This window comes from Antechinus flavipes, chromosome 5, assembly GCF_016432865.1.
Source record: "Antechinus flavipes isolate AdamAnt ecotype Samford, QLD, Australia chromosome 5, AdamAnt_v2, whole genome shotgun sequence".
Classification (NCBI taxonomy): domain Eukaryota; kingdom Metazoa; phylum Chordata; class Mammalia; order Dasyuromorphia; family Dasyuridae; genus Antechinus; species Antechinus flavipes.
In genome coordinates this window covers 284,115,794-284,257,833 of record NC_067402.1, presented here as the reverse complement: position 1 = coordinate 284,257,833, position 142,040 = coordinate 284,115,794, and the positions used below count along the sequence as shown (strand labels likewise).

The window sequence follows — 142,040 nt, the reverse complement described above, 5'->3', positions numbered from 1 at the left end:
TCTAGTACAATCTATTTTTTGTGCCCAGGATGCTCCTCACCTCTCCTTCATGGAATCCTGAGTTTCCTTCCAAGCTTAGCTCAGAGATTACCCCCAAAAGAAACCTTTCCTAATCTAGCCCACCGCCCCATCCTCATCTAGTACTTCTCTCCCCATCGATTACTTTATGTTTATTCTATGGGTGTTTTCAATTTGCTTCTGTCTGTATGACCCTCCCTCATCCCCTTCTCACCCACCCCCAGTCTAGAAACCCTTTGATACCAGAGCTCCCCACCCCCACTCCCCACCCCCGCCCCCCTTGCCTGGCAGACAATAAACATTCAATAAATGCTTGTGGAACTGAATAATCTCCCCTTCTTCCTTATTTGTTTCCTTCCCACTTGACATTCTGTCATTCCTATGAATTGACTGCCTCCTTTTCCTCCTCTCACTCACTCACTCATTCACTGGGGCCCGGGGCTGTCGGGACTCTTGTTGTGGTGGGGAGGGGAGTGCAGAGAGATGAATAAGACCTAGTGTCTGATCTCCAGGAGCCCACAATTGGCTATTGTTTTCACTTTTTGCCCAGTGCACACAGAGGTGATACTATTTCTCCCATCGACTGTGAAGATTGTTCCAGAGATGGTGAGTGAGGTTCAGTGAGGGCGAGAAGGCGGAGCCTTGGGGGCCAGCCTCCCAGCCCTCCCCATTCACATTGCGTCTCTGTAATCTACCCCTAATGCCTCCATATAGAATGGAAGCTTTTTACATGTTTTCTTCCCCCCCCCCAAGGCAATTGGGGTTAAGTGACTTGTCCAGGGTCACACAGGAAGTATTAAATGTCTGAGGTCGGATTTGAACTCAGGTCCTCCTGACTTTGGGTGCCGGTGCTCTCTTCATTGCACCATCTAGCGGCCCCAGAATGGAAGCCTTTTGAGGGCAGGGACTGTTCTCATTCTGTCTTCCTATGCCCAAAGATACTCAGTGAATTATTGTTAAATGTTTACAGATTGGGAAACCTTCAGTAAGTCACTTATTTAGCCTCGTGGACCCCAGCTTTCTCACCTACAAATGTTAGAACTAGATAAAGGCTCTGGACAATTAGACCGATTTGGCTGGAATATAGAGAAAGTTGGACTGAATAATCAGCCTTGAAAGGTGGGTGGGAATAATGTATGATCAGGCTGAAAATATTCTTTGGAGACAGTTGGTGAAGGTTTTCTTCCTTCCTTCTTTCTTTTCTTTCTTTCTTCCTTCCTCCTTCCTTCCTTCCTTCCTTCCTTCCTTCCTTCCTTCCTTCCTTCCTCCCTTCCTCCCTCCCTTTCTTCCTTCTTTCCTTCCCTCCCTCCTTCCTTCCTTCCTTCCTTCTTTCCTTCCTGCTTCCTTCCCTCCTTCCTTCCTTCCTTTCTTCTTTCCTTCCTTCCTTCCTTCCTTCCTTCTTTCCTTCCCTCCTTCCTTCCTTCCTTTCTTCTTTCCTTCTTTCCTTTCTTTCTTCCTTCCTTCCTTTCTTCTTTCCTTCCTGCTTCCTTCCTTCCTTCCTCTCTCTCTCTCTTTTTCTTTCTTTCTTTCTCTTTTTTTTTTTTGACTAAGGCAATTGGGATTAAGTGACTTGCCCAGGGTCACACAGCTAGGAAGTGTTAAGTGTCTGAGGTCAAATTTGAACTCAGATCCTCCTGACTTCAGGACTGGTGGTCTAACCACTGCACCACCTAGCTGCCCCTGGTGAAGGTTTCTTAATGCCAAGCAGAGGAATTTTTATTTTATCTGAATCAAGAGGGAGCCACTTACACTTCCAGAACAGGGGAGCACCACGGTTACAGCTCATCTTTAGGAATGGCTCTTTGGCAGATGGTAGAGTATGGATCGGAGAATGAGAAGCTGGATGTAAAGGGACTGATTAGGAAGCTGTTGGAATAGTCCATTCTTTTGTGGCCTCAAGCCTCTGCCCTCCCTGCCTTTATGGAGTCCTGGACACAGCCTCCTTTCACTCAGCCCCACAGCAAGAACTTCATCCCTCATCTCCGGTACCCACAGCTAACACTCCGTTCCATGGAGTCACTGAACACTGACTTCCTCTGCTGTCTCATGAAAGAGATCTTGCCCAGGGAAGAGCCACAGCCAATGGCTAGAGGCCAGCCAGTCATTCCTCTGGGGTCCGAGGACTTGGACTCTTTTTTGTGTGACTGTGCCCAAGTCACTTGCCTTCTCTTAGCCTCATTTCCCCCTCCCAAATGAACCTTCCTCACTTTCCAGATGCTAGTGGTGAGCAAACGGCGTCTAGATGGAAGAAAGCTTTTCCATCTCTAAGCTGCTTCTGAGTCTATAATTTCCCAGAGTCCTTTGCTCTAAGACTACGGCTTCATTTAACCACATCCCTTTGAGATCACAGTTTTGTGGCAGCTGCAGCATCCCAGGCATGTAGAAACCAGTGGGAGTGATTCAAGTTTCCTCTCTTGTCTTCAGAGATTGCTCAACAGATTATTAATGGGAAGTGAGAGATGTCTGGGATCATCTCGAGATGAGGCAGTCATCCCGTAGGTATCTCAAACTAAACATGTCCCAAACAGGCTACATACCCCCAACCCTTCCCAGCTTTATTTCTGGCACAATTCTCCCATTCACCCAAGGGGTGAAACAGACTCATTCCTAGCCTTTTCCCTTCCTGCCCAGCCTCCTTTCCCCATTTCCAATCATCTCCCCAATATTTCTCCTGCACTCTTCCTTTCTTCTCTCTACTGCAATCACCCTAAATTTACTTCCCTTCTTATTCTTCCCTGGGCAAGATCTCTTTCATGAGACAGCAGAGGAAGTCAGTGTTCAGTGACTCCATGGAACGCAGTGTTAGCTGTGGGTACCAGAGATGAGGGATGAAGTTCTTGCTGTGGGGCTGAGTGAAAGGAGGCTGTGTCCAGGACTCCATAAAGGCAGGAAGGGCAGAGGCTTGACGCCACTAAAGAAGCAGTGAGGGAAAGGGGAAGGGGAAAGGGAAAAGGAGAAGGAACTGGAGAGAGAAAGAGCCTGGGGAGAGGAGGAAAAGAAGGAAATTTAGTGGATGGAGTTGTGGAAAAGAGAATATTGAAAGGGGAAGATGAGAGAAGAGAAATAATGGAAAGATGGTGCCTGAAGAGTAGAGATTTTTCACTCTTTCCCTTCTCCCCCAAGAATCCTTAGTGTCAGAAAGGGGTGAACCGAAAGCATACCTCAGAGCAAGAGGTAGAACTAATTAAGTCTTTCCTTTGACACAAACTGGTGGTAGGATGCTAGTTTGGGGTATTGCTGAGTCATTGTCAGCCTTGTTCAACTCTTTGTGACCCCATTTGGGGTATTCTTGGCAAAAACACTTGGAGTGGTTTGTCATTTCCTTCTCCAGCCCATTTTACAGATGAGGGAAACAGAGTGGAGTGACTTGCTCAGTCACACAGTTAATAAATATGAGGAAACTGAGGCAAATAAGGTAAAGTGACTTGCCAATAGTCACATAGTTAGAAAGTATCTGAGGCTAGATTTGAACTCAAGCAGAGAAGTTTTCCTGACTCCAGATCACCTTGCTGTCCCTATGATGCTAAACAAATCCTTTAAACTCTCAGAGACCTAAATAATTCTTAAAGATTAGTAATAATAAGGTAGAAGCTTTAGTAATAGTAAGACTACAGGGCTTTCCTCTAAGGAATACAACAGGATTTCCCTAAAGAAATGTAATCCTCAATCAAGGCCAAAAAGAAACTCCCCAAATGATAATTCAGTACCTGACACATAGTAGGTGCTTAATAAATGTTTGGCAAGTGATTGGATATAGAGGGAAGGGAAGGAAAAGGGGAGAGAAGGGATGAGAAAAATAGGATTGGGGCAGAGAAAGGGGAGAAGATATTGGGGGAGAGAAAGAAACAAGAAATAGGAAATGGGAGAGGGAGGAGGATTGGGAGATTGGGAAAGAGAAGGAAATGGAGAAATAGGGAGGTAGGAATGAAAAGCATTTTGAGGCAGAGGAAAGAAGGGAGGGGGAAAAAGAAAAGGGGATGATTTGAGTGAAGAAGGAGAACGTGTATTTCATAGTTTAAGCAGCAGGATGGGATGGGGAATAGAGGGCCAGCCTCGGGGAAGGAAAATCTGGATTCAAACAATGACCCTCCATTAGTTCTGCGACTCTTCGCACACATTTTACTTCCCAGCACCCCCAGGTAGATGGTCAGTTGCTCAAAAGTTACCAATCCACATCGATGACTCTACTTAGAGTTTACTACATCTGTGGAATCACAGGTTTGGACAAAAAGAAAATGAAAAATCTGTCCTCACAGACTAGGAGGGAGGGACCAGGGACTTTTAATTTCAGAAACTTCCCTTTGGAGCTTGTCCATCACCGGGAGCTACAGGGCTTACAAAAGTCATTTTGTCTTTCTGGCCTCATTTCCTGCTCTTGACCAATCAATTAACTATCAAGTATTTATCGGTTCCTATATTATGTCAGCTAGGTGGCTCAGCGAGTAGAGCGCTGGGCTTGAGTTAGGAAGATTTGAGTTAAAATTTGGCCTCAGACACAAACTGGGTGACCTTAGGTAAGCCATTTAACTATTTGTTTTAATTTACTGGGAAAGGAAACGCTAAACCAGTCCAGTGTCTTTGCCAAGAAATACCCACGGACAGAAGGTCCATGGGCATAAAGAGTGGGACGTTACTGAATGACCCAACAATAATTATGTGCCAGTCACTATTGAAGGAGATGGAGTGAGAGCTCTAAAAGGCAATTATGAAAATCGAGTAAAGCTTCATCTACCCCAGAGTTGGAGTAGGCCTGAAGGTAGTTCTTGGGCACCGACCCAAAGACATACGTACTTCCCTTTCTTCTTCCATGACATCATTTTCTACGGGCCTCAATCAAATACGGGCAGCTATGTACTTATCGGCCAAAGTTCAATTTCCGGAGTTTAGAATTTAAGACCCTCAGCCAATGAGGATGAGGGTCAGTGGAGGAAGGGGTATTTGTGTGAGGGGCCCTATCTCCAGAAGCGCTTCCTCTTTTCAATTGCTTGGAGGGACACCCTTCTTCTCACAGGAATGGGTAATAATCCTTCATTTTGCTCCTAGAGATATCTCTAGCTTTTTAATTATATATATAAATATATAAAAATATATATTATTATATGATATATATAAATATATTATTATATGATATATAAATGTATTATTATATGATATATATAGAAATATATATTATATGATATAATATATATCACTCACCATGAGATGCAGTCATAGAAGTGTCACAGTCCCTGCCCTCAAGGAGTTAACATTCTCTCTGGGAGACAAATGCATCTGAAGGGGTAGCGATGGGTCCGTCCCCTTCACCTGTGATGTTCCTGCCAAGCCAGACCGCTCTCGGTTTCCCACATCTGAAGCTTCTCCCTCCAAGGCAACCTTCCCCCGGCCCCTTCCCTCAGCTTCCAATGTCTCCCCTCCCCCTTGGTTTTCTTAGAATAATTTTTTCCCTCGTTCTGTGCTTTCTTGACATCCCAGTTGACCTTCTGTTCTGGTTTTTCTTACTCCTCTCCCTGTCTTTCCCACCAACTTCTAACACAGCTTTCCCTTCCCCTCCCCCCAGCTCCTTTCCTTATTAGATCAGAGACTGGAAGAAGAAACTTTAGAACCCAAGCTCTTCATTTTTACAGATGGAGTAACTGAGGCACAGAGGATGGGAGTGATTTGCTCAAAGTCACACAGATCATGACTGTGCAGGGACCGAACCTGGGTCTCCCAGGGCCAAATCCAGCGATCTTTCCACGGCTAATTCAGTGGAATCCGGGACCCCCTAAGCACTTACTAAGTATCTTTGTTGGACTGAGCAAAGTGGAATGGTTTTGGCTGGGTGGGTAGACAGCCCTGGGGCATTGGGTGCTGGGACCCTGGGAATGAGGGCGGCGGAGGGCTGGGAAACAGCCTAGGAATGGGGGAGGGGTTTTCCTTTTTGCCTTGTCCTTCATCTGAGCAAAAAGAATGGCCCTGAGTCCCTCTTAACTCAGGAATCCCAAGCATTTCTTGCCACCGCTAAGAAGGGGAGGAGGCCTCCGCTCCGAGGCTGAGAAATATTTGCTAAACCACAGAGCTGGGAGAGGTCTGAGGGGAAACTGGGGTCTGGAGCGTGGGGGCCAGAGATCCCAGCTCTGATTACCATTTCTCCAGGAGGCTGCTTTGCCCTTTGAAAAGAAAGTTATTAATGGGAGGGGGAAGGGAGAAGGAGAAAAAAAATCCCCAAAGGGCCCGGGGAGGATGGAGGACGAATGGAATGTCCGAAGAGGAAGGGGGACCATTTAGCCCAACGCTTTCATGTTATGGGAGGGGAAAGTCTGCTTCAGAGCAAGGAAGGGGCTTGCTAGCTGGGAGCTGGGCCTACGATGGAGTTTTGCTTACTCTCGTCCGCTGCCCCATCCTTGCCCTGAAAGAAGGAAGGGATAAAGGGAGTCATGTCCTGCACAGCCTTGGCTGATCCTACACAGGGGGGCACTTCCTTAGCTGGCTCTCCCATGGCCTTGGTGTTCCGGCCCTCAACACCAGGAGCAACTGTGTTCTGATGGAGTGAGCGCTGGATAGGGAGTGAGGAAGGCACGGCAACTGTGCCCGGTACTGGGTCTGTCTGGCTTCCTTTGACTATGGGAAGCTTGGATTGGATAAGAGCAGGAGTGACTTCCTCAGCCACTTGGGGCTCAGAGCTCTTATATCAAGGGATGCTAAGGGGATGCCTCATTAAGGACAAGTAGTGGGTAATGGAGGGATCATTGGCCTCTGGTCTACAAAGATCTGGGAGGTTCAGGCTGGGATCTGTAGTTGATAGGCAATGGGATCATAAGTCCCTTATCAGGGAAAGAATAGAGGTACGAAAAGTCAAATGTGTGTATCTGAGGAAGAAGGGGGTGGAAAGGAAGGAATGAAACCATGTTGGAAGCTGTCTGTAATGGGCTCCCTTAAGGACAAGGAGGGAGCCACATGATGGCCAGAGAAATAGCTGAGGAAAAAAGGCGTGGGAGAGGACTCGGATTCCCTTGTGTCCGGATTCCTGGGTGGGAAGGGAAGCCACACTTCCCTTTGGAGTCTCTGGGGAGCTAGCACTGTCAAAGCCCAGCTGCTCCCCTTTTCTCCTGGTCATATGTTGTAGAAAGGACACAGAGCAGAGGCTAGAGGAGAGGAGAAGAAAGGAAAGGGCAGGAGGGAAGGAGAGGAAGACAAGGGAAGGAAAGAGAAAAAAGGAGGAAAGGAAAAGAAGAGAGGCAGAAAGAGAGAGAAGGGAGAGAAGAGTATAGCAGGGAAGGAGAACAAACCATGCGTAGGAGAAAAAGAAAAGGGGGAAAGGAAGATAACAGAGAAAAAGAAAGAGAGAAGAGGACAAGAGGGAAAGAGAAGGAGAAAAGGAAAGAGGAGAGGGAAAAGGAAAAAGGAAGAGGAGAAAGAAAAAGAAAGAATGAAGAGAGGAGAGAACAGCAGGGCAGAAGAGAGGAAAAGGGGAAGGAAGGAAGAGGAGACAGAAAGAAAAAAAGGGAGAAAGAAGTAGCAGTGAGAAGGAGAGGAGACAAGGGAAGGAGAGAGGAAAAGGGAAGGAAGAGAAGAAAGAAAAAGAGAGAGAAACAGAAAGAAAAAGAAAGAGAGAAAGAAGGGAGAGAAGAAGGTAGCAGAGAAAGAGAAAGGAAAAGGGGGGAAGGAAGAGAAGAGAGAAAAAGAGAAAAGAGAGAGAGAGAGAAAGAAAGAAAGAAAGAAAGCTGGGAAGGAAGGAAGAAAGATGGGAAGGAAGGAAGGGAGGGAGGGAGGAAAGAAGGAAAGAAGAAGAAGAGAGAGAAGACAGGAGAGAAGAAGAGGACAACAGGGGAAATTAGAAAAAGGGGGAAAGGAAAAAGAGAGAGGAGAGAGAAAGATAGAAAAAAGAAGGGAAAAAGAGAAGGGGGAGAGAGAAGTGGGCATCTTTCTCTGGGATCAGATCTACTACACCATCCCTCTGGATCAGGGTCACGGAAGAGCATTGATGAGATAACTGATACTAATTTCCTCAAGAATTTCTTCACTGATTCTCTTCCTCTCCCATTCTGCTCCGATCTGGCTCCTATAACCAGGGGTTATAGCAATTGGTCAACCATGATCGAAAAATTAGCATCCTCTTGATGAAGAGCTTCTGTCCTTAATGGGCCTCCAGTGACAGACAGAATCCATCACTGGATCATCATTGAGCATTGAGAACTCAGCACTATCTGTGTCCCACAATAAGGAAGCCAGTGGAACCTTTTAAAATCTGAAGCCCAACCCCCTCCCACCACCCTCCAAGGAATTTTAAGGATCCGATTTTATTCCTCTGGCAAGGAGGAGGCTCGGAGGACCTTGTTACCCTCATAGCCATGAGTCGAGAAGTGTTAGGTCCTTGGGACACATCCGCTGGATGCAATAAATCCAGAGCTGAGCACACTGGGTGGGGACACACACTAAGAGCCCCACGCGCAGTCCATATTCCTACAGTACTTGGGACTGAGAGAGCCTCCTCATTCATTGGAGGAAATTCTCTTTGAACTCAGCAGCTCAGAGGAAGGAAAGAGAGAGGAACTGGGGCCTTGGGGCCTGAAATTTGGTGATATCATCTTATGTGGATTGGATAGATGTGTTCCTTATGCAATTCATTTCATTTTTTTTCTAGTAAATTTGTTTATTTTTAATACACGTTGCTTTATGAATCATGTTGGGAGAGAAAAAATCAGAGCAAAAGGGAAAAACCATGGGAGAGATGAAAAAAAGAAGTGAACCTAGCATGTGTTGATCTACATTCGGTGTCCTTGGTTCTTTTTCTGGTTGCAGATGGCATTTTTTGTCCAAAGCCTATTGGGATTGCTTTGGATCTCTGAACCGAGTCTTTCATAGTAATCGTTGCACAGTTTTAATGCAAGCAATTTTTTTAAAAAAAGAACGAGAATGCTACAGGTTGAGGCGAAACTCCAGTTGTTGCTATGGCTAAGGGGTATGGGAGGAGCCAGGAAGGAGAGGTGCCAAGAAATGGCAGCCGTGCCCCGACAATGCTAAGAGTGCCGTTGATGGTTAAGAGCAGAGTCAGGGCTCTTGGCAAAGAAGATGGAGTTGAGAAGCTTGGTAGGAGGCGACCTTATGGTTCCTTAGAGAAATCAGCAGTGCCCTGGAGGCTTCTGCTGCACTGAGAGGGAAAGGGAAGTAACTAAGGGAGTAAATGATATGTTTGTTATATTATAGGTAATAGGAGTACAGAATACAGCCTGTTGTCGGTATTAATCCCTAACACCGTTCAGTGAGGGGCCAGATCTGTCCCTCTCTGGGTTGGGGAGGTAGTTGGCGAACACTCCCAGGAGGCATTTGGGTGCGGCAGCCATTTGGGAACAGTTTAATGCTTAATCAAATTCCTTACAGTTACCTTGACATTCTGTTTTCATTAAATATATTTGTTTTGAATCTGGAAGAAAGAGACATAATTGGGGGAGTCTCGGAATTGTGATTTTGAATAGACAACTGTCCAAAAAGTTCCATGAACTTTGGCGTAAGTGAAAAGGAAGCCATCTCTCCCTAGGGGGCGAGGCTCTCCCAGAGAAAAGCAACACAGAGTCTCTGAGCTCTAGTTTAGGGGCCTGTTGGGGTGACTGAATGCAGAAGAGTCCCCCACTTAGGCCCAGCTCAGCCGCTAACTCATTGCTTGAAATGAAGGCGTCTTTGTCCATCTCTTCATCTGTGAAATGAGGGGTTGGACTATTTATCTCAGTGTCTCATGACAAGAAACAATTAAAGGATGAAATAAACCCCAGTAGGATCAAGGGCAAAGGCATTTTCATTCAGACAGAGAGTGCTGGAGGGGCCAGAAAATGGAGGATCCGTGTGGGCTGAAGGCTTCTGGGAGAAGCAGGTGCTTGTCATTGCAGGCCCGGCCAGCTAAGAGCAGAGGGGCTCTTTATGGGGATATGCAGGACACGCAGAGGATTGGGGGGATAGACAGGAAAGTGAGAGGATGCTGAAAGGACGGATTGTGAGGAGGGCAGAGGGAACACTGGTGGGCCTGGGGAACCTGGCCCCTGGGGTACCTGGTACTCTCCCTCAAAGAGAGCTGCATTTGAAGTCAGAGAATCCAGGTTTAATCTTGGCTAGGTTGCTTACTATTTGTATGATCTCAAGTCACTGCCCCTCTCTGAACCTCTAAGAAAACTCTATATCTAGGACCTAAATCACTGGCCCAGGCCCTAACCCTATAATTTATATATATCTACCAGGGTATACATGTTTCCCCTGATTAAAAGTAAGTTCCTTGAGAAGGTTAAGCTCTGTGTGTGTGTGTGTGTGTGTGTGTGTGTGTGTGCACGTGTGTGTATCTCTTTCTCTCGCTTTCTGTGTGTTTCTGTGTCTCTCTGTCTCTGTTTTTGTCTATGTCTCTGTGTCTGTGTGTCTCTGTCTCTGTGTCTCTATCTCTCTGTGTGTTTCTGTGTCTCTCTGTCTCTGTTTTTGTCTATGTCTCTGTGTCTGTGTGTCTCTGTGTCTGTGTCTCTATCTCTGTGTGTGTGTCTCTTTCTGGGTGTTTCTGTGTCTCTCTGTCTCTGTTTTTGTCTATGTCTCTGTGTCTGTGTGTCTCTGTCTCTCTATCTGTGTGTGTGTGTCTCTTTCTCTCTGTGTGTTTCTGTGTCTCTCTGTCTCTGTTTTTGTCTATGTCTCTGTGTCTGTGTGTCTCTGTCTCTGTGTCTCTATCTCTCTGTGTGTTTCTGTGTCTCTCTGTGTGTTTCTGTGTCTCTCTGTCTCTGTTTTTGTCTATGTCTCTGTGTCTGTGTGTCTCTGTCTCTGTGTCTCTATCTCTCTGTGTGTTTCTGTGTCTCTCTGTCTCTGTTTTTGTCTATGTCTCTGTCTCTCTATGTCTATGTGTCTCTCTCTGTCTCTGTGTCTCTATCTGTATGTGTGTGTCTCTTTCTGTGTGTTTCTGTGTCTCTCTGTCTCTGTTTTTGTCTATGTCTCTGTCTCTCTATGTGTGTCTCTCTCTGTCTCTGTGTCTCTATCTGTGTGTCTGTGTGTCTCTTTCTCTCTGTGTGTTTCTGTATCTCTCTGTCTCTGTTTTTGTCTATGTCTCTGTGTCTGTGTCTCTATCTGTGTGTCTGTGTGTCTCTGTCTCTCTCTGTCTCTGTTTTTGTCTATGTCTCTGTCTCTCTATGTGTGTCTCTCTCTGTCTCTGTGTCTCTATCTCTGTGTGTGTGTGTCTCTTTCTGTGTGTTTCTGTGTCTCCCTGTCTCTGTTTTTGTCTATGTCTCTGTCTCTCTATGTGTGTCTCTCTCTGTCTCTGTGTCTCTATCTGTATGTGTGTGTGTGTCTCTTTCTGTGTGTTTCTGTGTCTCCCTGTCTCTGTTTTTGTCTATGTCTCTGTCTCTCTATGTGTGTCTCTCTCTGTCTCTGTGTCTCTATCTGTATGTGTGTGTGTCTCTTTCTGTGTGTTTCTGTGTCTCCCTGTCTCTGTTTTTGTCTATGTCTCTGTCTCTCTCTGTCTGTGTGTCTCTCTCTGTCTCTGTGTCTCTATCTGTATGTGTGTGTGTGTCTCTTTCTGTGTGTTTCTGTGTCTCCCTGTCTCTATTTTTGTCTATGTCTCTGTCTCTCTCTGTCTTTGTGTCTCTGTGTGTTTCTCTCTGTCTCTCAGTCTCTCTGTCTCTATCTCTGTGTGTGTCTCTGTGTCTCTCTGTGTCTCTTTCTCAGTCTCTCTCTGTCTCTCCCTTTCTTGAATACAGCAAATAATAGAAAGATTTATATGAATTGATATAGCATCAGTTAATCAGGTCAGACTAATAGAGGAGTATATATATATATACTTACATATTATGTTAAATAGAGAGATAACTTTGTAGATAGATAATCGATGAACTGATTTCTCCAGGAGTCTTAATTCTGTTTAATTCACTCTGTTTCAGTTCATATAGCTTCCAACTCTCTGAATTCTTAGTTTATTCCAATGCTGTAATTCTGCCTTACATTTAAGCATCACAAATTGTCAAGAAGTTCGCCTCTCTGGCATGCTATGAGTCATAAAGAACTTTCCCCACAGTTCGGGGGCGTGAGCACAAGGATCTTCACTTGGGGGTTGGACTCAGTGACCCCGGAGATCCTTTCTAGCGCTAAATCTATGGTCTCACGCTAATATGATCCTATCTTAAATGACGAAATTGTATTGTAGCCCTGAGAGGGGAAGTGCTTTGACGGAGTCGGTCCTGACTGCAGGTCTCAAATGCTCTGTACTGCACCCAGCAAGGCTTCCTCCCCAGAGACTTTGGGTGGCTTGATCACTCTAGACTGGATGTTAGGAAACTCCTTGAGGAAACAATAAACTGGGAAAACATTTTCACAGTTAAAGGTTCTGATAAAGGCCTCATTTCCAAAATAGAGAGAGAACTGACTAATTTATAAGAAATCAAGCCATTCTCCAATTAATAAATGGTCAAAGGATATGAACAGACAATTCTCAGAGGAAGAAATTGAAACTATTTATAGCCATATGAAAAGATGCTCTAAGTCATTATTAATCAGAGAAATGCAAATTAAGACAACTCTGAGATATCACTACACACCTGTCAGGTTGGCTAAGATGATAGGAAAAAATAGTGATGAATGTTGGAGGGGATGCGGGAAAACTGGGACACTGATGCATTGTTGGAATTGTGAACACATCCAGCCATTCTGGAGAGCAATTTGGAACTATGCTCAAAAAGTTATCAAACTGTGCATCCCCTTTGATCCAGCAGTGTTTCTATTGGGCTTATACTCCAAAGAGATACTAAAGAAGGGAAAGGGACCTGTATGTGCCAAAATGTTTGTGGCACCCCTGTTTGTAGGGGCTAGAAGCTGGAAAACGAATGGATGCCCATCAATTGGAGAATGGCTGGGTAAATTGTGGTATATGAATGTTATGGAATATTATTGTTCTGTAAGAAATGACCAGCAGGATGAATACAGAGAGGCTTGGAGAGACTTATATGAACTGATGCTGAGTGAAATGAGTAGAACCAGGAGATCATTATATACCTCAACAATGATACTGTTTGAGGATGTATTCTGATGGAAGTGGATCTCTTCGATAAAGAGAGCCTTAATTGATCAAAGATGGACAGAAGCAGTTACACCCAGAGAAAGAACACTGGGAAATGAATATAAACTGCTTGCATTTTTGTTTTTCTTCCCAAGTTATTTCTACCTTCTGAATCCAATTCTCCCTGTGCAACAAGAGAACTGTTCAGTTCTGCACACATATATTGTATCTCGGATATATTGTAACCTACTTAACATGTAAAGGACCGCTTGCCTTCTGGGGGTGGAGAGAGGGAGGGGAAAAATCAGAACAAAAGTGAATGCAAGAGATAATGTTGTAAAAAAATTACCCTGGCATGGGTTCTGTCAATAAAAACTTATTTTTAAAAAATAGAACTAATGAAGATGAATCTTTCTGATTCAAAAACAAACAAAAAATAAGATACAATCATAACAAAAAAAAAGAAAAAGAAAAAAAAAGAAAACTCCCTTGAAAGTGTCCCTTTCCCTCCACCATTCAGCCAATGACAAATCAGGAACCCCACTCAATCAGGCTTCAATTCTAGTTCTACTTCTGTGTCTCGTGTCCAGACTAAGAAAGTGACCACAGTTTCTTTTCAATTCACTTTCTTAGTCAAAAATGGGAAGAAGTTTTGGGGTGAAAAGGGAAGAACTGAGAAGCATCATCATGGAGTGTCTATGATAGCGGCTAGGTGACTCAGTAGATAGAAGAAAATAGCTTCAGATCCTGGCATTTATTGATACTATATTTACTGTATATATCTAGGTCTTCCTGGAGTCAGGAAGGCTCATCTTCTTGAGTTCAACTACTTGCTAGCTATATAACCCTGGAAAAGCCACTTAATCTTGTTTACCTCAATTTCCTGATCTGTCCAATAAACTGGAGAAGGAAATGTCAAAACTCTCTAGTATCTTTGCCCAGAAAACCCCAAGTGGAGTCACAAGAGAGTCAGACGGGACTGAAAACAACCCAAGAACAACACTACTGTTTGGAGCCTGGGGACACAAAGACAAAAATGTCATAGAGCTGCCCTCAAGGAGCTTTCATTCTATGTACAAGGCACTCTGCTAAGTGCTAGCTTATGTGTTCCAGCTTTATGTGCTAAAGCCGGAACGGAGATAGACAAGAGTCCTTGACCTCAAGAAACTTCTGATCTAGTACTCTAGTCAATACAACAAGCATTGATTAAGTGCCTACTATATACTAGACATTGCAGGCTAAGTACTAAAATACAAAGGCAAAAACCAGTCCTGCTCTCAAGGAGCTTCTGATCTAGACTCTAGTCCACACAACAAGCATTGATTAAGTGCCTACTATATACTAGACATTACAGGCTAAGTACTAAAATACAAAGAAAGACAAAAACCAGTCCTGCCCTCAAAGAGCTTCTGATCTAGACTCTAGTCCACACAACAAGCATTGATTAAGTGCCTACTATATACTAGACATTACAGGCTAAGTACTAAAATACAAAGGAAGGCAAAAACTAGTCCTGCCTTCAAGGAACTTCTGATCTAGTACTCTAGTCCACACAACAAGCATTGATTAAGTGCCTACTATATACTAGACATTACAGGCTAAGTACTAAAATACAAAGGAAGGCAAAAACCAGTCCTACCTTCAAGGAACTTCTGATCTAGTACTCTAGTCCACACAACAAATATTGATTAAGTGCCTACTACTATATACTAGGCACCAAGGGCTAAGTCTTGAAAATACAAAGAAAGGCAAAAACCAGTCTCTGTCCTCAAGGAACTGACACTCTAATGACAGAAATAATATAACTGGATACGATGAGAGGTATGATCAGAGTACCAGGGGAGATCTGAGGAGAAAGAAACCACTAATCAGGATGATTAGAATGATCAAGGAAGACTTCCCGGAGGAGTCAGCTCCTGACAGGGCATGTAGGATTTGGGTCACATAGTAATTTTTTAAAAATTAAAACAGCTTATTTTCAAAATATATACATAGATAATTTTCAACATTCATCTTTGCAAAACCTTGTGTTCCATTTTTTTTCCTTCCCTTCCTTCCTCCCTCTCCCCCCAGATGGCAAGTAATCCAATATGTTAAACTTGTGCAATTCTTCTATAGATATTTCCACAATTATGGTGCACAAGAAAAATCAGATCACAAAGGGGAAAAATGAGAAAGAAAACAAAATGCAAACAAACAACAATTTTCATAAAAAGATGAAAATGCTATGTTGTGATTCATCCACAGTCCCCACATCCTCTGTCTGGGTGCAGATGGCTCTTTCCATCACAAGACCATTGGAACTGGTCCGGTTCAACTTGCTGTTCATCATATAATCTTGCTGTTGCTGTCTCATAGTAAGTTAAGAGAGACAGGTACCAGACAGACAATCCCACAAACACCATGAGCCTATTCAGGAAGCTGACCTAAAGAAGCCTCAAACCAATGGCCTCATTTGATAGATGAGGAGATAGAGGCCCCAGAGGCTGTGACGTGTCCCACATCATACAGGTCCCACTCCAAACCAAGATTGTACCACAGGACTTGGGAATCCACCTTTATTGACTACCCGCTATTCCATGCTGCCTCACGCTCACAAAGAATCTCTGAGAAGTACATTGACTTGGCCAAAATCACACAGCTAACGTAGCCTACCTGGGAGTTAAAAACAGATGCTCATCTTACAAATCCAGGGCTCTGGCCCATGTTACCCTGCTGCCTCCCCTTGTAATGGTGATAATCAAAGACTCATAATTAGATTTTTGGAATTGTAAGAACCCAGGGACTAGATCTGTCCTAGACAAATTATATCTCTAACTTTCCCTATGGAAAGAAGAAAGGAAGAAAGGAAAAATAAAAAGGAATAAGCATTTATACAGCATGCTCGTACATGTCTGTTACAAATGTACTTATGTGCACGTTACAAATATCAGATATCAAACCAGAGCAAGTTTAATCCATCTTCTACGTGACAATACTTCTACTACTTTAAAAGTGCAATTTTGCCCCTACCCCACCTCATTTCCGCCCTTTTCCAGCCTAGAATTCTCTCTTTCTTCAGTTGCTTTTCACAGGGAGTGATTTCCATTCCCCTCAGCCTCCTGGTCATTGTTTTATGGATACAACTCTGTTAATTGTCAGTACTAAAATGTGGTGTCCAGAATTGGCTGCTAATCTCAATGTGGTCTGACCATTGTGGTCTGCCTAGGACAGAGCACAGGGACTATCAGTTCCCTCATTCTGGATGTTAGGTCTCTTTTAGCAACATAATTTAAGTTCACATGAACATTTTTAGTTGTTATATCACACTGCTGATTCATATGGAGCTTGTAGGGAACTAAATTTGGCTCTTCTTCCTACGAACTACAGAAGGGCTGTGTCTCTAGTGTGCTGTTGATGTTGTAAACCCAAATATATTTACTTTTATTTAATTTCAGCATATTAGTTGAGGCACAGATCCAAAATGGATAGATAGTTTTGGATCCATCCCCTCTCTGATTTATGATATTCATATATTTGATAAGCACATCATCTATGATATCTTCCAAGTCACTGATAAAAATGGGAAATCAAAGAAGGCCACGACAGAGCCTTTTGGCTCTCTACTAGAGATACACTACTTAGGTTCACATCATTCTCTTAACCGCCATTCCAATGTCTAGTTGGTTCATCAATCAAGGATTTATCTAAATTTAGTATCATCCAGTCCCTACCTCTCCATCTTATCCACAAGGAGGTTGTGAAAGAATTTTGTTAAATGTCAGGTTGAAGTCCTGACATATTATTTTTTTAGCATTCTCCTCTCCCACCTTCACAAAGGCTGTTAATTAGGGGCTGGAACAGACTCCTATCTAGCTGTTTGATAAATTTCTTGAAGGGAGTTTCAAGACCAATAAATCTCCTCTTCCCTGATTCTCTCTGGAAGAAGTAATTCTTTTTTTTTTTTATTTTTAAAGCTTTTTATTTTCAAAACATATGCATGGATAATTTTTCTTTTTTTTTTTTAAATTTTTATTTAATGATTACTTTATATTGACAACATTATCCCTTGCACTTGTTTCTTTTCCGATTTTTTTCCCCTCCCTCCCTCCACCCCCTCCCCTAGATGGCAAGCAGTCCTTTATATGTTGGATATGTTGCAGTATATCCTAGATACAATATATGTTTGCAGAACCGAACAGTTCTCTTGTTGCATAGGGAGAATTGGATTCAGAAGGTATAAATAATCCGGGAAGAAAAACAAAAATGCAAATAGTTCGCATCCGTTTCCCAGTGTTCTTTCTTTGGGTATAGCTGCTTCTGTCCGTCATTTATCAATTGAAACTTAGGTCTCTTTGTCAAAGAAATCCACTTCCATCAAAATATGTCCTCATACAATATCGTTGTCGAAGTGTATAATGATCTCCTGGTTCTGCTCATTTCACTTAGCATCAGTTCATGTAAGTCTCGCCAGTCCTCTCTGTATTCATCCTGCTGGTCATTTCTTACAGAACAATAATATTCCATAACATTCATATACCACAATTTACCCAGCCATTCTCCAATTGATGGGCATCCATTCATTTTCCAGTTTCTAGCCACTACAAATAGGGCTGCTACAAACATTTTGGCACATACAGGTCCCTTTCCCTTCTTTAGTATCTCTTTGGGGTATAAGCCCAATAGAAACACTGCTGGATCAAAGGGTATGCACAGTTTGATAATTTTTTGGGCATAATTCCAGATTGCTCTCCAGAATGGTTGGATTCGTTCACAACTCTACCAACAATGCATCAGTGTCCCAGTTTTCCCGCATCCCCTCCAACATTCATCATTATTTTTTCCTGTCATCTTAGACAATCTGAGAGGTGTGTAGTGGTATCTCAGAGTTGTCTTAATTTGCATTTCTCTGATCAATAATGATTTGGAACACTCTTTCATATGAGTGGTAATAGTTTCAATTTCATCCTCTGAAAATTGTCTGTTCATATCCTTTGACCATTTATCAATTGGAGAATGGCTTGATTTCTTATAAATTTGAGTCAGTTCTCTATATATTTTAGAAATGAGACCTTTATCAGAACCTTTAACTGTGAAGATGTTTTCCCAGTTTGTTGCTTCCCTTCTAATCTTGTTTGCATTAGTTTTGTTTGTACAAAGGCTTTTTAATTTGATGTAATCAAATTTTTCTATTTTGTGATCAGTAATGGTCTCTAGTTCATCTTTGGTCACAAATTTCTTTCTCCTCCACAAGTCTGAGAGATAAACTATTCTATGTTCCTCTAATTTATTTATAATCTCGTTCTTTATGCCTAGGTCATGGACCCATTTTGATCTTATCTTGGTATATGGTGTTAAGTGTGGGTCCATGCCTAATTTCTGCCATACTAATTTGCATGGATAATTTTTCAACATTGACCCTCGTATAGCCTTGTGTTTCAGATTTTCCCCTTCTTCCCCCACCCCTTCCCCTAGATGGCAAGCAACCCAGTATATGTTAAACATGTTTAAATATATGTTAAATATAATATGTATAGACATATTTATACAATTCTCTTGCTGCATAAGAAAAATCAGATAAAAAAAGTAAATGAGTAAGAAAACAAAATGCAAGAGAACAACAACAAAAAGAGTGAGAATGTTATGTTGTGATCCACAGTCTGTTCCCACAGTCCTCTCTCTGGGTGTAGAATGGCTCTCTTTGTCAAAGAAATCCACTTCCATCAAAATATGTCCTCATACAATATCGTTGTCGAAGTGTATAATGATCTCCTGGTTCTGCTCATTTCACTCAGCATCAGTTCATATCAGTCTCTCCGGATTTCTCTGAAATCATCTTGCTGGTCATTTCTTACAGAACAATAATATTCCATAACATTCATATACCACAATTTACCCAGCCATTCTCCAATTGATGGGCATCCATTCATTTTCCAGTTTCTAGCCACTACAAATAGGGCTGCTACAAACATTTTGGCACATACAGGTCCCTTTCCCTTCTTTAGTATCTCTTTGGGGTATAAGCCCAATAGAAACACTGCTGGATCAAAGGGTATGCACAGTTTGATAATTTTTTGGGCATAATTCCAGATTGCTCTCCAGAATGGTTGGATTCGTTCACAACTCTACCAACAATGCATCAGTGTCCCAGTTTTCCCGCATCCCCTCCAACATTCATCATTATTTTTTCCTGTCATCTTAGACAATCTGAGAGGTGTGTAGTGGTATCTCAGAGTTGTCTTAATTTGCATTTCTCTGATCAATAATGATTTGGAACACTCTTTCATATGAGTGGTAATAGTTTCAATTTCATCCTCTGAAAATTGTCTGTTCATATCCTTTGACCATTTATCAATTGAAACTTAGGTCTCTTTGTCAAAGAAATCCACTTCCATCAAAATATGTCCTCATACAATATCGTTGTCGAAGTGTATAATGATCTCCTGGTTCTGCTCATTTCACTCAGCATCAGTTCATGTAAGTCTCGCCAGTCCTCTCTGTATTCATCCTGCTGGTCATTTCTTACAGAACAATAATATTCCATAACATTCATATACCACAACTTATTCATCCATTCTCTAACTGATGGGCATCCATTCATTTTCCAGTTTCTAGCCACTACAAATAGGGCTGCTACAAACATTTTGGCACATACAGGTCCCTTTCCCTTCTTTAGTATCTCTTTGGGGTATAAGCCCAATAGAAACACTGCTGGATCAAAGGGTATGCACAGTTTGATAATTTTTTGGGCATAATTCCAGATTGCTCTCCAGAATGGTTGGATTCGTTCACAACTCTACCAACAATGCATCAGTGTCCCAGTTTTCCCGCATCCCCTCCAACATTCATCATTATTTTTTCCTGTCATCTTAGACAATCTGAGAGGTGTGTAGTGGTATCTCAGAGTTGTCTTAATTTGCATTTCTCTGATCAATAATGATTTGGAACACTCTTTCATATGAGTGGTAATAGTTTCAATTTCATCCTCTGAAAATTGTCTGTTCATATCCTTTGACCATTTATCAATTGGAGAATGGCTTGATTTCTTATAAATTTGAGTCAGTTCTCTATATATTTTAGAAATGAGACCTTTATCAGAACCTTTAACTGTGAAGATGTTTTCCCAGTTTGTTGCTTCCCTTCTAATCTTGTTTGCATTAGTTTTGTTTGTACAAAGGCTTTTTAATTTGATGTAATCAAATTTTTCTATTTTGTGATCAGTAATGGTCTCTAGTTCATCTTTGGTCACAAATTTCTTTCTCCTCCACAAGTCTGAGAGATAAACTATTCTATGTTCCTCTAATTTATTTATAATCTCGTTCTTTATGCCTAGGTCATGGACCCATTTTGATCTTATCTTGGTATATGGTGTTAAGTGTGGGTCCATGCCTAATTTCTGCCATACTAATTTGCATGGATAATTTTTCAACATTGACCCTCGTATAGCCTTGTGTTTCAGATTTTCCCCTTCTTCCCCCACCCCTTCCCCTAGATGGCAAGCAACCCAGTATATGTTAAACATGTTTAAATATATGTTAAATATAATATGTATAGACATATTTATACAATTCTCTTGCTGCATAAGAAAAATCAGATAAAAAAAGTAAATGAGTAAGAAAACAAAATGCAAGAGAACAACAACAAAAAGAGTGAGAATGTTATGTTGTGATCCACAGTCTGTTCCCACAGTCCTCTCTCTGGGTGTAGAATGGCTCTCTTTGTCACAAGATCATTGGAATCGGCCTTAGTCATCTCCTTGTTGTAAAAAGTGCTTAGCACAATGACCACATAGTAGGTGCTCTATAAATGCGTATCCCTTTCCCTGTCCTTTTCTTTTCTTTTCTGATCCCTCATTTCTTTCTATTTGAACTCCCCCATTCATTCTTCAAATTTTAACTCATATTATAGGGATTTATATATGTATTTGTCTCTACTTAGATTTTAAGCTTCTTGAAAACAGAGAGTATGACATTTCTCATCCTGGTATATCCTTAACAGTTTAGTAAATATTAAATTGAACTGAATTGAACTATCCAATCTAACAACCCAGTAGCCATATTTAAAAAGTATTCCTATCATCTTAAACCCAGTAGAATGGCAAAACAGCAAAAAATAATAACGTTGGTGAGGGGGAAACTGGAATTGTAATGGATGATTATTGAAAGAACTTAAGACTGGACAGATGGTTTAGAGGCCAGTATGGTAACATGTAATAAGAATCACAAATCTGATCATTTATTTCAACCCAATGACTCCATTTTGAGGATGCTACCCACAAAAATATCATAAAAGAGGAAAAAAAGTATCTATCTGCATGAAAATATTCATAGCTGTTCAATTTAGTTTGACAAAATTTTGGGAACAAGTCATGTATCCAAAACTTGGAGAATATTTCCACAAATAGTTAATGATATATTTTTGACAAGGTATATTGTATTGATATGAAGATGATGAACATGAATCATACAAGAAAATATGGAAAAATTATACAAAATGTTGCAAAGTGAGATCTGCAAACCAAAACTTTTCAATATACCAAGACAACTAGATAACAGACTTGGAGGGGGAGCCAAATAAAACCTTTCCTTTGCTTGTTTGTTTTGTTAACTGATTTGCTTCTGCCCTTTTAAAGGTGAGTGGTTTTCTATAAGATTTTTTACTCTTCTACCTTTGTTGTCACTTGCCACCCAACTCTTACCTGTGGTTCCAAAAAAGTGTCACATACAGAATAGTACACACCTGTATATGTGTGTGTGTGTGTGTGTGTGTGTGTGTAGAGAGAGAAAAATGTATACACACACATCATATACACTCTCTCTTTTATTTATTTATTTTTTTGGGCAAGGCAATTGGAATTAAGTGACTTGTTCCAGGTCACATAGCCAGTCAGTATTAAGTATCTGAAACTGGATTTGAACTCACATCCTCCTGACTTCAAGGCTAGTGCACTGAAACTGGATTTGAACTCACATCCTCCTGACTTCAAGGCTAGTGCACTGTGTAGCTGCCAAAACTGTTTCTTTGGATAGGCTAAACCATGTGGAGGGTAACTGAGGTTAGGTAAGATTTCCCCTCCACGAAATAAGAAGAGAACAATTTGTTCCTACATTTATGAAGGTGGCTGAAGCAGACCCTTACGGCTTGGTCAGACACGAAAGATACCAAGGTCATCCACTGCATCCCGGATCATAGCCAGTCATCTTGAGTTTTGTTCTGCCACTGAACTTTGATTACTGTGGAAGAGAGAATGACGCTAACAGCTATAGTACTCTGTCTCACTTAAATCCAATTCATACATTATGTCATTGATCTTTAAAAATGAAAGGCAGAGAGCAATAACAAGTGTCTTTGGATCCTTCTTTGATGATGTTTTTGTAAATGGTGATTAAATTTATAATAAAGCAAGCTTTTTCTTAAATCAGGAAATGAATTGGTCTGAAATAACTTGAATCTTAATGAATGGCCCAGAATGACCACCCCTTCTTATTGATTGAACAGTCAACCTTATTGATTGTTTGGGCTCACTAATGTTTCCCAACCCTGCCTAATTGATTAGGCTATTAGTGCTTTTTTCCTTTAGTTTATTTCTTTTCAAGTAGCCCATGTAAGGGATAGCACTTGACCTGATCCCTATTAATGTATACCTTAGTATGTTATTATTTTGTATTAGGACCAGAATTCAACAATGGGTAGGAGATAGGGATTGTAATTATAATTTATTTTAAAATTTGGTTTATTTTTTTCTGGTTAAACATGTATATAAACTTTTTAAAAACAGATTTCTTTATGAATCGTGTTAGGGGAGAAAAATCAGAACAAAAGGGAAAAATCACGAGAGAAGAAAATAAAGAAAAAAGAAATGAATATAATATGTGTTGATTTACATTCAATACCCATGGTTCTTTTTTCTGGATGCAGATGATGTTCTCTATTCAAAGTTTACTAGTATTGCCTTGGATCACTGAATCATTGAGAAGAATCAAGTTTTTCACAGTTGATCATCATACAATCTTGCTGTTATTATATACAATTTATTCCTGTTGTGCTCGTTTTATTCAGCATCAGTTCATATAAATCTTTTTGGGCTTTTCTAAAATCATCTTTTCATCATTTTTATAGGACAATAATATTCCATTACCTTCATATATTATAGCTTATTCAGCCAGAATTAAAATTTCTTTAGTATATAGAGTTTCTACATGAAGAAACTCCTCATTTCCTATTCCTCCTCCTTTTAGGCTAGCTCTTTATCTATACTACCACGTAGCCTTTTACAATCAAAAAAGTAGAAATCGAATAGGGGAAAACTGCAAAGTCCTTTACTTGGGTTCAAAAAATCAATTGCACAAGTACAGGCAGGAGCAGCTTCTAAGAAAAAGAACTAGAGTGATTTGCAGATTTCGAGCAAGTCAACAGTCCCCAAAGCTGATGTGATCTCAGGCTACATCAATAGATAATATTCAGAAAGAAGGAAGTGATAGATTCACTGTCTTCTGTCCTAGTCAGATCACATCTCCAATACTGGCTCTATGTACATAAGATCATGGCTTTGATAGACTGGAATATTTCATCGGCTACCAGGTTGACAAAAGAACTGGAGATCATATAATATATTAATCTTAGCTGACATTTAAACGGTGCTTTAAGATTTATGGGATGTTTTACATACATTGGAGTGCATATGATCTTCACAACATTCTGTAATGGGCACCATGGACATTTTTGCCTTTGTTTTTAAAATGGAGAAACTCTAGGATATACTGTAACCTAATCAACATGTATAGAACTGCTTGCCATCTCGGGGAGGGGGTGGAGGGAGAGAGGGAAGGGAAAAATCGGAACAGAAGTGAATGCAAGGGATAATGCTGTAAAAAATTACCCTGGAATGGGTTCTATCAATAAAAAGTTATTAAAAAATAAAAAAATAAAATAAAATAAAATGGGGAAACTGAGACTCACTGAAGTTAAGTGATTTGTTCATGCCATATAAGTATTATCAGAAAGAGAATTCAATCGAAGACCTTTCTTTCCTCTAGGTGACAGATCTTTCTACCATATCATGCTGTCATCTTTTGAGGATTGGCTGAAGGGGTGGGTATGTTTAGACTGCAGATAGAAGTCATGTGAATGTACAGCTTTTATTCTAGGTCCCATGGCTTTTCCTGGGAACTAATTTCCCCCCCTTCTATATGTGGAAACTGCCAGGACAGGAGGTGGGATTCTGAGAGGTCTGAGTGACTACCTGTCAGGTATGTCGTACTAGGGATAGGGCTGTGTTTTGAGCACAAGCTAATTAGGTCCCATTCCAACTATTATTCTGTGATTCTCTGAGATTTCTTGGTGTTCAGATATCCCTGTATCTTACTGGGCTCTGTCCTTCCTGAATTTAGAATTAGAATCCATAGTTCTAGGCAGCAGGAGAAGGAGACATTAAATTTCACAGGATGAGCATACCTACTTTCCAAATGCTACTTCAATTCTTACCCTCCCACACTCTCTTAATCAAGTTTTGTCTTAGAGGGCTACCTACTCTCTCTAGAAATCTGCATCCCCTCCAATCAGTCCTCCCAGAATTCACAGCTGAACAATTACCCCCTCACTCACACCATGTCACACTCTCTCACACTTTCTGATTTGCTATCATCTCCAGACATCATCTCTGAAACCATATTATATGTGATTTTCTACACACTCACACTCTACTCTCAACTACACACCTGTCCCAAATACCCAAGTCTTGGCTTTGTAATAGAGCTACTCCATCAAATACTCCTGATTAATATCAAGCAGCTACGAGAGATCAGAGGAGCATCAACATATATTGAAAGTCATCTGGCCCCAGCCCAATCCCTTCGTTCTACAGATTTAAAAACTATAGGTCTTCTTGACTTCAAATCTAATGTTTCTCTTGACCAAACTATATCTAATTGTTACTTCGTCAGTATTCAGAGCCAGCATTAGAGGATATGTTATTCAGTCTTTATCTATATAAGTTGATGAAGGAATCTTGTGGAATAACATTGAGGCTTGTGCTATTTAGTTCCAGGTGCAGAATTCTGTAGGAATTAAGGAAGAAGGTGGAGAAAGGCAAATTTTACTTCTAACTCCCAACAACTGAAGGTACTCCAAAGTAGAATGGACTTTCTCAATCACTAGGGGGAATTTCTTATTTTTTTCCTTTCATATTTGTATATATTTCATATTCATTTATATGTTTATGTGTTGTTTTTCCTTTTAGAACAGAAACTCCTTAAAGGCAGGTACTGCTTTGCATTTTGGTTTGTGTCTAGCAAAATGGCTAGTATATAGTAGGTATTTAATACATGCTTGTTAGTAAATAGTCCCTGGGGGATTTAGAGTGGAAACTCAATATATGCGTGTTGGGGGTGCATTATATAGGGATTCTAGTTCTAAAACAAGCTGGACTAAATGAACTCCTTTTCATTTTCTGAGCTTCTGAGATTTTTCTTTTTAGAGATGAAAGAAGGGAAGCAGGGTCAAGGCACTGAGGCTTGAGGAAGAGTGTCAATCAGGAAAGGAAAAAAAAAAAAACCCAGCTTTGGTAGATTAGCTTTACCTTTCCTAATTTCCTAGTTTGGGCCATGGGCCGCCCACCTGGCTAGGCAGCCTTGGGGCTCCTGGGAAAGACTGAAATGATCCCCACCTGCATGGGAAAGAACAGTTTGCTACTTTCCCAATGCCTTTGAACCTCAGGGGTACTGGGCTTTGGGCAATTTAGTCTTGGCAGACCTCACTTCCCACTTTTAGGGGAAAAAGCTCCAAGAGTTTTGTGGACATTAAACAGCTTTGTGCAAAACCACCCTGGGATGCATTCAGTGAGAATGATTTAGAAACATATGGATCACATTTCTCTAGAGTTAGAGACCCTGAGTAAGAACCTCCAGGCACAATGTGGCTGGGGCTTTGTCAAACCCAAGCTGCCTTGGAAATCATTTGGGGGGACCTAATACAAAGGGCCAGTTTCCCTCTCATCTCAATTTACATTGTCTTTTCTTTTTTCCCTGGCATCCCTCCTCTTCCAGGCCCAACCTATGACCAAGCTCCTCCATTAGCCTTCCATGGCCACCCCAGTCCACCATGATCTCTCTTTTCTGAAGTCTTAGGATATTCTTCACTTGGCCTGAGGATATACCACCTCACCCCATTATCTATGTTTTAGCTCCCTAACCTTGCAATGAACTTTGGAGGACACGGGGACCTGCCCTTCTAACTTAGTACACAATGGGTTCTGGGAGATGTTGGACTCTGGTAGATAACAAGATAAAATCAGAGCTCTGACTTGGAGGGACCTCAGAGGCCCTCCACTCAAACCTCTCATTTCCTGCACCTGGAACTAAGGCCCAAGGATATTTATGGAACTAGAAGTTACCTCAAAGACTATGTAGTCAACCTCTCTCATTAGGAAACTGAGACCCTGAGAAATTAATGAAGATATCAGGAGATTAGAAGATTGTAGTAGATAGAGAGCAGGAATAGATCGGATCCAACCCTCTCATTTGAAAGATGAGATTGAAATCCAGAGCAGAGAAGTAGAGATGGCAGAATTTAAACACAGGTACTCTTATTCTGGGACCAGTACACTTTCCACTGGGCCATGATGTCTCCCTTCATTTTTCAGTGTCTCCATGTTTTCATTTCATGAACAGATGCTTTCTGATATCTCTTCTATCTTTAAAAAAATTCCATAAGTTATGAATCTCTCCTTGGAACATCTTTTGATCCTTGGGATCTAGGATATAGTGCTTTTGGTCTCTGGTTAGAGAAATGGTTCTTGGATTTTTCATTGTTGTTGTTCAGTCTTTTCTTTTTATCACAAGTATTTTTATTAACAGACCATTAGAAAAATAATCGTGATGTGATGATCAATTGTGATAGACTTGGTTCTTCCCAACAATGGGGTGATCCAATAGACTTGGGATATAAAATGCCATCTTCATCCAGAGGGAGAACCACTCCTGAATGTGGATCAAAGCATAGTATTTTTACTTTTTTGGTTTGTTTGTTTATTTGTTTGCTTGCTTTTTCTTTCTCATGATTTTTCCCCTTTTGGTCTGATTTTTTTTGAATAATATGACAAATATGGAACTAGATTTAAATAGGTTGCACATGCTTAACTTATTTGTTTGCTGTTTGCTAGGTAAAGGAGGGAGAGAGAAAATTTTGGAACACAAAGTTTTATGAAAATGAACGTTGAAAACTATCTTTATATGTATTTTGGGAAAATCAAATATTTAAAATGATTATTGAAAACTATCTTTACATGTATTTGGAAAAATAAAATTGAGGGGAAAAATTCTCATGGCAGAGATCTTTAGTTCATTCTTCTAATAAGCCTCTTGATCTGGTCTTCCTTGTTACTGGCATCTTCAACTATATTTATTTATTTTTTGCTGACACAATTGGGTTAAGTGACTTGCCTAGTCACACATCTAAGAAGTATTATCTGAGGTCAGGTTTGAACTCAGGTCCTCCTGACTTCAGGGCTGATGCTCTATCTACTGCATCACCTAGCTGCCCCCAGCATCTTCAACTTTCACCAAATGTGTGGTCTTTTTTTTTTTTATTCTGCCCTGTGGAGAAGGTAATTTGAAGAGCCACAGAAAGTCGTTGGTAGCTTTGAAGTGCTTGCCAGCAGTGTAGATGTCACGGATCAAGTCCTCCGTGAAGATAATTCCATATTTACCCAAGTATTTTGCAATAAGGTCATCATCAGTCAGGTTAAGTTTCTATTTCTTGATCTTGCCATAACCACATTTGTAAATCAAGTCATCCATAGACTTCAGGTTTGGGCAACCCCATGCAATGTATGGTTCTACAGTCTTCAGCACATTGATACAAGCCTTGTTACAAGTTTAGCAAAAGTTTAGGCAAACAAGGTAAAGTGACCTATCTAGGCTCACACAGCTAGTAAGTGTCTGGGGCCAAATTTAAACTCAGGTTTTCCTGAGTCCAGGCTTGGCTCTCTATCCACTGGAACACCTAGCTGTCTTTAGAATAGATGGGAGGAAAGGGTGTTTCTAATCTTAGTACATGTATGTTTGTGTAACAAAATATGTATATTTATATGTATAGATGTATATTTATCCAATAGCTGTATGTATACATATGTATATACATATGTAAATATATGTTTGTATACATATATATGTATATACACAACACATATATATGTATATTTATACATATACACACACATATATATACCATACACACACACACATATATATACATATGTGTATAACAATTAATAAATACTTAGTGATTGATTGGTCTATACAACAAAGAGTAGGATGATATGATCCCTAAAGCCCCTCCATTGTGATCAATGACAAATGTCCGTCATGGGAATAGGCCTGTAACTAGCAATGGACAGAATGGGCTTTGTCTCAGGGCAAGAAAATCCAGAGTATGATGGAATGTCTGTGTTTCTTCCCCAAATCTCCTCTGACTTTTGCTGATATATGATACAATTGCTCCCAGTTTCACCTCACTGTGATTCTCTTTTGCCCCCTGCCTTTCCCCCTCCCCCATTCTCTCCATATCTTGGGGTGAATTCACGACTCTCTCCTAGCTTGACTGTATCTGTAGCAGGACCATCCTTTGCCACCTGCTGATGTTCCATCACATAATATTCTATAGTGTCTCATTCTCCTCATGACTGTTTTTACTCCAAGTGAAATCATTTCTAGTTTCCACTCCTGGTAGAAAAGCCCATAAGAATTTTCTTCCCAGATTTCTGCTTCATTCAATAAATAATTTATCTATTACCATGCTTTCATTAGGCATTGGCTGGGTCCTAGAAACACACAGGCAAAAAGACAGCTCCTGTCCTCAAGGAGCATATTTTCTACTGGGGAGACAATTTGTACATATCTTTTATTTAAAAGTTTTTTAAATTTATTTTCAAAACACGTGCACAGATAATTTTTCAACATTGACCCTTGTATAGCCTGGTGTTTCAGATTTTCTCCTCCTTCCCCCCACCTCCTCCCCTAGAGGGCAAGTAATCCAATATATGTCATACATATTAAAATATATGTTAAATTCGATATGTGTAAACATATTTATACAATTCTCTTGCTGCATAAGAAAAAATCAAATCAAAAAGGAAACAAAATGAGAAAGAAAACAAAATACAAGCAAACAACAACAAAAAGAGTGGAAATGTTATGTTGTGATCCACCCTCAGTTCCCACAGTCCTCTCTCTGGGTGTAGATGGCTCTCTCCATCACAAGATCATTGGAAGTGGCCTCCATCATCTCTTAGACAACTTGTACCTGTCAAGTAATACTCCTTAAATGTGTCTAAGGCAATGTGCCAGTTATTGGTGATACAAAGAATGAAACAGTTTCGGTCTCTGGAATAGCTTAGGTAGGAATATACAAACGATGTACAAAGTAACTTGGGGGGTTGAGGGTTGGAAAAGACACGGGGAAGCCTAAAGGAGCGGGAAAGTTTTATGTAAGAGCTGCTGTGCCTCCGCTGAGTTTTGAAGAGGATTAGGGACTCTAAGAGAAAGAGAAAAGGAGAGAGGGAATTCCAGGCTTGGGCAGATGACCTGTATGAAGAAGATCATAACAAATAAACAAACAAATAAAAAATGACAGCTATAATTATAAAACACTTTAAAGTTTGCAAAATGCTATACAAATATCATCTCATTGGACCCTCCCAACAAGCTTGCAAAGTAGGTTCCATGATTGTTCCATTTTACAGATGAGGAAACTGAGATTCAGAGAGGGTCACATAGCTAGGAAGTATTTGAAGCTACTCTATCCAATATGTTGGGAGTTGGAAGATGGAGTGTAGAGGAGGTAAAGGGTATGTGCCTACATAAAGGATACATCAGGAAATGTTGGTGACATAAAAACAAAAGAATTGATAAAAATTCACCTAAAAAAAAAAAAAAAAAAAAAAAGATCGTTTTGCCTGGACTGTTCATGAAGCAGGTTGGGAGGGGTGAGTGCCTGCTATGTTCTGGGCCCTGTACCCAGTCCAGGGGTCTGGGGGTTAAAGTTCCTCTACTCTTTGGCTTGTTAGACTGTTAACCTTGAGGTAGGGTCTGTTTTTGCCCTTTTTTTTGTAGTCCTAGTACCTAGCACAGTAAGCCCTTAATAAGTGTGTGTTGATGTAACCTGACTCGATTCCAATCTAGAATGGGATCTGATGGATGCCAAGGCAGTGCCCTGCCCCACCCAAACTGGGTGATGTCCCGTCAGGGACAGCCCCTGATGGAGGCGGAGGAGGCCTGAGCCCCGGAGCTCAGCGGCAGAAGCCTTTTTGCTTGTGACACTCCCCGGCATTGCCGAGACATGTGGTTTCTGTACATAAGTCTCTGTGGTTAGCATTTAGCAATGTACTTTCATCTCTGAAGTAAACATTTTTTTTCTCCATTTTCCTCTATATCTCTGAATATCTGATTGACTGTAATCCAAGGGCCCCAGAAGGGCAAAAGTTCTCCTTCAAACATGGCTTAGCAGATGCTCTTTACTAACATAACTTTCATCCTGGTCAAAATGACCAGCTTCAGGCCCCCAGGGATTATATTCCTCGGTCCTTTCAAAAACAAAAACAAAAACAGCTGGAGAAGCGCTGTACAATTTGTTCCAGTCACTGTTCAGGGCCTAAATAGAGCAGTATCCTAAAGCATCGAAGATCTGGGGACTTTGGGTGACCACCCTTAGGCAAAGGGACCGAGGAGCTGGAAAAATCCAATCGCTGGCTTTAAAAAATAAACTCAAACTTAGCTCACTAAATAGCTGTGTGAGTCTGAATCAGCTACTGAACCTCTCTGAAACTTCATTTCCTTGTCTGTAAAATCAAGGCTCTTTCATTCATCATATTCAGTGTGTTTTGTTGAGAGTATAGAGCTCACTGCTTGGCATGTGGTCCTAGTCCCAGAATGGGAGCCACATAATGGAAAATAGATTGATTAGAGAGTTTATAGTCCCATGTGGACTGTCTGCAGGGCCAAGGAAGGACAGGAGGCAACCTAGCTCCCTCCATTGATTTATCTCTTCCCAGCCACTGTGGAGCCTAATTCATTAACAGAAAGTGAAGTTGGAGCAAGGGGCTCGCTGTGTAGGAGAGTGATAGCTAACATTTCTGAGGAGAAAAACTAAGCTTAGACTGGGTAGAAGATAGGATGGACAGATGGATGGATGGATGGATGGATGGATGGATGGATGAAGGGAGGGAGCAATAGATGGATGGATGTAGGGAGAGAGGGAGGGAAATGTGGATAGATAAATGGATGAATGGAGGGATAGATAGATGGAGGGAAGAAAGGAAGGGGAGAAGGAATGGATGGATGGAAAGACAGGGAAAGAGGCATGGAGACATGGATGCTTGGAAGAAGGGACAGAGGGGTGGCTGGATAGAAAGATGTAAGGAGGGAGGGAAGGGAGGAAGAGGTAGTTGGATGAAAGAGACTCTTTAATTTTACAATCCCAATGACCTGGGAATTCTGAGATAGATTCATTGAGAACTAGTTTTATATAGGGTCACAGGATGGTAGATTTAGGGCCAAAAGTGACCTCAGAGGTTACCTAGTCCAATCTTTCATTTTAAAGGTGAATAGACTAAGGCCCATGGAGATGAAATGTTTTCCTAAGATTCCATAGCTAGAAAGTATCAGAGCTAGGATTTGAACCTAGATCCTTTGGTACCAGAGCTGGTGCTCTTATATTCTACTGCCTCCAGAGAAGGCTGGTCTTGAGGTCAGAGTTTGGAATAGGGAGGTAATCAGAGAAGTGAATGAAAGCAGACTTCTGTGTTAGGGACGGGTCAGGCAGGCCCCTTATAGCCTAAGAGTGTGATCTCTCTCCTTTTTTCGATAGTTTGGCATCATGGGAGAAAAACTGGAAGGCAGGAAGGCTTGGTGTGAATCCTGACCCTGACACTTACTAGCTGTGAGACCCTGGGCACATCAATCAGCCCAAATTTCCTTGTGTAAAATAAGAGTTAAATGATCCCTGTTCCTGCTATCTTGGGGATTGTTCTAAGGTACAAAGAAGGAAATATAAGTATTGGGCTTTTCAGATATGTACATGTGTACACACACACACACACACACACACATATACACCGGTTATTGGTGATATGAACCTGGCCAAATCCTTTAACCTCTCAGTGCTCAGAAAACTCCTAAAGACTATAAGAGGAGGTCAACCTGTGTTGGAAGAAGGAGTTTGCTCCCTGTGCCATTGAGATGAAAAATCCAATCCTCATCCCTATTTTTGTGTCTATTCCTTAACTGGTCAAGGATTAGTTGACCTCTTGTATGTCCCAGAGCTGTGGAACAATGGGGGTGGAGAGAAACAAAGGCATCGATAGGAGGTATCGGACTATAGATGAGCTCAGGAACCGGATTGGCTACCGAGTGAAAGAGTTTGGCCAAGTCCACAGAGACAGCTGCTGAGTCCTTCTCCTTACTGGGACTCTGCGGCCAGAGGAGTGTGACCGGTGAGTCACCCAGAGCTGTCCAAATGGAATTCACGGGCTAAAGGGGTCAGATCATTTCCTCAACTGAGCAAGGGCCTCTAGGCTCGTCGGGGCCACTCAAGGATGGATACCTCATCCCTATAGAAAGCACTGACATAATCCTCCGGGGCTTAATGTGTTTGCTCCAGGAATAAAAACAAATCAATGAGCTTGGCTGAGAAGCCCCATCCTGGCATGTGGTGGAACCAGGTCATCTAAAGACACATGATCCTATCAACCAACGACCCTTTCTGGGGGGTGACACTATCGTGAAATCATCCTTCCAAAGGGATCTCAAGGAGATAGGAGTCTGGTTTTGTGCCATTCACAGGAGTCCCTGATGTTTTCAATCCTGAAAACCAAAGCAATTTCATGTTATATGAATGAAAAACTAATTTGTGCTCCACAGCAGAGAAAAGGGTAGCCCTTGGAGAGCTCTTCTCTCCCCATCTGGACAGCCCCGTTATTCTTTCTAGATCGCAGTGTTTGGATGTGGGTGGCCACCACCCACACTGTGTGACCCTGGACAAGTCACTTAAACTTTCTGATTCTGTTTTGCTATCTGAAGAATGGGGGATAATACTACCTGTGGTATCAATCTAACAAAGGACAGGAGGACATCTCACAAAGGTGGTAGGGAGGGGAGAGACAGAGACAGAGGCAGAGAGACAAAGAGAGGGGGGAAGGAGGGGGACAGGGACAGAAAGAGAGCCAGGGAAAAAGAGAGGAGGAAAGAGAGACACAGAGACAGAGACAGAGACACACAGAGACAAAACAGAAATTGGGGGGGAGAGACAAAAGAGTCAAAGAAGGAGATGGGGACAGAGGCAGAGATGGACAAAGAGAGAAAGAGACAGAGACAGAGAGACAGATAGATACAGAGACAGAAACAGAGAGACAGAGACAGAGAGGGAGGGAGAAAAGGAGAGAGGGAGAAACAGAGAAAAATGGAAAGGGGATGAATATGGATTGAAGTCCAAAGAATAACATGAATTTGGAGTCAGGGTACCTGGGTTCAGATCCCAGTTCTGCCCCTCCCTACTCTGGGTAGTGCCCTTTGCTGAGGTTTAGGTTCCTCCTCTGTAGAGTGAGGGGGTTACTGGAAGCAGCCTGGTCCCGTAGGAACAGCACTGGCCCTAGGACTAGAGGGCCTGGATTCTGCCTCTGCCTCTTACTACCTTGTGATCTTGGGTGAGTCACAACATTTGGGGGCCTCTGTTTCCCAAAACACGGTGTCTGAAATCCCTTTCATCCCCCAGGTTCTCATCCCAGAGATGATGCTATCATCCATAGGGCCTTGGGAGAATCTAGCTCCAAAGCCCTAATTAGGAAGTTAGCTTTGAAAAGGAAGAGAGGTTCTTCTTTTTTGGTGAGAAGGTAGTAGTAGGAGGAGTTAGACAAGAAGGAAGTTGAAGATATGCGGAGATTTGAGGTCCAGAGGAGGGAGGTTGAAGGCCACCTTGGCTGTCCTTCATCTCTGTAAGTGGGAGGTGAGATCATCGGTTGAGAATAAAAGGGGCAGGTGGGGATGGGGGCTTGAGGACAGTGCAATAGGTTTCCAACAGCTGCTTGGGGAATTCAATACAATGTCAACACGAGATAAATAAGGAGCAGTGAGCAGCTCAGAGGACCCAGCTGAGGTTAAATAGCATAAATTTGAGTGGACATAGTCAGCAGGGGCTTGATGACCTTGATCAGTAATGTTAGCTGGCCTGGGAAAAGGGTCAGAGGAAGCAAACAAGGGCAGCAGCAAGCCCAGAATATCAGAGGGTCAAGGAGGAATGGGATTCTTTGAGTAAGACTCAACCAAAAGTCATTTCTTAAGTCTCTGCTTTGTACCGGGCACTGGACCGGGTGCTGGAGAGGCAAAGCAAAAAACAAAACAGTCCATGTCCTGGAGAAACTTACATTCTATAGAGGGATATATGTGTAATATATACAGGTATTGTAGAAATGACTAGCCTTGAGTCCCAACCTACGGAAAAGCACTGCTCCAATAGGGAAATAGGGAACAAGGAACAAGCATTTGGTGACTTATTTGCTTTCTTCATCTTTTTTTAAAATCATGATTTATTTATGACATTCATTTTTTTTAGCATTGACATTTTTCTTGAACTCCTTTTACAAAATTTAATAGTATTCTATTTTTCCAAATACATGCAAAGATAATTTTCAATATTCACCTCTGTAAAACCTTGTGTTACAGATTTTTCTCTCTCTCTTCTCTCCTCCCTCCCCAAGACGTCAAGCAGTCCAATATAGGTTAAACGTGTGCAGTTCTTCTAAACATTTCCATATTTGTCATGCTAGACAAGAAATCTCATATCAAAAGGGAAAAAAAAAACACAAGAAAAAAATAAAACAAGGAAATCACTACCACCACCAACAAGAAAAAAAAGGTGTTGTGATCTACATTCATTCCCCACAGTTCTTCTCTGGGTGTGGATGGCCCTTTCTGTCCCAAGTCTGTTGGAATTGCCTTAAATCACCTCATTTTGAAAAGAGCCAAGTCCATCGTAGTTGATCATCATAGTTGTTACTGTGTACAATGTGTTCTCTTGGTTCTGCTCATTTCACTTAGCATCAGATCATGTAAGTCTTCGCAGACTCTTCTGAAGTCATTCTGCTCATCAAGAAATAACTAAACAAGTCCCAGTCTACAGAAAAATCATGCTTTGGTAGGGAAATAGGGAACAAGAAACAAGCATTTGTTGATTTTTTTTTGATCTGTTTTCTTTATCTCTTTAATTTTTAAATCATTACATATTTATAATATGTTGATATATTTGATATATTATAATTGATATATTGATATTATATTTATACTTTTTAAAAGATTTCCAAATTCCCTCCCTCCAGCCCTTTGAGAAGTCACTGAGGAGGCAATCATTATGATTTCAATTATATGTAAGAACAAGCATTTATTAAGCACCTACTATGTGCCAGCACTGCTGGCACATAGTAGGTGCTTAATAAATGCTTAGAAATATCTAAGGGTGATAAACCAAAATAATCTGGGAAGGTCAAGGGACAGAGAGGATTGAGAAAGCAGAAAAAGAAAAAACAGAGAGGACCTTTTTTCATAGTCTAAGGTCTGAGAGTTGGGATGCCTTCAAGTGATCAAGAAATTTAAGGTGGGCATGGAGCAGTGGCCCTTGGGCTTTAGGAGAAACTATGAGTCCTCATGACAAAATGGTTATGAGGTTTCTGATTTGGGGCTCTGTCCAATTGGATATGGGCTGGAGTCAAAATAACTGTGATCCTAGGATCTAGAGTTGAAAGGACCACGGAGGTCATCGAGTTCAGTTCCCTTCATTTTACAGAAAGGGAAACTGAGGCCCAGAGAGGCCACATGTCTTGTCCCGAACCACATATTAGTAAGGGGCAGAGTCAGGCATCAAACTTGGGTCTTCTAAATCTAGATTTCTTCCACGATGCCAGCCTGCCTCTCCCTCACTCTATGTACCTTGGGACCTTTGGACCAGACACGCCTCTGCCACATGGACTTCACTGGAATAGCGTGGCATGTTAACTCTTTCTCCACCTTAAACAACAACCCTGCCGGATGTGGTCTTATCTTCCCCAACACCCCTTGAGATGAACACTTCTGTCCTCTGCTCTGCCTTTTTTTATTTCCTTCATTAATTTCTTACTATTTTTTGTTGACACCGAAGACATTTAGCCATGAGTCTCTTTCATCATATTTGCTGGCACCTCCCTATCTTGACCAAGACATTCTGTGGTTTTGTTACAATTTCCTTTAGTTAAAGATCGCAGAGATGGAAGTGAGTGCTTCTCTTGGGCAAGATGAGACTCGCTTCCCCAGTCCCCTGCCTCCCTGTTGCCCTTCTATGCACCTGTACATAGGGACAGAGGTATCCTGTGCAACCTTAGCCATAGCTGCCCAAGAACTTCGAATCCATCCTTACCTTAAACTGCTTCAACTCCCATTCTGACCTGGGGTGATACCTCTTTTCCCAGACTACTCAGGTAGCTTCCCCTTCATCAGAATATGGGCTCCCCGTCCATGTTGGTCCATTTTCCTTTCCTTTCTTCAGTAAGCTATTTGCTCATGGCAACAGTACAGTCATTACCAGTGCCACTTGCCTTAATTTGGTAATGGTCAGAAATGGTTGAAATTTGGTGTCACTCAGAAGAAAGGAACAATATAGGTGCTTGGATCACAAAGTCTGGAGATGGTAGGGACATTTGTCTCGGGTCGAATACTGACAATATCACTTATCAGCAAGGTAACTTTGAGCTAAGATGCGATGTAGACAGATAATAGAGGACTGATCATCTTTTGCTTTTCTTTGTATCCCTAGCACTTAGCACAATACCTGACACAGGGTATGTGATTCCAAAGAGTTTATTGAGTAAGTGTCAGGAATATCTGACTTATCGGCTATATGAACCCAGATGATTCTCTAAAACTATCATTTATGGACCACTCATAGATCTTCATAAATAGTTTCCTCTCTAGAAATCCACAGAAATGAAATTCCAGATCTAGACAGAAATAATTCAAACCAAAGTGTTGAGACACTTGCCTGCTTTTTCTATAGCTTCTCTGTCTTCAAAATAAAGAAGTTGTCCTAATATTAGATGATATTAGATCTTGGACTGATTGGATAGATCTCCTTCAACACCAAAATTCTGTGATCTTATTGACCAATCTGAGTGTAGTGAGGGCTTTCTAGAGTCTGTGACCTTGTTCAAAAAACCCCAACATTTTGGTAATTATCTCACTATAATTGATTCCCTGTATAAGTTTATGTGATTTATTTTATGCATTTAAAATCATGACTCTGAGAGGGTTCCATTGGCTTCACCATATTGACAACCCAAGGGATCTGAAACATACAGGAAGGTAAAGAGGGAAGGCTAGCATTAGGTTCCATATGTCTAGACTCAACTCCAAAGCCCTTTTCTGCTTGATATATTGACTTATGACAATCTTCATTTATCCATTAAATCAATTAATTTTACAGGGATCCCCCTTTTGGGGATCTGGACATTAATGAACTAGGGTTTCCATCCTCAAGGAGCTTATAATAGAGGAAAGAAGGTCAATTTGATACCCATCTAATGGGGGTGAAAAGCAAAGAAAGGTAGATCTGAGGAGTTGAGAGGCTGATTTGACCTGGGCAGTGAGGGAGAAGAAACAGGCAACAAGGACTGCGGAATAGTAGAATGGTTAGAATAGCGGTGTCTTTGGCAGAAATAGGGAAGTCAGTGGGAGGAGCAAGTTTGGGGAAGGAAGAGAAGATTGAATTTGAAATGCTGGGATGACATCCAAGTACTCTAGAAATATTTAGTGGGTAACTGGGAATGTAGAACTGGTCTAAGCTGAGCATATTAATTTGTGAATCATCCATATAGAGATGTTAGGTGACTCTTGGAGCAGATGGGTCTCTTAGGGAGAAAGACTCAGAGAAAGAGACAGAAAAAGAAAGAGATAAAGAGGCAAGAGAGAAATAGTTAGAGAATTTGTAAATTGGAAATTTGAGCAGTAAAGGAATCGGACCCATATGTGAAAGGAATCCCTTGTATACTAGATCTATTCAGTGATCTTTGAATATCTGCTTGAAAATTCCCAAAGAGAGCACACCTATCACTGGAGAGAAACCAACAGAAAGACTTAGGGAGGTCCATATTTGGGGGAGTAAGGAGTCCAGCAGACAGAGCAGCATCCAAAGCTCTGCTTTCAGTTCATTCATCTTCCCCTTTCCTTGGATCTCAATCAATGGCTTGCCGAAGCTGAGCGATCTATCTCCAAAGCTCGTTTTTTGTCCCTGGATCTAAGTTCTCTCATCTGCAAAATGGGGAAGTACACCAGATGATTTTTAAGTCCCTTTCTGGTTCTAGATCTAGAATTCTGTATGCCTTGTTTCTTCTATCTTATCTCTGCATGCCTTCTTGATCCTTTCATCTTTCCATCTGTGCTCCCCGACCTAGTTTCTATAGTCACTCTCTTTTTCATGAGGGCAGTCTGACATCAGGGAAAGAGAGTAAACTTTTAAGTCCTCAGAGATCCATTTCAAACCCTATCCCTGACACATTAGTTTTGTAACTGTGGGCAAGAAATTAAACTCCATTTAAAAATGTTATTTGTTATTTTCTCTCTTCCTCTGTTGGTGCCATCCTTTCATTTATTACTTGAAATTTTCTTACCCTAGAGATCTCAGCCCATGAAATGGCTCCTTTTGATTCTAGCTTCCTGTCATTCCATCTTTTCCAATTCTGTGCTCCTTCTGAATTTGGTCTTTGTTATTATGACTTCCCATCTCTTGATTTTCCTCCATTTCCCCAAGAAGGCTCATAATATTTTATTCTTCTAACCTAATTTTTTTAATACCATTTTTTTTTTCTCCATCCTGTTGCCACCTTTCCTTTTAAGGTATCACTTCATTTCTCACCTCCTATGCTTGCTTCATTTCTAGAAATTCATAGTCTATATTTAGGAACTCTGGTGGTTTTCCACCCACTCTGTCCCCCCTAGTCTGAATTCTGGTCCCATCATTCTACTGAAACTTTGCTTTCCAATCATTGATGACCCCTCAGAGGGCAATGGGGTTGTAATGGTTAGAACTCATTGTCTAAGTATAAAGACCACGAATCCGGATTTTATCTTTATGTAATGCAACATTTAGTATCTTTCTAAAAGTTTATGTCATTAAATATAAAGTTTAGTGACTAACTTTAAAGGGATTTTCATTTCAGTTTTAGTTTCTTTAGTTATTTTGATGACTAAAAATAGCCTTTATTATTGGATAGTCACCAAATATTCATCTTTTAAAAAAACAAGTAAAAAATCTGTTAGTGAACACCCCCAGGAAATGTCCTAGGATTACCTCAGATCATTTTAAAAATAAGGGGTTTGTTCAGAGTTCCTGATTTCCCTTGAGGCTCAGCTTAAGTGACACATTTGATAAGAAATCTTGCTGGATTCCTGCATCTACTGTTGTCTACTCCCTCATCACCCAATCACTCTATATCTATTTTAGATCTACCTGGAGCACTGTCTCTGGGCTTACTTCCCTAACTCACTCTGTGGTTGATTGAGACCCTACACTTCTTTTTCTCACCTCAGGGTTCTAGAAGTAACCCCAAGGGGCTGGCTTTCTAGTGTCACTGCTCACAAGCCTTTTACAGTGTGCTTCCCGGATCAGGGGTCCTCAAACTAAGGCCCGCAGGCCAGATGCGGCAGCTGAGGACAATTATTCCCCTCACCCAGGGCTATGAAGTTTATTTAAAGGCCCATAAAACCGGCCCTCCAACAGTCTGAGGGACAGTGAACTAGCCCCCTATTTAAAAAGTTTGAGGACCTCTGCCCTGGATTATTAGCCAGAATGAAATTCCTTGGTAGAAGGGGGCTCATCTGTGCCTCCTTAGCCACTAGACTATCTTAATTCCTAGAGACTTTGCTGTTTTATTCAAATAGCTTGCTTCCAGGTGTGTATGGAATTAAATCTTGATATATCATCCAATTATCAAAATATTTGATGTCTCTTAAATTAAGGGTTTCTTGGCATTGTTTACGCTTATGATTGATCTCTTTAAGTGTCTGGGCCTTTTGAGATTACATTGTGTTCAAGGTGGACCTGGAAATCTAAAGGCAGGATTAAAACAGTTTCTGCTTTTGAGGAATTTCTTTTCTGATTGTTGATCAATCCTGTCTGCACCTAAGGGACTCCATAGAATCTTCATGGCAAAGATACTCGAATGGTTTGCCATTTCCTTCTCCAAAGAGTACCCATTTTACAGATGAGGAATGGAGACAAACAGGGATTAAATGACTTGCCCAGAGTCGCACAACTAGTGTCTGGTTGATTAAAACTCAGATCTTCCTTACTTCAGAATGGGTGCTCTATCCCCTGTACCCCCTAATTGCCCCTAATTCTAATGAGAATGAAAACATATGAAGGATATGCAGAATATGAAATGTCCAAAACTTTGGGGATACCTTTTTTTTTTTTGTTTTGTTTTTTAAATAACTTTTTATTGACAGAACCCATGCCAGGGTAATTTTTTACAACATTATCCCTTACACTCACTTCTGTTCCGATTTTTCCCCTCCCTCCCTCCACCCCAGATGACAAGCAGTCCTTTACATGTTAAATAGGTTACAGTATATCCTAGATACAATATATGTGTGCAGAACTGAACAGTTTTCTTGTTGCACAGGGAGAATTGGATTCAGAAGGTAGAAATAACTTGGGAAGAAAAACAAAAATGCAAGCAGTTTATATTCATTTCCCAGTGTTCTTTCTTTGGGTGTAGCTGCTTCTATCCATCCTTGATCAATTGAAACTGAATTAGCTCTCTTTATGGAAGAGATCCACTTCCATCAGAATACATCCTCAAACAATATCATTGTTGAGGTATATAATGATCTCCTGGTTCTGCTCATTTCACTCAGCATCAGTTCATGTAAGTCTCGCCAGTCCTCTCTGTATTCATCCTGCTGGTCATTCCTTACATAACAATAATATTCCATAATGTTCATATACCACAATTTACTCAACCATTCTCCAATGGATGGGCATCCATTCATTTTGCAGCTTCTGGCCACTACAAACAGGGCTGCCACAAACATTTTGGCACATACAGGTCCCTTTCCCTTCTTTAGTATCTTTTTGGGGTATAAGCCCAGTAGAAACACTGCTGGATCAAAGGGGATGCACAGTTTGATACCTTTTTGAGCCTAGTTCCAAATTGCTCTCCAGAAGGGGATACCTGTTATGATACAAAATGAACACTAAGTTTTCTTGGGACCCCACGATGTCTGGAGGATTCCCAGGGTCCTCAAACTACAGCCCGTGGGCCAGATGCAGCAGCTGAGGACATTTATCCCCCTCACCCAGGGCTATGAAGTTTCTTTATTTAAAGGCCCACAAAACCGGCCCTCCAACAGTCTGAGGGACAGTGAACTGGCCTCCTATGTGAAAAGTTTGAGGACGTGTGAATTATGGAAGATCAGAGGACAGATGCCTGGGTAACAATGGAAAGATAAGAAGCCGTAAGGTTTTGGACAGCTTTCTTTCAGGGCTACCCAAACTGAGTAATAATAATTCACATTCTATTCTAGTGGTAGTAAGAACTGTGTGGTAGGGGTGACAGGGGGTGACGTGTCTGTCCCCTTTAGGAAGGCTCCCATTGGCAGCTTTGTGGGGGGTGTTTTGGATCCAAGAGAGCCCAAGGCAGGCAGCAGCCGATCAGGTGAGAGGGGCTAGTACTACAGTGGGTGGTAGTTGTGGCAGTGGAGAGAAGGGTGTACATGCGAGCAGGGGAGGACACCCCAACTTCTGAGTCTGAGGGGCTGACAGTGACCGGGAGCACTGAGGAGGGCAATGGGAGGAAGGATAGTTGGGGGGACATATGGAGTTTGGGGTCCCGAGGAGATGTCGGAGACCTGGGAGGAGGGGGCCCGGGGCAGCTCCGCGGCACACCCACAGGGAGCGGGCTGGGCAAGGCTGATGAATCAGCGCGGGGCACGGCGGAGGTGCCCGAGGGAGATGGGATCAAGGGCACTGGATAACCTTGGCTGGGGGGAGGGCCACCTTTTCATTTGGGAGAAGGGCGGGGTGGGAAGGCTGAGGTTTCCCGGGGAGGCTGGGAGGCATGTTTGGTATTTTCCCCGAGCATTCGAAGGTGAGGTCATATTCCTCGAGGCACGAGGAGGATGGACAGAGTGGGAAATGGGGGCTGGTACTTCAGTTCAAAACCCCAATTCCGGCTCGCCCGGGCGCTGGCTGGGTGATCCTGTCACATTCCCACCCTCCGAGCGTCAATTATCTGCCAAGTGGGCACACTCGACTTTTAATTTGCAAGGGAAAGGAGGAAAGCGTTAGAAATCTTGTTGCCGGGATCATTCCCCTGACGCCCCTCTTTTTTGGCCAGAACCATAAAACCCGCCCCGAGCTCCTGCACCTCCCTTCACCCGCCTCGCCCCATCCAAAAGCCGGGAAGCTTAGCCCGGGCAGCCGGTTCCAGGTTTCAGAAGCCGTCTTCTGGTTGGCTCCTCCTGCTGCCAATCATCGTCCTCAAACCCGGCGGTCCGTTGGAGACCCTTTAGAGGGGCGGGGCTCCCGCCTAGAAAGGTGGGAGGGAGGGTGAAGAGAGAAGAGTGGGTTGGAGAGAAAGCCCGGTCCCTCTGACTTCCAACGCCTTTCCCTCCTCCCACTCGGTTTTCATGGGTCGAATAAGCTATCTATCAAACGCAAAAGAAGGTCGCTAGTGGGCAAGTTTAAGCAAGGGGGCGGGGCCTTGGAGGGTGAGGCGGCCGAGGGGGAGGGGAAAAAGCGAACCGAATTAAGGAAAAGCCCGTTCCTTTGGCTTCAATCGCCCCGCCTCTTCAGCTTTCCATAGGCCAACATGCCCTTCCTTCGACACGTTAAAAGGCTATTATTGGGTACGGATGACTCGGGGGCGTGTCCCAGGCCGAGCGGCTCGTAGTGCATTGGGTGAGAGCGGCTGGAAGGCGGGACTGGGCGGCGCGGGGAGCGGCGAAGCTGGGCTGGGCGCGGTGAGGCGAGACGCGGCTAGCAGAACACTGCCGTTCCTGGGCAGGCAGGCCGGGGCACAAGGCAGAACAACCCTGACCTGCTGGCTGGCTGGCGCTGCCGGCCTCGCTCGCTCCCTCTCGTCCGCCTTCCTGTTCTTGCAGCTCGCCTTCGTCCCCTCCGCCTGAGCGCAGGTGGCAAGCCGGAGGAGGCACACGGAAGCGGCCGGACGTCCGCTCGAGGGACCCAACTCGGGCTCAGGTGAGCTCGCCGCGTTCTCCGAGGCCAACGGCGGCTCCTTGCGCGCGCCGTGGGGGGCGCGCCCGAGAGCTGGGCGGGCGGCGATGAGGCACGCAAGAGTGCGGCGGCCGCGGGCGGGCGGGTAGCCGGGCGCGAGCTTGGTTCGCAGCCTCGGCGGGCCCGGAAATGGGGTGCGGGCGGGCTGCTGGAAGGCTGCCCTCCCGGGGCGCTGCGGGGCCCCGCGCAACTGGCAGCTCCCCGAGGGCAGGCTCTCCGGCCCCCGGGGGGGGGACGGAAGTGCCGCTGCGCGAGGTTGGGCTAGCTCGGGCTCTGGGAATTGAGGGTCCAGGCTGAAGTGGGGACGCTAGGTGGGCGAAGAGGTCACCTGGTGGGTGGGAGATGCCCCGAGGGTCGAAACTCCTGTGCCTCTTCTGGATTTCCCCCTTCTCTCTTCTGTCTCCCCATTTTCTTTCTCCCCTTTTTCTTTTCCTTCCCCATTTCCGTCTCCCCTTTTTGTCTTCCCGTGTCTATCTCCCCCCCTTTATTTCCCATCTGTCCCTTTTCTCTCCCTTGTCTGTCTCCTTTTCTTTCACCTTCTTTCTCACTCTTCTCCTTTTCTCTCCTTTCTGTCTTTTTTTTCCTTTCTCCCTCTTCAAGCTTCCTTTTTCTTTCCCCCTTTCCTTCTCCCCTTCTTTCTCTTTCGTTTCTTCCTTATTTCCCATTCAATAGGAGTACTTATTAATCACCTCCCAGGTCCCGACCCAGGTGAAGACAAAGACCAAGTCCCTGCCCTCTTGGAGCTTACTTTGCGTTGACTTTGGCCTGTGAGCCCGGCCCCTCCCTCTCTCCCCTGCATCCCTTGGAGGCAGGAGATGACTCAGTTTCCCGGAGTTGCGGGTCCCCGTCTCCCTTTTCCCTCCCCCTTGCTCCCCGGCTCTGGAACTCGCCCTGCTCTCCCTGCAGTGGCCGCTTCCTGGGAGAGCCCCGAAGTTGGCCAAACTTTTTCATCCCTGGCTGGGAGGGGCGGCTGGCCGGGCTGCGGACTGTGCCAGGGGGCAGCCTGGGTTCTGGGCGCTTTTTTGGAGTCGGCAGGCCATGCTTGGAGGTAACGGGCAGCTTGCAGACCGTTGGCAGCTGTCAGGTTTAGCTCCTGAGTCAGAGGCAGACAGCCCTGCTCGCAGACATTACTCTGAGCTCAGCCTTGGTTTCCGCCCTCCCATCGTGACTTCCTCATTCGCTTGGCTGCCTTCTGTGGAACCAAGAAAGGGAGGGTGGAGGGAGCTGGGTGTAGTTGGGCCGAGGAAGGGAGTGGGAGCTGCGGCTGCCCGAACCTGGACATTATCTCCCTGGGTGCTTCTTGTGCCCTCGGACCCTTGCTTTGGTCTGCAGAGGCATTGGGGATAAAGTGTTAGTACTGGGTTCTGCCCGTGAGCCTTCCTGACCTTGTCCCAACTTGCTCTGAGTGAGGTGCAGCCCTCAACTCTGTGCTCTCTCTCTCTGATCACCTTACCTAACGGAGGAGCCCACCCATCTTTTGTGGCTCAGCTCTGGGCTGATCTAAATTTCCTCCTTCCTGTTTGTGCAACTGTTTGGGGCTTTTTTCCTGATTCCCCTCTCCCCTCCCCCTCCTCTTCCCCTCCTGGGCCACACCCTGTGGGGCTTGAGGGCAGGTCCTTGGTGAGCCAGAAGCCCCTGGTAGGGGAGGAGGGAAGGCAAGCCAATCTCTGTTGGGATTTTAGTCCCTTTTTGTTTTTTCAAACTGGGGTTAAAAAAAAAAAAAAAAAAGCCATGCTAGATAGAAGGCAGAGAAGTCTATTTGGTTAGGTCTCCTAAGCTGAGAAGGGTACCCTCAAGAGGTTTAGCCAGTCCTGCAACAAGTGGGGGGCTAGAACAAATCACTTCAGCCGGGCTAGAGCCCGTGAAGTTTGTATTTTGTAGCACATGTTTCCTACAGAGAAACACAGCTGTTTGTCCCCAGCACTCACTCACTCACTTTCTGCTAGGTTCTCATTGACATCTTTTCCTGGCTTTGAAAGTAACAGGATGCGTCAGTTACTGTTGAAAGTAGAGACCTGACTTGTTCATCCTGTAACAATGTGGCCAAGTTTGATTTTCTGGGAAGCTGGGCAGTTACTGATTCAAAAAAACCCCCAGAGGAATCCGATTTTTAATTTTGACCAAATTTTCTTGCTTGACATCTGTGGGCTCTCTGATCTCAAGGAGCTCATAGACCGGTAGAGGACCAGGCTGGCCTGTGTAGGGAAGAACCTCAGAGGCAGCCTAACACCCCCACTCCCCACTTCTGCCCAGTGGTAAGCATGTAGTCATAGAAGCTTCATGAGAACCTCTTAGCATTATGGAAGTTGTGGGAAGGAAGAGCCCATTTTTGGTTGGGGGAGGGGAGAGTGTGAGAAAGGAGAGTAGAGGAAGACTTCCAGCACGTTGAAAGCTTTGCTAACTGAGGCAAGTTTAGGTCCAGTCAGAAAGTGAAGAGTCATTTAGTAGGTAATTGGGGGTAATTAAAAACTTCAAAATCATGCCTTATAATTTTAGAGCCTTTATGACCGCAGATGGCTGGCTCACCCCAGGCTGAGTGTGACAGTAAAAAGCTGCCCTTTTCAGCAATTTGGGAGATCTCTCGCCTCGTTAAATGCTGGTGTTGATCGATCTTGGGCACTTTGGTTTGGAAGTGGATTTGATGCCTTGGGCTGGGAGGCCAAAGAAGTCAGTCCCAGCTTCCAGTCTTTGAACAGAATGTATGAAAATGGGCTCTGAGCACAGAGTAAAATGAGATAATGATAGTTACCCTGCTACCTGCCTCATAGGGCTATTGTGAGAAGCAAATGGGATGACTCATGGGATAATTTTTTGTAGCCACCATTGGCTGTGGAAATATGAGCCAGCATTTCATAAACTCCTAGAAACGTAGCTTTGGGTCCCAGATCATTCTGGTTTTGATCTGTTGAGATCCAAGCTGGAGAGCAGATGAGAAGCTTTAGTGGTTCTAATTGTGAGCTATTATGGAGACCCTTCTTAAGAAAAAAAAAATGAAACTTGGCTATGGGCCAAGGGTATCCAATTTATTCTCTTCTATGTTAGATGTGCAGATTAATCCCAGTTTGCTTATTTTGGCTTCTTTTTACTGGGCATCATGATGGAGCCTGGTAGAATATTGCTGGGAGCCAGGAGAGGCTCGCTTCCTGCAGTTTCCTTTCTTGCTAATCCTTCAATGAAGTACCTTAGGACTGCCCCAAACCAGCTTGACATTTTTATTTCAAAAGGAGAGGAGGAGTTGGTAGTTGTTTTTCCTCTCAGCATAGCCTTAGCCTTCTCCAGAAAGAAACAAAAAGGGGTGAAAAGCCCAATCCTACCCACGCCTCCTTCTGAATCTCATGTTCCAGAAACAGCGAGAATAAATAACACACATCTTGGTGGTTTCAGAATTGAATGAATGTCCCTAATTCACTGTAAAGCAGAAACTCTTGAGGTGCCTAGGACAGGAAATGCCCTAGAAATCCTCCCTTTGTTTGGCTCGGGGCAGGCAGTGGGGGTCTCTTGGCCTTCACCCTCGATGGAGGAACTCTTCTTCCTGTAGTGATCTTGGCCAGGGTGGGGTCCCTGGCAGCTCCCAGGTCTTACAGTGGGGGATGGTCTTGGGATGGGGAGTGGAGCTCACTCCTTAGTCACTTTCATAAGCACAAAAAGGGAACACTGGCAGGTTTGACTGACTATTTTGTAGTTGAGTAAACTTAGGTGAGGTTTAAAGATAGCAAAGCCTTATTTGTTTTTCAAATCCAGGATTTTGAACCCCTGTCTTCTGCTTTCAGTGTCGCCTTGTCAACATAATTGTAGCAGCCCATTTTGTTTTTGCAAGGCAATTGGGGTTAAATGACATATCCAAGGTCACAAAGCTAATATGTGTTAAATGTCTGAGGTGGGATTTGAACTCGGGTCTTCCTGACTTCAGGGCCACTCCTCTATCCACTTCCGCCGTCTAGGCTTCTCTGTAGCACCCACTTAGATACATTTTTCCTTTTGGTCTGTAGTGTTTTCCCTCAGGTTGAGGGACCTCCCGGCATGGACAGTTGCTCCATTAAAACAAATAACTTTTCCATAATCCCAGAGCTAGTGTGTATCTGAGGCAGCATTTGAATCTAGATCTTCCTGCTCTGAGACAAGGCCTAGCTTTCCTCACTCACAGAAACCCTGCTGGGAGGCTATTTATAATGCACAAGTCACCGTCTCTGGGCCCTGTCCCATGCCTAGAGTGCATCTCAGTCTTCTCAAGTCCCAGCTAAAATCCTACCTTCCCCACTCTCCCTCCCATCTCAGATATGTCCAGTTTATCTTGTATATAACTGGTTTATACCCAATTGTTTTCATGTTGTTGCTCCCCTATTAGATCATAAACCTACTGAGAGGCAGGAAATGATTTTTACCTTTTTTGGTATCCTTAGAGCTAACAGAGCCTCGCCTTCAGTAGGCACTTTATAAATGTTTGGCCCATAGTAGGTAATTAACAATGTTCAGTATTCTGACTTCATTGCCTGACCCATATTGTTGATTCACAATGATATCTTGGCTTAATGTTTGCAAAGCATTTCTCCCAACAATAGATAGATGATCCAGATAATACATATATTTTCTCCATTTTACAGATGAAGACACAGTGTCTGGAGAGAGGTTGTGTTTTGTTCAAAGGCACAATGCTTAGAGATACTGAGGATTTTAAATCCAGGACTCCTGTCTCCTAGTCCACTTTTCTTCCTCTATTGGCAGGCTGTCTGCCTTCTGTGCCTTAGGCCTGCTTAGGAAGCAATCATTGGGAGGTGGATGTTTCTTTAGTTTTTAGTTCAAAATAAAATCTGTTACAGACTGGGGATATAGGGAACTACAGTATGTTGAATTCAAATCCCAACTCTGGTAATTAAATGAGCTGGATGACCCGAGACATGTCACCCCATGGACCCCCATTTTCTCATTTTTAATAATTCTCATTCCCTTCTTGCCTGTATTCAGTGATTTGCATTTCAAGGATCTTCCTCCACTAATTCAGGAACTATTTTGTGCCAACTTTGTGGACTATAAAGCCAAAAGGGAATAAAGGGAATAAAACTTAGAAATATGCTTTTTGATTGTCAGTGTATGTGTGTGAATGTATCTGTCTGTCTGTCTGTCTCTCCCTCCCCCTCCTTTCCTGTTTGTATTTTTTTTCCATAGTATCTCCTAATGAATTCTTCCCTTTAACCTTTTCCTCATCTTCACTGTGAGAGTGATGAATGATTGATGGCTTTTCTTTGCTACATAGGAAAATGAAAATCCTTCTATATTGTCTACAACAGTTCAAGACTTATTTTTACTCAGTTTCCCTAGTGGGTTTTTTCCTGCCTCATATTCCATAGCACTTGAGGGGGAGAGGTTGACTAGGCAACAGAGATGGCCCCACCTCCCCTAAGTCATTTTTAGCTTTACTTATTTGCATCCCTCTAATATATCTCCTCTTGCCACTCTTGTCTGATAGACTTCTGGCTGCCTGTGGTTTTGTGCACCCACTCTATTAATAATCCTTGAATAGAAAAGACTGTTGAAGGACTAAAAAAGTTTTTTATTTTCAAAATATATGCATAGTTTCCAACATTCACCCCTGCAAAACTTTGTTCCAAACTTTTTCTTTCCTTCTCTCCACTCCCTTTCCTGGACAGTAAGTGTGAAGAGTGTGTGTGTGTGTATGTGTGTTAAACGTGCAATTCTTTTACATATTTCTACAATCATCATGGTGTACAAGAAAAATCAGATCAAAAAAGAAAAATGAGAAAAAGTTAAATTGCTGTGTTGTGATCCATACTCAGTTCCCACAGTCCTCTCTTTGGGTGCAGATGGTCTCTCCATCACGAGACCATTGGAACTGGCCTGAATCACCTCACTGTTGAAAAGAGCCATGTCTGGTCCCCTTCTTATGTCAACAGTCACCTTGATGGGTTAGTGTAGGGGTCTTTCTATACTGTGGACCAATTGTGTGGGCAGTCAGGCTGAGGAAGCAAAGAGAGTCATCCTCACAGTCATGTTTTATATGCACCAAATAAAATAGGATCGCAGAGGAAGCCAATTCTATTGAAATATAGCTATAAAAATATTTTAAAAAACAAGTTAGCGTACCCCATGGTTAAGAAGCCTTTTCTTAGTAACCCTAACAGTGGGGTAGAATAGCTGAGTTTGGCAGGTGGGGGAGTACAGAGACACTCCACCCCTTAGGGAATTATAAGGATGAGGCATCCTTTCTACTGGGGCTATATTCCCACAGAGGAGTGTTTTGGCCTTTGGGGGAGGAGAATGACAAGAGTCATTAGTAACCCCTTGAGACGAGGTCTCAGATTGAACCCGCAGTTCCATCAAAAGAACCTTTTGAGGGCTTGATTCCAGAGTGAGAAGCTCTGACAAGCTCTTGCTAAGATCTCCATTCTTAGATATGGGGATAAACCCAAGAAGGAATGATGGGAGCAGCTCATGACTGACTGATGCATGTCTCTTTAAAAAGGAACTTAGCATTGCTCAGTTTCATATTCTGACGTCAGGGCAAATGATCTCCAGCCTGCCCTGATTGAGTGTCCTGAATGCAGATAGCAGCATGCCAGCAGCCGGCTTGGGTTCTGGAATCCATTGAATTTTGTTTCTTGCTGACTCAGAAACTGGGTTTGTTGTTTTTATTTCTCCTTAATTTGACCTTTTTTTTTTCTTTTTGAAAGGCCTTACCTTTCTCCCATTCCAATGGCTTCCTTTGCTGATCCCACCCCCTCTAATTTGATCTGTGTGCTGATATCACTGCCCTCAGGGACTTTACATGTCTGATGGTCCTCTGAGGAGTTTAAATGAGTGTACTTAATTCAGAAAAATTAACTCGGGGCTTGGTCCCCAGGGACCCCAATGTGTTATTTTCTCTTTTCTGATTTTGAGCCTGTTTAGGGCCTTCGTTCTCTCTCCTCCACTCTCAGCCCCACCTGTGTCTCACTCAAAAGGTATCTGAATTTTGGGAAACCATTTCTGGATTGAATGACTCTCAGATTTCCCAATTTCACAAATTTGAATTAAATTTATTAAGTCCAGGCTATTAATCTTTGGGCATGGAAGAGGCTAATGTGCCTTTGAATTCTTTCCAGTTGGATTCTGCCTGTTAGAACTGGGAGTCCCATAACTGAGGGTTTTCTAAGCAATAGGAAAAATCGGTGATCGATGAGGAAACTTTTCCCAGCTTGCCACTTTGGAGTAGATTGAGTGAGTGACCTTTTGAGGTCAATATTCTGAGACAGTTCAGGGACTGTTCCCAGACTTCACACTACTCCTGTTTTTTAGTGATTTAAAAATGTTTATGCCCCATTGGATAGTGAGGAAATCGTTAGCCACCAAATGTGTCTTGATCATCATCATCTTTTCTAAATTAAAAATTGGTTCTCGGTCCTAATGCTGCCTTTGCATCTAGCCTCAGATAACTTTTTTTTAAAGTTTAAATTGATTTGAGAAGCTTAATTAATACAGAGTATATGTTAATTAGTATCACCAGAAAGGCCTGGGTTGAGGACAAATAATTTTCAGCTCTATTCTTGGCATTCTGTTGTTATTGAACTTTGCTTATTCAGCAGCCATTTATTAAAGGTACTGTCCTGTGGGGCTGTCAATGTGCAATTCTGAATTAGTAAGACATGGGTGATCCTATCTTCAGGTGACTCTGGGTGAAGTCACAATCTCTGAACTTCATTTTCCTTCAGCTTTAAAAAGCAGCTAATAATAATAGCACTGACTTTATTTACTGAGTTGAGAGAGGATCTGGGAAAGGATTTTGTAGTTAAAAATCACCTGATTGGTCCTATCTTCTCATTCTACTTGAGTGAGTGGGTCAAAGATCATTCCATCTGGTTTGCTGACTCTTATCAAGTTACTTTAGATTTTCCACAAAAGCAAAATAATTGCCTTTATTTAGTCATGTATGTTCAGAAGTCTGGGTTTCCTGTGTTTTTATGAAGTCATTGGTCTGAAGAAGGCAGCTTCCTGTCTGATAAAGGACTGAGGCACTTGGGTGGCCCCATTTTATTGGGGAGTAGCAGTGAAAAGGATTGTAGCTCAGTGGCAGTTTTCCCAGGAGGCTTTGATCTTTTTGGGGTATGTCCTCGGCAGTCTATAGTTTTGAAGATCCAAAGAATTTTGATGCCAGTATTTCTTTTATAAACTCCACCTCTTCTGACATCCCAGTCATTTGGTGTACATGTATTGAAAATTAGATGCAAAGCACTAGGAGAGTTGCTGAAGGACATAGATTGAGACATGCTATTTTAAAGAGCATATGGTGCATTTGCAACTGAAAAAAAAAAACAAAAAAAACCTGTTATCCAGCAGTTACTTAGGCAAGTACTTTTTTAGGAATCCAGAGGAGGGAGAACAAGATGCCTCAATTTCTTCTTTGCTCTAATCTCTGTGGAAAAGCTGGTTATATTTTTTAGGGATTTTTTTTGGTGAAGCAGTTGGGGTCTAATGACTTGCCTGGAGTCATACAGTGAGGGAGTGTGTACGTGTCAGAGGTTAGATATGAACACAGGCCCTCCTGACTGCAGGGCCGGTGCTCTGTCTACTGCTCCCTTGGAAGAGCTGATTCTGTATTCTATGGCAAACCCTGTTTTTGGACCTTCCCTTATAATTCTCTTTCATCTTTCATCTCTTCCTCACACAGCTCTACTTTGCATACTATAAATGCCCAGGTTCTCCATTTAAAATTTTTTTTTTTTTTTTATTTTTGGAGACAGTCAGTGTTAAGTGACTTGCCTAGGATCATAGTGTCTGAGGCTGGATTTGAATTCAGGTCCTCCTGACTCCAGGGCCAGTGCTTTCTCCATTGTGCACTTAGCTGCCTCAATATTTAATATTTTGCACTGGCCTATATATCATGCCCTCAGACTGATGGGTCTCTTCTCCCTTTCCTAGCCAAACTTCTAGAAAAGCTAAGCTAGACTAGAGGTCTTCCCTTCCAAATTTCTTCCTCTTCATCCTGTGTAGATTGTCTCCAGAGTCACCCATAAGCTCTTAACTCCTCAGACCAAAGACTTTTTTCTAGACCTCTCTGTTCTGGATCTCATCAAAACTTTTGCCCTGCTGACCATCCCTTGTTCTGTGTGACACTTTTTCTCTTGACATCTGTGCCACCGCTTTGTCTTGGTTGTCCTGTTTTTCTGATTCTTCTTAATCTTGTCCCATTTTCATCATCCATTTTCCATCACTGGCCATCTCCCAAGACTCCATTTTGCATCCTCTCACTTTACACATTGCTTCGGTAATTTCATTAGTCTGTATATCTTCACTTACATCCAGGTAGAGGATTTTAAAATCTGTGTATCCAAACTTGATCTTTCTCCTGCCAGACATCTTTATCTGAATCTCACTTGGTGTCTTGGACTTGCGTCCAGAACAGCTCACGTCCGTCCTCTAACTCCTGTCAAATATTCTGCTATTATTGTTCACTATACCCTCTTCCCAACTATACAGCTTTGGTCATCTTGGGTTCTTCCCACTTTTCCCCAAATTTGCCCATTCTCTCTGCTTTCTTTAGTATCAGTCTTCTCTCCACTTAACCACCTAATTGGTTCCCCTCAATTCACAGTCTCCAGTTCATCATTGATTATTAATGTTCCTAAGAAGTAAGTTAACCATCGTGTCTCGCCTGCTGAAAGACCTTCATTTCTTCCTATTGCCTTTAAAGGCATCTACAGCCTCACTTCTACTTCCTTTACCAGACTTCTTCTTCCCCTGCTGTCTGTTCCCACTTTCATGTTATTTCATAAACTCTCTTTCCTCCATGCTTGAACCTGTTCCCTCCTTCTCACCTTTCTTGGAAGCCCTCCTATAATCAAACCAATTTCTAGGGTCTTCTCCTGAAATTACTGTGCATTTCTTCATTTCCCTCTGATAGAATATGAATTCCCTGCTGGCAGGGCTGCAGACTTGAGGCTCAGTGCTGTGCACTTGGGGTTATTGAGTCATTTCAGCCATGCCCAGCTCTTTATGACCCCATTTGCTGTTTCTTGTCAGAGATACTGGAGTGGTTTGCCATTTCCTTCTCCAGCTCATTTTATAGATTAGGCAAACGGGGTGAAGTGACTTTTTCAGAATCACACAGGAAATAAGTGTCTGAGGCCTTTTTGACTCCCAGCTGCCCTCTTGCTTTACACTTAGAAGAGCCTTAACAAATGTTTCTTGATGACTCGTGGACTGTAGTATGCAGGGAAGGGAGGAGGAAGAACTTGCAGCAGGCCCTTGAGTAGTGGGCAGGATTCAGACTTAACCGGTCTTCCATAGCCAATGGGAACAGCCTCATCAGCCTCCTTGGTTGGATTAGGTGCCGATTAGGCCTCAGCTGCCAGTTTTTCATTGTCCCATAACCAGACAGGCAATCAAGAAGCATTCACCAAGTGCTCACTAGGGGGATACAGAGAAGACCCAAAAAATAACCCCTCTCTTCAAAGAACTCAGATTCTAATAGGAGACCACATGTAAATAGGTAGGCACAATGAGATTGGAAAATAACCTTAGAGGGAAGTGGGAAAGATCTGATGAAAAAGGTGAAGTTTCATTGACTTTTGGAGGGAGGAAGGGAAGATGGAGGCCACTGGGGGCGGCACAACATTCTGGGCATCAAGGACTGCCTTTGCCAAGGCTGAGACAGGAGATGGAGGGGTGTGTGGGAGGCACAGCAAGTCAGACCAGTCTAGCTGGATCATAGAGTGCAAGAAGGGGCCAGCTTGGGAAGAGCTTCAAATACCAAACTGAGAAGTTGGTGTTGGATGCTGGAGGTAATAGGGAGCCACAGGAGTTCACTGAGCACAGGAGTAACATGGTCAGATGCTCACTTTAGAAAAATCACCTTGGCAGGTAGGTAGCAGATGAACTGGGCTGGGGAGAAACCTGAGGGATGAAGGACCAGTCGCCAGCCTGGCATCAGTGGGGCGTGCGGTTTTTCCGGGCCCGGATTTGTACAGAGTAGTCCTCACCACATTCCACAGGTCTGAGTGCTCTTGCTTGTCTAGCCAGTAGGCAGCTGTCTGCAGGGGGATATCTGTGGAACTTAACTGATCCACTCTTCTGGACTACCTTGTCTGGTCGGAAAGAACAGCATTTTCCCATGGAAGATAGAGGAACTGTTTCTATTAAAACTTAATTTATTCATTAAGGGCATTGACATGTTTAAAAAAGTTGTTCAGTTGTAACAAAAGTAACAGAGGCCGGGTTCCTGTTCAAAGGTCTGGGGCATGATCTGGCTCCTCCATTGAGGAGTAGTCTGAAATGTCATATGAAGTGAAAGGGAGGGAGTAGGCTGAGCTCTCGGTTCAATATTGATTCAAGGCACTTAGTAAATTGCCAACACCTCCTAAGAGATTTCCTGTCTGTTGGCTAAGCCCAGCCCTTTAATATAAGGATAACCAGAGCAGATGGCTGGCTAATTCCATCCCCCCCACTCTCTACCCCGTGAATGATGGCAGTGTAAAGGTCCACCCTCCAAATTCCCCTTTTGTTGACAGTCTGTATCCCAGAGACCTCCTGTGGATTGCTTCTGGGACCTCCTTTGAAGGACTGGGGTGAGGGGGCAGGGGAAGAGAACGGGTACTTCTCAGCTCTAAAGGACCTTGGGCTTGAGTTATTTGTAGGATACTGGACAGAAAGCAGCTCCTGTTGTCTTTTTAGAAATGCTCCATAGACCAGTTCTTTATGCAGATGAAAATGGGCAAAATTGTCTTGTTTTTTCCTTTGTTTGGAAAGTCTGCTGAAAGCCTTAGGGACTGTTTTCTTTTTGGCATGGTGTCACAGAGGTGTTTGATGAAATAAGATGAATAAGACTTTTTCCTTCTAGAGAGTGGTTGGTTTTTTTGGGGAAATTCAGTTCCTTTGTGCCTTCAATCAAAGGAGAGGATTCCAGAATCTTGAGAGTGAAAGGAATTCTGGGCTCTGGTTTAGAGCTGATTGTCATTCTGCCATCCACTGTGGCCATGGCATTTGTTAAGTCCCCGAAGCTCATTTTTTTCATTGGTTAAAAGATGATAACTCTCAAGAAGTCCATGCCCAGGCTTTGGGAAAGGGATTCTATTCTAGGTCCATTTTGCAGTTGAGAAAACCTCAGGGAGATTCAGTGAGTTGGTCAAAGTCATACAGATATCAGGTGGGATTGGAACCCAAGTCCTTGAACCAGAGTTCTTTCCCCTGTACCACCATGTCTTATGAACTGATTACTCAGTCTTTTCACTTCTAGGTGCCTTCTAGGCAGAGTCATAGGATTCTCTGAGAGACAATAAAATGGAAGGTATATATTACCAATGCATACTTCAGAACGAGAAAGAGGCTCCATGTCACAAGCACAAAGACAGAAAGTGTTACCCAATTGTGTGCCTTTTCTAGGGTTCCATCCTGAGGGCCAGAAAATCCTCAGCAGTCGAGTACGGTAGAATCTTAGGAGGCAGGTTCTGTGATGCTCTGTGATGATAGCCAGGAAAATAGTCACAGTGACAATATTATTAGTACCAAGAAGGTGAGGCAAGAGAGGCATGAAGAAGACAAATTCCTGCAACAGACTTGCTGACCCCTCCTCCCCCTCCAATGTGCATCGCTGCCCTCATGTCTATAACCTTCCTTGTGGGTTAGGGGATGGGAAGAACAAAGAGGGAAGCAAGAGAAACTTTGCTCTTGCACAATTTGGGAAGAGAGTTTCCCTCTTCCCTTAAAACTTCTCAGCTTCAGTTTCTCCATTTAGAGAGGAAATTTCTTAAGCATCTACTATGTGCCACGCATTATGCTTAAGTGCTTTACAAATATTATCTTATTTGGTCTTCACAACAACCGGGGGTGGGGTGGGTGGGGTGGGTGGAGAGGAGGTGGATGCTTTTGTTTTCCTTATTTTATGGTTGAGGAAATTGAGGCAAATAGGGTAATGTGACTTGTCCAGGGTCAAATATTGTTAGATATTTACATAGCTAATAGATATCTATAGCCAGATTTGAATTTAGGTCTCCCTGCCTGCTGGTCCAGTGCTCTATCCACTGTGTCACCTCACTGCTTTAGAAAACTTCCTGTTTTCCCCACTTGATGTTTAGGGACCAACTTGCCCTTTTATTTAAAAAAAATTTTTTTTTTTTAAATTTTGAAGTTCTAAATTCTTTCTCTCCCTGCCATCCTTCCCCTAACTCATTGAGAAGACAAACAATATTGTCATTTATATATGTGAAGTCATGCAAAACATTTCCATGTTAGCCGTGCTGCCATAAGCAATAAAAAAACAAGAAACATAAAAGGGAAAAAAGTATGCCTTACAGTGCACTGAGTCCATCAGCTCTCTGGAGGTGATAGATAGCATCCTTTGTCATGAAAGCCTTTAGAATTGTCTAGAATTGTCATGAAAGCCTTTAGAATTGCTGGATTGCCAAGAATAGCTATTCACAGTAGATCATCATACAATATTGCTACTATATACTATCTTCTGGTTCTGCATCCTTCACTTTGCATCAGTTCATATGTTTTCCTAGGTTTTTCTGAAACTATTGTGTTTTATAATTTCTCATAGCACAATGGCATTTCGTCACACTCATACCACACCCTTTTTTAGCTGTTTCCCAGTTGATGAGCATCCCTTCAGTTTCCAATTTTTTGCCACCATAAAAAGAACTGCAATAATTGACCAACATCTTACGCCCTATACCAAGAGGCAATGGAGACTGAATGAGGATCGAAGCATCGTATTTTCGTCTTTTTGTTTGTTTGTCTTTTCTTTCTGTGTTCCCCCTCCCCCCCCTTTTGGTCTGATTTTTCTTGGCACAAAATGACAAATATGGAATTATGTTTAAAAGGATTACACACATATAACCTATATAGTGAATTGAATTGAATTCCTCATCTTGGAGATGAGGAAGGTAAGAGGAGGGAAAAAAATTTGGAGCATAAAATCTTGCAAACACAAATGTTGAAAATAATGTGTTTGGAAAAATAAAATACTATTGAAAAAAAGCTGCTATAAATGTTTTTCTGTATGTTTTTGAGTACTTTTCCTTTTTTCTCTGATTTCTTTGGGGTGCAGACCAAATAATGGTATTGCTGAGTCAATGCCTTTGGGCATAGTTTCAAATTGTTCTCCAGAATGGTCAGACCTGTTCACAACTCCACCAGTGATGCAATAGTGTCCCTATTTTTCCATATCCTTTCCAGCATTTATATTTCCCGATATGTGTGAGGTAGTTTCTCTGAATGTTTTAGTTCTCCTTAATCAATAGTGATTTGGAGCATTTTTTTTCATGCGACTGTTGATCAGTTTGCCTTTTTTTAAACCCATAAATGTTAGTCTTGTCTGGATGCTTTTTTCCCCCTAGAGAACACTGAGAAGCTATTACTTCATTTTTTGTGAGAAATGAGAAGTACCATTCACTGTCTGAGTCGGAGAAAAGAGCGATATCGATATCAGAGCTCGATTGGGGATTTTATATAGGAGTATCGTGTTAGATATATATAGATAATAGTGTTATATAGTCATATAGAATATATTTTAGATATTCTAGATACTGGAAATTCAGAAGTAGAGGACTGGAGGGACCTTGGAATTTTGGAGCTTCCTGATGATTTAGACCAGAAATGTCCAAATTCAATTAGAAATATATTATCAACATATAACAGTATGTATTCTATGCTAACATATAGATAATAAATTCTAGTTTGCTATACTAGTAAATTCAAACTAACCCAGTCATCCCCTTTGGGCCTCCTATCGACTGAGTTTTAGAATGTAATCTGTGTTTTTATTTCCCAATTGCTTTTTAATCTGATTTTGGCTGTGTGCAGGAATGTCATCCATTTGATAATCACCTCTGCCTTAGCCTGGAGAACAAAGACTGTCACTAGAAAGCTCCCTCAACTCATTGTTCTTCATTTTATAGGTGAAGACCCAGTAGAGGAGGATGCTTTGCCTATGGTTTGTCACAAAACTAGTAAGTGGGAATCGATAGTGCAACCCAGGTTACTTGATTTCCAGTCCAGAGCCCCCATCCATTTGTGTCAAAACTTACCTAACCCTTTCTTGTTTTGACTCATTGGGCTTATTCCATCTTTTCTTCGGTTATGATTGAGGCTAGTTGCCATGATTTCTTCCTACTCTGGCTGCCCATTTTGAGGTTTGAAAATTAAGTATTCACTTGGTAGTATAGTGGAGAAAGCTTTGGTCTTAAAGTGAAGACCCAGGATGTAAGTCTTAAATTTGATAAGTCAATTAAATCAATTTAAGTCTCATCCTCTTTTTATATATGATGAAAAAAACTAGTGCTGCCTCTTTGCCAGTTATTGTGAGAGAGATGTTGTATTTAAAGTATTTTGTAAACCTTCTCATACATTACCCAGCATAGTACACATAGTACATATTTAGCAAATTAATTGATTTTTTCAATGCATCTAAAGAACTTTTTCAGTCTTGAGATGAAAGTAGTTTGTTTCCCTTGGACTCAGTATCTGGAAGTGGGGAAGGAGTGATGAGATTTGGCTTGCCAGAATAGCCTCCCATCTTGTACAAATACCCACCCCTTCTCTTGCGGCTTGCTCTCTAGAGATTAATAGAGTTCCATCTGTCTCATCCTGGAGGCCCCCTGCAGAACAATGAGCCGGAAGGCCTCTTGCAGTAGGGTCTGCTACTTGTTCTGCCTCCTTAAGAGGGAGAATTTTATTTTATTTTATTTATGTCTTGATTTTAGAGTGACTACCAAGAATGTGTTCTCCCTTGTGAAAGTTTTTTGCTTGTGGGCACATCTCCTGTTCTTCTGAGGATGCGTCTGCTTGTGCTAATGAGAAACAACAGTCCCCCAAGGGGATATAGGTCCTGATCATAAACTTCAATTTGGGTTCCAGCCCAGACATGGGGTGGCAGCCCATTCCTGTCTTTCTGACTGTCTCTCTCCGACTTCTATCCTTTTCTTTCCCTTCCCTTCCTCTTTTTGGCCACACACCTTCCTCACTGTGCTGCCAGAATGATCCTTGGCTATTTATTTCCCAGACCTTGTGCATGTTACTAACTTTATGGCCCCATTGTAAAGCACAGCCCTTTGTGTTCAAGCCAAGACTTGTCTGGTTGTTCAAGCCAGAGAGGAGACTGGTCTAAGACCCTGCCAGTCTTCTTACATTTAAGGGACCCTCAGCTTGTTAGGAGGCAAGTGTTCCAAGGCAGGCACCCTGCTAGAAAACCGTCTCCCGGAGAGCTCTACTGTTGGACAAAGCTCGGCTGCTCGCCCACTGACTGTTTCCTATTTACTGCTGTGAGGAGTGGGTGGGGATGGGCCAAGCAGCAGCCATTGAGAAATATCTCATTGTACTAGAGGTGCTAACTGAAGAGCCTAGGCCCTACTGAGCCAGAAGGCCCTCTCCCCTTGGGAGTCCATCTCATCTGGGCTTCCTTCAGCGTCCTCGCCAACTTCCTGAGCAGCCCTTGCCGAAAGGAAGAAGTGATTTTCAGATCTGGTTGAGCAGACAGGCCTCTGGGGATGAAGGGTGAATAATACCTCACTGATTTTTTTTTTGGGGGGGGAGGGGATAAGTGACTTGCCCAGGGTCACACAGCTAGTACGTGATAAAAAGTCTGAAGCCAGATTTGAACTCAGGCCCTCCAGACTCCAGGGCCCTGGATAAGCTGTGCCACCTAGCTGCCAACCCCCCACCCCCTGGTGATTATTTTTTTAGATTGTCCTTGGGTGAACTAGTGGTTGAAGTTTCTTGTGTTTTGGTTTCTACTAGGAATTTAAAGAATGTTTTGGTTAACTGATCAAGGTTAAAGGGAAGAGATCAAAGCATCTACTGCATTATTATCTGATGACTTTTGTCTGGTCAGAAGTTCTTGAACCTGACCATAATTCATGGCAGTTTGATAAGGATGTTGGTCCATTTAAGGCCAGACTGAAGGGAGTGGTCCAGCTCTCCGAGTGAGTGGAAAAGCAGGGTGGGGAGAGGAGTACAGAAAAGGGAGAGACACACACAATGTCTTTAGCTTGGGTGTGGGTAATAGAATTTAGCACTTGAAGAGGCCTTCAAGATTATCTATTTTTACCAGATAACTGAATTTACTCTGGTCTTAGGCAAGAAGTACCTATTTCCATCTGTATTGGTCAGAAGTGAAAGAGTTGTAATTTGAACTTTGATCTTCAGACTCCAAATTCCGCCCTCTTCTATTCCTCTGCATTGAAATAGACTATGCTCCTAGAGGGCAGGGATGGGCATTTTCCTCTTTGTTATCTACCTCTAATACTCAATCCCAGACTTTGCCAATATTAACCACCTTGGATCTGAGTTCTGATGGATGTGGAACACTTTTGAGTGCTGTAACCATTCACACAACCATTTTACTCTTCATCTTAGTTCTGCCCCAGAGATCCTCCCAGCATAGTCAGAGTTTTCCTTATTGTGTGGGTCCGGGGGGAATAACCGGCTTACCCCCACAGGACATTCTCTCTTTAGTCATATCTTTCTGATAACATCCTTATTTCTCAGGAACAGTTCCTTTTTGGTTATGGGTGGTGGTCCAAGATGTGCCTCTTTGAATTCTTTGGTGATCGTCCTCTCCTTTGACTCTTAGACATCCATTGGGAAAACATTGTTTAGAAGCTTGAGTCAGTAATGTCCTGAGATTGGAAATGGACAATAAGTGTGACCTGCAGTTTATGGGGAGAGAAAGGTCTTGGAATGTCATTGAGAAATGGCAGGGTGACTTTAAGACCTTCCCTGAAATACAGCTGGCTCATAATGGACTTTACTTCTGGGCCTCAGGGAGGCAACTGGGCAGAGTGACCACCAAGGTCTTCACGCTCTGTATATTCCTTTGAAATATGAATCTTATTTCTTAGTGCCTCCCCAAAGGTTTCCCTGTCCTATTGTGGGTCTTATTTAATTGAGAAATTTTTGCTTTCAGCCCCCACTGAAGCCCCTCCCTCTGCTCCCAGGTAACTCTTTAGTCTTTTCAAGACCAGAGTGTGATCCTGGCTATCACACTCTCATTCTTTGCATGTCATAAAGCAATCAAAAGCAATTGTGCTTTTGGGTGGAATGACCTGCCTTTGTCCTTCAAACTCATGAAAATCTGGATTTGCTTTAAAGTGAACATCCTTCTTCAAGAAAAAGAATGAAGAGGATGGGGAGAAATTGCCCTGTGGGCTCTTGCCCTGTGAAGAAGGAAGCTATAATCCCATTGGTATTGGTGACTCCCAGCGGGGAAATGCCCTCCACCTATTCAAAGCAGCAGTATCTGTGTCTTGGCTTTGAGCTTTGTGTTCAAAATGTAAGCTTCACCATCTACTATACCTGCAGTGGAAAGAGAGAGAGTGAGTGTACACTTTTGTTCATGTGTTCTCTCTTCTGTTGAAAAGTAATCCCACAGTGTGGGCATTCAGTGGATATTTACTGTCATATCCAGGACACTCTCATTATTTCAGCCTCTTTGGGCCAAATCTTATATACTCACCATTAGCTGAGTCGCAGAAAGTTGTGGTGTCAAACCTGGGAAGCCCATTTAGTCCAGCTACCCTTACTCTATAGATCTGGACATTGACCTTTACAAAGGAAATGACTTGCCAACATTGTCCATCCCAGCAAGAGGTAGCCAGCTCAGTCCATAAACCCAGGGCTGCTGGCTACCAACATTTCACTCGACAAAATGGAGAATCCAGGAGCATGAATATTCCAGTAGTCCAATATTGGATTTGTTGGGTTTTTTTTCTCTATGGTTCATTAAGTACATTGGCGTGCAGGGTATAACCCAAATCCAGACAAACAGAAATGTTTTTTCTCTCCTCTTCTCTCTTTATTAGGTACCTAAAAGAGCCCTGAACCAGACTGTAATTTATCCCAGACCTGTGCCAGCCTGGTCTTGGGATACTCGAGAGGGATTGGTTTAGACACTGTTCTTTCCAAGACTTACCTTGACCAGAAGGTAAACTTGGAACTTCTTTTCTTATTGCCACATGTGGCTTCTTGGTAATAGCACCAATGGCTGCAGTAGCAGCAGCTCACCCGTGACTGTTTACACAGTGCTGTCCTCAGAACCAGTCTGTGAAATACCAAGTTGCAGGTATTTCACAAACAAGGAAATGGGTGAAATGACCTGCCTAGGCTTTCATTAGATCTAATAAATGTGAAAAGGGAGGTTCTGACGTAGCTCTTCAGACCAGTGCTCTTCCCACTACATGCTTATTTATAAATTTGACCCTTAGGTTCCTTCCACAGGTTGGTCACCAGCTTGATTTTGTTACTTTATAGTTTGGTTTCATTACCTGATTTAGTTGGTGTTCAACCAACAAGGATTTCTCCAGCCCATCTAAAGTTATTGTTATTATTTTATTATTAAATAAACATGCAGAATTTTTATCTTCACAACAAACTGTGGGAACTATTGATTATTCTGTTTTACCGATGGGGAAACTGAGGTAGATAGTTATCAAGTGATTTACCCAGGGTCTCCAAGTTAGTGTCTCAGACTGGATTTGAACTTGGGTTTTCCTTTTATTGTTCTATCCACTGATCCTGCCCCCTCCCCCCTCTTCTGGATTTTTAATTGATAGGCCTAGTCTGAAAGATGCAAATAAGATATGGACCCTGTCCTAAAAGATGTATAAAACCCCTTTGTCTTCTGTTACAGGATCTTAAGATCTTCTGTTGAGATTTGGACCAGACCACAGAGATTTTTTTCAGTCACTTCCCCCCTCCCACCCCAGAAAGGGAAAAAAATAAAAGGGAATTAACTTGCAAGTGTCCATACCAAAGTGTGCATTTGAATCCAAGTGCTCTGACCCCTAGTCCAAGGCATTTTCTTCTAGGATTGTATGTTTGCTTTAGATCATTGTTGAACTCTTGGATTGTCCATATTGTTTGTGAAATTGTGTTTTTTGGGAGTGTGTGGGATTATTGTTCTGATGTTTTGTTTAAAGCAGGATTTGTTTTGTAGCCGCCAGCCCCATTGAAAAAATTTGCCTTTCATTTCCCTCCTGGATATAGCCATTGACCTGTTTATATTTTGACCTTTGAATGTGATTGGAAGAACAGAAGACCTCTTTCATTAACTGTGTGAACTTGAGAGAGTCATTTACCTTCCCAACTTTAATTTCTGAAAGTTTTTCATCTATTCTTAGGGCTGTTCTTGTATCACCCTTAGTTACAAATCAATTTTCTTCCTCCTCCTATCCAGTAAACCTTTTAAAGTAAAAGAAAAGAGCAATTGTGCTGTTGAGTTTCTTACGCTACTTTAAAAAAATTAATTATTTAATTTAAAAATATTAAATTTATTTCATTTAATATTTCCCAATGAAATGTAAAAGATAAAAACATTGATTTTTAATATACACATGATGATATATCAGCCATGTTGCCAAAGAAAGTACAGTAGTGTTCCATCACACTTGTTCAGCCATTCCTCAGCCATTTGCAGTTCTCTGTCACTATATTTTTGTACATGTAAGTTCTTTTCCTTTGATCTCTTTGGAGATGCAAACCTACTAATAGTATTCTTAAGCTTTTTTTTTTTTTTTAAATATCTGTCCAATCTGTCTTAGAGGGTTGTTAGGTCCATTTTGTATGTACACGTATTTGTGTAATTGTGTTACCATAATCCATTGTAAATATAAGAGCTTATTCTTATTACCCACTCTTGCTTTGCTGTAGTGATCCTTATGAAAGTGGAACATTCCACAGTCTCTTCTTTCTACTTGGCCTGACTAGCTGGATGATCTTGGACAGCTCCCAACCTCCTGGGCCCACCATTTCCTTTTCTGCTAAGTGAGGTTTGAGGAAACGCCCAGAGGTCCTTTCTTGCACTTTGATGATTCTTTCCCGTGTGTCCAGCCAGCACTGGAAGGCTCGGACAGCTCCGCCTTGGCACCTAGACACAGCTTGTGGCAGCATATGCCTCTCTAGTTGAAGTTCTTGCAGAATTCTGGGGAAGAAGTTGTCTTCGTCTGGTGGAGAAATTTGTATTTAGAGAAGCTTAGGTGTGACTTGTGACTTGAGACACATCCCAAGCAGGTTGTTGGACAGTGATAGCTGTCGCTGTATGGGAAATCAGTGTTAGCATGAGCTGGTCTGAGACTGAAAGAATTCTTCCTGCCTTTAGCACTTACTCCAGCAGTTTTATAGAAGAGGAGGTTCAGAAAGGTAATAAGTTGCCCAAGCTCATTTAGCAAGTCAGTGACTACTAAAGCAGGATTCAGTCTTTGGCTCCAGCTTCTTAATTCAGTGCTTGCCTACTCTACTATGTTGCCCAGAACACCTAGTTTCACATTATTGGTCCTGTCCCTTTTTAATTAAAAATAATTGAAAAGAGATCTAGTGTGTGTCCAAGGAGTACAGTATGAGGAAAGTGTTGAGCTTGGCATTGGTCCAGTTTGTCCCCCCTCAGTGGGACTGCTCAGCCCCCACCACCCTTGTCACTGGACAACAGTTGATGTAGAAAGACCTGAGGGATGGATGCTTAGTAGCTGGGTAATTATGTCAGCAGTCAGAGAAAAGGGGACTGTGATCTTAGGGTGGGCAGGCCTTCAGGGAAGCCACAATGCTGCTATTCTCTGTTGTGGCAGATGATGTCAGGAGTTTGGTTTGGGGCGCCCCTTTAGAAAGGACAATGATGAGCAGAGCAAACGCAGAAGAGAGTGGCTGGGCTGGTGAGAAAATGAAGCCTCTGGGGATGGTCGATCCATTTTGTTTTGAGGCTGAGCCTTTAGTGAGTTATTTATAAGAAGTATTATTTATTTGGCTTATTATTGGGGTGGGCTGAGGTTGAACCATCAGTAGAAGGTGCAAAGATGTGGATTTCTGCTCAGCTTAGGATAAAGCTCTTCAACTAACAGAGTCTTGCTCTGGGGCCTAGTGAGAAGTACTGGAGTGAGTGCCTCTCACTGGTGGTTAGTGAACCCCTTGAGATGTGGGCAACAGAATGTGTGCTTCTTGAGGAGAGCCTGTGTCCCCCTGTCCTTCTGTGATCTGTTGGTAATGGAGGCAGATATCTCACCTGCAAAACAAGGTCCAACATCAGGAGGAAGCTTTGATTAAAAAAAAAAAAAAGCTTTATTTGGAAACTAAGGTAGTTGATAGTACGGTAGGACCCAAGCTGTGAAGGTTGAGTGACGAGTAGTGTGCTAACCAAGTTCAGTGAGCACTTAGCACAGTCCTTGGGTTTGCTCTGGCTAGGAGAGAGGCCTTGTGTAAGTTTAAGCAGTTTTCTTCTTCCCCTTGGGGAGAGCAGAAGCCCACCCAGCACTTAATCCCCGATGGGTCGTGGGCTGGATGGTCAGACCTTCCCAGTAACTGCTTTGATCACGTGGTAAATTTTTAGCCATCTTAGTGTCAACTCGGAAAAAACCAATTGGCTGCACTTTCCAGTTGAGGCAGCTGCTATATAATTAAGTTTCTTAAATATGGCATTTTTTTTTTTTTTTTTTGCATTGGGTTTCAGCAGAGTATACTCAGATGCTTGAGAAAAGAAACTGTTCTCTCAGCAAAACGAGGGGAAAAGGATAGCTCGGGGATCAGAAGGGACTGAGTGGGCCCTCTCATTGTGCTCTCTCCTTCACATGTTGTAGAGCAGGGTCTTCGACTCGCAGACACAGGCTCTGGGTTCGAATGGAATTGTCTGTTACTTACATAACCTCTCTGGATCCGCATTTCTTTATCTAAGTGAGAGGATTGGATTGCAATGATCTCCAAGGTGCTTTTCAGCCTAATCTTATGATCTGCTCTCTTTATCTGAAAGTTGACTTTTCTCTCTCTTTTGAATTAGTGTATTTACTTAAAATATCATCTGACTCGGGGCAGGGATTCGGCCCGGGCCAGGTGTACACAGTGTGCTGAGGTACCTACCGATCGGTGTGGCTGTTAAATAGTAACTTTGCAGCTGAAATTCCTTAAAACTTACTAAGCTGAGACAACCCATATAAGGTAAATGATGCAGGAGGTGGGGGTGGGAGGGGTAGGCTGGTGTGGTCTGTTCTTTCCAGTTTGCTGGGGTTTGTTTAAGGGAAGAATGTACTGTTTGCAGGCTTCCCCCTCCCCCAAGCCAGTAATGAGCAAGAAGTACATGCAGCCATGTGCATGGGAAGTTATTTTTTCAAGTCCTCAAATGAATCCAAGGCGGGGATGGGACCAGCAGGAAAATGGGGGAGAGAAAAATCAAATGAAAAAAATGGGGCCGGGAGGGCGAGGGGGTAGTGTTTCATTGGCCAAGTGCCAATACCTGGGAGCGGACATGGGGGAGGAAGGTGAGGGGCTGGCCCCTCAGAATCAGAGAGGGTTAGGGGCAGGAGGAAGCAATAGCAGCAGATAGCAGGGCGGCTTGGAGAGCTCATAGCTAGGCAGGTGAGGACGGCACTGGCTCATTCTTCAAATAGCTCGCCAATTAAAAGCAAAGTCAGATGTTCAGTGCCAAGTCATGTATTCGATCGGCAGAAACGCTGCCTTTTGGGCTCTACTCGGGAGAAAGTCGGTCGGCCTGTTGGGAGGAGAAAGGTGGGTGAGTTCGTTCTAACAACAAAAATCACACTGGGAGGTTACTGACTGGAAACTGGCCTGGAAGTGCTGCCCTTTGGACCCTGCTTTCTAGTAGACAAAGACTAGGAATGTCCGAGTGTTGACCCTGGGGCAGAGCAGGCCTTAACTTCCCCCAGAGAGGGTCTTGACCCCTTGCGGTGTGCAGCTAGTGAGGAACACACAGATGCGAACGGAGAATTGTCTGTCTTCTGTGTCCCTCCCGGGCCAGTTCTGCGCCTTGTGCCTGAGTGCTGTGCCCAGTGTTTGCCAAAAGAACCTACGACCTGCTTACAGAGGGAGCAGCTTAAGTGACCTCTAAAATGCCTTTCTGGTGTGCATGGAGGCTCTGCTCTAGGGTCCCACCCCCACCCCCGCCTCTGGGAGAGATTGCCCTGCATTCCTGGATTTTGAGTCTTATCTTGTTCCACCCCATCCGACCCTCCCCCCTTACACACCCACCTGCACAGGAAGTGGGCTAGTCATGGAGCAGGGGAAGGGACCATCCTGCTCAGCCCCTCCCTTGTCCAGGTAAAGAAAGGGAGCCTCTGCGAAGTAGGACTTGCTGGGGGTCACCCGGAGACCCCCAGGCAGACTCCGCCTTTCCCTCCAGCTGGGAGTGTTCTCCCCAGCCTCAGGTTCCCCAATGCCACAGGGAGGAGATGGAAGCCCAGGAGTGAAGGCACTTGCTTCGTCACAGAAAGGGTGTTGAATCCATTATTGCCCTGAATAATGAAGAAAAGAGGCTCATCACAGTGGACCTCTGAAATCATTCTGGTCCTAGAGAAACCTTGGGAAAGGTGTGTGTGTGTGTGTGTGTGTGTGTGTGTGTGTGTGTAACAGACCTGATGCTCTTCAGGAAAGGAGGGTGGAGATGGCGGTGGCCGTGTGGGAGGATGGAGAGCTCCCCGTTCTAGTCATGGATGTTCTCTGGAAATGTTCCTTTAGTTGAGATGAGTCACGAGGAGTCTGTCTAGAGCCGTTCAGTGAAGGAGGAGAGGCTTTTTAAGCCCCAGTGCTAAATTCCTCCCTTGCCTTTCCCCAGTCTGGCTTTCTTATCTGCTCAACATCAGCACAAAGAGCTTGGAATACTGCTAATGGAAACAAGTCTGAACTCCTTCTCCAAGCAAACAGCATTCCTGAGGTGGGGGGCTGGCTGGGCCCTCTCCCACCATCCCCTTCCCCACCAGCCTCCGGAGCAGCTGCTCCAGCCCCTCCTCCCTCCCTCCCACTCGGGGGGCAGGAAGAAGGGCTGTCACCCCCCACGGCCCTACCTTAACAGACCTCTCTGGAGAGCGGCCAGAGCCCAGGCCAATGGGAGAGGCGATTTTGGTGGGCAGGCCGGGCCCGCACATCCGTTAGCTTCTTTGGGCCTCCGGACAACCCTCCCAGGTGGCTTAGGCACTTTTACTGGGGAGTCTCAGGGAAAGGGATGGCTATGTAGACATCATTTTAACACAAAACGAGCAGTTGTAAGGAGAAAGGTAACCAGCCGTTCATTCTTGCTTAATGGAATGGAGAAGCGTCGGCCGAAGCAACTGCTCTCATCGATTTATCAGTCTCGGACAGAAAGCGGATTTGCAGCGTCATAATGTTCCATTTTCATGGCCACCCATAGATGACTTATAGTCACGGGATTTCGAGCTCCAGAGGGTCCCAAGTTTAATCTAGTTCTGATTTTAAAGCTGTGGAAACTGAGACCCAGAGAAACAGAGACTCCCCTCAGGAGTTGAACTGGAGCTTCGGAACCCAGGCCCATTGTTTGTTCCATTAGCTCCTGCCCCCTGGTGTCTTGCTTAATGCAGGGAATCAACCAGATTGGTAGCGTTCACCTCCCCCATGTTGGAGCACATTTGACTGAGCAGACAGTGGGCTCTCTGTAGCTCTTAGCTTTGAAATCGTGCCCTTTTAGAAGCCTCTTGTTTAGAACCACAGACATTCTAGGTCTTGCTCTCTCCCTGCTCCCAGGAAGCTCACTCTGCTCTGAGACAGCTCGGCCGTGTCTGTGAATGGACAGATTCTGGGTTACGTATTTCCCCTCCTGACCTGCTTTAAAAGTAATAATAATAAAAGATGCTTCTTACAGCCTAAGAGAGAAAGCGGCAAAGTTCCCTCTGCATGGTGGGGTGTGGTTGTAGAGCACCAAGTCAAGGGGAGGGGGAATGTGTGTGTGTATGTATATGTATGTATTGGGCTGGAAGCAGCTTTTCGGTCAACTCTGTTCCTTGGAGTTGCATCATTTCCTGAGAGTTCTAATTTAGCTTCTGGTCGCATCCTGCTCAGTTATGGCCTAAAAAGGCAACTGGTTTGGTTTCTTGGAGTTGGAATTCTCTGCAGGAAGCCGAGAAGGGGCAGCGAGAGCAGAGCCCTCGCCTTGGCCAGCCATCCCCGATACGGTGGCAGACAGCGAGCACTCCCCCCGGCTGGCCTTGCCCGGCTGTCGCTGTGAAGCGCCACACACGCAAGCCCTGTTTTCTGATCTGAGATCAGGAAGGACTTGCTTAGTTGGAAAGACTTTTTGATACGGGGGCCCGTTCCCTGTAGGTGGGAGTTTCGCTCCTCCCCCGGATCGGGCCTGGCACTGGCAGGGACATGGTGTGGAGGCAGAGCCAGTGTCAGGTCAGCATTTAGGAAATTAGCCTTTTGCCCTTTTACTTTTCCCAAAACCCTCTTTACAGTGGCTGCTTCATCCACCAGCCTCTCTGAGGGAAGGTGGACTACTAAGCGGTCTTGTATGGGTTTCCTCATTGAGTACGCGAATCAGGGCCCGGGGCCCCAGTGAGTCAGCTGCAAGGGTGGGGCTGTGACCCTCAGTGGGCCCGGGGCATGTGCACCTCGACTGATATCTGGGAATTTGAGAGATTTGTAGCCAGCAGAGCCAGCCCGAATAGAAGCCCCATTATTGCTTGGAAAGCCACCGTCCCCAGCCCAGACCCAGCGTATTGATCTTGGCACTACTTGGGAACCACGTCATCCCAGAGAAGTTATTTGTTGCCCTGTCCTTGGACTGGAAAAGTCCTACCAAGCTTTGTTTAATTAAACGTTCTGATTGTGGCAAGTGAGCCAGCGGCCCTGTGACCGTCCGGGCCCTGCTGACATTCCTTTTGCCCCTTCCCACTAACGGGAAGGGAGTTCTTTTGGTCTCATGCTCTGGGAACTGCCCTGGAGGTTGGGACCCTGGCGGGAGAATGGGGATGATGGGCTCCGTCCCCTCCCCCCTCACAGGATGCATTCTTTTCGGGCTCTAGGCATCTGTTGGATTTATCAAGAGTAAACAGTGCAGATACTGGAACTGCGGCTCTTGCGAGGCTGGGAGGAGGGGAGGGGGAGTTCTGCGGGGTATGGGGGGCAGGAAGCTCCCAGAACGCTTCCCCTCAGCCCAGTGTTTATAGCGGCCCTGGGATGTTTATGGTTTTCCAGGTGCTCAGCAGCTGAAGGGAAGACCAGAGTGGTCTGCTCCGATTCCTCCATTAGGGAAAGCTGCCGAGGCCTTAGAAAGGTAGCCTGCGATGGGATGGAGCCATCTAGGTTCATCTGGGTTTAACAAACTGTGCTAAAAGTTCATCCCTGTAAGAAAGCTGGTTACTGGTAAATCCCTGTCTGGAGAGGGACGCATTCCTTTTGGTCATAAAACGACTGGTGACCAGGAGGGCAGAGACAGAGAGTCTCCTTTCCCCTGCTTCTGCCTTATCCCTTCACGGCCTGCGCCAACGACGCCTTCCCTCTCTGCCTCATCCAGCGCCTTCCCTCTTAGACCTTGTCCGCTGATCGCGCCCGACGGCATCTCGGGTCTCACTGTGTGCTCACCGAGCACACAATGCGGGCCTGCAGATGGCGGCCCCCTTCCTGCCCTAGGCAGGATGTGACCGGGGACCAAGCAAATGTTTGCTTAAGTGCTGTAGGTGCCGGCTACAGAAACAGATCTTTTGACCCCCTCCCTTGGGGTTGGGCGCTCAGAAGCCAGGCTTGCCCCCGCTCCCCCACAAGAATCTGTAAAGACCCGCGTGGGTCGGGTCCCGCGGAAGCGCTTAGATGTCCATCTTGATAGACTGGAAGCTCCATGAGGCAACTGGGGCTTTGGGTCTCTGGCGTCTGAGTCTGGAAGCATTTGGAACAAGACGACTTGGGATTTGAATCTGCGGTCTTGGAGTTGGAGCGCAGAGGGGAGCGTCCTTCCTCAGCCTGCTTTTGGTAGGTTAGTTCCTGGCTGTTACCGAGTCCTGCTGAGAGGAGGACGGCTCAGAGCGCTTGGGGCGGACTCACTGAGCTGTGGAAGTGGATCTGGGGTGTCAGCATCCCGGTGGCTGAGGGTGGGCTTGGCCACAGGTGCAGAGCCGGAGGGCCCTTCGTTGGTCCGGGGGTCCTGGCTGATCCTTTGGCTGATCAGAAAACTGAAGCCCGGGGAAGGGAAGTGAGCCTGAGGGCATTCAGGTGGAGCCTCCTCCTGCGGCCTGAGCTTTTCCTTCCCACTGGACCCTGATGTCTTGGTGTGCAGAGGCAGGTCGGGGGAGGTTGAGGCGGATTGGCGTGGGGGAGGAGGAGGGCTGGTTAGTGTGGAGAAGACGGCACTGGGCCAGGTGTTGGGAGACTTCTCGGGGAACAGGGGATGTGCCGTCTCTTCTAGGTCCCCGAATGTCAGGGGCTCTGAGGGTGGTGCCAGCCTTGGAGAATGTGCCAGGAGATGTATCTGCAGGAGGCAGCTCTGCTAAGCCTCCAGAGAGAAGTAAACAGTAAGGGGATCATGGGATAGAGCTGGGAGAGAGGGGAGCTCTTTAGAGATCCAGTCTTGTCAATTGGCCAGTGAGGAAACTGAGGCCCAAGGAAATGAAGTGGCCGGCTCTGGCTCATCCAGGTGCTGGAGCCAGAATTCTGACTGCTGTTCCTGTGCCACAGCGGGAGGGAAGTCGGAAGCAAAGGGCAGAAGATAAATGATCGGCACTGTCATAGATTTAGTGTCGCGTACTATGTGTACTATGTGTCACGGCCTGAGCTAAGTATTCTAAAAATCTGACCTTATTTATCCTCACAATAACTCTTGGTGCTTTCACAGTTGAGGAAAGTTTCCTCAACAGTAGTTGAGGCCAAATAGGCCAAATAACAGAGTCTGAACTTGAATTTGGGTCTTCAGTGCTTTATCGCCTGGGCCCCCAGTCCTCGGGCAGCCAAGAGAGACAGCTCCCATGGCCGCGATGGTCACAGCTGAGAAGAGAACCGGAGTTTCTTGGCTTTGTGGCGGGCAATCAAACCAACACTTGCTGGTACTCTCGGGAGGGATTGGAGAGCTCCCAGCTTCATTCTGCCGTGTGTGGGCACCCAGAACACTGTCTAAGCCACAGATTGACCGGTGCTTTCTGTGTGTACCAGGCTGACCTCAATGATGTGTCTGTTAAGCTCTTAAGCGAGCCACACTAGCATAAAACTGTGTTGTCTCGACATTTGCCCACTGCCCGACTCGCTGGACCAAGGCTTAGTTCTTCAGGCATAGCTTGTGGATCTTCGTGACTGATTTTGAATCTGGGAGTGAATGAAATGGGATCTTTGTTTTCTTCCCAGAATAAGGAGGCTCAATATGACAGCAACCTCATTTAGCCCAAATAAGGGATTCCAACATCTTAAGCTTTCTGCTTAATTAGAACCAGCTCTCTTTCAGCCCCTCCCCTTTTTGGTTCATAAAATTTCCTAAAATGTCCTGTGCCCATCTGGGATCCCTAGTCTTGGGCCTTACCTCACAAGATTTTAAATGCAAAATACTTTAGAAACCTTAAAGTACAGCATAATTGAGAGCTATTATTCTGATGAGCACAGAGGCCCTTTCATTTAAAAAAAAAATTAACTTAGGCTGGCTGTGTGAGGATGACCTTCGGGGAGCAGTCTGTCTTCTGGGGTGAGACATGCATATTAATCACACTTGGCTTCAGAACTACAACATAAGGCCTCTCTGGGTATCATGGTGTGGTAGAATACTGCAGGAGCCGGCATGGGCCTGCTTATCTGATTTATACAAAAATCTGAGTAATTGGTTTCACTTTTCAGTACGTACCTCTCCGTTTCCATTCAGAAAGAACTCTGGGTGTTATTTGTGGATCTTGTTTTTGTTTTGTTTTGTTGGCTTTGGTATGTTCAGCATGATTTATATTTCTCTGACTAAGCATCCTTCTGAAAATGGATTTTTTCATTCTTCCATCCACTTTCTTTCTGAAAGTTTCCTTCCCTATTGTTTCAAATCATGCAGAAGATCTACTGCGATCTAATCCAAGTTTATCTAATCCTGATTAAGAGCCAGACTTTGCTTTATAAGCTAAATAGCGCCGTGGTCTGTGTTTCATGGTGACTTGCTGTTTCCACAGGGAGACTGCAGAAAGATTCTGGTTAGTTGAGAATTTGCTATAGCAAGAGACGATTTTGTCGGGAGGGGTGTGGTGGAAAGAACATTGGCTCTGGCCCCCACCAGGACTGGCGGGTCGCTGAATTCTCTGCCCTGGTGTTTATTGTGCCCACTTCACAATATTGTCACAAGGACGGTGGCCTGTGGGCCTTCTCGAGCGCTGTAGGAGTGTGAGTGCTCCCACAGAGGCCGATGGGAGCCTGGGTCGGTAGCTGGGTCTCCGATGAATGCCGCAATGTCTAATATCTTCTTTTCCTCCTTCTGTTTGGCAGGTCCTAGGTAGCAAGCAAGATGGCCCAGCAAGCTGCTGATAAGTATCTCTATGTGGACAAGAACTTCATCAATAACCCCTTGGCTCAGGCCGATTGGGCCGCCAAGAAGCTGGTCTGGGTCCCTTCTGAGAAGAACGGCTTTGAGCCCGCCAGTCTCAAAGAGGAAGTGGGCGATGAGGCCATCGTGGAGCTGATTGAGAATGGGAAGAAGGTCAAAGTGAATAAGGATGACATCCAGAAGATGAACCCCCCAAAGTTCTCCAAGGTGGAGGACATGGCGGAGCTCACCTGCCTCAATGAGGCCTCCGTGCTCCACAACCTGAAGGAGAGGTACTACTCGGGGCTCATCTATGTAAGTACTTGAGCTGAAGTCATTGACTTCCCTGTAGAAACTCGGAGCTGATGACAGAGTAGCCCATGCCCCGTAGGACCTTGGGAAACCTTTTGGCCATTTGGGCTTCAAGGAATGGGGACAGATGCTTGGCCTTTGGCATTAGAACTCTGTGGAATGTTTTAAACAGTGTCCTCTTACAGTAAACAGGAAGCACCTTCTAAACCAAACAAACTGAGACCGTGACGTTTATGAGGTCTTCCCGTCCAACAGCTAGGCTTCTTTTCTCTTACTTCTGGGCCAGGGGAGGCTGCTGCCTGCACCCCTAGTCTGGTGGTCCTTTCCCGGGGGTCCTGCCTCTGCCCTTCACTTCCTGTCTCACTGTGGGCCTGCAGGCTACTTCCTCATGAGCAGACGACTAAGTGACTCAGATATCAAAGTAGCAAAATAATCTGGATTCTTAGGATTATAGGAACTCTTTGTTTCCATTCTTCCATTTTTCAAATGAGTGAACTGAGTCCCAGAAAAGAAGCGATTAGTCTGTGGCTTCTAGATGGGATTGGATTTACCTCAGAAAAAAAGACTCTTAAATTGAATTAAAAAAAAAAAAACTAAAGAAAAAAAACTCTCATTTGAAGAGATGGGGATGTTGCCCTCTGGTATTATGATCCATCTAGGCTTTTAGGTTTATCACTGGGACAGTTTTAACGGAGAACGTATGTCTCGTCCCACTCTGACACGGGTTTTCAGAGCAGCCATCAGTCACTTAGGACAGTTATTAGCTTCGATAATTCTGAGCCAGAGTCTTCAGATTTGGAGCTGAAGCAAAGGGGAATTGAGGTATCATCTCTCCCAACACCTTGATTTTTCTTTATAAGTAATTTGATGAATGAATGTCTTTTGTTTAGGTCGAGGCCCTGTGTGGAAATCCCCCCTTGGCCCGTAACAAAGACGAGCAGTCACATACAAACGTGGGGTGACAGCCAAGCCTTACTGAGCTTTTTTCCATAGACACTTCAGTTAGAAAAGGGAAGTGATGAGATCTGGGACTTGCCTGAGTTCCCCCAAGGGGCTCCTGGTCAAACTGAAATTAGAAGGAAGATGAGGAGTCCCCAAGCTGGCATCTGCATTCTGGGCCCAGCTCTGTCACCTAGAGGGGGGTGACCTTGAATCGGATGAGATCAGCCTTTGCTTTCCTCATCTGTAATATGGGAGTGCCACTGGTTAGTCTGAACAATTGCAGAATGGCTGTATAGATTTTATAGTCCAAGTGGTCGTAAGTTGCCCCAGGAGACATATTTTTAAAATGTGGCCAACGTGAGATTTGTTTTGCAATTTGATTTCAGTGTCCTCCCCCTCCCCCACTGATGGAGGGTGTGGAAGGGAGAATAAAATAGAATTTTGTTGACTGAAAAAATAAGATTTAATTTTTTAAAAAATTGAAGTTAGTTTTTATGAAAAACTGCCTTTTCTCATTCTCTGACCTGTTTTTTAGAGAGCCTGTGTCCCTCAGACATTTCATGTTTTTGTTGACCAATACTAAACATGTCTTAGGGTCTTAACAGAATATTGAACCCTGGGATTGGATCCCTGCATTCTAGCTCTGCCCCTAAGGAGTGAAGTCACCCGGGGGCCTCTGGGCGCTGTCCTTGTGACAGCTGGCCCTGGACTTGGATGTGGTCCCAGGCACTTAGCGGCTTCACCCAGCTTGCCTCAGTGTCCTCACCTGTAAAAGGAGTTTGAAAAGCCATTCTGTCCGCGATCTTTGCCAAAAAAACCCAAATAGCTTCATGAAGAGTCGGCACAAACTCTAACATCAAAGAGCTTGAAGGGCCCTTAAAGATCCTCAAGCCCAACCCTAGAGATCAGGAAACGGAGACCCCGGGAGGTTAAGTCACTTGTCCTGGCAGAGGTCGGACAGGACCGTTGAGACCTTGCAGCATCTGGCAGTGCTGCAGGGACCAGGTGTGAGCCATACACAGACAGGGAGGGGGAAGCATCGTGAGGTCGCTGGTGTGCAGCATTCTGGGTAAGGACATTTCCGCCTACACCGAGCTCTACAGGCTCAGGACTGACCTGCTCTCCTTTAGGCCATAAGAAGAGATCAGTAAAATAATCTAATAAGATGAAATAAAAAAGAGTTGGCCGTGTGCTTATACAGACTATTCCAGAAGCCTCAGTGCAAGCTTTGATAACTTCAGAAGGAGAAATGCTACAGGCTGACTGAAAACAGTGCCCAGTGTGAGGGTAACTGGGAAACTCTAAAGGGCGCACGACACCATCTTGTGTTATCCATCCTTGGATAACTTTCAGTATAATCATCATAATTTATTGTTACTAATTTTATAATGTTGTGATATTGTTAATAAGTTGTTCTTATTGATGATAATGACCCCATTGTGTGCCATGTATTGGACTGAGTGATTATTGTTGTTCTTTTTCATAGCCACAATAAGAGCTGGCATTTATGTAGCATTACTGTATGCCAGGCACCGGACTCGGTGCTTTGTGAGTCTCATTTCCATCTGACTTGACCCTCATAGAACTAGAGGTTATTGCTTTTATCCTCCACATGTTTTTAAACATTTGAATGGCCTGATGCAAACAGAGGTTAAGTTTCTCCCTGGGGACGCAGCTAGATTTGAACTCGGGTTTCCCCGATTCTAAGCCCAGAGCTCCCTTTCCCCTGCCCCATTTAGGATTCTATTTGTCATTGGAAACAGCACCCAGAGAGGGCGGTTTCAAGGCCTGTACGGCCAGGTCAGTGGGACCCTGCAAGAGTCTCCTGGAGACGGATGACGGGCCCGAGATGGTCAGGCAGGAGCCCCGTCCGGAGGCTCAGCTCGCTGGCCCCCTGGCCCTGGGAATCGTGGTTCCTTGTTAGGGGTGAAGGGTTCCCACGCTCCAGGTGGTGAGTGGGAAGGTTTGGGGCTCCATGGACTCCATTTCCCTCACTTTCCCTTGGGGCTCCTGGCCCTCTTCTGGGCAGCCTCGGACTCGTGGGCTCCGTAAGTGAAGCTTGGCACCTCTGCAAGTCTTGGGGGTTTGCGGAGGAATAACCGGACCCTGCTTTGCCTTGGACAGATAGAAATAAGGCTTCTGTGTCTGCCGCGCTGGGGACGGCCACAGGAGTCGGGGCGGATTTCTCTGGCCCCTGCCAGCATGCAGGTTCTTCCCATCTTTCCCTGCCCCTGCCCATGCATGGGGACAGCCCCTGGGCTCTGGTCAGGACTCCAGCATAGGTGACCTTCGACCTGGGCATGAAAGCTTCTGGGTCTTGCTTTGTCCCATCCTTTCCGTGGCCCTCGAGGCCCCGTTAGTAGCCAGGCTAAGCCCTGCAGCACCAGGCTCCGCTGGAACAGGAGGCTTCAGGTCACACCAGTTACCCAGTGCTGACTCAGCAGTGCCCGGGGTCTGGTCCCACAAACAGGGTTCTTTCAACCAGTTCCCAGTGTTACATTGACGAGGAAGCTCTTCCTGTTGCCTTTAAAGTGCTTTGCCCTCACCGTTGGCTGCCATGATGGCGCCGGCGCTGGGGCCGCGGTCGCTCCCACGTCCCGCAGAGAAGGCCGCTCTGCTCCTGGAACCTGTAGCCCTCGGGCCCGCACCCAGCCCGGCCCTGCCCCCCAGGCCCGGTGTCCCTGGTGCCTTTGCTCCTGGGGACAGTCAGTCACTTGTTTCCCCCCAGCTCCCCTCCTCAGGGAGGCTCGGGAAAGCACCGCAGCAGAGGAGATTCAGGGGGAGGTTGCTCCCGCTAAGGGAGACCTACGCAGGTGCCGGAGCCGTGGCCCCGAGGGGCTCTGCCCAGCAGCTTGTCCTCCAGCTGCCTCGGGCTGGCGGTCCCCGCGGGTGTTGTAGGCCCTTCTGGGCCACACTGGCAAAGGGCCGGCAGGGGGTGTGCCAGAGTCCCCCTCGCAGGCTCACAAGGATCTGCTCCCACTCCGGGGCCAGCCGCCCCTGAAAAGGCCCTGTGGGGGCTTGGGCTATCGCCTCCCAGCGCCGGGGAAAAGCCCCCGAGGCAAGCAGAAGGGAGCTTGGGTTTGTAGTAGGAGGGCCTGCGGCACAGGAGAAAGGAAGCCGGGAGCAGGACGGCCTCCCCAGCCAGCTCTGGTCCGCCAGGAGTGTCGGCGCCCACGGCACCCCCAGCAGGCCGGGTGTCCCCCAGGGTGGCCGCCAGCAGCCGGTCCCGGGGTAGCGATGGGAGCAGGCAGGGGGCCCGAGGAACGTCCATGAGAGGCAGCTTTGGACTTGAGGAAACTGGGTCTTCTTGGTGTCTCTGTTGCCACGGACCCATGTGATCAAAGAGTTCAGGGGCCATCCTGCCCTCCTGGGGCTCCGTCTTCTTCTCTTGAATAGACTGAGGGTCGGAGGTGGATCTCCAAGGTCCTTGCCATCCTTGAGTGCACTTTCTTCCATCTGGTGCTGGGGGCTCGCTGTTAGGGAATGGGAGCATGGCTCTGGCAGTCCCCAATACTGGCCCAAGAAGCACTTAGAACATACTTGTATGACACACATTCAAACCCGATTTCCTATGAACAACGATGCAGTTAAAAATGAGAAGCCTGTTATATTGCACCAGTTCGTTTTCCATGTCTTGCAGTAGGACTCTGAGGTAATGTCCACAGTTCTAGGCTTTATGAATTACGAAAACTTGTCCCAAGTCCTGCCTTAGCTTTATGACTGTGGGCAGATCATGTAGCCTCTGTGACCTCAGCTTCCTCATCTGTGAAATGGGAGTAACAACATTTTCTTCCTAGAAATCACATGAATTAATACATAACAAGTGCTTTCAAAACCTGGAAGTTCTGTGTAAGCCATTGGTACTTTATTTTGAACTTGACCAATTGCATTATTATTATTATTTTTTCCCCTCACTGAGGCAATTGGGGTTGAGTGCCTTTTCCAGGGTCAAACAGCCAGGAAGTGTGAAGTGTCTGAGACCAGATTTGAACTCGGGTCCTCCTGCCTTCAGGGCTGGTGCTCTAACCGCTGCGTCCTCTAGCTGCCCCTGCATTATTATTTTTGAAGTGTGCATATGATGCACAGGTTTGCAGACAATGACTGGAAGATTGAGAGGGAAGAAGCTGGTACCAGGCCAACTTTGGAACTAAGGAAGGAACCACTGGGGCTTTGGACATGAGGGCCTGAGTGGACCAAAGAACTGAAACGGGTGTTAGATAATCTAGACGCACCCCAGTCTTCTTGGGGAAATAGCTGTTAGAGAAAGAAGACTAGATTTGGCTCCAGAGACTTGGGGGGTTTGAATGCAGACCTGATCCCCATTCCCTGTAGGACTGCCTATCTCTGAGCCTGTTTCCTAATGTTTAAAATGGGGCTCAGAATTCTTTTGCTCAAAATTTTTTATTTTTAATTTTCAAATTTTTTTTTCACTCATTTTATTTTTCCACTTATAAAGTTCTTGTGAAGAAAACTCCTTGCTGGCCTTGAAAGCACAAGGTGTGTCGTGAAATTTCAGAGACTTTATATTGCACTTTGTATTTACTGCTGTCAATAAAATTTGAAGAGGCTCGTCACTTACTATTGTCCTTTCCTTTCGTTCAGACCTATTCGGGCCTGTTCTGTGTGGTCATCAACCCTTACAAGAACCTGCCCATTTATTCTGAAGAGATTGTGGAGATGTACAAAGGCAAAAAAAGGCACGAGATGCCCCCTCACATCTATGCCATCACAGACACCGCCTACAGGAGCATGATGCAAGGTGAGTGGTCATGGGATGCTGCTGGGGCTTCTTTCTCCTTAGGGCGGGATTGATGTAAGTGCTTCCTGGCTTTTAAATAAGGAACACCACCCCACGCTTCCTCTAAAAACTCCCGGTGGCTGAGCAGTGCCTCATGGGAGGACCACAAACCCCAACCAGAGTGCTAGACTGAAGTGCTGAAAAGTTCTGTTATTCTCAGCCCACTGATGGTGTTTTAGCCTCCGTCTTCCTTCACGTCATGCTTTTTAAAAGCATCCTTCCAGATTTTAATGGTAGTAACTTAAAGCTTGCATGTCTTATAGTGATACTTTTCCATATCGTATATGAAACATTGCAAATGTAGGAGCTGGGGTAGGGGCCGTCTTTGCCGATGAGCTAGGGTGAATGGAAGTCCGTTGGGTGGGCCACGGGTGGGTATATGCCAGCAACGTGATTTCCTTGTGGAGGAGCCAGATTTCTCTTTCTCAGCAGGGAAATGCAGCAGCCTTATTCCCTAGAACCAATTTCTGATTGCTCAAACATTTCCGGGGTTCACCCACATCTCTGCTTGGTGAGGGGAATGGTGCTCCTTGTTTACCTTGCCCTGCACAAAGGCTTGGGAGGAAAGCAACCTCGTGTTGTGGCCTCCAGCTTTCCCCTTGGTAACTCTGCTCAACCGATGCTCAAATCAAACCGGACGCCTCAGGACAGGGATCTGTCAGGGATCCTTTAGGTGCTATTTGAGGGGAAGGCAGAGGGAGAGAAACATTTGTGGGCAGAAAGAACTGAAAGTTTAATTCTTAATCCAGGCTAGAAGCTGAATGGGTAGCTGATGAGAGGAGGAAATCATGAAATGATAGCAGATTTGTGGGCCATTCTGCAGATGAGAAACTGAGCCACATGGAGTTAGAGTGTCTTAGAGTCACAGCTGATAAGTGTTTGGGGGAGTTAGTAGCCACCTCATGCTTAGTAGGACAGTGATTTTGTCTGGGGAGAGCTTCCCCCTTTTTTCGGTGAATTATGAGACCCAGCCAGGGAAGAAAGAGAAGGTGGAGGATGTGGCCAAGGGATGGATTGTTCCGGTCACTTGGGATTTTCCTTTAGACTTGATCCTATGTTTCCAAAAACAGTAGCAATTATCCGTGCTCTGAACCCTAACCTGGCCCCTTGCCCTTGATACTTCGAGGCTCCTGGGGCCTGTCCTCCTTCCATCAAGCTCCTGTAGAAGTGACTTCTGTGTACATTGTACTGAGATACCAGAGTCCCATAAGGCTCAGCTCTGACTGGGGCAGAGCTTCATCTCACCTTTTCATCCCTACGTATTCCTCACTGGCTATTTCCTCTGCTGGCCCTCATTATGTCTCTGCTGGACTGGAAAGAAGGGAGGAAAATGAATTCAGCATTTGATGCTGTCATTATCTCTTTAACAGTTGAGGACGGGTTAAGGGACTTGCCCAGGTCACATAGTTCATAAAGATCTGAGGCTGGTCTTCCTCCAGTGGCTTCTCAGTTCAGACCCCCCACTGGTAAGCACCTTCCGTGTTTACCAGGGTCTGAAAAGTGGCAGTGGCTGCCCTCCCGGCTCTTGCACTCTAAAGCAAACAAGGGGCGTTCAGAGGGGAGGAGAGCCAGCCCAGCTTCTTCTCTGTTGCCACCAGAGGCAGCAGCCACTGCAGCCCCTTTGCCGGGCAGCTGAAATCCCTGCTTTGCCCAGTGCTCGGGCCCCTGTCTGCCTTCAGCTGCTTTCTCTCTCAGCTTTCTCTTTCTCTTTCTCAGCTTTTTGAATTTTTCTTCCCTTTTGCCCCTGTCAGGAGCCTTTCCTCCAAGATCTTTCTGCCAAAATCCACCTCTCTTCCATGTTACCTCCCCCCTCACGGTTCCTTGGTTTCCCCAGCAAGTCAGAAAACTCTTCCCTTGCTGTGTTGGGTCATTCTGTCCCCCTTGGGTGATCTGTTTGTATTCCTGTGGCTCTTGAAGTCTGGGCTGGGGCAGCCTTTGTTCCCCACAGCACCTGGCATTCTTGTGTTCCTATTGTCTCCCCGAGCACGGATGGAGACGGAGTCCCGCCAGCCGAGGCTCTTCGCGCCCTGTAGTCGGGCCTTTCTGCGTGGACAGGCTCCCCTCCGAGACGTGGTTATTACTCCCGGGCATCGGCAGTGGCCAGCTTTCCCTGCCACCCCAGCCTTAGGCCTTACAGGTGGATGCCTTGGACAGCTGACTTGCTTCCAGCCTTGTCTTGTGCCTTTGGGTGCCTGTTACAAACTCTGATGGAATGTCTGATGTCAGGCCTTGGGCTTTTGACCCTCTGTTAGCGTCTCCAGTGTTAGGGTGCCCTTGAATCGTGTGCTTGGAGCTGCCTTGGGAATTTAGATTGAAGTCTGTCAAGAGAAGGACTTGTTTTGAAATTCCTGTGTTATCTCTTGGAGCCAGAGAATCCCTCGGTGAGCAAGGATTTGCTCTGACTGATGAACAGGGAGCTGAAGAATTTGACCCTGCCCTCCCTCCCCCTTATCTTCTCCAGAGCTGCTGAGTGGAAAAATCTTACATGTTAATTGGTTTGGATGCCAGATTCTGGCCAATTCCACTGGGCCTATGGTATTTTAATAAGCATTCTGCACTTCTGGGGGAGAGGCGGCAAGGGTCTGCTTTCATTCCTGGCTTATGTTAATCCAAGAACTATTTAACCCTTTGCTCCGTTAATCCACTTCCCTTCCTCTCCCCAGACCGCTGCTCTGTGGTGGCAGCTGAATGGGAAGTGGTCAGTTCCTAAGAGTTTGTGCAAATATTCCTCTGCCAGTGTCCACACGGCACTCAGTGACTGACTTTTTTTTTTTTTTTATAAACATAATATTATAAAATGTCAAGAGTTGGAAGGATTCTTAGAAATCCCTTTGCAGCATTTAGAAGGGGGCCCAGAGAGATTCAGTGAGTGTCTAGTGTTACACAGTGCATTATTGGCGGGCCTGGAATTCAGACTCACATCTCAGTTCAAATCTCTTTATCCTTGAGACATGAGCGTAGGCCATTTCCTCCATACTGGGTCTAGCGGCCCATTGAGCGTTCCCTTTTGGATTCTTCCATTCTGCTCAGGGGGCCCACAGCGCAGGAAATGCTCCCACAGGCTACCTCGATGTCAGAGCTGTAGGAGAAGGGAATAGAATGACTTTCCTCCTGCCATCCATCCATCCATCCATCCATTTATCTCCATTCTGGTTGGCAGCCCCACAGAATTGCAGCGTAAGGATTCTTTCCAACGAAGCATTGGTCCTAGCCCTTGACCTAGAGAACCACTTCAAGGACTGGCCAACATACACTTTTGGACAGGTTCACCGAACCTCCCTAGTTGGCTAGGATTGGGGAAGGAGCAGGGGGTAAGGATGACAGCTGCAGGAAGCCACAGATGTGATGACTCCACTTAAGCCCAAATGTGCTAGCCAGGCGGCTGTGTGGGAGCTGCAGTGGGCACTGCCTTTTTGACACAAAGGATTCACTGTGTGCTGAAGCACCTGGAGTTAGGCCCGCCTTGCAGTCACTCTACAAACAGCCCCTCCAGAAAGGGTAGGGGGGTACCCTTTCCTGGTCCATGTGACCCCTCTGCTGCCAGGCCTAGGAGGCTGCCAGCCTCCCCAGAGCCAGCTGCTGGCTTCTTCTAATACCAGTCTAGGAACTCTGGAGTCTGCCTTGGCTGGAAGCACTCTCCAGAGCCTCCCCCTTCATTCTCACATCTCCTGCCTCCTCTTCCCCCCACTCCCTACCATTCCAATTTTTCATTTAAACACAGCTCCTGGCTTCCTATGCCTCGAAGGGATTTTTTTATTTTCTACCAGTTGGTGCCTGCGCCAGTGGCCCATTTTTCATGTCACTATTTCATGTTCTCAAGTCTCAGAGATGTCCCTGAGTATGTGGTCACCGCCTATTCGTCTTTACTTTCAAGACCTTAACTGGAAATGCATCAAATTATAAGAGTGAGAAAATGTAAATTCTCACCTAGCACAGGTGAGGATTTATACCTGGCTTCCAAACTTGGAGAGGCTCCCCTCCAGCTTACCCATAGGGATGAAATTTTCAGCTCTAATAAGCAATTTTCTGAGTCAGTCAGTTGGACGATGATGAGCATTTATTAAGTGCCTTCTGTGTTCCAGGAACTGGTCATAACATTAGAGATACAAAGGAGAGAAAGAAAGACACAGAGAAACATCTAAGGAGTTACTTGCAAGATGACAGAGTAGATAGGAGGGAAGGGAGTATTAGAAAGGCCTCCTGCCAGAGGAGCTGGAGATTCTTCACGGTAGAGAGTGTAACACTTTTTGATGACACATTTTCCCCCAATGACATAATGATGGAGCTTTGAAATGAATAACCGCCACCTACCTCGTCTCCACAGACACACAAGAATTGGCTGGAGGCAGGTCTCCTTTGGCTGTAGCTGGAGCTCTTAGGTCTGTGCCATCTAACTGCCTCTAAAGTGGATTCTTGTCAAAGGTTTGGCTTTGTGGGGCAGCTAGGACACTTAACACTTCCTAGCTGTGAGATCCTGGGCAAGTCATTTAACCCTAATTGCCTCAGTACCCCCTCTCCCTCCCCCCAAAAAAAGGGAAGATTTGGCTTTGAGCAGACAGTGTTTTCATTGCAGTTAGCACTGTGCATCCTGCCTCTTAGAGAATTTAATTGGGGTGCTTTAGAATAGTAATTTTTAGAAATGGATCCAATTTGTTTTGATACAAAAACATTCATCAGCAACTCTTGAACAAACCCACAATTCGAAGAAATCCCTTAGCCTCAGGGCCCTAGAAAACATCTCCTTGAATAGCTGCTCATGGTGGATGTGTGGTGAGTAAAGCGGAGACAAGTCTGTTAGACACCAGCACGTGGCCCTGTCTACCTGACCTGAGCTTTGTCCCTTCTCAGTGTTTGCTTATTGGTTGCCTTTTTTCGGGTTGACGTCATTGTGGGCCATCTGCTGGTGGTTCTGCTGCTTCACTCTGCATCAGTTCGTGGAAGTGTTCCCATTTTTCTTTCAGTTCTTTGCCTTTATCATTCCTTCTGGCACAGTAACATTTCATTACATTCATGGCTTATTCAGCCATCCTGGCACAGTTTTTGCTTCTGTAGAATTGGATGTTGGGACTAATGATCTCTCCAGTTCCTTCCAGTGCTCAGTTATTTTCTTATTTCTCTCTCTTCTTCCCACCCAAAACAACCAGCCCCTGACATGTTCCCCATTCCTGTACTTTTCCCTCCTTGCTTCTTCACTTTTTTTTCCCTGAGTTTTCACCAGCCAGGATTCTGTAGTAAGATTAATGTGGTGAAAGAACCGTGAAAGCTCCCAATGGTGCCGGCCTCCCTTCCCCTGCCTCCAAGAGAGCTTGGATTCTCTCCATTATTATTTGCAGCTTTTACTCCTCCTTCTAACCTAACAGCTCAAGCTTTAGAAATGGTGCCCTCATCCAGAACGCTAAGGGCAATTAGGGACTGTTCTTAGGTCTGTCAGTAATTGTTCTCTGCTTCTCTGAAAAATTCTCTGGTCTTGGGAGGGGATAATGCTTTTGTCCATTCCAGACTCAGTGTCCCTGTGTCACCTTCTGGTGGGTAAATGCTGTGTTTGGGGGATTGGGGATGCCTTTTCTGAAGGGACACCAAAAAATCTCAACTGTTGAGGAAAATATACTTTTCCCAGTGAGAGACGGCTCAGAAACCAAGATGAGCTGTGGGTCTGATCAGGGATGCGGCCGGTAGCCCAGAAAGCCAGCTCGTGGTGTCAGTCTTCCCTGGCAGTCCAGCTTCTGTGGGACCCACCTGGCCACGCTTGTTTCCTACCCAGCCACTCTCTTGGTAGCTTCTGGGCCAGGTTTGCCCGATGTATTATTGCAGCTTCCTTCTCCTTTCTTAACTTGAACCTCTGCCCTGTTGTTTAATTGTTCTTCCCTTTACTCCTTCCTCAGTGGGTGGAACTCTGCTCCTTGGCCCACTGCCAGATGCCATTACCTCCCAGGTTTGGGGTCCCCATTCTGCTGCCAGGTTTCCGCTCTCCCAGAAGGAGCACTTCCTCTCCCTGCACTTGTAAAGGCTGGACTTGCCCTTGTCATGAAATGGCATTGCCAGTGACCTCACTGCACAGTTGGTTAATGCAATGCAATTATGCTGTCAGCTCACCGGTGGGCTGGAAAATCCTCTCTGACCCTCAGCGGCCTGGCCGGGGCTGTGAGTTCGCCGAGGACCTGAGCATCCTATCGAGGCCCCTCCTTTCCTCTCCTGTATCTATTACTGAAAGCTCATTTGTTTCACTTGAGGCCTGAGCAGAAACCCGTCCCCTCTCCTACACCTTAAACATGGGACATTCTGCTTCCCGCGTAGCTGAGCCGAACAGCCTGCAGCCAGCCTTTCACATGACAGTGTTTCCAAAAAAGCCATCACAGCCCAGTCTGAAGTCTTATTCCATGGGCAAAACCCCTGCAGTTTCTGCCTTCACTTGCTTCAGGGGGCGCCACCGCCGCCAGACCCCTCGTTCTCCTGGTTCGCCTTCTCGCTGTTGAACTCCAGCTTGGCCCTTCTTACATGCGTGTGTGCCCAGCTTTGCCCAGAGTCCTGCCGGCGGAGCCCTTGCCCACGTAACAGGAGACGGGCAGACCGGGCACGGTCTGCTCTCTGGAGGGGTTGCTCTCATTTCAGGGGCTCACAGATCCCTTGAATGCACTTTAGGAATGTTGCCTCTGACGTCATCCGACCTCATCATTTTAAAAAGTCAGAATCTATTTGTGTTTCTCTCTGAAAATCTGGATGCCTTCGCCCTTCTCTCTCCCTCTGTCCTTCTCTTTGCCCCGCTGCCATGTTGTGCCGTCCCCTGGGTGGGCTTCTTGGGCTGCTCCCCTGGGAGACCGTCAGGCCGCGGGCCTCACCTGTCCTCTCTCCGGGGTCCGTCAGACATCCCAGCCTCTTCTCCCGGGCCTGTGCTCGCTTCTTCCCCAGGTTCCTCTGGCAGAGCCTTGGTCAGCAGAGCAGGGTGTTCCTTCCTTGGGGCCCCGTAACACTCCTTCCCCCCCCATTTGATGTCTAATTAATTTTTAAAGGCAAACACTCCCTCCCTTGTGCACAAGGGCCACGTAATCGGGGACTCGGCCTTCGGTGCGGTTCGGGCCCGGGGCCTCCTGCAGAGGTGGGGGGGGAGAGGGGGGCGCTTTCCGAGTCAGGCTCCCTGACCCCCGAGGCTGCTGCCAACGTGAGGCTGTTCTCTGTCCCAGGAGGAGTTTGGGTTCTGCGTCAGGAAACGGCGTGGGGTCGTGCGGGTCACGGGTCAGGCCCGTTTGTTCCTGCGGGTCCCCCCTGCCCCTTGAGAGAAGGCGCGGGGTCTAATGAAGGAGCCTCCCTGGGCTGGGCTGGGGAGTGTGCGAAGCCCACGTTTTGGATGGTCTGGGGGCGGGAGCCGGGACCTCCCCTCACTCCTCACACTAGAGGCGATTTCAGTCCCCGGCACTTAGTAGGCACTTAATGGCTGCTTGTCGGTTGGCTGACCCCGGATCAGGTCAGCTTCGTGCCCCGGGACAGAAGGCCAGTCTTGGGAGCCAAGTGACAACAGCAATAATGGCCCCCTTTGTTCTCCCAGGACTTTGTGGATCTTATTGGGCCCTGGGTCCTCAGGTCGGCCCGTCATCTCCTCCCAGAGCCGAGAGGCTGCTAGGCCGGGGCGGGAGGCCGGGGGGGCTTCGCTCCCAGCTCACGTGGGTCTGGCGGAGCCCTGATCTCGGCCGGAGCCGTCCCAGCCCCCAGCCCCCCCGGCAGAGCCGAGCTGTGCAGGGATGGCCACCATTTGGTCTCTGAATGAGTTAGTCATCGGCAGGCCTGGGAGCCGCTGCCCCAGCCCCGTCTGAGCCATGCTCGCTTCCTGCCGGCGCTGACGTCAGGGTCTCCAAGAGCCGGCCTTGCCTTTTATGGGCGCGAGTGGGTTCCAGAGCCGCGCTCGCAGACGGGGTGAGGAGGCCCGGAGGTTCCGTCCCCTGGCGAGGGCCTCCCCTCCCCGCCGAGGCCCTGACTCACCTGGAGGCTCGGCAGCAGGACTGCAAGCCCCAGTGCTCACGGAGGGGATAGGGGCGGGGTAGGGGCGGGAGTGGGGGCAGGGGCCGGGGGCGGGGGCCTGGGCCGGGTCCGGCTCCGGCCGCCTCCTGTGAAGGCCCTTGGGCCTGCTGCCCCTGCAGAGAATGGAGAGGCCGGCCCCCACCCAGGAGGAGCCGCCCTGAAGGCTCCTCCCCAGAGCAGGAGGCCGAGGCCAGACGCGGGGGGAAGCGTGTCTGAGAGGGGCAGGTGTGGGAGGAAGCTCATTGGGGGTCAGCGTTTGACTAAAAAGAGCAGGATTAGCTTTGCCTGCTGCAGCTGGGCTTTGGGGGAGGGGGCAGGAGATAGGCCAGCAAAGGGACCGGCAGGGGAGGGGGCTCTGTGGGAACTTGGGCCCGGTAGGTGGGTGAGGAAACAGGACATGCAGCGTCTCTGATGGAGATGAAGATGAAGGTCTTGCCCAGGGAAGCGGGTCAAGGTGTCGCCATGTTTAGGAGCTTTTCTGGCTGGGGCAAAGGGTATGGGCGGAGGCAGCTAAGGAGCCCCCCAGCCTCCTCTCAGAACATGCCCTTGGGCTCAGACTGCCAGACTTCCTTCCTTTGCTCCTCCCTGTTTCCTTTAGGGCAAATCACCCACAGAACCACGGGGAATGGTCGTAGTTTTCAATCTCTATTAAAAATCTTTAATCTTAGAAAACCCCCCAATAAACCATTGCTCACCCTATTACCTGAAAAGAGAACTCGGAGAAAGGAGATTGAAACGTGCTTCTGGGACCATCCCAAATGACTCTCGGAGAAAGGCACGAGCCATTAGAACCATTGGATCCCAAAGTGCCCCGTCCTGGGCCGAGCCCGGGCAGGTGGAGTCACCAGATGGGTTCCTCCCTCTCCTTCGCCCGAGGCCCGAGGCGCAGCGAGGGGGGCTCCCCACTAGGCTCAGAAGGGGAGCGCAGCCTTTGTGGGCCCGGCTCCCGACTCCCCCTTCACACAGTTAGAACTCCAGCTCTCCCAGGGCCTGGCCCTCAGCAGGAGGGGGAAGCACTTCCTTTTATGGGAGCAGTCAGCGCCTGCCTGAAGCCGGGCTTGCAGGTACTTGCAGGTACATTCCTCTGGGCTCTGGAGACGGTGACTAAGCAGACCTGGCCCAGGAGCAGACCCCCAGGGAGGGGAGGCCGGTCCCCGGGGACGCAGGCCCCTTTGGTCTGAGAACCGGGGCCCCCTCCCCGCTCCCCCAGACATCTGCAGGCTTATCGGTGCGTTGGGATTGAAGTGATCCCACTTAGCCCGGGCTGTTGACTGGAGGTTTGCCTTTGCCAAGGTGGCTGCTCAGAGCGGTTGTTGTCGGGCACCTGGCTCCATCTCCCGAGGCCCCGGGAGGGCCGTTAGCCATTAATGCCCTCCCTGCCTGCCCGGGCACTGCAGGAAGCGTGCCCTGTGGCCCAGCCCTTCGGGGCCGCCCGGGAGGGAGATGGAAGGAGCGATTCTGGCGGCGAGGCCGTGCCGGCAGTGCCCATTAGGCAGGCACTTGGGGAGCAGGGCCCACAACCATTCCCGCCAGGGACTTGGGGGAGGTCACGAGCCGTGGCCCCACTTAGCATAAAAGGAGTGAGGCTGTGGAGGTTCAAAGTGGGAATGGGCCACGGGAGCCGGGGGCACAGAGGGAGAACCTGAGCCCTAGTGCAGAGTGCTAGGGAAGCCTCGTGCAAGACTTGCTTCTTTTTAGCCCTGCCCTTAAGCCTCCAGGCGGGGACCAGGCCAAACAATGCCCTTCTCCCTCTCCCAGAGTTGGCTTAAGGCAGGGGGCAGTTTGAGGGAAAATGTTAGCCCCCATTCTAAGTCCGTGGCTGCAGGTAGAGCTGTATGACTCCCCCAGGTTTCTCCTGCGTGTTCATTCGGCAGGATCGGAGGGAAGTTCTAGGCCCCCGGGTGGGTAATGTGCCCCAGAGAGAATGGAAGCTCGTGTCGTTGCCCCCGGAGCGCCCTCCCGGCAGGACTCGTGGCCACACTTGCTTTGGCCGCGTCTCTGCAGCCGCGCCGGCCCGGCCCGGGAGCGCGCGGAGCCCCTTGGTCCCCTCACGTTTTGGGGAATGGCGGGACTCCCTTTCCTTGAGCGAACAAAGAGCTTTTGTGGCGAGCGGAAGCTCATTCTGATCTGTCTCACCCCTGTTTCCTTTGTTCCAGATCGAGAAGACCAGTCCATTCTGTGCACGTAAGTGGATTTTTGTTGTTTCAATGTCTTGATGCTGTGTTCCATGTTTTCTTCCTGGCCTGCCCCTGTTTGAGAAGGAACGAATTTGTGTCACAGGAAGAAGAATTAATCTCCCTTCTGGAATGCTTTTGATCTCCCCGATTCCCAGATCCCTTTTCCCAAGCGGCAGGGCTTAGCTTCGAGTTTATTTCCAGTTGGGAATGCCCTTTATCTCACAGCGGGGGATTTAATGTATCTGCCGTCAAGGAGATGCGGAGGACGCTTTCAGCTGCAGACAGAAGTCTGCTTTCCCTGGGCGGGAATAACTCCCGACTCCCCAAGCCACAGCGCTGCTCCCTTCCGAAAAGAAAGAGTTAACGGGCTAAAACATCTTGTTTTTAATCCAAGGAAACTTTTGAGGAACTTAAACAAGTTTAAGTCCCTTTGACCCCTCCCCTCTCCCACCCCACCCCGCCCCCAGCAGCTGCCTGTACTTCATTCCTAAATTATTTGGATGTGAAAGCTGCTGAGTGCCCCGGCCGGGCTATGGACCCAAGTTTGGTCTGCCAGGCCTCCTGAGGGCCATGGGAAACTCTCGAAGCAGAGACTCCGCAGAACGTGCTTGGCTGTAGCCAGCAATGTGGTCACTGGGGGGATTGGGATCCCATGCCGGAGCTTCCTAGGCCAGGAGAAGAGACTTGTGGATGTCTCAGAATGGCTGTGGGCACTCTAGGGGACTGGGTCTCAGGGAGGGAGGGGACTGGGACCTGGGACCCCCGTGACTGACACCGTGACCCCGCTTCCGGTTTGATGTGATGCCTTCTTAAGGTGGGGGCGGAACAGAAAATAGGGAAGATGAGATCAGCAAATGCAACAATAGACGGATCATAGCGTGGGCAGCTCTGCTCTCCTGAAGGACCCAGACTGAAGCAGGAACTCGAGGCTGTAGGTTCAGGACAGAATTCAGAATGAGTGGACTGGAGGGGAAGGGACAAAGGACCTGCAAAAGCAGCTTGCTCCAGAGAAGGGTTTGGAGGGGAGGAGAGGAGTGAAAAAGTGCTCTGAGCCGTGACTGACTAGGAGGGGAAAGAGAAAAGGGTCAAAAGAAGAGTAGAAATGAGTATCTTGGTCCCGGGTGAAGATCTCAAAATGTCGTGGTAGCAGAACCCTTGGCAGGGTCAGGGTGGACTTCAAGAGGAAGGGCGTGAGAACCCCAGCCCGCCCTAACCCTCAGAACCCTTGGTGCGAGAGAAGGGAGCCCCAGGGTGGAATTGGGGAAGCTGGGAGTGTCTGCCGCACGCCTCAGAGCCTCCCTGTCTCTCTTTGTCAGGGGGGAGTCGGGAGCTGGGAAGACTGAGAACACCAAGAAGGTCATTCAGTACCTGGCCTATGTGGCTTCTTCACACAAGAGCAAAAAGGACCAGGTGAGTCTCTCCTCCGGCTTTGCTTTGCTTCCCCTGGGGCAGGGGACCGGGGAGGGGCCCGTTGGCACTGGCTGGGCCCAGAGTCTGCCCGTGATCTCTGGGAAATGTGCACCGAGGGAGCCGTGCTGCTTCTTCCCATGTCATGGGGACCCCCAAGACGCCATTGGTGGAGGCCCAAGTTGGCCACGTCAGGGGGTAACCCTTTGGGGAAATTGCTAGACTGATGTGAGACCCTTCCTGCTGAAGGCCTGGCCCTGGCTCTCGGGCTGGGAAAGGAACCATTTTTATTGATGTGTGTGTGTGAGAGACATTTCCCAATTTATTCTTCTCTATCTCCCTCTTCTGGAGGATCACCCCTTATAACAGTCAAACAAAAGCAAAAGCAATTTAGAAAAATTGACCAAGATTTCAAAACAGGAGAGTCCAGACCCTGGGAGCCCAAGGCTGGTGACCCGAGCTGGGGGATGTTGCGTGGGGCGGTGGGAGTGAGGGGGGTGTGTGAGCCGGTGGGGAAGACGAGCCGGACACCGGCTGAGGAGCTGGCCGTCCCCGTGCCAGGCTGGGGCTGCTGGGCGGGCGTCGGTCCCCCCCGCGCACTTCGAGTCCTGCGCTAATGCCAGTGGGGGCTGTCCCCCCAGGACAAGAGGCCACCTCGAGAGTTGTCTCACGTGCATTTTTTCCCCCTCCCCTGATGGATTATGGTCGAACTCGTCAGTCGGGTCCTCGCTAGGTGAGCCGCACGTTTACTGCACGTTTTGCACCAGGAATGTGTGTTCTCCCCATCGTGTGTCCTGATTTCCCCGACCGGCTTTTCACTCCACACCGTGTCACCCGCAGCTAGAATGACTCTCGGACCTTGCTCACTGACTTCGGAGGGGAGGTGAAGGCTAGTTCTGTGGCTCAGTGACCTGCTTTTGTGCTCGGGAGCCATTGCTGCCAATCGGTCCCAGGGCCTCGTGAGCCTGAAACTTGGGCCGGCGCTGTCGGAAACGTCCCTCCCCTGGGACAGCCCAGCGGGATCACGCGGACGCCACCGGTAGCATCCTTCCCCGCTGTCGGAAGGCAGCTGTGGACGGGAGCCGCCCCCGCCTGGAGGCTGACCTGCCCGCCGGGCCACCTCGGGGCAGTCTCCCGCTTGGGGGGTGGCGGTCAGTCGGAAGCATGACTGTGTGTCTCTCTCTTTCACGAGCACCCACGTTTCTGAGCTTCTTTAGAAGCCGCCGGGGCCGGTGGTGCCCTCGGTAGCCGTCACGGTGTACTTAGCTACTTGACATCCTGGCGGGCTGTGGGCAGCATCTCCATAAGTGGGTGCAGGGGGAGGTGTCTTTGCATGCAGACCTGGGGTGTGGACACTGATGTCTTAATGAGAACAGACCTTCTGGAACTGAACCAAATGGAACCTTCTGGGTGCCAAACTCTGCACGACTGATGGTTTTTCCATGGAGCGTTAGTGGTTATATTTAGAAACTCTTAAAGTTTCCTTTTTTCCCTCTTTCCCACCCCGCTTTTATTTTCCATTTCTCACTTTTTTGGAGGTTTATTTTTAAGACACAGACACAAGGTTGGGGGCTTGGGTCTCCAACTCTGGTTTGTTGTTGTTTGGTTTTTGTACAAAAATTCTTGTTTCAGTGAAATAAGCTATTTCACGAATCCCAGTGGTATGCCCTCTCTAAGGGGGGTGGACACACTCCTTGTCTTGGATTCGACCCCACATTGCCAGGTGGGAATACAGAGTCAGGAACAGTTTGTGTGGTTTGGAGGAATCAGGGAGAGCTTCCTAGAGGAGAAAGAAAGTGGACGTTTCTGAGACACCTTTCGTTTGATGTGGACTGGGCCTTCGAGCCCCATTGGCCCTTAGTGAGTTTGTTCTTTGGGTGGATGGACCTACTAAATTATTCAAGCCAGCGCTTCATATAGTCTTTTTAAGGAAAGACCCATCGATTTATGTCAGTGGATTGATCGAGCTTTCTATTTATTTGTCGTTACCTTCTGTGAACCCAAGGCCCGGGTCCACGCAGGCTTTTCTCCTTTGCCTTTCTCTGGAGAGGAGGACCTGGTGGGAGGTGGGAGCTCGGCCCTCAGAGCTTGGCTAAGCAGGCTTTTCCGTCGTGTCCTCGTGGCACCATCAGGCGCAAACTCTGTCTTTTGAGAAGCCGTGAACTTAGATTAAAAAGCTCATAATTGTATATTACACTGAGCTAATTACATTTTAAAATCTTCAGCATGGTTAATTAGATTAAAAAAAGAGCCCACCAATCAGTTGTTGGGCTTTTCAGTGGGGCCTTCCTTCTGCCCTCGGAGCGGGAGCCTCGCGGGTGCCGAGCTGCCTTTGCACGGTCACGGTCGTGGGCCTGGAGCTTCCTTTGGGTGCAGAGAAGGCGTGGCCGCTGAAGGGGGCAGGGCTCCCGGAGCCCCCCTCGTCAGCGGGAGTGAGGCGGCTTCTCCAAGCCTCCTCCCAGGCGGCTCCCCAAGGCCGGGGTCAGCGGCGCGGGGGAGGGGGAGCCGGCTAGCCGTGCCAGGAACATCTGGGCAGGGGCTGCTCTCCTTGTTGTGCCTTGTGGTCCGGCCTGTTGGCGGTTTCTTCATGTGGAAGGCGAGACTCTGCTGATCCACGTTGTCTGGAAGGAAAGGTCTCTATCTGGCCATTTGTAGAAATCCTGGCCCGAGTCGTAGCCACCTTGACACGTTGTAGGCGGGTGCAGGTCTGTCGGCTCTTGGCGTTCCTAAGCGGGTTTGCTGCCCTCGTGCATCCGGGTGCCGCTTGGGGCCTGTGTTTGTGGTCTGCTCGGCCTCTTCTCCACGAGGGACCCGCCCCGGGCCTACCCCTCAGTGCGGGCCACGGCCTGGCTCACGCAGGGCTGCCGACCCGGTAAGAGGTGCAAGAAGGGGAGCCGAGGCAGCCCTCTAACCCGTGGGCAGCTGTCCTTCCAGGTGAGCCGCAAGTGGCCGGCCTCCGTCCCCAGCGAGGGGGTGCCTCGGGCAGGCAAAGGGGGCCAGCCCGGGCCAGAGGCAGACAGGCGACCTGCGTCCTTAGTGCCCGCTCTGGCCTCCGAGCCGGGGAGGGAGCCTGGCAGGACCTCTGAGTCAGCCCGAGCCGGCCTAGTTCTGAGCTTTCAGATGGACATGATAGGGAAGCCGTGCCCTCTAACTGGCGTTCTTGCTTGTAGGTGGGAAAATCCATTAAAAATGGCTGGGGCCATTTGTGTTCCTGCCCTGTCGTCAGCGCCTCCCAGGTCCTGCGGGCCAAAGCCTGGCAGGGACCTCAGGCTGCTGGGAGGATGCCCACCAGATGTTCTCTCTTACCCCCTGCATGATGCGGGCCCCACTGGGCCTGAGATTGTGACTCCTAGGCACCCCCCTGCCAGAGGGCCCACGGGCACTCTCCCTCGGCTCGGTTGGAGGTGAAGAAATTTGGTCTGAGGTTGAGTGATTGGCCAGGGCCCCCCAGCCCCAGTTGGGAAGGCGCAACCAAGGGACGCCGGAACCAAACAGAGCTGCCCGGTGCTGGCCAGAGAGGGCTGTGACCCGTCGTTCTCCTTTTGAGTCAGTTGTAGGGGGCCACACGTCGTGCAAGTCTGAGGGTCTCCTTCTGGGCCAGGAGCTGGCAGTGCCAGCCCGGCCGCAGGAGCATCCCCGCAGGAGGGGTCCCTCGGGCCATCGAGGCCTGGTTCTGAGTCACTGAGCGTGACTGTTTCCCCGGATTGCTTCGCAGGGTGAGCTGGAGCGGCAGCTGCTGCAGGCCAACCCCATCCTGGAGGCCTTCGGTAATGCTAAAACTGTGAAGAACGACAACTCTTCCCGATTCGTGAGTAGCTCCTGCCCTCTCCCCCTTGACCGCCTTCCACAAGAGCCCCACTCCTCCCCGGCTGCCCTTCACCCCCCGCCCCCCTTTCCCCCCGGGGTTGCCTCCCCCCAAAATGGGGGGCCTTGTATCCCTCCTCCACCTCCTGCCATCCTTAACACGGCCCAGGAGAGACAGCCTGGTTTACTCCCTATTCAATCAGAAGTCCTGGCCTCTGGGGGCTTTTAGGTTGGGAAGGGAGAGTTGCCCAGCCCTGGTACCCACTGAGTGTAGTTTTGATACTAACTCCACCTCCCCAACAGACTGAGAGCCTCTTAAATCCACATAAATCTGATTTCTGAGGCCAGCAGGGACTGTGGCTGAGGAGCCCGGTAAAAGGGCTCTTAGCCTGATCCTGGTGCCAGCTGCAGAGGGATAGAGCTGAGCCCAGCCCTCCCAGTACCTGCACGGGAGCTGTGCCCAGCAGCTGGGCCCGGCAGCAGAGTGGGCCCTGCCCGCAAGCATGAGATGACCAGAGCACAGAACCCAGGGGCAAGCTCTCGAATTTCTCTCTTTGTCTCTCCTCAGGGCAAGTTCATTCGAATCAACTTTGATGTCAATGGCTACATTGTGGGAGCCAATATTGAGACTTGTATCCTTGCTGCTGATTCTTTCACTGATTCTGAGGTGGATTGACTCAGTCTTTAGGAAGGGACTTCCCTGTTTATGCCGGGCCCTCCATTCCAGGGGCCTTGTCTCCTCTCTGGGGTTAGGATCCTAACCAGGGCAGAGTTACTATCGAGGGTTTAACAAACCCCAAACCCTTCAGCAGACAACAAAGAAAAAGTTTAGAAACTCAAAAATGCATAAATACATAAAAAATGTAGTTTTAGATCATATCAGTAACATATCTTTTAATACCATAAAGATAAACAATTTCTTTTTAAAGTTAAAATAAGTAGAAAGTTAAATTTTGCAAAAAGAACATGAAAACCAGCCAGCAACGCAAAAGCGAGAATTTTTACTTAATACTGACCTGCATATGACCTGTGTCCAAATACTTAACCCAGTCTTACCTTAAGGTACTATAAACACCTCATAAAAGGAAAAGAGACAATTCAGGGAGGGCCAAAATTTTACTCAGATTTTCCAGATTGATTTTTGTTTCTTAAAAGGAGTCTGGTAGAGTGACAATCATGATATTTTGAGTTTGGTTGCTCATTGCATATGTTGGCTACAAGCTAACCTCAGGCTTGGCCACCATATTGTTTTCAGAACTTGAACAAGCTTACTTTGAAACTGTTTCCCTTCTCCACTAAGGGCATGATAATCTCATACTGTTTTTAAATGTCTATGAGAAAAATACCCTTTAAATTGCTCAAGATAGTGCCGTGAAGTAAAAAGGACAATTTCTTAGAACCTCTAATTTGGATAGCCTGGATCTTAGGTGATTTCTTTTGAATTTTCTACATAATGCTTTTTCCTGATGAAGTTGTAACCCTGTAGGGAGCTCCCCTTCCATTGCATTTTACCCAGAATAGTTCCTTGACATTTTCAAAGACCTTCTGGAGAAATCACGGGCCATCCGTCAAGCCAAGGAGGAACGGACCTTCCATATTTTCTACTACCTGCTCTCTGGGGCTGGAGAGCACTTAAAAAGTGAGTTGTTGGGAGATGGAGCAGGAAACGGCAAAGGCAGGCGAGGCAGCCACAAAGGCCCAACCAAGAGGGGTCACCTTGTATTCTCAGAAGTGCAGATCTTTTAAGGCTAAAAATAAATCGATCTTCATGTGTGTAAGTCATATGTGAAGATTCACAGAGAGTTACCTTGGGAGCCTGGGCTTGTCTTAGAGTGGCCGACAGGCTGCGTTTCCCATGTCCTCCAACCTTCTTCCTACATTGGGCCCAGAAAGTAGGCAGTCACTTGCTTAGGTTTTTGGCGCCCTGTTTTTCAGTTCCTGATTGTCTTTGTGCACAGGCTAGTGCTATAATAGCACACATTTACTTAATTTATTTTTTTAGCCTTTTACTTTCAAAATATATGCATAGATTTTTAACATTGACTCTTGTAAAACCTTGTATTCCAATTTTTTTCTCCTATTCCCTTCTTAGACAGCAAGTAATTCAATATATGCTAAACATATTCGATTCTTCTGTACATATTGCCACAATTATTATGCTGCACAAGAGAAATCAGATCAAGAAGGAAAAAAAAAGGCTGAAAACAAAAACAGCTCACCTTTATATAATGCTTGCTGTTTGCCAAGCGCCATGCTACTGGGGGGCTTAGGAGAGCTTCTTGGAGAAGCGAGCTCCATGGTCCTGCTCCCTCCTTGCTGAAGGAAGAGCTTGGATCAGGCCATCTCCAAACATTCCTTGCAGCCCTGAATCCGAGACATCGTGTTAATTTATACATTTTTGCCTTTTCTTTGTCACCTTTGCAGCCGACCTGTTGTTGGAGCCATACAACAAGTATCGTTTCCTGTCCAATGGACACGTCACCATTCCAGGCCAACAGGACAAGGATATGTTCCAGGAGACCATGGAAGCCATGAGGATCATGAGCATTCCTGAGGAAGAGCAGATGGGTACGGGACTCAGTTGGGGACAAGGAGGGCTTCAGGCTGGGTTCACTTTAAGGGGAGGAGATGGAGGAAGAAATAGGCGTGGCCTGTTGCCATGGCATTGCCGCATTTGCCGCATCAGCCGCATCAGCGGGGAAGGGTGAGGCTGGGGGACCCAGGTACTAGGACAGTGTGTTCCTTCTCTCCTCCCATCCCGCTCCCATTCTCTTTTCTTGCAAGTGTCACTGTAGGCCATGGCTCTGTGGCAGCTACTACTGAGCTCCCCAGAGGCTGCCTTTTGAGGAAATTAGAGAATTTGGTCTCTGTTTCAGCTGAGTTGAATGGAAAGGAGGAGCCCGGGGCCACTTAGTGTCTGAGTTCAGAATAGGAGGCATTTGTTTTTCTGCCAAGAGAGAACTTTGTGGCTTATTGAAATACAGGGGAGTGAGCCCTGGGCATTGCCATACTGGCCCAGGGGAGGTTCCATCTAGAAGTCTGCTGGGCCCCTCTGCCCCTGACTTGGCTTTGGAACCTCAGCTCGGGCCGCCCAGCAGTTGTACAGGGGAGACGGTGCATGTGCTCGGGCACCTGGGGTAAGAGGGCTGCTTCATGTTTTAAGGCAGTGATTGTAAAATTTGAAGACGAGAGAGATGGCTTTTGGCCTGTAGCGTGGGCTTCCTGGAGGAGGTGAGGAGATAGGGCTCCCGAGCTGGCCTTGGAAGCAAAGCGAAGATTTCATGAGTGCAGGACAGGAGGGATCAGGTCAGGGAGCACCCGCTCATCCCTGGACCGGTGCCCTGACAGCCCTGGGAAGTCTCTCTTCAGGCTGACCTGGTGGGGTGACTGGGCTCGGGGCTCTGCCCGAGGAGGCTCAGCAGGCCACATCCTGGTTTGCCGGCGTGTCTCGGCTCCTCACTTAGCCTTTGTCACTCTCCATAGGCTTGCTGAAAGTCATCTCGGGCGTCCTTCAGCTCGGCAACATAGCCTTCAAGAAGGAGCGCAACACTGACCAGGCCTCCATGCCTGACAATACAGGTAAGAGACCCTTGAGACGCCGGGAACGGTCTGCCCGCCGCCGTGCAGCCCATTGGCATCCTGTCTGCCCCCAGAGAGCCGAGGAGCAGAATCTTGTTATATTTAACTATGAATAGAAAAGGAGACAGTCCTCGCTCTCCGAAAGCCCATCTGTGATAGCAGAGACCACACATAGACAGCTAGAAGGGCAGGTGACAAAGTCTGGGTGGTGGGATAGGTTGGGGGGCATTCAGCGCCTAGAGGGCAGGAAAGGTGCTAAGGCCTGGGAGCCTGGTCACAAGCAGTAGAAGTGTTACCTCCGCCTTGTCCCAAGCCTGTGAGCATTTAAGTGGCTCAGGGAAAGGATCTGGCCAAAGAGAGGCTGCCCCTCGGGGGTGTGGGCCGTACTCTGGCTGGCCTGGATAGACCCGTGGTGGTGGGGGACCTCTAACATGGGGCCGGGTGCCCCCTCCTAGGCTTAGGTGCTTTTCGTACTTCATGCAGAGTTTTAGGATCAGCACCTAAAGGTTTATCTCTGCATCTCTTCGGCTTTCAGAGGAACAAAGAGTGTGATCGAGCCTCCTGAGCCTTTGTTTAGGACCCGGGTCTCTTATACTGGAGGCCACGTGGCCCAGTGGCCGGGAGGGCAGGGAGCGGGCTGGCTCCCATTAGCCACGAGCTGTCCTGCTCTTCCCAACCGTCCCCCTCATTCTGAGGCTTAACTTTTGTTTCTCTTCTTGACTTGGTCCTGGGTACCTGAATGCCCACAGCTGCCCAAAAGGTTTCCCATCTTCTGGGGATCAATGTAACCGATTTCACCCGAGGCATCCTCACTCCTCGAATCAAGGTGGGACGAGATTACGTCCAGAAAGCCCAGACCAAAGAACAGGTATGGCCCTCCCCTCACCGCGCCTCATAACAGATGGTGATTGAATAAAGTGGAAAAAGGGGGAGAATACAGTGGGGAAAAAAAAGAAAAATAGAGGCAGTGTCCCACTTCCCTGGATGTGTTACCTCCCTTAGAGACACAGGCCAGACCGGTCTTTTCTGAGACAGGGGGGGAGTGAGGGGGAGTTGGGTTGGGCCGTCCCTTTAAGCTGAGATGTGGCTGTGGGACCACGTTGTGACTGGGTGGCTTTCTACCCACCGCACCCCACTGCCACCGCTGTGTCCTGAGTGAGAGCAATAAACTACTCGTTCCCACTCTGGGAAGCTGAGATCCCGAGGAAGGTTTGGTTTCTCGCGCTCAGTTTTATTGGTGTTGTCACTAATTGTGAAATGAGTAAGACCCAAAGGTCTGCTGTTGGGTCACCAGGGAATGAACACACACACACATGCACGCACTCACACTCACACACACATGCACGCACTCACACTCACACACACACATGCACGCACTCACACTCACACACACATGCACGCACTCACACTCACACACACACATGCACGCACTCACACACACACACACACACACGTGCACGGGGTTCATGATGGTTGGGGAAGCACACTCGGTCACTTTTTCAGTGGAGTCTCTCCCCCTCCCCCCCCCCTTTCCCTCACAGGCCGACTTTGCCATCGAGGCTCTGGCTAAAGCTACTTATGAGCGGATGTTCCGCTGGCTGGTGATGCGCATCAACAAGGCCCTGGACAAGACAAAGAGGCAGGGGGCCTCCTTCATTGGCATCCTGGACATCGCTGGCTTTGAGATCTTCGATGTGAGCCTTTCCCCATCATTACTGTAGCCTGAGTGGCAGCTGGGTTGCACCCCTGAAATCCCTGGGCATCTCGTAGTTTGGACGTAGTTTGCCCGACTCCCCAAGAACCTGATGTCCTGCCATGCCCAGTCTTGGCAGTGATGGGGGCACCCAGCCCATCAGACTCATTCTTGGGGGGCCATGGGGAGGCCTTGGGCAGCCCCGGCCTCACCACCTCCTTGTTGGCCTCCTTGCAGCTGAACTCCTTTGAGCAGCTCTGCATCAACTACACCAACGAGAAGCTTCAGCAGCTCTTCAACCACACCATGTTCATCCTGGAGCAGGAGGAGTACCAGCGCGAGGGCATCGAGTGGAACTTCATTGACTTTGGCCTGGACTTGCAGCCCTGCATTGATCTCATCGAGAAGCCCGTAAGCAGCTCCCCCCATCCTCAGGGGTCTGTGAGGAGCCTCAGACAGGCCTGGGCAGCTTAAGGCTGCCAGGCTGGGTCAGTTAACCTTTGCCATCTGTAAGGTGTGACCCGCCCATTGCCGCTTGTGGAGTTGCAGCATCAGATAAGCACCCCCTCTTAGCACAAACATCCTGATTCCTGGGTCTGGGGCCCCGCATCTTGTTTGCTTGTCTGTAGGAATGCAAGTTGGAGCCAGCCAGCCAAAGCCCAAGATTTTAGCGTCCCAGTGAAGACCAGTAAGCCGGCCTGGTCTTGGGTCTTTAGTCACTTGGCCCTGGCCAAGTGACCAAGGAACAGTGTGAATGCCCTGGTACCAGCCGGGTACTCTCCAACAGAAACTCGGGCATCTTTGGGCAAACCTCAGTGCAAAGCGTGATTGTAGAGTCTCTCTCTCTCCATGATGGTCATGTTCTCTCTCTAACCCTTTTGTAACAAGCCATCTCTCTACCAAAGATCTTTGTAGTAAAGAGTCTAGATGGCCTGGTCCCGATTGTGAGCCCTTAGATTTTCAATGCTTCCTGTTCCCATTTGTGTGCAAAGCAGGCTCTTCTTGCACTCTTAGAAATTGAGTCACTTCCCTCTAGATGAGTAAGTATTTGAGGTCAGGCCTCATGACTCGGCTAGGCCATCTATTGCACCCCTACATGTGAGGATGAATGAAACTTAAATTCCTGGTTACCTCTATTATCCATTTATACAGACCAATTTTGCATCCTCCTCTGGAGTATTGAGGAGGATTGTTCTGGTCTGGAAAATGTGCCCTAATTTTTTTGTCCTTCAGTAAAACTTACATTAACTTGAATGACTTAGGAAATTTATTTTTCGATGAATAGACCCTCCTGATTCTCAGTAAAATCTGGATTCCCTTGTTTTCAAGGTTTCAGTTACCTGAAAATTTATGATCTCAGACCCAAGTTCTCTGTGTGTGGTGGACAACTGGTTTCTCCCACTTCAAAGCTTGACTCTTTTACCCTGTTCTCTGCTTCCTCCAGGCGGGCCCCCCTGGCATTTTGGCGCTCTTAGATGAGGAGTGTTGGTTCCCCAAAGCCACAGACAAAAGCTTTGTAGAGAAAGTGGTGCAGGAACAAGGCACACATCCTAAATTCCAGAAGCCCAAACAGCTGAAGGACAAAGCTGATTTCTGCATCATTCACTATGCTGGCAAAGTAAGTAGCACCGTGTTTCTCTTTGAGGGGCTGTAGAGGGGACACACAGGACCAGGCATCCTAGGCCCAAAGGGGCCCTGTGTCTGAGCCCAAGCTCACCTGACTGGCATATGATGCTGCTGTCAAGGCCATCTGATTCTCCTGTTTAATCACACCTTATTTGAGAAGGTCCACGCATCAGGACTAAATCCTACCACTTTTATGTCCCAAGAAACTTCAGTTTTGCCTCCATAGACATTTTGCTAAGGCCGTCTCTATGGAATACGTTTCCTTCACGTGCTTTGAAGTTCTTAATGGTTAAACTCTCAAACATGTGGTCATTCCCAGTATCTGCAGACCAGCCTTGCCATGAGCACACACATGCTCCTTCTGGTGTGGGTAATGGCTCTCACTCCAGTCGCTTCTATTCCCAGGCTGCCCATTTCTTGTGATAACTGAATCCTCCTTCTTTCAGGTCGACTATAAAGCTGATGAATGGCTGATGAAGAACATGGACCCTCTGAATGATAACATTGCCACCCTGCTCCATCAGTCCTCCGATAAATTTGTCTCCGAACTCTGGAAAGATGGTACGCCCTTAACCCTCTGGACTTGTTCACTGTGCGAGGTCTGGTTACGCTCTGTCTGAGGGCAGAGTCTCCTGACAAGATTTGCTGCTCAGTATCTCCAGCCCTTCCCCACCTTTCCAAGGAATTTTGTAGTTGCTTCTGGGCAAGGGAGAGAGGGCTCCTTAGATTGAGGTCGTGTCTCCGTCCAGCACCCAGCAGGCCAGTATCCTCCCCTCCTCCTCCTCCCCATCCTTCTCTGTATTTGGCTGTACCTCCCTTTAAATGTGGGGATTTTAAAAGTGCCTCTTAATTTTGTTGTTGGTTTTTCCTTTTCTTTTTCTTGGGTTTTGCTTTAATGTCTCTGTTCCAGAGATGCAGAACACTCAGAGAGCTTATTTCTATCAACATTTTCCTATTCTTCATCTAGAACCAGGTGACTGGGCCACCAGTGTTCCGCTGTGTGTGTGTGTATGTGATAGATTCTAGAGCCATGCAAGGAATGGAACGAGAGGAGGGCTCCATTCTGTTGGAGCCCTCTGCTCCTTTTAGCCCTTCGCAGCTTACCTTTGCCCTTAGTAACCTCCTGGCCCAACCCCCAGACTGGAAGAAAGCTAATCCCTTCCCTGCTACCTTCCTCAGTCAAATAGATGCTGAGTCTAGATGCTTGTGGAGTCCATGCAATGAAACTGTTCCCGTAGCGCCTTTAGCAAGGAGCGTAGCTGTTGCACTGCTTGGATGTCAGCAGACTTGCAGCACCCTGAGTTGGGCGGTGAGGGGTGTGTGGGGAAGTACCTGTGGCTCTGAGCCCTTCCTTGGCTCCCATGGGCAGTCTGGGCCCAAAAGGAAAAAGCTCAGTCCTAAGAAGCCTTGGTGAGTTATGGAGAATGGTCTTCCTTAGGTCCATAAGGTCAAAATTCCCACTGCTTTAGGTAGCTGGTCCGTGGCTACACAGAGACTGGAGGGACCCATGTTGTCACCAGGAAACTTAGTGGGGTGTCCCTTTCAGACTTTGTTCGCTTGGGCGCCCAAACCAAGTTGTGGCTGCTGCTTTGTAGGGCAGAGCCACTTCTTCCTCTGGAGAGGAAGTGGTTCCTTTTGCAGCTGATCATGCCCCGGGGCAGCCCGGAGGCACGGTCTGTGGAGCCTGCCCTTGGGTTCTGAAGTCTGTAGAGAAGCTGGAGAATCCCCAGAGCTTTTGACCATTTCTCACTTATCATTGTACTCTATGTGGGTTTCTCCCATACCCTACTTCCCCAGAACTTCATCTGTTTTCTGATTTTAAGTTCAACAAACTCAGGTGAGGAGGCTGTGCCCAAAGCACAGAGTAGACAGGGCACCCCTGGGGTCACAGCCATTGGCACATGGGGCCAGCCTCCCAGCCCAGTGTCCTTCAATCCAGTCCCATTTCAGCTCCTGGTTTAACCTAACTTCCTAAAACGGTGAGCTGAAGGAGGGAGGATGGTTTTCTGTGTAGGTCAAATAAATAATGCATCTTTGAAGGATTTCATTTATGTGCCGGTAGCCATTTTCGAGCACAAAGCTAAATTATTGTAGTCAGACTTCTCAAAAATGGACCTGCATTAGTGGTTTTCCTTGATTCTAGCATCCCTGTTAGGAATAGGAACTTCTAAAGAGATTAGAAGAGAATTTTGGAGTGTCTCTTAAGCCATTTGGGATGAATTAATCTGGCAGAGATGAAGACTGGTGATGGCTTTACTGCCCCAAAGATCAGATTTGCACGAATTCTGATCTGGGAGATCTGTGCAAAGACAAAGCAAAAAGGGTCTTGCTGCTTCCTGCTGTCGATCCTTTTTCAGGCCTGAGATGCTGTGTCTGCTTCTGCTCCTGCAGAATTAATCTCTTAATTAATCTCTTTTGCTTGCTCCCTGCAGTCGATCGCATCATTGGACTTGATCAAGTGGCCGGCATGTCTGAAACGGCTCTGCCAGGTGCTTTCAAGACCAGGAAGGGCATGTTCCGAACGGTTGGACAGCTCTATAAGGAGCAGCTCTCCAAGCTCATGGCCACCCTGAGGAACACCAACCCCAACTTTGTCCGCTGTATCATCCCCAACCACGAGAAGAAGGTAAAGCACTTCTCTTGGGGAGAAAGAAGGCAATGTGGCCTTAGTTAGGAGACAGACCCTTTCTGCCACTACTCTTCCTGAATCCAGCTTTGCAGACTTTTTGAGGAGGCTCTCCCTGGTTCTTGTAACCAACTGTAGCTAACTTTAACCAGGTGGGATTCAACTTCTGAGCCTCGCGTACCGTCGCCAGCCTTTCGACCTGTGAGGACCCCTTTTTGTTCCTCCTTACTCAGGTAGCATCTTTTTCTCTTCCAGGCTGGAAAACTCGACCCTCACCTTGTCTTGGACCAATTGCGCTGTAACGGCGTATTGGAGGGAATCCGTATCTGTCGGCAGGGCTTCCCCAATAGGGTTGTCTTCCAGGAGTTCCGGCAGAGGTCAGTTTACATCAACATTTGGGTTAGAAATGGCTCGCTGATGTATTCTGCATGTCTATTCTTTGCCATACAGTTTACATGGTCATTTTTCTATTTTACTGAAAAAGTCAAGGTACTTGTATTTGATCTCCCCTTCCAGTAACTCTGAATTAAAGTTTTGGAAACTAGAAAATATCTGTAAATAAGAATTCAGACATGGCAGTTCTTGCTGAGGCTCTGATGTCCCAGTCACATGGTCCCTGCTGATTAGCTTTGCTCTCTGGCATCTGTGGGAGCAGTGAAAACACTGACTTTTCTCCAACATTACTGAAAAAGAAGTTTTCTCTTTTTCTAATAATTTCATAATTATCTTCCTTGTATGTAGCACTTAATAATATTTAAAGGAGGAGAAAAGTTAGCAAAAATGATTGATTCAATTTATTAAAACATGAAAAAGTCCATAAATGTGCGAGGACCTTCCTCTCTACAAAGGGAAATACACTGGAAATATCCACTCTTCAGGTCCTGCCTGGTCTTCATAGTCTCTTTATTTTTTCGGTCCCTCCCTAGATATCTCTACCACAGTTTGTTTAACCATTCCCCAGTTGATAGAAGTAAGTTTTGTTTCTGGGTCTTAGCTTTCCCCCAAAATTCTGCCATAAATACTTTGGAAGCATATGGGATTCTCTAGTTCAGAGTATGGACATAGTCACTTTCCAAAATAGTTTTTGCCATTCCGCAGCTCTGCCAACAGTGTGCTCACCTTCCCATGATCCCTCCAGCATTGACTGTTGCCATCGGGGGCAGGAGGGTCAGTTTTTATCAGTTTGCAGGTTGTTTTGATCTGCATTTGTCACACTTTTTTCATGTGACTGTGAAAACTTGACAGTTCTTTTGAGAACTGTTTGCTCATATCCTTTGACGACTTAGAGAATGGATACTGTCACTGACCTGTGAAAGGGAAGGTCACTTGCCATTCCTGTGCTGAGCTTTTGAATCTCATGTGAAGCAACTGCCGTAGAGCGGGTTATTGGAGATCTTCTGATCTTTTTGCATTGGGAGATTTTTTTTTTTTTTTAATATCTCTTTGCCACAGTTTGGAAAGTGATTAACATTTCCTGCTGTTTTCACGGAGTACATCAGAAATGAGTAAAATTTCTTGGTCATTAGGACTAATGTGTCTGTCTTCTTCAGATATGAGATCCTGACTCCAAATTCGATCCCCAAGGGCTTCATGGATGGAAAACAGGCGTGTGTGTTGATGGTAAGCCAGGCTGCTAATTCCACCTCCTCCCCTTCCTCCTCCATCCTCTCTGCGGGTTGCTATGCTCAGGATGCCGGTCAGGCCGTGCCCATTTCCCCTGCCCTCCCCTCCTGAGAGCTGGACAGAGCGTTAGCTGTGCCAGTGCAGTAGATGGCATTGCTCACAAGTTGGCTCACACTTGGAACTCTCTGGTCTGAGCAGACTGAAGCCTGGGGGGGGGGGGGGGGGAGAGGGAGGGAGTCCAAGGGCATCCAAGGGTAGTGGCTGGGCTGTGAATCCACGCCATCTCCGAGCCTGCTGCTGGCTACCGGGGTTACTTAAGTGGTTTCATACGCTTGGATGTTCTCAGAGGGGAAGGAGAAGTAGTCCTGCCCTGATCCTGCTGTGGGACAGACAGGCCCAAGGGCTCATTGGATGTAGACTGCATCTGCAGGGTGGGCTGGGCAGCTGCTTATCCCCATTTTACAGATGGGAAAGTCAAATTCCCAGAGACATGACCTTGGGCATAAGCAGCAGGGTAGGCACTGAAACATGCCATCCCTCCCTCCCTCTCTTCTTTCCTCTCTCTCTTTCCCTTATTCTTCTCCTTTCTTCCTTCTTTCCCATTCCTGTCAGACAACTTACTTGAGAGCTAAATGGTAGCAGTGAGGGGTGTGCAAGGGCTACAAGACAAAGGGGAGGAGAAGGAGTTCCCATGCAGAGCTTACGTCTGGTGAATGCCAGCAAAGTGTCCCGGAGACGGGAGAGGAGGTGACCCGTAGCTTGGGCTGCCCCCGGCCTGTGCCTCTGGGCCCTTCAGCAGGACATCCAGTATTTAACTGTGGGCCTTTAATTGGGCAGAAGTATCCTGGAGCACTAGGGAAGGCGTTCAGGGGGTCTCTGCCATCACAGACCTCAGAGGAGCCTTTGTCCTCTCCTCTCCCACCACGCTAGCTATTCCTTCTCCGCCCCTTGTCCTGCTACCTGAGCCTTGGAGAGCAGAGAAGGGCAAAGGGGCAGCTGCTGAGCTGGGCATCCGGAGACGGACCTTGGAAGCCTGGCCGTGGAGGGAGTAAATAAAGCACGTTATTTCCTCCTTTAGATCAAAGCCCTGGAGCTAGACAGCAACCTGTACCGCATTGGGCAGAGCAAAGTCTTCTTCCGGGCCGGGGTGCTCGCCCACCTGGAGGAGGAGAGAGACCTGAAGATCACAGACGTCATCATTGGCTTCCAGGCGTGCTGCAGGGGCTACCTGGCCAGAAAGTAAGTGGCCCTTGTGCGAGCCCTCCCTCCCCATCTCCCAGCCCCCGCTGTGCGAGCCCTCCCTCCCCATCTCCCAGCCCCTGCCGTGTGAGCCCTCCCTCCTAAGGGCATGTGGGGAAATAGTCCCAAAGGCCCAGGAGACCTCTCGTGGAGTCACTGCCACAAGCCAGCATTATAACACTGATATAGTGAGACGTTCACTAGTCTTAGACCCTGTGGCAGTGACCCCGTACCATAGAATCAGGCCGAGAGCCCCATCCAGCCCCTCGTCACAGGGAGGAGGAGACTGGGGCCGGCCCGCCCTGGCTGGCTCTGTGCTGAGCCCTTCCGTCATTGAAGAAGGAAGCTGGGGGCTGGATGTGTCTGTGGGGGTCTGCCTCCGGGGCCGCGGTCTCACTCTGTGCTCTCCACGTAGGGCCTTTGCCAAGCGGCAGCAGCAGCTCACGGCCATGAAGGTCCTTCAGCGCAACTGTGCAGCCTACCTGAAGCTGCGGAACTGGCAGTGGTGGCGCCTCTTCACCAAGGTGGGCTTGGGGCACATGCGGGCGTGGAAACTGGCTCAGCCTGGCACCCCTGCGTGCGATGCCCGTGGGGCCGGACCCTGCTTGTCCCTAGTCCTTCTCTGGGATGAGGGAGAGTCAGCACGTGCCCCTTGCTTGTTCCTCTGGTATTTAAGCGGGTCCTGCTTGCCGAGGGCTCATCCCCATCTGGCTGCAAGGTGACACAGAGGCCACGCTGCTGCTCTGGGTGGCACATGTGTCCGTAGTAATGAAAGACAGTGCTTCAACGCCAGAGAATTAAGTGTCTCCAGGTGGATGGGGAGCAGAAGGCCCTCAGGCTCCTGGCCTCTAACAGAGGGCGGCAGTTACTAAGGGAGCCCCCATCCAGCGATTCTCACTGTCTCCTCCCATTTATGTCTCTTAGGTCAAGCCCCTGCTGCAGGTCAGCAGGCAGGAAGAAGAGATGATGGCCAAAGAGGAGGAGCTGGTGAAAGTGAAAGAGAAGCAGTTGGCGGCTGAGAACCGCCTTGTGGAGATGGAGACCCTGCAGTCTCAGGTGGGTGCCCGTGGAGAGGGCCCACGGGCCTCCGGCAGCACCTGCAGCTTCCCACCTCAGCCGTCCTGTGCCCAAGGCACTTGAGCCAAAGCTTGCTGAGTACCTGCAGCATTTTCCTTTTGCTGGGTACCCCCTTATTTTCCAGTTTGTTTCCACTATCACAACAGCTTTATATATTGCCGTTCTATCACATTATGTTTTTAGTTACTTCCCATTTGATGGGTACTCCCTTAAAGTCCAGTTCGTTTCCACTATAACTACAGCTTTCTAGGTTTTTGTACATGTGGATCCTTCTCCTTTAGTATCTCGGGGTTAAAAATGGTTCACAATTTGTGACTTTGGGAGCTTAGCTCTGCGCTGCCTTTGAGAATGACTCTCCCAGCAACATCAGTTGGTCCCTGATGGTCCTCCCCATCCTTCCTACATTGATCATATGTCTCCTGGGAATCTCCGATCATTAGTGATTTGGAGTATTTATTCGTGTCGTTTTTTGATAACTTGGGATTCTTTCTGGAGAATTTCCCATATCCCTTGACCTTTTACCAGCTAGGGAATGACTCTAAGCTTTTAAATTCAAATCAGTTCCTTCTATGTCTCACGTGTGAGATCTTTGAGAGAACCTTTTGTAAAGATTCCTCCCTCCTCCCCAAAAAACCATCTCCTTTCTCATCTTAATTAGATTGGTCTTATTTTTGTAAGTAATAGTTTTCTCTAGAAGTTTTCTAGTTTCTAACTAAAGGTTTTCACATTCTAATGGGGAGCTCTTCCTGCCTCAGTGGATCTCACTCCTGACTGCTTCGCCACTTACAGCCCGTCCTTGGGCAGCTTCCCCTTGTTGATGCCCTCCCTTCACCATCTCGGTGTTGGTTCAGGGTTTGGGGGCCTCCATCAGAGAGACTATTGAGCAGGTGGAGGTGCTGGCTTCCCTCGCAGCCGGGAGTTCAGACCAATGTTAGAGAACTCCCTTCCAAGGAGGGACGTTGTAGCATGACTAGAACTGACTCTGGCCGTATGTCTTTGATAGTTGATGGCCGAGAAGCTGCAGCTCCAGGAGCAGCTGCAGGCCGAGACGGAGCTGTGTGCCGAAGCCGAGGAGCTGCGGGCCCGCCTCACTGCCAAGAAGCAGGAGCTGGAGGAGATCTGCCATGACTTGGAGGCCCGGGTAGAGGAGGAGGAGGAGCGCTGCCAGCACTTGCAGACCGAGAAGAAGAAGATGCAGCAGAATATCCAGGTGGGGAGCGCTGGGTCCAGCTGCTGCCTCTGCGGGGTGGGAGGTAGGGTTAGAGCCCGGGAGGGCTTTCTGACTGAAGTTTAACCCCTACTGTGTGCTGGAGAGAGCCAGACCTTGCCCCCAAGGAACTTCCTTGGGAATGGAGTCATCGGAGGCCCTCCCCCTTGTCTTACAGAGAGGGAAACTGAGGTTCTGAGTGGGAAAGGTATTGGCCCAGGGAGTCAGATGGTGGCAAGGCTGGGACTCACACCCAGCAAGTCCCAAGAGAAAAATACTTATCATTCGTGATAAGGGTTTTTAAAAAGAGAAAAGAGATCATTAAAAGCTGTGAATACCCAAAAGTCTGAGGTACCTGTGGACCTCCTTCCATAGAGTAATGCACATCAGGGTCTGGCCTGCTTTGTAAGGAGCACTTCCTGCAGCCTGGCAGCTCAACTCGGCAGAACATGACCCGGCCCACCCCGCTTGGGACTCCCACCCCCCAAAAAACAAACAAAAAACATTAGAAGGCTCTGCAACCTTGTGCCAGGTTTCCCGTTCCAAAGCTGGGACAGGAGCTTTAGAAAATTTGAGTGCGTGCTGACAGGGTAAGTCCTGGGGATGAGGCCGGCCCTCCCTTCACTTTGTCTTGGGCCCCTTTCAGGAACTGGAGGAGCAGCTGGAGGAGGAGGAAAGCGCAAGGCAGAAGCTGCAGCTGGAGAAGGTGACCACAGAGGCCAAGCTGAAGAAGCTCGAAGAAGATCAGATCATCCTGGAAGATCAGAACTGTAAACTCGCCAAGGTGAGCAGATGCGGGACGATGCACGACCCCAGCTCAGGTGGGCACGGGGAGGCCCCTGCAGGAGGCCTGGCCCAGGCTGGGGGAACGTGGCCCTCCCTGCAGGACAGGCCCGACGGCTCATCCAGAGGTGGTCTCTGGAAACAACCGTGTCCAGGACACGAGAGAGACCAGTGAGAGCCACGTCCATTGCCATCAGGCTGCACAGGACAGCCATCTTCAGTCGTGTGAAAGGTTTTCTGCAGAAAAGAACCTCATCCCATCCTGGGAAGGCAGCCTTGCTGGCTATTGGGCCTCATGTTTGGCCTTGGGCTTCCTTGGCCCCTTCTGGGCCTGGGCCTCCTAAGGTCACCTTGGGCCTCATTTGGTCTTATTTGGCCTTTTGGGGACTTTGTGGGCCTTGCTATCCCTGGGCAGACTTTCACCAGGACTTAGGTCTAGAATATGGCGTCTCTGGGGCTTGGCCAAGGACACGGAGCTCACGCAGCCCTTTGTCCCTGCAGGAGAAGAAGCTGTTGGAGGACAGAATCTCGGAGTTCACCACCAACCTCACGGAGGAGGAGGAGAAGTCCAAGAGCCTGGCCAAGCTGAAAAACAAGCACGAGGCCATGATCACGGACCTGGAAGGTGAGCTGGGGAGGGCACTAGGAGGCCCCACGGACCGCCCTCCCTGCCGCACTCGGCCCCAGAGCCATGCATGATCTGGGAGCAGATCGGAGAGCAGCAGATGTCCCTTCACTTCTTTCCTACACGGGTGGGCCGCTGCCTCAACCTACCGGGGTCTCTCCCCTCATTTGTGAATTAGAAACGGCAGAGTTCTCCTTCCTGGGCTTCTGTGTGTTAAAGCGCTCCCTGCGTGCTGTCCTGTCCAACATGCAAAGCTGCTCTGTGGTTCTCATGAGAGTCAGGAGGGCTCCGCCTCCTACTTGCCTGAGAACCATGTCAGGGGGATCACGTGGCCAGGGGGTGCGGGTGGAGGAGCGGGGCAAGGCGCTCCCAGAATCCCAGACGGGCCCTGAGCCCGCAGAGCACTCGCCCCATTGGCCGTGAGTCTCGTGGCCAGAAGGATCCCATCGCTTCTCTCCTTGATCCTCAGAACGCCTGCGCAGAGAGGAGAAGCAGCGGCAGGAGCTGGAGAAGACCCGGCGCAAGCTGGAAGGAGATTCCACGGACTTGAATGACCAGATCGCGGAGCTGCAGGCGCAGATCGCGGAGCTGAAGATGCAGCTTGCCAAGAAGGAAGAGGAGCTGCAGGCGGCCCTGGCCAGGTGAGCGTGTGCCCCTGAGCCGGCCCAGCTCCTTTCCAGGCACCTTGAATTGAATAAGCCACAGCCCCAAAGAAAGACCACAAGGGAGAGGAGCATGGCCTGAGGGAGGGCCTCGGAGGAGGAGGAAGTCGCCCTGAGCTGGCAGTCGGAGCAGACAGATGGGTTGGGGGTTGTTAGGGACTGGGAGCAGCGGGGAGGTCCTTCTAGACCTGGAGACAGGGACCAGATGAGGAGCCTGGCTGGCCAGTGAGCGCGTCCGGGGGGACCGGACCACCTGGGCTGGGTGAAGCAAGCGGTACCAAGGTACCTTCATGTAGGAAAGGGCAAGTCCCAGCCTATACTGGGAGCAAATACTGATCCTTGCCACCTCCTTTTTGGCGGCGACATCTTAGAGGGCCGCTGCAGCGGGGTCTGGGGCTTGTGCCCTCTGGTCCGTGGGTCCTGCAGTGCCCTGATGTGCTGCCGCCCTCGTCTCTTCCGCAGAGTGGAGGAGGAGGCGGCCCAGAAGAACCTGGCCCTGAAGAAGATCCGAGAGCTTGAATCCCAGATCTCCGAGCTCCAGGAAGACCTGGAGTCCGAGCGCGCTTCCCGGAACAAGGCCGAGAAACAGAAGCGGGATCTGGGCGAGGAGTTGGAGGCTCTGAAAACAGAGCTGGAGGACACCCTGGATTCCACCGCCGCCCAGCAGGAGCTGAGGTGGGCAGCACGGCCTTGCCCCCAGGGCCCTGCCCCTAGCCATGTGCCGGACATTGTCCCCTGTTCATCAGAGAGGGCGCGCTGGGGGAGAAGGGCTGGGGCCAAATGCACGGCCCCATGGCTGCTGAGGGGTGGGGCCGGGACTCACAGGTGGCTCTGTGGCTGCCGAGGGCCGGGGCCGGGACACACAGGTGGCTCCTTGGCTGCCGAGGGACGGGGCCGGGACACACAGGTGGCTCCTTGGCTGCCGAGGGACGGGGCCGGGACACACAGGTGGCTCCTTGGCTGCCAGGGCACAGGGGCTGGGGACAGGAGCTGGGCCCCCGGACCCCAGGTAAGGGATGAACCTCTCCCTGTCCAGGTCAAAGCGGGAGCAGGAAGTAAACATTCTGAAGAAGACTCTCGATGACGAGGCAAAGACGCATGAAGCCCAGATCCAGGAGATGAGGCAGAAGCACTCGCAGGCTGTGGAGGAGCTGGCTGAGCAGCTGGAGCAGACCAGGCGGGTACGCAGAGCCAGTGGGCACGCGAGTCTGGAATGAGTCCTCACATCAGAGCGGGGCCTTTACCACAGCCCCCGGGGCCCCGATGGAGCAGCTCTCCCTGCCACTGCCCGCTCCCTTCCTGAAGGGGCCGCCCAGTGCAAGAAGCCAGGGGGCCCCGGGGGCCTGAGCTCTGCCCCAGCTAACAGGATAGCCTCGGCCCTGAGGAGGACGGGAGGCCCTGGCTGTCCCATAGGCAGCCCCTTGGGACTCCTGACGCTCGGGTTCCCCCGAATCTCTCCTTGAGGTGTCCTTTTCCCCGGCCGGAGGGATGCTTTGAGGCTGCCAGTGACCCCGGCTGGGCCCTGGTTTCAGGGCCGTCCTCATCCTGATTTCTCGCCTTCCCCAGGTGAAAGCCAACCTGGAGAAAGCCAAGCAGGCGCTGGAGAACGAGCGCACGGAGCTCTCCAACGAGGTGAAGGCCCTTCTGCAGGGCAAAGGGGACTCGGAGCACAAGCGCAAGAAGGTGGAGACGCAGCTCCAGGAGCTGCAGGTGAAGCTCACCGAGGGTGACCGGGTGCGGACGGAGTTGGCCGACAAGGTCACCAAGCTGCAGGTGAGTGCATGGGCTGGGCCTCGGCCAGCTGCCGCTCCCTGCCCTCCAACTGCCCTGTTGTCGGTCTCCTTGGCCGCCCTTCTTACTTGGGACCATTCGCCCCCAAGCTGTGGCTCTGTCCTTTCTCCAGGAGTCGACCCTTCCTCCCCTACCCCCAGTCTGGCTTGTTATTGCTTCCCCCTGAATCCTGCGCCCTGCCCAGCACTCCCTCGTGGGCGTCCCCAGGCCTTTCTCCATGTCCTCGGCAGCCCCCGCGGCTTTGACCATTATCTCTGTGCTAGTGACAGACCGTCAGCTGCCGGCCCCCTGCCTTGGGGTCCCGTTGGCGCCTTCAGCCCCATACGTCCCAAACTGAAATTAGTTCTGGCCTAGAGGTCGCAGCTCCCTGGGTGTGCCTCAGTCATCTGGCCCCACCGTCCCTTCCCAATACATCCTGTATCTCCCCGTCCTCTTCACTCCGGTGGGCGGCACCTTGTTTCAGACCCTCATCCACTGACTGCCTTTGCCTCATCTTCCCTCTCTCACTGCCTCCCTACCCTCCCGCAGCTCCTTTAGGGTCCTTCCTGTTTGCTTCTGGTTACCTGACACGGCGTGCTGGGCCAGGCTGGGCCAGCTCGCTCTCCTTGCCTTTAATTCCCAAAGCCGCTCTGTCCCTGCTACCTTAACTTATGCTGTGGGAATGCTTGCTCTGGGAGGTCAGGGATGGAGCCAGGTGCAGGGCAGATAAACAGGAAATGGCATTAGGCCGGCCTCGAGATCCCCCGGGGGGATCGAGGCAGGGAATTTATCTCCTAGAACAATGTACCCCAGGGGAGCCTGAGCCCTAGGCCGGGGCTCTTTGCTCCCTCCCACCACTGTAAAAAAGGGCCCTTTTTCTGTATCGGGGGCCTTGCTTTCCAGTCCCCATTTATATTGTACACAATGAAGCAGCTTTCTGCACTGGCCACGTCCAGACACACAGGGTGTTGCAGGAGCTTGGATTGGTCTTTGACCACCTGTGGCTCTTTGGGAGATGTCCCCTGGTGTCTGGATGGGACAGCGGGGACGGGCGCTCACTCTGAGCCCTTCTTTTGCATGGCAGGTTGAGCTGGACAACATCACGGGCCTCCTCAATCAGTCCGACAGCAAGTCCAGCAAGTTGGCCAAGGACTTCTCGGCTTTGGAGTCTCAGCTTCAAGACACTCAGGTGAGCGGGTGGGGTGGGCTCGGCTCCCTCTGCCTCGCTCTCGATGTTGTAGAGAGCCCCTGAGGCGCAGGGGACAGAGGCCCTGGCCACGGGCTTTGTGAGGGGCGCAGGCTCGCCACGGCACGGCGGCCATCACGGCCTGTCTCTCCTGGTGTGCAGGAGCTGCTTCAGGAGGAGACTCGCCAGAAGCTGAGCCTGAGCACCAAGCTGAAGCAGACTGAGGATGAGAAGGGCACCCTGAGGGAGCAGCTGGAGGAGGAGGAAGAGGCCAAGAGGAACCTGGAGAAGCAGATCGCCACCCTCCATGCCCAGGTAGGGGGGCAAGGATCAGGGGAGGGAGGGGTCGGTGGTCATGGCCGGTGCTGCTGCTCTCCGTTTGCCATGGAGCCTCAATCGCCTCTTCATCCCCTGCCTCAAAGGGGAGGCCTCTTAGCCCGTAAAGCCATAACCCCCTGCCCCCCACACGCCAGGCGTACCCCAATGTGGAGGCCCCGAGAGCTTCTTGGACCGGGTGGGGCTTTGTGGGTTTGTTTCTGAAGTCCCTGCCCATCAGAAAAGGCTGGCTTTCCTTTATTTATGGGCCCCTGGCCTTCGGCCTGCACTGGTCTCTGGCTCTGGCCCTGACCACTCAGGGCTCCCACAGACTTCTCAAAGACAGAGGACGGTGCTGGGTGTGAAGTCAGGCCTGGCTCCACGGGCCAGGAGGGAGGGCACTCTGGGGGGAAGTGGCTGCCGGGCAGCAGCGGCTGAGCTCGCCCTTCACACCTGTGCGCCTGCCTCAGGTGGCCGACATGAAGAAGAAGATGGACGATGGCGTGGGCTGCCTGGAATCGGTGGAGGAAGCCAAGAGGAAGCTGCAGAAGGACCTGGAGGGGGTGAGCCAGCGCTACGAGGAGAAGGCCGCGGCTTACGACAAGCTGGAGAAGACCAAGACGCGGCTGCAGCAGGAGCTGGACGACCTCCTCGTGGACCTGGATCACCAGCGGCAGATCGTCTCCAACCTGGAGAAGAAGCAGAAGAAGTTCGACCAGGTGGGCCAGGCCGCGCTTCCTGAGGGGGGGAGTGGGGCAGGAGTGGGGGAAGGAGCGAGGCGGCACTCTGGGGGCCCATGAGACGCTGACGGCCTTTCCCCTCCCAGCTCCTGGCTGAGGAGAAGACCATCTCGGCCAAGTACGCGGAGGAGCGCGACCGCGCCGAGGCTGAGGCGCGGGAGAAGGAGACCAAGGCCTTGTCTCTGGCCCGGGCCCTGGAGGAGGCCATCGAGCAGAAGGCCGAGCTGGAGCGCCTCAACAAGCAGTTCCGTGCCGAGATGGAGGACCTGATGAGCTCCAAGGACGATGTCGGCAAGAGCGTGAGTCCCGGGACACTCTGGTCTCCCCGGTGCCCCCCATGGCCCCCAAGCGCCAGCCAGGTGCAGACGGCCTTCCCACTCTGACCCCTTGGCGCTGCAAAGGACCCTGGGCGTGTCCCTGATTGGCCAAGAGTTACGGTGCGCTTCCTGGCGGAAGTTGTCCCCATTTTGTCAGCGCCTGGCCATCTTCCCCGGGCCCTGATTCTGGCTCCCAGCCGCCTCTGCCCAGATTAGCGAAGCCACGAGCTCGTGGTCGGAGGTGGGCTTGGGGGCGTCGGAGCAGGGGGCGCCTCCGCCTGAGCCCTGGCCTCTGCCCACAGGTTCACGAGCTGGAGAAGTCCAAGCGGGCCCTGGAGCAGCAGGTGGAGGAGATGAAGACGCAGCTGGAGGAGCTGGAGGACGAGCTCCAGGCCACAGAGGACGCCAAGCTGCGGCTGGAAGTGAACCTGCAGGCGCTCAAGGCCCAGTTTGAACGGGACCTTCAGGGCCGCGACGAGCAGAGCGAGGAGAAGAAGAAGCAGCTGGTCCGACAGGTAAGCCTGGCCCGGGCCCGGGACTCCCAGACGGATGGGGGGTCAGTGTCCACACCAGCGGGGCCGCGGCCTGGGCCCACGCGATCCTCCTCGGGGGCTTCCCTGCTTCCGTAGCTGGGGGACTGGGGCCCAGGCCCGGGTAGTGCCCTTTGGGCGTCTGGGAGGCTCCGCTAATGTTTGGTGCGTCCCTCAAGGTGCGGGAGATGGAGGCCGAGCTGGAGGACGAGCGGAAACAGCGCTCCATGGCCGTGGCCGCCAGGAAGAAGCTGGAGCTGGACCTGAAGGACTTGGAGGCCCACATCGACTCGGCCAACAAGAGCCGGGATGAGGCCATCAAGCAGCTGCGCAAACTGCAGGTGAGGCTGTGTGGGGTGGGGACGGAGCTGGGAGCGGGGTGGGGCCCAGGGGCGGGGCAGGACCCGAGAGCGGGGCGGGGCGGGACCCAGCAGCGGGATAGGGCACCGAGAGTAGTGTTTGGCCCCAGGAGTGGGGCGGAGCCGGGAGCGGGGTGGGGCCCAGGGGCAGGGCGGGGCCGGCAGTGGGATAGGGCACCGAGAGTAGTGTTTGGCCCCAGGAGTGGGGCGGAGCTGGGAGCGGGGCGGGGCTCGGGAATGGGGCGGGGCCGGCAGCGGGATAGGGCACCGAGAGTAGTGTTTGGCCCCAGGAGTGGGGCGGAGCTGGGAGCGGGGCGGGGCTCGGGAATGGGGCGGGGCCGGCAGCGGGATAGGGCACCGAGAGTAGTGTTTGGCCCCAGGAGTGGGGCGGAGCCGGGAGCGGGGCGGGACTCGGGAATGGGGCGGGGCCGGCAGCGGGATAGGGCACCGAGAGTAGTGTTTGGCCCCAGGAGTGGGGCGGAGCCGGGAGCGGGGCGGGGCTCGGGAATGGGGCGGGGCCTGGGAGCGGCCACAGAACCCACCTTCCCGCTCTGGTCCCCCAGGCCCAGATGAAGGATTACATGCGGGAGCTGGACGACACCCGGGCTTCCCGAGAGGAGATCCTGGCCCAGTCCAAGGAGAACGAGAAGAAGCTCAAGTCGATGGAGGCCGAGATGATCCAGCTGCAGGAGGAGCTGGCGGCGGCCGAGCGCGCCAAGCGCCAGGCCCAGCAGGAGAGGGACGAGCTGGCCGACGAGATCGCCAACAGCAGCGGCAAAGGCGCGCTGGCCCTGGAGGAGAAGCGGCGCCTGGAGGCCCGCATCGCGCAGCTGGAGGAGGAGCTGGAGGAGGAGCAGAGCAACACCGAGCTGGTCAACGACCGCCTCAAGAAAGCCAACCTGCAGGTGGGTGCCGGCGGCGACCCCTCACCCCTGGGGGCAGCTCTCACGCGGGGAGGCCCGGCCCCCATCCCCAGGTAACCCCTTACCCGGTGGTCCAGCCCCCTCATGCCCAGATAACCCCTTACCCGGGTGGTCCAGCCCCCCCATCCCCAGGTAACCCCTTACCGGGTGGTCCAGCCCCCTCATGCCCAGGTAACCCCTTACCCGGGTGGTCCAGCCCCCCATGCCCAGGTAACCCGTTACCCGGGTGGTCCAGCCCCCCCATCCCCAGGTAACCCCTTACCCGGGTGGTCCAGCCCCCTCATGCCCAGGTAACCCCTTACCCGGTGGTCCAGCCCCCCATGCCCAGGTAACCCCTTACCCGGGTGGTCCAGCCCCCTCATGCCCAGGTAACCCCTTACCCGGTGGTCCAGCCCCCCATGCCCAGGTAACCCCTTACCCGGGTGGTCCAGCCCCCCATGCCCAGGTAACCCCTTACCCGGGTGGTCCAGCCCCCTCATGCCCAGGTAACCCCTAACCTGGGTGGTCCAGCCCCCCCATGCCCAGGTAACCCCTAACCTGGGTGGTCCAGCCCCCCCATGCCCATGCCCTTACCCCGGGCACCTCTCCTCTTGCCCTCAGATTGACCAGATCAACACCGACCTGAACATGGAGCGCAGCCACAGCCAGAAGAACGAGAACGCGCGCCAGCAGCTGGAGCGGCAGAACAAGGAGCTCAAGGTGAAGCTGCAGGAGATGGAGGGCACGGTCAAGAGCAAGTACAAGGCGTCCATCACTGCACTGGAGGCCAAGATCGCCCAGCTCGAGGAGCAGCTGGACAACGAGACCAAGTACGGCCCCCCCAGGGCTGGTGGGGGGGGGCGCTCCCCCCGGGCCCTGCTGACTCCCCGCTGACCCCCCTGACTCCTCACTGACCCACGCTGACCCACCCTGACCCCCGCTGACTCCCCGCTGACCCCCCCTGACCCCCGCTGACTCCCTGCTGACCGGCTCTCTCTCGGGACACAGGGAGCGCCAGGCGGCCTGCAAGCAGGTGCGACGGGCCGAGAAGAAGCTCAAGGACGTGATCCTGCAGGTGGACGACGAGCGGCGCAACGCCGAGCAGTACAAGGACCAGGTGCGTGTGCGGCCCCCCCCTCCTCCCCCCCTGCCGCACGCCCGCGGCCTCCCCTGACCGCCTCTCGCTGCCCTACAGGCCGACAAGGTGACCGTGCGTCTGAAGCAGCTGAAGCGGCAGCTGGAGGAGGCAGAGGAGGAGGCGCAGCGCGCCAACGCCTCCCGCAGGAAGCTCCAGCGGGAGCTGGAGGACGCCACGGAGACGGCCGACGCCATGAACCGCGAAGTCAGCTCCCTGAAGAACAAGCTCCGGTGAGGCTGGGTGTCCGAGCCTGGGAGGGGCGCGGGGCCAGGAGGGGGCGGGCGATGGGGGCCCCGGCCCGAGCTGTGCTGACGCGACCTCGCCCTTTAGGCGTGGGGACCTGCCCTTCGTCGTGCCCCGCCGCATGGCCCGGAAAGGCCCCGGAGAGTGCTCGGACGACGAAGTGGACGGCAAGGCTGAAGCCGGGGACGCCAAAGCTGCTGAGTAGAAGCCCCGGGTCCCGGGCCCCTGGGCCGCCCGAGCCGGAGCCGGGCCCGCCTGCCCCCTGCCCCTCCGGCCTGCTGTGATGGTGCCCCTGCCCCGCTCCTCCCCGTCGGTGCCTTACTAAAGGCCCCCGCTTCCCTCCTCTCCCCGATCACATACCAAAGAGCCCAGGCTTGGGGCCAGAGCAGGGCTCCAGGCCCGCTCCCCCGAAGCACAGGGGCCCCCACACTGCTGGAGTGTAGGGGCAGGGGACCTGGTTTTCTATTCATCTATTTTTCTTCAGATTAGAGTTTTGGTAGGGCGAGCCCTCAAAGTCCTGGAGCCCCCCTCCCTCCAGCCTTCTGCCCCCACCCCTGTTCCTCCTTTGCTGTTGGCAATCACACGGGGACACCTCACAGCCCTGCCTGGCCCCACGAGCCCCCCCCAGACCATGGGGTCTGCCCAGCAGGAGAAGGGGGTTCGGGGTGGAGTCAGGATGGAGAAAAGGGACAAGACGGGAAGCCCCCAGGAGCAGCTGCCAAAGTCGTCAGCCCCCTTCCTTGTTCAAGTGCAATGATCATGCTCCTGTACCCGACCCCTGAGGAACGCACCGGCCTGGGGGGTCCCACCCCCCTTCTGTCTGGCAGTGCCCGACAGGCCCAGGGGCAGGCCGAGGTAGCCCGCAGCTCCTTGGGGCTTTTCCTGGTAACTCTTGGGGACCAAATCTCTTTAATGGTTCAAGGACTCTTCCTGCGAGTCTGGCTGCAGCCAGAGGCCCGCCCTGCCCCCTCCACACCCCATCTCAATCCCCGCGCCTCCTCACCCCCCAAAGGGAGCATCTGTCTGCACCCAACACGTCCTTAGCCTGCACAGTCTCTCGTCTCTCTCCAGAATTACGGAAAGGTCTTTATCACTGCCTCCCCCGGGCCGCGGGTCTGGGCAGCGGGCCGCGTCTTCTCCACCGTACACTGGTTGCTGGACTTACCTATATTCTTAACCGTACCGTACGTGTCGCGTTATTCAGACTTACCTACCTACAAGCTGAGAAAACTTCAAAATAAAAAAAAGCCTCAGTCCCACCGACCGTAAATATATAAAGCTACATTATGCCTAAAGCTCTGAAGACCGGCCCCCGTGGGCTGTCCCGGAGAAATTAATTAAAGCCCCGCCCGTTTTTTATATAAGAAAAGTGCCTTAGTGTATATTGCAGCCACCACGAGCTTGTCAATAAAGCACCATGCGCTGCCGACTGTCTGGTGCGTGTTCTTGTGCGTGCGGGGGGCGTCCGGGGCCTGGCTCCAGCCCTCCGAGAGCTCGGGGGAGAGCCGGACGGCAGCCGAGAAACCCGGGGCAAAACCTGGGACCCGGTGTACGGGATGCTTCAGAAAGGGTGAACTCCGACCTGGATCTCCCCATCTTTGGTGTTCTGGGGCCTCCTCAGAATGGCTTTTAATTAAATGAAATGCCAGATTTCAAGGGAGGTCGGTGAAAATAAAGATGGCGCCTCTCCCCTTTTGCCTTCTGGGGCTTCCTCAGAAAATAAAGATGGCGGCTCTCCCCTTTTGCCTTCTGGGGCTTCCTCAGAAAATAAAGATGGCGGCTCTCCCCTTTTGCCTTCTGGAGCTTCCTCAGAATGTTTTTTAATTAAATGAAGGAAATGCTAAATTTCAAGGGAGGTCAGTGAAAATAAAGATGGCGGTTAGTCTCACAAAGAGACTAACCCATTCCTTGGGAACCACGTGATTTCTGGGCCCTGGTTCACTCCAGTTTTAGAACCCTGTCTCCATCTTGAGGGCCGGCTTCCTCAGTTCCCTTCATTCACCACAAAGGATCTTCCCGGGACGCCGGCGAGGGGTGCAGGTCCCAGAGTCACCAGCCCCCACGGCCTGGGTGACGGGGATTACACTCGTACTTAAAGCACATCTGGGGGGTGCTCTTCCTGCCTCAAGGGGACCCAAGGCTACCAGTTGGATCTGGGAGAATCTGGGGGTTGTTACTCTGCTTTCCAGCCTTAGTCCAACTGCAATCAACTATTAAATGCCTGCTGTGTACTAAACACTGTCCCGGGTCCAAAGAAAGGCAGATCCAACCTTGCCTTTAGAGGACAAATTCAAATGAAATTGGGAAGGGGATGGTAATTCAGGGGTATGGACACCCTGATCAGAGGGGTTGAAGAAGGGAGGGAAGGAAGGAAGCAAAAAGGGAGGGAAAGAAAGAAGGCAAGGAGGGAGGAATTTCACCAAGTTCCTGGTACCTGAGCGCTTTGTAACGTCCTTGAGAAGGGGCAGCCGTTATCTCCACTGAGAAAGCTGAGAGGGTAAAGGCCATTTAGAGCCCTACCTGGGGTTGGAGGTCACAGTCTCTCTAGCAGCCCAGGGCAGAGTTGTTCTTTTTGAGCGGGGCCTCGTGTTCAAAGGGATCCAGTTGGACCAGGCTGGAAAATGAAGGGGTGGAGATCCTGGAATGCCAAGTGGAAGGAGATTTCTCCTCATAAGGATCAAATCATGGATCGGAAGCAGAGATCTTGGCTTAGAACACTCGCCTTTTCTCTTCCCCAAATGGCCTTGTTGGCCCATCTTGTCTCCTCCAGACTTTTCCCAGCTTTGTAGGAGTCCGTTGGAAAAAGCCAGGATTTGTGAGCGCCATCTTATCAAGGGGCTTACAGGCTGAGGCGAGGCAGGTGTGGCCACTCCAGTCAGAGGTCTGGGGATCAGTTTACCTTGCTGTTGAATGGGGATGGACAGGACTTCATTCCAGTCCTTAAGGGTTTGTGATCTTGTGAATGTGGCTTTGATTCCTATTGGCATTCCCTCTTAGAAACCTCAAGGGACTGAGATGGTACGGAGGAGGATGAGGGGCAGCCCTTGGGACCCGGTTTTGGCCAATAAGCAGGGAGCAAACTAGGAGAGAAGGCCAGGGAGCTGAAGAGATGGAGATAATAACATTCTCACCAAAACCCTCGATTCCTGATGTAGGGGAGGACATGGGTTACTGAGGGCAATCCCTGTCCTTGATCCTTTACCACGGTGTGAATTTTTCCACTCACAATCCCCCCACCCCTTCCCCTTAAAAGCTTATTTTTTTTTCTAAGTCATTTGGGGTTAAGTGACTTGCCCAGGGTCACACAGCTAGGAAGTAGTAAGTGTCTGAGATGAGATTTGAACTCAGCTCCTCCTGACTTCAGGGCTGGGGCTCTATCCACAAGCTCTCCCTTGCTTTTTATTTTCAAAACATGATGCACTTATAATTTTTCAGCATTGACTCTTGCATAGCCTTGTGTTTCAGATTTTCCATTCCCCACCCCTTCCCCTAGATGGCAAGCCATCCAATATAGGTTACACATGCTAAAATATAATCCCTTTTTGCCTGAGATAATTTAGGTGACCCTAGATAAGTAGGTATAAAAAATAATATAAATATAAAAAGCACATAAGTCAAATATTTGCTGATAATTATACTTGTGACACTCCCGCCTCCCCCCAACATTTAGGTACGAGACCCTATGTGGGTCACAAGCCACAGTTTTCAGGAGCTGGACTCTCCACCATTTTAAACGTCCAAGTGAATTTATTTGGAAGGGCCCGTAGGCCTCGGGAAAACGGCGGCCGTGTGAGTGTGTCAGAGAGCATCGCGGCGTTATGGGACGTGATCAGATGAGACACCATGAAGGGCTCTGCAAATCGTAGTAGCTGCTATTTGTGGAGCTTTGTGATCAGCATCAGAACCTGGAGATGCTTTAGAGCAAGATTTCTTAACACTTTTGTGGGTGTCCCAGATAGATGGCTTGGTGAGCGAGTGAAACCTGCAGACCTTTCTGAGAGAATGGCTTAAATGCATAAAATAAACATTTTGTGGGTGCCAGGTGAAGAATCCTTGCAGATGGTGAAGACTTAGAGTCACTCTGGGATGACCCTTAGAACAGGGGATGTCAGAGCTGGGAGGGGGCTTAGAACAGGGGATGTCAGGGCTGGGAGGGAGCTTAGAACAGGGGATGTCAGAGCTGGGAGGGAGCTTAGAACAGGGGATGTCAAGGCTGGGAGGGAGCTTAGAACGGGGATGTCAGAGCTGGGAGGGAGCTTAGAACAGGGGATGTCAAGGCTGGGAGGGAGCTTAGAACAGGGGATGTCAGGCTGGGAGGGAGCTTAGAACAGGGGATGTCAGGGCTGGGAGGGAGCTTAGAACAGGGGATGTCAGGGCTGGGAGGGAGCTTAGAACAGGGGATGTCAAGGCTGGGAGGGAACTTAGAACAGGGGATGTCAGGGCTGGGAGGGAGCTTAGAACAGGGGATGTCAAGGCTGGGAGGGTCCTGAGAACAAGGAATGTCCTGAAATGTGAACAAAATGTTGTTTCCTCCTTATACTCTGCTTATTTTATTTAGTCCACATAAACCTTCATGTCTTTGACTGTTTTTGCATCTCCAAAGTTCAGCACTTGGTGACTGTCTGTTGATTGACCCATTTTATAATGGGTCCATTTTATATAAAATGCTTGATAAGCTCCAAGATTTTGACTTGGGAATGAGAAAAAACAAAAGTACTGACGTACCCCCTCCCTGCGTTAAAGGCTCCCTGTCCCTTCAGGCTCCAGGCTTCCTTTGCAGTTTTATTTCATGTCCCTCCTCTTCACGAAGTTCCCTCTTCCCCCGGTTCACTCTCTCCATCTTCCGCCTCTGTGCCTGTGGGAGCATTGGGTCGTCCTCCCTGGGATCTTCTCTGCTCTTCCTGACCTCTGCCTTCAAGGCTCAGCTCATGAAGGCCATGAAGGGGCCTTCAGGCAGAAGCGTGGTCTGAGCTGTTGGAGAGGAGACCCTCGCTCTTCTGGAACGAGGCCACCAAGGTCCCTTGCATCTTTGAAATTCTCTTGTTCTGTGGTGATTCCTGGATGAATTCTCTCCTGAGGGCTCTTAAAGGAAGGCAGAAGCAGAAAGAAAAGGAGGACAAAAGGGGCTTTTACCCAGTATATAAGAGGGGATGTCTAGCCCGAGCATGTCAAAGTTTCCCGGATGTAATGGGCAAACGAGAGGTGGCCGGATGGGGCGCCATGGAGCGCTTAGAGCTCTGTTAACCATAGAAGGTGTCAGGGTCATTGGCTGCATCCCAGGCCCTTGCCAGGCATCCCTACTTGGGTCTTGCTGTTGGATTTTGATGATTCTGGAGAGAGTTCAAGGCAACCTCCATCAATATTTCAAATGATCATCCGTGACACTGAGTCTCTGAACCCGCAGTGAGGTTAGGGACCGTAGAACGAGGCTTCATCTTACCAAGATCCCGAGGGAGCCCATGTCTCTCCCAAAGTCTCAGCAGAGCCGGGGACCAGACTCCAAGCCTAATTCTGTGATGTTCGGGCCCAGTCTCCATGTTCCTCTTCCTATACATGTCCACTAGATGGAGATCTGAACTTGAGAATGGAAGAGTTCGGCTCCTAATTTATGTACAAAGTCGCAGCTGGAAAAGTCACAGAGAGTAGAAGCATGGATTCTGTAGCCACAGATCCACTCTTGCAAGAGCCTTAAGGACCAGACCCTAGCCATCGTTTTACCAATGATCGGGGGCAAGGAAGGAAGGGATTTGCCTTTACTAGCTCACATTAGCTAATAAAGGCAAATACCTCCGTTTCCTGGATCTGATTATATCAATAATAATATTTATATAATTTTACATATTTACATATAGATAAATCATTAGAAATAATAACATTTATATAATTTTATATATTCACATATAGATAAATCATTATAAATAATAACATCTATAAAATTGTATATATTTACATATGGATAAATTATTATAAATAATAATGTTCATATCATTTTATATATAGATAAATTATTATAAATATATGTCATATTTATATAACAATATTAATAAAACAGCAGATCCAAGCTTCCAATGTAGATCCCCCTTGACTCCAAAAGCCAATATTCTTCCTACTGTTGTCATGACCTGAGCCAATTCCCCGCCCCCTGAGCTACCATTGTGGTTACCGAGACATTGCCTCTCATTGGCTGAGTCAAACTGGCGTTCCGAGAAAGCCACCACAAAGGAAGAACACACCTCTGCTACTTCCTAGAATATAAAGTCCTTGAAAGCAGGGATTTTTTTTTTTTTTTTTTTGCTCTGTTTTTATACCCCTAGTACTTGCATAGTGACTGGCAGACAATAGGTAACACGCATTTATTAAGCACTTACTGTATGCCAGGCACTGGCCAAAGCATCAGATACAAATAGGAGCAAAAAGACAGTTCCTGTCCTCAAGGAACAGAGGAAGACAACATATATGGAGAACTAGAAAGCGAGTGGGAGGAGAAGTTCTCTTCATGATGTTGGGTCGAAGTAGAGAAGTCTGGAGAGAGAGAACAGCCAGAAAGGGAATGGATCATAGCCAACACATAATAAATGCTTGGTGAGTGACCAATTGGCAATGATCAGGGGATCATAGATTCAGAGCTGGAAGGATCTTGGAAGTCATCCAGTCCGACCCCCTTATTTTTCAGATGAGGAAATTGAAGGTGAGAGGTTAAGTGACTTTCCCAAGGTTACACACCTAGCAAGTATCTGAGGCAGGATTATTAGAGGTGATCCCGGGAGCTGGGCAAGTTGGCCTCTTGCCACAAGATATGAGCTACACGTTGCTGGATTGATGTAGCAATTCTGTATTGCCCTTCCCCCCCATGGCTGGGATGGGGAATAGAGTGATAGAGAATGGAACATGGAGCATCATGGAGGATAAGCTCTATGGGAAAAAAAAAAAAAAAAAACAAAACATAGTCTGTGCTCTCCACCCTAAGTTAGGTTATTAAAGGAGCTCGGCACTCTTTTGAGAGGCTTCCAGCACCAGTTCTTCATTACTTGTTCAGCAAACGAAGAGGAAATTTCCCCTCTCTCATTCTTCTTCTGGTCCCTGGCTCCTCACCCTGTGACTGGAACTATTTTGTGCATTGGATAAAATCTTCTGAAAAAAGTTAATACATTTAGGAGAGAGTTCTCTAGAATCCTAATTTAGAGTAAGAGGGAAGAAGTTGGAGAATAACCCCTCTTTTGGGGGTCAGACTTCTCCAGGAAGGAATCCTGTCTATGTGAACCCTTTGTGGGAAGAGTTTCCTGGGTCACTGATCACTTTTTTTTTTTTTTTTTTTGCGGGGGCAATTGGATTAAGTGACTTCCCTAGGGTCACACAGCTAGGAAGTATTAAGTCTCTGAGGCTAGATCTGAACTCAGGTCCTCCTGACTTTAGGGCTGATGCTCTATCCACTGAGCTACCTAGCTGCCCCCTTATTGGTCACTTTTTTTTTTTAAAAATTAAAGCTTTTTATTCACAAAGCATATGCATGGATAATTTTTCCAACATTGACCCCTGCATAACCACCTGCCACAAATTTTCCCCTTCTCCCCCCCATCCATCTTCCTCCCCAACCCGGCAGGCAGTCCGATACATGCCAAATATGCCGAAATTCATGCCAGATCCAATATGTGTATACATATTCACACAGCCATCTGGTGTGCAAGAAAAATCAGATCAAGAAGGAAGAAAAAGAAAAACTGAGAAGAAAGAAACAAAATGCAAGCAAATAATAAGAGAAGATGAGAATGCTATGCTGTGTTCCCATGATTCTCTCTCTGGGTGTAGATAGCTCTCTTAATCACTGCACAATTGGAACTAGTCTGAATCATCTCATTGTTGAAGAGAGCCACGTCCATCAGAATTGATCATCATATTGTTGTTGAAGTATGTAATGATCTCCTGGTCCTGCTCATTTCACTCAGCATCAGTTCGTGTAATTCTCTCCAGGCCTTTCTGAAGTCCTCCTGCTGGTTACAGAACAATAATATTCCATAACATTCACACACCATAACTTATTCAGCCATTCTCCCACTGATGGGCAGCCACTCAGTTTCCAATTCCTTGCTACTACAAAAAGGGCTGCCACAAACATTTTTGCACATGTGGGTCCTTTTCCCTCTGAGATCTCTTTGGGATATGATCCCAGTAGAAACACTGCTGGGTCAAAGGGTGTGCACAGTTCAATAACTTTTTGAGCATAGTTCCAAACTGCTCTCCACAATGGCTGGATCCGTTCACAGTTCCACCAACAATGTATCTCACTGGTCACTTCTAAAGAAGAGTGTACAAGGATTTGAATCTAAGGCTCTGAGCAACTCTGGATTGGCTCTGAGTCCTCAATGCTTTCTAGAATCTCATAGTCAAAGAGATCAGATTAGCCAGCACCATATTTGTTTCACACAAAACACGGGTCCAAGTAGAAATAGATCCTTCATACACCTTCTTTAACATCCCTGACAAATGGTCTTCCAGTCTCTGCTTAAAAATTTCCAGTGAATGATGGGAAAATCCAAAGGGTCATGTAAAATTGCACATGACTAAACAACAACAAAAGTTTTTTTTTTGTTTTCATTTTTATTAAAGCTTTTTATTAACAAAAATATACATGGGTAATTTTTCAACATTGACCCTTGCAAAACCTTCTGTTCCAATTTTCCCCTTCCTTCCCCTCCCCCCTCCCCCAGATGTCAGTAGACCAATACATGTTAAATATGTTAAGTATATGTTGAATCCAATATATATATATACATATTTATACAATTATCTTGCTGCACAAGAAAAATCGGATCAAGAAGGAAAAAAAAGAGAAAGAAAACAAAATGCAAGCAAACATCAACAGAAAGAGTGAAAATGCTACAACCACAAACTGACATTAATTGGTTAGCCATTAATCACTGGCTGTTGTTGTGGAGAGAATACACTGGAATGGAGACTCCAGCCATCACAGGGTGTTCCTAACACCCTAGGAGGGGAGATGTAAAATCTGTCTGAGCAGTCAGATTGTTAGTGTGAATGGGATAAGTATACAATAGAGACGCCATAAGCAACAGAAATGGGATTTGAAAGCAGAACAGCACTCTTCACATAGTGCAGTTCTATCTCCCATTAAAAGGCTTTCATAGGCCCTTTTAAAAATCCCATAAAGTAAACTTGGCCCTCCAAAGCTAATGCATGAAGCTCTTGCCCTCTGATTTTTTCAATTAAGTTCTTAAATCTCTCTTTATAGCTCCCAACATGGCAGCTCAATCCATGACCCTGAAGTAAAATTCACTGCCACCTAAATGTTCACTCAACAACAAAACAAGAAAAGACTAGGGAAGGACTAGTAGTCATGTATGGTTCTGTCAGCCCGTTTTATTCTATCGATGTCATAAAATGGGATTAAACTGGGTCACCTTAGAAAATCCTAGTGCTAGTAGTAGAAGTGTGAGAAGTATAAAAATTAAGCCTCTTGCTTAGAGTCTCTTGCTAAGAGTCTCCTTGGAGTTTGTCCAAACTCCGGAGCAGCGGGTGATTACCCTGGTGCTGGGTGCTACCCAGCATGGGCTTGAATAACAAAGAATCTGGCATCTTACTCGTTTTTTCTCTGCACGCTCGGACATCTGCAGAATATGTCAGGTTATTCCTGCATCTCCACTCTTTCTCTATTGCACATTCTATGATTTATTATTTCTATGGCTCCCCGCCAAAGACCCCCTAACATCTGTCCCAGAAACCGGCTTCTTCTTGTTGCTGGGAATCAGATACAGAAGAGTAATTTCCCTCATTGGTTACGCAACCATTTGGAATATATTATTATTGGCAAGTCAAGAGATTATTGGTGGAGAGGGAGAGAGGGAATGAGAGAGACACAGAGAGATAGAAGGAGAGACAAAGAGTGAGCCAAATGTATTATGGGGGAAGCTTTCCTAATTCGGTTGCCAAAGGCAGCTTCTCTACCCCGAACTCCATCCCTCACCTGGCAGCCATGGAGGTATTGGAGGGAGAGACCCTTCTAAGGTCTAAGGCAAGCCCTTCAGAGACAAGACCACTTGGATGTGGCTTCGTTACTGTGCACTCTGTAAGTGATGGTCACTGCTGTATAGATGAGGAAACTGGGGGGTCGAGTGGGCTTTGCCCAAAATTATCCAGGTAGGAAAGGAGAAGGGCTGGGATATGGATCCAGATCCATGGACTCCCGATTGTGCCATGCTGTGCGTGAAAGCGGCAGGTCGGTCAGGGGAGGGCTTTTGGTGCAAAGGTTACTGGGTAATGAGAAGCCACTGAAAAATCTGGGGTGAAACAGAGAGGGATGGAGGGGGTGGAGAGAGCATGTAGAGTACTAGCCCTGGAGTCAGGACTACCAATCTAGCCTTAAACATTTACTATGTGGGTAATTTTGGGTACCCCACTTAACCCCAACTGCTTCCAAAAACTAAACAAATGAGAGAGACATCAGGAAGATTGCCTTGGGAGTGATGAGAAAGGGGGAAGGAAAAGGGGGAAATTGAGGCAGGCAGACTAGTAAATACTCTGCTCTTGACAGCAATAGCTCAGGCAAGAAGTGATGTTGTTTGTGAGAGGAAAGAGAGTACAGATAATAACAGCAGCATTTCTAGAGTGCTTTAAAGTTTGCAGAGAGCAAAGGCTAACTCATTTGTTCCTCACAGCAACATGGGAAGTAGGAAGCTTATCCCCACTTTGCAGATGAGGAAGTTGAGGATGAGAAGGCAGGTGACTTGCTGGTAAGCTCTTGAGGTTGACACCCATCTGGAGAGCCACTTAGCTCCCCCCTCTTCAGAAGACCCTCAGCAAGTTATTGGATGTTCAGAAGAAGAGGTCCAGGAAGACGCCGGACGACCGTGAAGACGCTGGCGCCATTAGCAGAAGCAGAGACATAAAAATGAAGGACGTTATGGCGGCTCTCAGTGTTATGATCTCATTCTTCCCTGGCTTTTTAGCCTTACAGGCCCCTCGGCTCGGCCCAGAAAGCTTTGGGAGCCTGGCCTCTGGTGACAGATTGCCCGGTCGAGTGGGCCCAGAAATGATGGCTCTGGGCTCTCAGGGCCGAGCCTCGTTAATTATTCATCTGGTAGTCTGAAGATGCAAAAAATACCTCTTCCCGAGCTGACCTTTCCGCCCCCTCCCCCTTGCCCTCATGTCAAACCTTCTAGAAACAGCAGCAGTCCATTAACGGGAAATATCCCTGAAGAGTCAGGAAGGCTTAGCGTAGGAGTTCTGGGAGTGCGGTCTGTATGTACGTGCACATGCGCATGATATGTCTCTATATACAGAGACACACACTATTAAAATTCTATATCTATGCATATACACACACTCCTAAAATTATAGATCATATATACATATACACACTTAAAATTATGTTTCTATATACATACACACTATTGGAATTATATATACATATAAAAACTCTTAAAATTACATATCTATACAAATGCATATACACACACTATTAAATTATATATATACAAATAAATACTATTAAATTATATATTTATATACATGCTTATACACACACTATTAAAATGCTATATCTATCTCTCTATATATACATATAAATACTATTAAAATTATACATCTATACAGAGGCATATATACACTACTAGAATGCTATATCTATATCTATATACATATAAACACTATTAAAATTAGAACTCTCTACATATGTACACACTATTAAAATTATGTATCATATATATAAGCACACACTTAAAATTATGTATTTATACATAAATTAGATTACACAGCAAATTTGTAGGTGATGTGTGGTGGGAGTGATTGAAGATTGAGGCTTAATTATGCATAATCAGCAATATCAAGGAATTAGGAGAGCTCAGAGTTGAGTTGGTTCATCAAGAAGTCAAGAGGAAAGTGTGCAGTGGAATTGACTTGGGAGAGAACTGAGGCGCCAAATGATTGGAAGTCACAAGGCAGATGAAGAGGATAAGGGAGAGCAGAAGGAGAAGCAAAAAGCCAATAGATTATTGTCAGGGGCAATGGCAAGATCAAGAGTATGACCGTATTTGTGAATGATTGAGATGGAAGAAAGGAATTGTTCATGGAAAGTCAGTAAGTTGAGGAACCGAATGGTTAGGGTGTGGGTTTTTGGTGTCAATATATATGAAAAAAGGAATTGAGGAAGAAAAAAAATTGTGAACCCCACATGAAACTCATGAAAGATGGAAGGAAAGTGACTTGAGGATTTATAGACAACAGCTCCCAGGACTTTAATTGGGTAATAGATATGTATAGCATGAACTCCAAAGGAAGAGAGATTATTTAGGAGAAGAACTGGAAGTGGCAATGGAGAGTATTTCTACTGTGATCCAAAAAGAAAGAGTAATTATTGCCATCACTCCTGGAAAGGGTAGCGAGGAAGGCTGTGTCATTAGGGAGAGCCAGGTTTCAGTAATGGTTAGTAGATGGAAGAAATGGGAGAGGAAAAGATTTAGACCAGAGGGAACATTGTTGCATTTGTATACATACATACATATATATATATGTGTGTGTGTGTGTGTGTGTGTGTGTGTGTATACATTGCACACACTTAAAATTATTAGAACACATAAACCATAATGAGAGCTATTATCAACATTTACGTACAAGTGGGTCCTTTCCCTTTTTTTAAATCTTTGGGATACAGATCCAGTAGTGATCTTGCTGGATCAAAGAGTATGCACAGTTTTATAGCCCTTTGGGCATAAGTCCATAAGTGGCTTCCCATTATATTGCTAGGAAGAAACATCCCAGAGGAAAGATGGAACAACTTAGATGGTGTTAGAGAGTCCCAAAGGGAGGTCTGCTTTTCCCATCTCTGTCAGTGCAAGGTAACGTCTACCTCTTGCTGCAAACCCAAGCCCCCAGTTGGGATGCGCAGATCCTGTGTTGCAAAAAGGAACAACCCTCCTTTTGATTTCAGGTCTATCGTCTCCTGCTATGTCCATCCTTTGAGTGGAGAGGTATGGCGCCCTCCAGTAAATGATGAACATTCTCATATCTGGTCATACCATTCCTATCCCAAGGACTCTAAACTCCTATAGTCAAATCAAAGGGATGCCCATCCGTTGGGGAATGGCTAAACAAGTCGTGGTGTATGAATGTAATGGAATACTACTGTTATATAAGACATGATGAGCAGGTGGATTTCAGGAAAGACTGCTATGAACTGATGCTGAGTGAAGGGAGCAGAACCAAGGAGAACATTGTATACAATAACAGCCACATTGTGCAGATGATCATCTTTGATAGACTTTTCTCTTGCAATGATCCAAGACAATTCCAAAAGGTTCATGATGGAAAATGGTATCCACGTTTGGAGAATGAACTATGGAGTCTCAATGAAAATTGAAGCACGCTATTTTCATTTTTTATTGTTGTTGTTTTCTCTTTCTTGTGGGTTCTCCGTTTTGTTCTGATTCTTCTTTCACAACATGATGAATGTGCAAATATATTTGATATAAATATACACGTATAATCTATATCAGATTGCCATTTTGAGGAGTTTAAGAAACAAGCATCTTATCAAGATTTCTAGTTTCGCTTTCTTTTTTGAATGCCGAGGTCAAAGGAATAGCCAATTGGATCAGCGCACAGGTGCCCACCCAGTTCCCAGGGAGAGTATATCTGAGGGTGTTGCCTCCGTGCCCATCCCTGGGAAACCACCAGAGATAGTCCCAGCTACAATCCAGATTCCATTATGTGTTGATATGGTCTCAAGATCTGGGAATTCTTCACCCTGCTGTGAGAGGCAAGCTGAGTGATATCCAGAGCTGGAAGGAGAGGCTGGGATAGTCTTGGTGGGTCCCCTTCTTCACAGGTAAGACAAAGCACAGCTATTCTCCCCAGGGGTATTATTTTGGAACGGGAGGACTGTGCGCTTGAATTTACTCTTGTTGGGATCCAGCTGTTATAGTGAGATGAAGGGTGTGACTTTACCGGAGTCAGGCGGAAAGAGTTTCGATTATGAACTCTTCAAAGTTTATTGATCAGAGAGACAAATATATATATCTCAAATGCTCATAGACTTGAGCCAAAGTATACTCTTTGAAGTTCCTATAGTTTTCTCTAACAAACAAGATCTACTAAGATGTAAATGATTAAGCTCCGGATCTTGGTTCATTGGACAGAGATGCAAATAGTTGAGATATACATCAGGGTAAAGTTTATCATACCATTGTCTCAAGTGTCTTTCCTTTAGTCTCTATTGTGGGCTCTTTTTCCTGTCCTAAATTCAAAGGTTTGCCTTTAATCCAAAGAGCAGTGTTTGCGTTTTGCTTCAATCGCTAGATTATTAATTTATTATCTTGACAAACAGTCTCTGCTATTTCAATAAGAAAAGGGAGTTTTGGTGAGCCAAGTTACTGTAAGATTTTTTCAAAATCTGGAATGGATTCTTACCTCCTGGCCCTCTACATACTCTTATGTTTGTCCACGTCCAAGGGGAACAATATTATCTGGATGGTAGGGCGACCAATGCTACAGATATAGTAATTATTTTTGTTCAGACTCTTTTCAATATTGGTCTACCTGCAGGCCATGACCAAAAAAAAAAAAAAAAAGAGCCTGGATAGCATCATCTCCTTTAAATATATGCAATTTTGAGGTCAATTCTGGTTTCTAATAACTAAATGTCCACCACTTATAAGTTGTAGTAAACCAAACATTATTCCAAATTGGATAGGCGGACCCATAAAACCCTCTTTTTCTATTAGGGCACAAATACTTACAAAACTACTTAATTGTTTGTGACAGGCTTCAAACTAAATTGTTGGGTAGCTTCTTCAGTGATGTTTTACCCAGATCTTAACCAGATAACCCTCCTCCTTAGTCCCAAATACTATAGTAGCAAGGGAGGAGCACTAATACTGGATGATCCTCCTCTCCCCAGGATCAATAAGTTCCTTCCTGAGGGCCCACTCAGCCACTAGGTAATCTAGGGTCCATTCACCAATCAGTTCCAGTTTTCCCCAAGCAAATGGGGCTCAAAGGCCTTTGGGGTATGGGATATTAGTCTCATCTTTTAAAGCTAACTCCTGCTGGGGAGGAGCATAGAATTGAGTCCCAGGGTCCCAACTTTGAGGGATAGTGAGCTTAAGGGCCAGGAACTGGTCAAAGAAGCATCCAGTATGCGGGAAAACTTGGGACACTGATGCATTGTTGGTGGAGTTGTGAACGAATCCAATTATTCTGGAGAGCAATCTGGAATTACGCCCAAAAAGTTATCAAACTGTGCATAACCTTTGATCCAGCAGTGCTAGTACTGGGCTTATACCCCAAAGAGATACTAAAGAAGGGAAAGGGACCTGTATGTGCCAAAATGTTTGTGGCAGCCCTGTTTGTAGTGGCCAGAAACTGGAAATTGAATGGATGCCCATCCATTGGAGAATGGCTGGGTAAATTGTGGTATATGAACGTGATGGAATATTATTGTTCTGTAAGAAATGACCAGCAGGATGAATACAGAGAGGCTTGGAGAGACTTATATGAACTGATGCTAAGTGAAACGAACAGAACCAGGAGATCATTATACACTTCGACAACGATATTGTATGAGGATGTATTCTGATGGAAGTGGATTTCTTTGACAAAGAGACCTAACTCAGTTTCAATTAATAAATGATGGACAGAAGCAGCTACACCCAAAGAAAGAACACTGGGAAACGAATGTAAACTATCTGCATCTTTGTTTTTCTTCTCGGGTTATTTTTACCTTCTGAATCCAATTCTCTCTGTGCAACAAGAGAACTGTTCGGTTCTACACACATATATTATATCTATACTGTGACATATTTAACATATATAGGACTGCTTGCCATCTAGGGGAGGGGGTGGAGGGAGGGAGGGGAAAAATCGGAACAGAAGTGAGTGCAAGGGATAATGTTGTAAAAAAAATTACCCTGGCATGGGTTCTGTCAATAAAAAGTTATTATAAAATACATTTAAAAAAACAAAACAAAACAAAACAAAACAAAAAAAACAAAGAAGCATCCAGTGAATTTGAGTCAGGTCCCTGAAACTGGTTGATACAATATATAGTGCTCGTCATTTGAAAGTGAATTGGCCCAAGTCTAAAAGAAAACAAATCTTCACAAATGAAGGTTAGGGATGATATCATCAAAAGGTAGAAACATGTTTGTACCACAGGACATAATATAACGAGATTATTTCCAATTAGGAATAACCTTAAATAAAATTGATTTTCCCATTGATATAACATAAAATAATCCACAAGTTACATCCATCTAAGAAAACTGATTGCAGTAAAATTCTCTTCTCTGAGCAACACTGAAGATATTTCAGTGTTTTAATTTCAATAATTAATAACAGCAAGGTCCCACAATCAGTTGTATCATTTGTTTTCATAAGGACTTATTTCTTACAAGTATATCTACTAAGAGTCACACACACACACACACACACACACACACACAGATCCTAAATAATAAGTATTGCATCGATAATAATAGTAAGAGATTCATCACAGAAAATTTACAACTTGATATCTAAGGAGATGGTTTTAAGTACAACATTCTTGCTTTCAGATGATCAACAACCAAAAACTTGGATGCAGAAATTTAACAAATGTTATGAAACATTGCTCATAGTAAAACATGTTCATTAAGGTGACTTTAATATACCAATTAAATTAACTTTATCAGGATAACAAAGTTTACCAGATTTCACTTAACATCTTTCCATTGTTTGTCTTTCTTCTCCTTGAGTTTAAACCTGTCTTGTAAAAACCAATCATTGGAAATCATTTCTATGTAACAAGCTTATAGTTTCCCAGTAAACCCATTTCTTGTTTGAGAACTATATAACCTAAACAAGCTCTTTTCCCAGGGTTGCTGGACTTGCTCACAAAATGGTTTTAAGAAACCTGGCAAGCTTACAAATCCCAGAGAAAGAGGCTGAACTTGCTGCTCCTACCTACTCATCCCAGCTATCCTTGTGAGTTTTGTTCTTTAGCACATCTCCCTAGATTCTGTGAAGAGGGAAATGGAGGTATATATATCCTCAGATCTCTAGGTGAATAGCTCTAAAATGTAAAACCAATCCAGATAAAATTTTCACTTTATTCCCACCTTTCCATATGAAGTAATTAACAATCTTGCAAATTTTATGAGCCACAGCCAAATCATTTTAGCTGTAACTTCTCCTCAACTTACAAGCAACGGGTAGAAATATTCAGTTTTCTAAATAACAGTTACAAAACATTGCATATAATAACATGACAGATCTTAAACATATTTTTCACAAAATCCTAACTAGATGTTTCATTCAAACTCAATTATCTTTTGGTTGTTTCCCATTTCACACAAACCTTTTCTATTTTTATGAGCTAGGAAAGGATTAAGTGCCAGTTTTTATACTTGAAAATGCAGTATATTTTTTCACCTTGAAATTTTCACTGGCATAGACCCACAAGCTTTTTTTTTTTTTTTAAGATTTTATTTTAAATTTAAATTTAAAAAATAATATTTTAGGAAGCTTTTTATTTTCAAAACATATGCACAATAATTTTTCAACATTGACCCTTGCAAGCATAGCCTTGTGTTTCAGTTTTTCCCCTCCTCCCCCCCACTCCCTCCCCTAGATGGCAAGTAATCCAATATATGTTCTACATATTAAAATATATGTTAAATCCTGTATGTGTAAACATATTTGTACAATTTTCTTGTTGCACTAGAAAAATTAGATCAAAAAGGAAAGAAAATGAGTAAAAAAACAAAATATAAGCGAACAACATCAAAAAGAATGAGAATATTATGTTGTGATCCACATTCAATTCCCACAGTCCTCTCTCTGGGTATAAATAAGGTTGTTTACTGCCTGAGTTTTTAATTTGGCAGCAAACTGCTTTTCTGTTTTCCCAAAAGTTTCCAAACTCTCAACTCCCTTTCTGCCCACGCTCCTCTAGTTCCCTTTCACATACATATCCCTTTAGTAGACTTCTGCTAAAGCCCCTTCAAAATTGCATGTGTCATTTCTTTCTGTTTCAGATACTTCTACTTTTTCTGTCTCTGTCTTTCTGTCTCTCTTTCTCTCTCTCTCTCTCTCTCTCTCTCTCTCTCTCTCTCTCTCTCTCTCTCTCTCTCTCTCTCTCTCTCTCTCTCTCTCTCCTACTCACCCATCCTTAAAATTAGTGGGTCTGAAGAAATAAATTCCCTTTCCTTCTCTGTCTTAGAACAATGAAACTTTTCATTTTATCAATTGCTTTTACAATCAACCTTTCTTGTCAGGGGCTTTTAAAGCATTTTTTAACTTTTTGTAAAATTTAATAATTTCATTTCATTGACATAACTTCATTTTTGTAGACCCAACTTGGCCACAGGAAAAGTTAGACCTTTCCTTTCTGTCTCTTTAACAATATTTCTTTGTTTAAGGGAAAAAGCAAGACAAACCTTAAAATTCAGAATATAGGCATTAGCTAAGTAATCTATAGCACATGACAGAATTTTAAAACAGTTTACACAATTTTAGAAATTGCACAATACATAATTTAGAGGGCAACATAGCGCCTTAAATAAAGGAGATATTAAACATGCACCTCATTAGGTTGAGCAAGGTACTATAGGGAACTTTTGCTTTAAGCCTTGGTTTTTGACTTAAAATCAAATCAAATGAAGGTTTGAATTTCTAGCAGCAATTCTTCAATATTAAAGATTAATGCACATATATTTCTAAAAATATTATGCTCATATAAGTAATTTTAGTACACATCAATTAAAAGTGATTCGAATCATTCAATTTAGCATCAGATTTCTGTTATTATTATATGTTATTATTATATTATTGTTAATTATATGTTAATTATTATATTATTATATGTTAAATGCATACACATTTCTGTTATTTTTTGGAGAAAACTTTTTCCCTTTTGCAAATCAAGAGAAATGTTAAATATGTCAGTTTTTATTTCAAAAGGTTTGGAACTTGAAACTTTGTTCTCCTAGATTACCCAAATTTTTTAAGTCGTAGTAAATTGTTTGAGACATGAGGTGGTGCTTAAACCTGAGAGATATAGGATTGAGGTTTTTCCAAATGACTTTTGGCAAAATGGCAGTGACTCAGATCTTCCCAAGGGCCTATTTTAAAAATTTTAAAATTTCTTCTTTCTCTATTCTGCCCATAAATTCACTCTTCCTTTAGTTATGGGAAAAGAAAAAATGTTTAAAGTGACAGATTCTGCTTAGCGAGTCCATCCTGATTTTTCCAAACCATGTGAAAAGCAGTTTCCCATTTAGGGGGAATGGAGGGGAGAGAAGATTGCTTAGACCTCCCATCTAGGGAGAACTAAAAATAAATAAGCAAAAACATACATACAACCTTCTACATATATGGAGACCCATGGGAGGATTTTAGACCTCTAGGGGTCAAGGACACAGGAAGTCCCCATCTTTATGGATTGGTGTGCAGGGCCCAGAACCAGGGGCTTTGGGTCACAAAGGGAGAAAAACAAATGCAAGAGGGCATATCACTCTTTTCAAGCTTGTATCCTGGAGTCCAAGTTTTTATCTTAGGAAAACAACTTTTAAGGAAATGCAGGTTAGCCTGAACCACAAATAGCCTGATTCTTTACCTGCAATCTAGCTCATAAAGAAAGAGAGATACACAATTCTGATAAATGTGGCTCTGTTCAAAATGAAATGATTCAGGCCAGCTCCAATGGTCTTGTGATGAAGAGAGCCATCTGCACCCAGGGAGAGGACTGTGGGAACTGAATGTGGATCACAACATAACATTCTCGCTCTTTTTGTTGTTGTTTGCTTGCATTTTGTTTTCTTTCTCATTTTTTTCTTTTTGATCTGATTTTTCTTGTGCAGCAAGATAACTGTATAAATATGTATGCATATATTCAGATTTAAAATATATTGAATCATTTGCCATCTAGGGGAGGGTGTGGGGGGAAGGAGGGGAAATTTTGGAACAAAAGGTTTTGCAAGGATCAGTGGTGAAAAATTATCTTTGTATATGTTTTGAAAATAAAAAACTTTAATAAAAATAATTTTAAAAAGAGAGAGATACAGAGGGAGAAAGAAGAAAATGCATGCATTTTAAATTCCTTATCTTTCTTGTCTAGTACAGGCTATATCTTCCTTGGTATTCTCACATCCTCCCTTAGGGACTATTTTGGAGGAGTATCCATAAGGGTTTAATGCTTTTCCCTTGTTTTCCTTGATGTCTCTTAAATTTCTATTACCCATCTTATTTATTTGTCTGAGCGATTTCAGACCTCTGTAAGATGCCCCAACCAATAAAGGCAATACTAGTTAGTCTACTTTCTTCTCCTTGGAGTTCTCTTTCTCTTCCTGATTTCCTGCATTCATCAGTGGTCTTACTCACTGACATGGTCCTAGATTTCCCGAACAGTCTGTGAGCTGAGATGCTCATAGCTTATCCATGAGACTGTTGAAATTAACAGGGCCAGCCTCCCCATACTTGAACAGCAGCAGCTCCCTACTCAAGATGTGGGGATCCTTGATGAGCCCCCCATTTATAAAAGACAAGCATCTTACCAAAAATTCTATAGACCCCCTGACAAAGCCAGGAAAGGATTTTATTTTACATTTTTGCAAGAGCAGGTGTCTAAGCTAACAAGAGTACTTAAAATCAGTAAGACATATTTTTTCATACCCCTGTCCCTAAATCGTAGATTTTTCCCTGATGCCCACATTGGCTGGGGACTGTTCTTACTCCCAGCCAGGGAAGCCAAACTTTATTATCTTCCCAGGATACCAAAAAGTGTCTATCCAAATCACCCAATTCCCCCCAGGTGAGTCTCCACGCGTGATTACATCTCCCCTTGATGTTCACCACATTTGGACATAGTTCTGAGATGGCAACCATTGTGTTCCTGTGTGTGCTGGGGAAAGCACTTAGTCTCTGGTTCATCTCAGATCTTTTCTAACTCCCACTCTCCTTCACTGCAATACTTCATGCCTGGGATGGAGAATTCCTATTAAACTCAGGAATCATTTACTAATCACCTACTGTATACAGGGAACTGTGCTCAATCTTGCCATTGCTTATCCTTAATCCCCAAAAGAACCATGATATCAGGGAAGTGATATCATGCTATGCAAGTGATTTGAATGTAAATGAGGGAGGGCTGTGCGAGTCACATAGAGATTCACTCTGGACAAAGGAGATCCTGACTAGCTAGAGGGGTGTTTGCAGAAAAACTCATTATATGATAATTATTATATATAATATTTAATTATTATAATATAATATTAATAATTAATGTATTTATATCAATTAACATGTCATATTATATGTATTATATTATTATAATACTCCTGAGGCAGAGAAAGACACTGATGGGGTCATCTCAGCCTTAAATAGTCTTTTTGTTCAAGTGGACTTTTGATTACAGTCCCACCCCAGGTGGAGGTCTCTTGAAACTTCACTTTCTTGTATCTATTCAAGCCAAGTTTTGCTGTCAAATGCCCATGGTTATATTTCCCTATAAAAGATCTGCTCATAATATAGATCTTTGCTAGCTCATTTCATCCTTTTTAGGGTTAGCCCTCCATGGTGTCCTTTTCACTCTCCCCATCCTCTTTTGGGGTTAGTCTGTTAACTTTTGTATGAATTCAGTCCTCCAGTCAATGCCATATTCCTTGTTCTAGCTACCTCCTTTTAGAATTCTAACTTCTCTTTGAATTTAGCTCACTCTTAGCAGTGTATTAAAATCTTTAGTCCTTGATTTGGAAGTCTGTGCCTACAAATTCTTTTAGGATGACTCATGATATTGATCCATAATCCCAATGTACTTTGGGGGCCTAATCCTGTACTTCATGATTTTGGTGGCTAACCCCATCATTCTTATAACCTGGTACGGGAAGGGTCTGATTGTACCTTGTAACCTCGACATTTTGATGGCTCTGTGTAGACAAGGATGATCAGAGATGGCCCTGGATGTAGTGGGAGATTTTGACCTTTTTAAGCTAAGGTCTCTAACTGATGTTTGACTGAGGTGATATCCCTTTGTAGGTAGCAATTGAGGCAAAAAATGGTCTCTTTCACCTCGTCCAAAAAACGAAAAAAGCCGAAAAGCCTAGGAGGGGAAAACCTCCAATTGCTGGCCAAAATAGAAATGATTGACGGAGCACAAAAGGAACTGAGTAGTCCCTCCCTTTTAGAAGTTCAGATTCTTAGTGGATGGTGAAGTAAGTGATGAGGATAGGACCCTACCAGAGAAGGAAGTTGAAAGTGACAGAGGAAGTCAGAAATCATATTAACAACAACCAGCCTGAGGACAAGAGGTACCCTGGATCAGGGAGAGTGAAGGGTCCAGCTTTGGACCCATTGTCAGAAAAACCATGTCAGGGATGGATTGAAAACAGAGCAAATCTGGACAAACGACCTGGAAGGAAGTGATAAGAAGAAGTGGTATTCATCAGGTCCTGCCCAAGTCGAGTAAGTTGTATAAGAGTTTTAGTTTTGTATTTGGGAAATGAACGGCCTTTGTGAAACCCTACTTTGGATTCTGTAATAACTTTCTTTTACCAACTGAATTCAAGTTTGGGTTCATTTGGGGCACCTGCACCCCGCTAGTAGTTGCTCCTTCTTCTCCTTTTAAATGTTATTGATCTCTAGTCCGGGGGCTGGCTGTCTCCTGGCCTCTCCCCGCCATCTTCTGTAGTGGACTGATGCAACATCTCAGTGGGATTGAGACTAGATGCAACCTGCTTCGTTGCAGTGTTCACCGAATGCATCCAATTCTTTGATGTCTTGTTTTCGAGTCCTCTGGAGGCAGGACAAAAATATCTCTTAGAGATGTGCTCCATCCCATCCTGCTGGCTGGCGGAATAGATCTTGGAGAACATTTGTGTTCAACTGCGGGGTTTT

General features: G+C 47.1%; 2 protein-coding genes across 9 annotated transcripts in view; both read left to right on the top strand.

Annotated features, from left to right (window-relative positions):
• Window positions 1-42,929: 42,929 nt before the first annotated feature.
• MYH9 (myosin heavy chain 9) lies at window positions 42,930-120,588 on the top strand. 8 transcript variants are annotated; one of them, XM_051961682.1, is made up of 39 exons: window positions 42,980-43,255; window positions 73,436-73,787; window positions 79,329-79,485; window positions 89,691-89,718; window positions 91,028-91,121; window positions 94,834-94,926; window positions 95,491-95,554; window positions 96,463-96,561; window positions 97,347-97,490; window positions 98,406-98,501; window positions 99,251-99,369; window positions 100,043-100,195; window positions 100,432-100,605; window positions 101,639-101,812; window positions 102,267-102,381; window positions 104,253-104,446; window positions 104,702-104,823; window positions 105,997-106,066; window positions 107,148-107,308; window positions 107,724-107,832; window positions 108,233-108,364; window positions 109,389-109,595; window positions 110,239-110,376; window positions 110,877-111,000; window positions 111,470-111,641; window positions 112,125-112,337; window positions 112,699-112,843; window positions 113,229-113,435; window positions 114,517-114,621; window positions 114,781-114,933; window positions 115,404-115,652; window positions 115,760-115,972; window positions 116,293-116,505; window positions 116,700-116,861; window positions 117,443-117,784; window positions 118,403-118,611; window positions 118,790-118,898; window positions 118,977-119,149; window positions 119,250-120,588. In XM_051961682.1, the coding sequence occupies exons 2-39, from the start codon at window positions 73,455-73,457 to the stop codon at window positions 119,365-119,367; spliced, it is 5,883 nt and encodes a 1,960-aa protein (XP_051817642.1). In that variant the 5' UTR covers window positions 42,980-43,255; window positions 73,436-73,454; the 3' UTR covers window positions 119,368-120,588. The 8 variants fall into 8 exon arrangements, 4 of the variants coding, with proteins under 4 accessions (XP_051817645.1, XP_051817644.1, XP_051817643.1 ...); XR_007947681.1 differs by lacking the exons at window positions 118,403-118,611; window positions 118,790-118,898; window positions 118,977-119,149; window positions 119,250-120,588 and adding exons at window positions 118,053-118,092; window positions 118,131-118,170; window positions 118,248-118,347 and having other exon boundaries at window positions 42,930-43,255; window positions 117,443-117,855; XR_007947679.1 differs by lacking the exons at window positions 118,403-118,611; window positions 118,790-118,898; window positions 118,977-119,149; window positions 119,250-120,588 and adding exons at window positions 118,013-118,092; window positions 118,131-118,170; window positions 118,248-118,347 and having other exon boundaries at window positions 42,930-43,255; window positions 117,443-117,855.
• Window positions 120,589-141,442: 20,854 nt separating this feature from the next.
• The window catches only part of LOC127538120 (apolipoprotein L3-like), a 6,527-nt gene continuing 5,929 nt past the window's right edge, over window positions 141,443-142,040 (top strand). Inside the window, exon 1 of the mRNA XM_051961679.1 lies at window positions 141,443-141,608. The gene's annotated coding sequence lies outside the window, so the exon portion shown is untranslated. The remainder of the gene's footprint in view (window positions 141,609-142,040) is intronic.

Excerpts from the sequence above, each read along its gene's own strand:
- MYH9 (XM_051961682.1), top strand. The coding sequence starts at position 73,455 with ATGGCCCAGCAAGCTGCTGATAAGTATCTCTATGTGGACAAGAACTTC. Across the intron at positions 111,001-111,469 it reads CATGATCACGGACCTGGAAG|AACGCCTGCGCAGAGAGGAG; the intron begins GTGAGCTGGGGA and ends CTTGATCCTCAG. Across the intron at positions 118,612-118,789 it reads CAGCTGGACAACGAGACCAA|GGAGCGCCAGGCGGCCTGCA; the intron begins GTACGGCCCCCC and ends CTCGGGACACAG.